We start from the raw sequence: 144,179 nt of genomic DNA on the forward strand, positions 1-144,179 counted from the left end.
TTGAAGAAGAGACTTTATCATATTTTGCGTCATATTTGTGGTATGTTTTATATAGCAAACATGTTCAGGGATTGGCTGGTGCACGGGCTCTAAGATCCGAGCCAGACTCTTGGGTCAGCTCTGGTACGATTCTCCCTATTAATTTATTGGCTCCCCCACCGCTATTACTCAATGATATATATGTTGTATTTATGTTGTTCAAACCTAGCCAAAAGGCCTGAGGAGTGCTGGTTAGGATTTGATAGCGAAGCCCATTCCTGACTCTTCAGTGACACACAGCCTTTAAGGACGTTCCTGGAAATCAATATGATCCCGTGAAACATCATGTTTTAATCAGAAAGTCTGAATATGTCCTACCATAGTGACCTTTCTCCTCGAGCCCAGCTCTCACATGAACATGTTTCTTTTGACGTCAGCTCTACCTCCCTGGAAGACAATAGGCCCCCGTGTTGTGGCGTATCGTCCCCCTGGCTGGAGGCAGCAGATGCTGGGCTGTTAACGAGCGATTGGCCCAGTCTGTTATCTCCTTCCAATAAGCTCATTAATGGCACTCTGCCCCATCATCCGAATCAAACCTCGTTAGTGGGCGCCGATGCAGGTATTATTATCACTTGCGCCATGTCAAGCCCATTCCTCGCAAAGCATGTGTGACCCCCGGCAGTGCCTGGGAGAGTAGACACCTCCGGCCTACACCAAGACCTGCTCATGCAAACTTTGCGCCAGGGCTGGACTGTGAATCAAACGTATCCGAGGCAAACATGTTCTAACCTGCATACCCTCCCATCTATCTAACTCTCTCTCTCCTGTTCATACTCTGGCTCACGCTCCTATCCCTCCCTCACCTTTCTCGCCACAAGCAGCCCCCTCAGTGCCTGCTGTAACTAACGCCGGGGAGCTGGAGAAAAAGACAGAGGCGCGCGCAGCAGCCCACTGCGGCCCGCCTGGCACGTATGTACGTAGCTGCCCCATCCCCCCAACACTCAAACTATTTTCGGTGATGAGCATCTTTCCAGTATTTTAATTCCTCCTGACTGACTGACTCCCACATAATTTTTAGAGGAACGACCCTTATTACCAGTCTTCCCTGCCGTTCACTGTGCTTGAGGGGGCCCTCTGGAGCTTGGGTCCCTCCCGCACCGCGGGGTCTACGGGGGCTATTGTTACGCCCCTGTGTTAGGAATGTAAATGCCCGACTAGCAAGTGATCAAGAAATTAATGAAATGATGTAGATCGACGTTAATTATATTTTTCGTATTCCTTCTAAAGCATAAGAAAATGTCTTCACCATATACTAAAAGGGTCGTCTGTGGAAATCTGAAATAATTTCCGTTAGCATAAGTTGAAGCCATTTTGGTTGTGGCATCCATTTTGTTAGCTATGTAATTCTTCCGTCTTCACTGTTGCTTGCCCTTCTATTCTGCTTGTGTCATCAGCTTTAGTTAACTCCTTCTGTACTGAGCCAAAGCAATGTAAGTGCTGAGAAAAACCTGTAGCTGCTGAAATGCACCTGGTTAAAGATGTAACTGTCAACTGTTTTCTACTGTAGTAAACAGTTCTGTTCCCCCTCCCACTTTGCTGACTAAGTGATTACCCATCTGCCCATGTCTGGCTGTTACTATTTCTGTGTAGGCCTGTACTTTCTATTTGTATCTACATGCTTACTCTGCAAAAATGTATGTATAGAGCACCATGGTCTGTGTATTCAAAGTACTACCTCAGGCAGCACTTGAGAGTGCTGTGTGGACGTGGTCCCACTTATGAGTGATTAATAAACTTGTTATTTGAATTCCAGCTGCATTGCCAATCTCTATTTTGTTAGTCATCGGACCCGTGGACAGGGAAGGGTGACCCCTGCACCGGTGTGCTGATTAAAAAGCACATTTCCACAAGATGACCCCTCAGCCCTGTGATTGCTGCCACCGCACATTATGTTCTTAAGCCTGTTTTAACATCTCGCCCAGGCCCCCCCTCTTCCCCTCTCGCCACTACTTTCCAGCTGAGAAAACAAATGTGAATCGCTGTTTATCTCTTTCAAAAACGCAAGCAGTCCACATGTCTTATGAATGACATGAATTAAAACTCGTGCAATTGGGGATAACTCTGAGCTACATCATAGAGGTTTCTCCTGTCGGCCTGGTGCCACTAGGAATGGGGAATAACACCATAAAGTAGAATCCAGCTCCGGTGATGAAACGGACTTCAGAAAGGATAATTGTTTTAATCCTAATGCGTGGTTCAACATCTTTCAGCGGTTTTACACGGTTTGTTAAGAATAATATAATTCTGTAACAGAATGCTAAATAAATGAATGTGCATCTGAAACAATACCTACATGTTAGTGTGTAATTATCTGCTTTTTAAAACAAATAGCGCAAATCTACATTGTGTAACACATTGCTCTTTAAAGAGTACCAGTTACCTTGTAAGCAACTGGATGCTCTTGCAGTGTTTAATGAAAGATACTTTTTCAAACTGTCTGTTTTATTGACTGTAGTAAATAGCCAATCATAGGAAGGCAGATATTTACCGTCCACAAGACAGGGAAAAACACAGAGCTTTGAAAGACTAAGGAAGAGAAAGATGATTGAGGAAGAGAAAGACAGCAAAGCATTCACAAAGCGAGAAAGCAGGGGCCTTCAAGAATGAGATAAAGGGGCGGGGATTGGCTGATAGTGAATTAAAAAGACATGAGGTGGATTAAAGACCACCAGCCTTGAAATTTGGCACGCCGACATTTAATTGCACTGGCGTAGCAAGGTCAGGTGATACCCGGTGCATTTCTTGTCACCCCCCACCCACATTGAACTTATTAAAAGAAGGAAAAAAATGTTTTTTTTATTTTTGTCATCCCCTCAGTGATGACACATGGGGCGGCCTGCACCCACCGCACCCCCCTTCCTACGCCACTGGTCTCGGGCATCTGAGCTGAGTTTTGAGCACCGGCACCTTTTCTTTTACAAATTAAGCACTGAATCCAGCACAATAAACGGAGCAATGAATCACCAGAAAATACGTACACTCGTAAGTGATAGGAAGTGCTATATAAATGCAGTTCCAATTACACTTTAGAACAAACATTTGCAATGCAATAGGTCTCGCATTGGTATAAGTTTGAGGTTTTGGCTTAGCAAATATTAATGCAACATTACTAGCTCGAATTTTGTTAATGTAGACCTATAGAGTGTAGTGTGGTACAGTGAAGTGGCGTAGTATAGAGTAGAGGAAATTATTATAGAGTGTAGTGGAGTTGAGTAGTTTAGCTTGGAGTGGTATTGAGTAAAGTGGAGGAAAGTTTATAGAGTGGGATTGTGTGTGCTTGTATTATGATAAAATATAGTAATATTATGTAGGAATGAACGTATGAGAAATATAGGTTGGTGGTACTACATTTGCTGTACCAATTTATTTATAGTGTGTTCTGTTGTGCAAGGTAACTTTACTTGTAACTGCTTGTTTAGTTGCCTGTTTAGGCTTTAAGCAGTGCATATAAAAAAATAGTATCATAAGGAATTTTCTGTAAGCAGAAATAAGAGGGAAACATTTTGTACAGCATGCAAAAAGCTGGTAGAAAGATACAGTCACAGTCATTATCATCTTCTGAGCTGCCCTGTCTGCCCTGTTACAGCTGTTAACTGTACATCACACAGCAGTGTGTGTTCTTACTGACAGTAAGCTGTGTTAGTAGTTGCTTGCACTAACTTGTTTTTGGTAAGGTGACTGTGAGAGCCATTGTGGTGCTTGCTAACAAAACTTTTCAGCGCGCCAAGCATCACTGAGTCAGAAGAGCCAGTTGTGTAGCTTTGCGTGACCGGCTGCGAGGTATGTAGGTGGCACTTTGCAGGTAGTGGGCAGCATGCAGGACCGGGGCGCACAACAAAGTAATACAGGTTGTGGGGTGGTGGCACCTTGCAGGTAGTGGGCAGCATGCAGGACCGGGGCGCACAACAAAGTAATACAGGTTGTGGGGTGGTGGCACTTTGCAGATAGTGGGCAGCATGCAGGACCAGGGCGCAGAACAAAGTAATATAGGTTGTGGCTTATGATGTGACTCGTATTAGAGTTCCTTGTTGTTCACATGGGTTTAATTTCTGATATTTATCTTTCCCTAATTTTCACGGCTTGAGTTTGCTTACGAGAAAATGTCACTGATAGTCATTGAAATGTCACCGATAATTACACTGAAATTAAGAAGATGTCACACATAGCAATCCGATACCTTGGTAGCTATGTAGCTGAACCATAACATTTAAATAAGGGATGGCACAGAGCTAGGGAGTGAGCGAGCAGGAAGTGTGATGATGCCGTGCGCAGGACACGTATATATATATATATATCTAAAAGGTATCCCAGGACGGGTGCATATTTTTTCGTGTTTTTAGTGGTTAACGCTGTTGTACGTGTGCGAGGAAGAAGGAGGGGGCGTGTTAATGTGCCGCTTGCCGTACGCGTGCACATGTCCTGTCCTCTAAGTTTTGCTAACGGAGTTATACGCGTGCACAGCTGCTGTTTGTACGTGTGCACATATTTGGGGTGGGTGGCGAGAAGCTGAGCAGCATTGGAGTAGCAGCTTAAACGGTAAGTCCTTGGTAAAGCATTATGAGTACGTTTGTGGCACGTGGCCTGCAGAGGTTTGGGGCTTGCGTTAATGCGCAGTGGAGTTTTTAGTTTTGGCGGTTGGATAAGCGGTGTTGCTGAGTGGTTATAGGGAAGTGGCGTCGGTTAGGGCGGCGGCTTGGAGTGTGCAAGTGAGGTTACAGTTTTTACTTGTGAACGTCGCTACTTTGAACATAGTCGCTAGCTTTGGCAGTAGATTGCAAATGTGAGTTAAAAATGAGAAGGAACAGTGAGTTTGCTTTATTGTTTTAACACTTGCAGCATGAGACAGCTTGATAATGGCTGTGCCAGGGACTGAGAGCAAGGAGAAGGTAGGGATTGAAAGATGAATGGGCTTTAGAGAGAAGGAGGGAGGGAGGAAGAAAGCAGAAGGTGCGTTATGGTAAAGCGGTATTTAGTGGTAATTCCGGTAAAATGATGCGGGCAACAATAAAACAAGTGTAAAAAGGCATGTGTATGGAGATATAAGAATGCAGAAGAGGCGACAATATTATAAAAACAGTAGGCGATGTGCGATTACGGGGTATGAGCAAATAATGATGAAAAAGGCAATATATAATAAAAGAAAACGAGGCCTGATGGGCACAGAAAACATGTATTGCGCAAGACAGAAATTAAATAACAGCGGCATGTGATAAAAGCAAAAGGGAGGTATAGAGACATGGTGGGAGGAAACGAGCAAGTATTAGTTTGGTGATAGTAAGGCGTTATTGTGTAGAAATGGGACGGTGTATAATGAAAAAAAACTACGTAGGGGCCTGATGGTATGAGTAAAGGAAGGAGCGCGCAATGTAGTTAAAGCAGAACCTGCCTTAAAAAGAGGGAGGGAGCGAGTAAAAGGAGCGGCAGGGAGATATCGAGCGAGCATGACGTAGTACAAGACGCGAGCACATCTCCTGTCCACTGACTTATGCTAACGCCGCTGTACGCGTGGGTGCATGTAGCAGTTTAGTAATAGTAGGCATTGTGTGGAAATGGGACGGTGTACAATTTTAAAAAAACTACATAGGGGGCTGATGGTATGAAGAAAGGAAGGAACGCGCAATGTAATTAAAGCAGAACGTGCCTTAAAAAGAGGGAGGGAGGGAGCGAGTAAAAGGAGCGGCACAGAGATAGCGAGCGAGCAGGACGTATTACAACACGTGTGCACTTCTGCTGTCCTGTAAGTTATGCTAACGCCACTGTATGCGTGGAAGCAAGAAAGAAGGAGGCATATTAACGTGCTGCGAGCCGTACGCGTGCACATCTCCTGTCCTCCAAGTTCTGCTGATGGCGCCATACGCATGCACGGCTGCTGTCCTTTCTACGCGTGCACATCTCCTGTCCCCCTTCCAACCCAAGTCGACAACAATAGATCTCGCCAATAGTGAGCAGCGCAAGCGCTGCGTCGCTAGACGAGACCTAAAACAAGCATTGGCATAGCCAATACATCTCGCTTTTGGGACCTTATAAGTGTTTATCTATGCAACGGTTGATGTTGTTGCAGCAAGGATATTGTGCTGCATAACTCAATACTTATAATGTCCCAAATATGAGACCTATGGGCTATGCGAATGGATAGCTAATAGGTCTGGCTTTTTTGACCTTTTAAGTATTTATGAGGGATAGAAATGTTTGGAGTTAATCGTAAACTGAATCGCCTCAGAGGGGAAACATCAATCAAGGTGGATGTCTCTGTGTGGCTTGTGCTCTACTGGCGCCTCTGGTCTGTTTCCTGCTAACACGTGGAAATTCCAAAACATTAATCAAGGAGGATGGCTCTGTCTGGCTTGTGCCCCAGTGGCACCTCTTGTCTGTTTCCTGCAAATACTTGCTAAAGTAGCATTAGTATATAAGTGCTTTTAGCTACGATCTAATGTTTTACATTTCATGTATAACGTTTTTGTTTTTAAAAACTTACTTCCCATGTAAAATAATATGTGTATGTAAGTACAGGTTTCAGATGTTTTAAAAATAATCTCCCTCTCAGAGTGTTTATGCTGTGTTTAATTATTGGTAATTGTTAAAGCGTTGTGTAGTGTATACTTATGTTCTTACAAAAAGGCTTCATAAAGGATGTTTACTGTTTTTTAGTAAGAGTGATTTGGAAGAAAGTGCGTAGTGTGTGGCATTTTTTGGTTTTATGTATTAGCTCCACCTTGCACTTAATTTTAAACTAATATATAAGCCAAATTGTTTTATGCATGTTGGAATTAGCGAAATCTATTGGTAATTAATCTTTTACCAAAATAGAAATGGCAGGATGGTTAGTGTTATTGTCAGGCGCTGAGCCAATGCGCCTACCGAAAGTACAGCCGGACTCCCAGAATACTCGGCTGTAAGAAGGTGTGGCCACAACTGATAAATACGGGCGACGACAACCAATCGGAGCGCGTAATACTGACAACTTGATATTGTTTGGTGGAGACCAAACGAAGGAAGCGAGGAATCGCCGGAGCTCGCATGTGCGAGATTGAAGTACCTGCGTGCCTCGCGGTATTCAGGATCCGTCGTGGAGTACGCGACTAGAGGAAATCTGTTTCCAGCGCCTAGGATCTAGTTCGCGGGACGCTGACGTAAGCGTCACCGCGTTTCATGTGCCCAGGATTATAGGGAGGAAGAAGTGAACTCCTTCCTCGCGGGACGCTGACCAAAGCGTTGCCGCGTTTGCCGAGCCCCGGATTGTCGGGGAATTAGGAGCGGACGCTTCCTAATCAGACCGTGGAGCAGGAACGGTGGGACTCTACACCGGAGCCGCAGCCTGTGCATCTTTCAGGTAGCTTTGTCAGGAAAGGAGGGGCTGCATTGTGCGGGACTATTGATATTGGCAAAACGGGCTGCATTGTGCAGGACTATTGATATTGGCAAAACGATACCACGAGTGTCGGGTGCTGGGGTGTGCGTGACTTTACCTTTACTCCCAGCTCACACTTCGCTAGGGTATCAGTTATAGACTTGCTCTTTAGAGTAGAGGAGGTCCAGGACTCTGAGACAGTGAGAAACGCTCCTCAATACTCCTTTAATTTGGGGGAACAGAAAGGGGACATCATAGTGTACAATATCCTACCCGGATTGTCGTTATTGGAAGGGGGGTGGTCCCTTGATGAAACACGTTGCATATGAATGCACGGTTACTGATGCATGGGTATGTCTGAGGTGACACATTGGTGAGGCATACGTAGTGAGACCTAATGAGAGTAGGTTGCCTTGTGTTCATTGTAATGTGTGTTATGATTTCCTTATGTTACAGGTATCCCAATCCCCGCTGTTCCCATCCTAAATCCCTTTCCCGCGCCTGATTGCCCTGGTACTCTGTGTTCCTATATTCAGAGCCGGGGACGTCGGGAGGTGGAACCCTTGTGCTTCACTCGACTCTACGGAAACCACAGTGGAACATAACAGTTATTCCCTGGAAATGTTTCTTGTTTTTTATTTGGAGAGAGATGTGTGTAGTGAGAGGGCCTGATTTAATGTGTTGTGTGAGAGCTATATGTAACCGTAAAGAGGGACAAATAAATAATTTAGCGTGGTGTAGTGTATACTTACGTTTTTACAATAATGCTTCACAAAGGACGGTTACTGTTGTTAGTAAGAGTGATTTGTAAGTAAGTCAGTGGTGTGTGGCATTTTTTGGTTTTATGTATTAGCGCCACCTTGCACACAATTTTATATTGATAAATAATTTTTTATGCTTGCCGGAATTGCCGTTTTCTTTTAGTAATAATTATTTTCCCAAATCAGAATTGGCAGGATGTTTAGTGTTATTCACTAAATATGTACCATGTGTTTTTTTTGGGTGAGAGATGTGTGTAGTGTGAGTGCCTGAATTAATGTGTTGGGTGAGAGCTGTATGTCACCGTGAGGGACAAATAAATAAATTGTAGAAAAACGGAAGCAAAGTGTTCGGTGCCTTAAGTAAATGCTTAAGCAAATAATAACAGGGACAGAGTAAAATGCAAAAAGAGGCTGCAAAACAATAAATGTTATTCTTTTTGGACAAGGCTGGCTTTAGAGAAATAGCACATGATTTCAAAATTCTAAATGCGCGCACTCCATTTCTTTAATAATAAGAAAACGGAAATGTTTAAGCACAAAAGCATTAATAATTATGAGACGGTCATGGCACTGCAATGATAAAGGTCCCGAAATGTTTGTGGTTTGGTACTCCTAAATATTAGTCCCAGCGATAGAAAAGACAAATGAAGCAGACGAGGAGGGAGGGGGTAGTGAGAGCAGAGAGCAAGGAGGTGGAGGAGAATGATTCATGCCCTGTAAGGCTTAATGAACCATTACAGAAAGCCAGATGGCAGCTGTATAGCCGCACACTTGAGGCCAGCAAAAGCCTTTGGTAGCACTTTGAAAACCAACTTACTAGACATCTCGCAGAGCAGCGCATGAGTTAGCTCAGGCAAGACCTAGAAACCACACATTCAACTAGGCGGCAGAATGACTGCCAGCCATAGAAGATGGAGTCAGCCCTATTTGAAGGGAGCATAGCCTCGTGATTGGTGGAATTGTCATGACTCGTTCTCATGCTTATGGGAAATGTAGTTTTTGTTTTAGTGTTTATTTGGTGGTTGCTCTGGGTTTGCGGTAAAGAAATGAGTAGCATAATCGGAGCCTCCGGTCCTGCCATAGCAATTGAAACGTCTTAAGGGGCTAGCTTGATTTTTTTTGTATTGTCCAAACGGTTATCTTTTTCTTTTAAATTATGTTTTACTTTAAGGGGACAACGCTGCTGTAGTCTTTCTTCGCTGTCAATCGTTTGCGAGCCTAATACGTCCGTTCGTGAACATCTGTACCTCTGGTCCTTCTTCTGTGTTCGGGTAAATTACGCCTCACTCTCCATGCATGAGACTCCGAAGTGTTGCTAAGCTGCGGTGACGCGGCACGCAGGGCCGTGCTCCCTAGCGCGGGGCAGGTCGGGATATTTAAGGTGTCCCGCGCGCGGCCCGTGATGGTTCCTGTAGCCGGGCGCCTGAGCGCGACCTTGGTGCTCGTGCGGCACCGCGCGCGGGGGGCTGTCTGGGCCGCGCTTCTGTTACTCGGGTTTGGCCTACTGCTACCCGCCTGGGCGGTGGTGTCACTTCTGCTGCTTGCGGGCGGCGCTTGGTGCCTGCACACTGGGCCTCCGGGGCTGTGTTTGCTGCCGGAGCCCCCGCCCAAAGCCTGTGCAAACGGCTGCCCTTCTCCCTCTCCTCGCGTCATGCTTATGGGCAGCTATCTCGGCCACCCAGAGGCAGGCGTCGAGGGGGCCCGGGGTCAGCAGCAGCGTTTGCGAGAGGCATTACACAGGCCGAACCCCGCCGTACCAAGCCCGCAGCGGAGGCTTAGTTACGGGTAAGGGCGATGGCACTTGAGAGTGCGGGTCTTTAATTCATAGTGTGTGTTTGTGCCACATGACTCTCTAAAGCCGAGGGCAGTTTGTGCCTTTAGTGTCCATAATAAAATGGGAAGGAATCTGTGTAGCAGTAAACTTTAAAGAGCATCCCTCTTAACCCCAATAGTTTATAATCACGATAGGGGCGAGTGGTTTTGGAGGGTGTTTCCATTTAAGTAAATGATGGTGAACATGGATTACAATCTAGTTGTAATCCAATCCAAAATCTAGTTGTAGCGCACGGGAGGCATTTTGCTTGTCTGAGCGGGTGATGTGCGTTGAAAAACGTTGTAGTGGTTGGTATGCATGGGAGCGCACCTGTAGTTTTGTTGATGTTGAGATCAACGCGAACACAAGCCGTTTGGGAATATCTAGAGGCTTTAAAGGTGTTGGTTGAGTGAGCAGTCGATTCGTAGGCGTTTCTTGGGACACCATTCTAATCGCCAGGTGAGCCCTTATGATACTGTTTTCATATTGAGTAGGTGAGTAATATTTACTGGCAAGTCAGTTGGGTTACAGGCGATGCGTTAAATGGAAATAAAAAGAGAAGGCATTCACTGTTTCAGAGTACCTATTTGCTACTGTAAGGCCTACAGGAGACCTCTGCACTGAGTAGAAAATGTCGCTGTCTGCTGTGGATGTGATTGATCTATGCTTGAATCTTGATAGGTGTCCCCGAATGACTGCTGTCAAAAGCTGTATAAAGTTCACCTGCGGGTAATACGCTTCTTGAGTGGCCCATGTTTTCGATCTTTTGCGCAGTTTTGTGACGTCACAATCCAAGCCCTGCAACACATCCTACTGACCTAGCAATATATTTATTCGCATGAAGAACGCATTTTTGGGGCAGGTGGAGTAGAAAGTGTGCAGATCAGCATGCTGGGGTGAACATGAAGCACTCATTTAATTCAACATCTGCCAGGGTAGAGGCTCCCAGCTAGTTCTTTGGATTAGATATTAAAGTTTGCAAAGTAATTTTCTAATGAAATTGATATATTGCTTCATGTAGCGCAGAGCTGGTGATTGTCACTTGGCCCGTCGCTCTTGCCTGAACTCGTAAAATTGTCACCGGTTATCTTTAACGTCTAAATATATTGCATTTTGTCTGTTCTACAAACGCATGTATTAACTAGAATGCTTGGCGAGTTTGCTGCTGCTTTCGCCGGCATCTGATAATTCATGTGCTTGAATGGCCTTGCTTGGTTGCTCAGTATTTCATTCTTTTCAGAGAGCTCCCAACCATGAACCGCTTTGCTTTGACACCTCGACGGCGGTATCCTATTCAACAGACACAGTATGCTTTGACGGGGGCAATGCCTACGGTGCGCTGGGATGGCTACCAACGCAAGAACGTGTTAACTGCTAAAAACTCCACAGTGATCCACAGTCCAGTTACAGTGAAGATTGCACCACCAGATAGCAAGATTGCTCGCTCTCCCATGTAAGTTTATAGCGTCTAGCTGCTATTTTTGTGCAGTCAACTGGAAATTTTCAATAGGCATTAATATTTTGTAACTGAACTACTGCAGAAATCTTTGCATTGAATGTTAAAGTTTTGCTTAAAGTGACTTATTCAACACTTGTTCAATTGTCTACATATTTGGCTTCCTGTATTGCAATAAGGAGGCATAGTTTTAGCTGTGTTTGCTCCTGATGAGGTCTTGTAGACTTTAACTTTAAATCAAACAGTTGGTGGTACCGATGGTTATCTTTTGTTGGAGCGTTGTGCATTTTGTTAAAAGCTGTTGTACAACTCAAAGCTTGCTTATATTGAGGTAACTTGTATGTTTTTTGCAATTTCTTCTTATAACCTGTTTTCCGTTTGTCGATGGTATAAAAGTAGATTTTGTTAATATAGTTGGGAGCAAGGAATAGCGTCACTGCCAAAAATGTAAAGTTAGTAGTCTCACTGAATTCTTGTCTCCGCAGCTTTGACCAGTTGACGTCTCCAGTATCTAAATCTGCGGCAAACGTCCCACCAGACCCATGTGCGAGAGAAACGGTGCTTAATGCCCTGAAAGCAAGTCGAAAGAGGGTTGTGGAAGAAGACATAACACGTTTAGATGGTCAGGAGAACAAACGGAGGTAAACGGGTGTTACCTTAAGGGCGATAGGGATCCTAGTTGCAATACTCATTTTTTCAGCAGCCTTTCTAACTATTATTCAGTTTTCATTGAGCTGCTATGCAGGGTTCGTCTTGCTGGCATGACACAGTCCTACCTGTCGTGTTATAATTTAATAAAAGCAGAAGTGATCAAAGATGAAGCATGTTGCATTCTGCTCGGCTTTTAATGTGGCTTGCCTTACAGTAGATGGTTACTGGCTTTGCTCTAGGGATCGTGTTCTCCCACGGCCCATATGGAATGTATTATACCATGACCTTGGTACGCTTTAAGTGCTTTTATTTCTATGTGATGAAATGGATAGTGTCTCTTGAATAGTTGTGATTGTTTCTGAAATGGAATCTTGTTCTTCTGTTGTCTCCTACTTTATTTGCTTATTCTCTGTTAATCTTCTACAGGCGACATGACAGCAGTGGCAGTGGACAGTCTGCATTTGAATCCCTAGTGGCAAACGGCTCGCCTGCATCTCTGATACCAAAGTAAGGAAGGATAAGTTACATGGATAAACTGTTTCATATAGGGATGGGGGGGGGGGGCGGGTGCATTTGGAATATTAGTGGATGCTTGTTTGGATTGTTGGTCGTTGCTGATGTTTATAGTTTAAGGCGAGAGCATATCTAGTCTAGAGACCAACTGATTCTTCTGGAGACTTTCCATTTTTTATAGTATTGCAGCAACCTTCTTCTTTAAGCTGACTTGGAAGTATTCCCTTTCCCCTTCTGTTTTTTTGTCGATGGTGGTCTTTGTTCTGAGACATGATATATTCCCTTAATAGACAAGATTGTTTTAAGTGCTTTTTAAATAACTGATGTAGTACGTTACTAGCCAGAGCTTAGTAAAGCAACACAAGTAATACACAAGGTTATCAACCAATTCCCTTAGTTCATAATGTTCAGCACATAGTAGTAAGCTGGGGCTTGCAATTTCTTCAAGAGAAGATAATTTTATAGATGGGTGAGTTATCGGTGGAGTGACATGGCAGGTGGGACTAGGTAGAGCGTTTCAGAACATTCTAGAGTGGGACCGATTCTTGAGGAATCAGTGAGGTATGGGATTTTAAATGATGGGTAGAATCCATACAAGTAGGTACTCTTTCAGACTCCTTTGTGTTAAGAAATATGAGGCATATGTGTCTGTAGGGGTGCTCTTCTAAATCTTCATTGATGAACTTTTAAATCGCGGTGTGCAAGCAGAGTACAATTTTGCTATCCAGCACTCTATCTACCAGAGATGGTTACCACCTTTGCCTTAATTTAGCAATATTGCAGTAGATGGGAAGGCTCCTTGACGAGTAGGAATTGTTGATGAACAGCTCTGGCTTCTTTTGTTAATTTTAAGTTTTCTCAGAGTAATACAGATTTGAATCAGGAAAGCGGCGTTTCGATTGGGGAAGTGGTTATTCATCCAACGTGATCTGGATATTTAGTATCCCATAGTTTAATGGAAAGATTTTTCTGCTTTCCGAATTTCGGGCCTTCCGAGAACCAGTCTTTCTCAAGGTCCAGCCTGGTCAGCGCATGTTCTGCTCTGAGAGGAGTGAAGTTTTCGGGTTGGACTTTAAGCTTCGTCCATATTTTTCATTGGCTTGTCATTGTCCTTTGTAAACTGTGTTGCTTTTCATTGGTCAATGGGCTTAGTTTTCCCTCCATATTTCCACCTTGTCTCATTTTGTAACCTCCCATGATGACACCCCCTGTTATGTGTGTTACTCAGTAGGCTTGAAGTACTTCCGAGCACTATTTACTTAAATGGCTTTCTCCTGCTTGTTCTTGCAGGCTGGACACTCTCCCACAACGCTGTATTTTTTTCACGGCACGCTGATACAGTGGCTGCTGTGCCATTAGATTGTTTGCAGTGCCAAATGCTGCTGCATGTTTACTTTTCTTAGCATTTGTCCAATTTTGAGATCTTGCCTGGCGTTAGCTGCGTGCATGCGCTGCTCTCGCCATGCGAGAGCTTCTTGAAATCAATACGGTTCGAGAAGTTCAGTTTCTGCTCCGTCCCTAAATTTCATTGGGGTCATTAATTATGCCGAACCGAGTGTGCTCATTGTACCGGAGGCTTTTCAGTCCCTCCTAGTTACAGCCTTGTCCTCCTTTGACCACGCCCACCAGGATTGGATCTTTCACTGGCGGCGTGAGACAGTGGGTTTTATGACTGGCCGCACTTTATATATCATTTTTTTTTACTATTGCGTGCGTTTGTACAGCCTCGTGGCGACAGCTGTTTGTGTTCTGGTGACACCACGCTGTTTTTTATAACTTTGAAACTGAGCACTGCGCCCGCTTCAAGGACACCGTGCTCAGTGTTAAAGTTAAGAAATTTGTTGTAATCTTCTCTAAGGTATGTTTGGTCTCTCTCAGCGTGGAGTGTGGAGCGCGGTAAGCTTCGAAGCGGATTGCTGTCCGTAGGAACACAACGCTGTAATTGGAACTTCAATTCCTCCTTCAGGTAGTGGGGCGTGTAAATGGCGAAAATCCCTTGTTTCCAGTGGGATGATTGACGGTTGGTTCTTGGACGTGATGCCGCCGCTAGAGCCATTGCTTACACATGCGCACAACAGCGCGTGAGATTCCGCCCGACGTCAGTCTCCTGCGATCCTGTGCCCAACTGACTTTAAAAAGGAAGTCACGCACGTTGCTCACGTCTTCAAAACAAGCCCCACTCCCTTCAGATAGCACGTCATTACGACGTCGGCGGCCATCTTAACAAAGTACTTTCAGTGCTTCGCTTCAAGTATTGATACTGCATTGTACTTTTGTATCCTACGCAGATTGGTCACTCGTTCTGTCCACGCATATTCTTAGGACTGTTCAGCGATTTAAGGTACACACTGCTTTGGTGAACATTCAAATTGGTAAATTTTAGCGCTTTCCTTATTTTAAGCAGCGAAGTGCGTGTGTGTGCTCAGAGCTCCTCATTCTTTTGCTCATTCATTAATCTCATTGAGTTTCAGTCTCACACAGTCACAGCAGCAATGGAATCACAAAGCTCAATTCTTTCACCTCCCATCATCTTAGCATCTTCAGGACCTCTATCTATTGAATGGGAAGATTGGCTGCCCATGTTTGAAAATTATATTGACGCTCTTGATGGTTCCAAGTTTAGTGCTGCAAGGAAAAAGGCGCTTTTGTTAAACAATTTGGGCAAAGAAGGTCAACAAATTTTTAAATACCTTCCACTTGCTACGTTACCTAATGGGAATGCCATTGAAGATGTGTACTTATAAGCTAAGAAACGTCTCGAAACAAGGTTTGCCAAAGAAATCAATATAGTCATGAATCGGTATCATTTTATACGCATAAACAAGAAGAAAATCAATCAGTTGATGACTTTGTATCCAAACTTCGTGAACTATCCCTAAAGTGCAAATTTGGAGCAATGACAGACGAACTTGTTCGTGACCAGTTAATAGTACAGTGCAAATGCAAGAAAACACAGGAGCGACTTTGGGCTGCAAAGAATCCCTCTTTGAAAGACGCTATAGATATTGCGAAAGTTCTTGAACAGTCTCAATATCGTATGCGTGAGCTGACCAAAAAACAGGAAAATATCTCAGTTTATGTATAGTGTGTCTAGAGATTCAGATGTTGCAGCTGTATTTAGGTCAGGTAAAACTCCACAAAGAGGTAGACAACAATTCAGATCATGTTATAGATGTGGCAGTTCATTTCATAATGCGGAGTACAGTAGATGCCCTGCAATAGGGAAAGGTTGCAAGAAATGTGGACGTAAGGGCCACTTTGCCAATATGTGCAGGCAATCTTTTAAACTGAGAGTGGCCACAATTGAAGGTAACTCTAATACCTTTACTCATGACACGGTTTCTTCTTGTATAATCAATACACCCACTCAGCAGGAGGATACACTTTTAAGTGTAGATGATCCTGCTGATAGCGTGTTAAGCATTGATGACCAAATAGGTAGGAAGAATAGACCTAAGGCAGATTTTTTGATAAATGGGAAACCAGTGCAATTGATGGTGGACTGTGGGTCCATGTACACGCTCATTCCAAAAGACATATATGATATGTCATGGACGGATGTTGTGTTACTACCCAAAGATATGAATCCTGGGGGTTATCAAGGTGAAACAATAAATTTGTTGGGATACATGAATTCCACAATAGAATTTGATGGCAGATCCAAACAAGGAAAGGTATATGTTGCCACTGAGGGACCACCCATCCTGGGGTGGATGCATCAATATGATCTTTCGATCATAGTTAATCCCAGGGCTCCTACTCAGGTGATGGTGATTGAAAATCCATCTTTAGGAAAAAATTTAGAGAAAGTGAAAGATGTATTTAGAGATGAACTAGGCTGTTTTAAAGGATATGTGCATAAAATAATTCTAAAATCCAATGCTATTCCTGTACAACATAAGGTGCGCAGGACACCCTTAGTAGCCAGGGAAGCAGTTAAAGAAATGTTGAAAGATATGGTTACTTCTGGGGTAATAGAACCTGTGGAGAGCTCCATGTGGGTTTCTCCAGTAGTTATCACCGAAAAATCGGATGGGAAATTTAGATTTTGCACGACCTTAGGTCACTTAATCAAAATGTAGTTATAGACCCCTTTCCTCTACCGAATATCAATGAGTTGATTCTGGCTTTGAGTGGTGGTAAGTACTTTTCGAAATTAGATTTAAAAACGCTTATCAGATTAAATTACATAATGAGTCCAAGCCACTCACAGCCTTTATCACCATGGATGGCATTTTTCAGTGTACTAGGATGCCGTTTGGCCTTTGTTCGGCTGCTAGCATTTTTCAGAGGATGATTAATGTACTGTTTAAGGCTGTTAAAAACATTGTTTTTTTTTCAAGACGATATCCTTATTTTTGAGGACACTATTGATCAACATAATTATGCACTTAGAGAAGCTTTACTCAAAATAAGAGACTCTGGTTTAACTCTCAGACGGGAGAAATGCTAAATTTTTGTTGATAAAGTTGACTAGGGTATGAAATTTCTGATCTTGGAGTAAAACCCAAACAAAATCTTTTAGATGCTATTCGCTTGGCCCCCATTCCCTCTGATAAGGACAAACTGAGATCCTTCTTAGGACTTATAGAGTATTACTCAAAGTTTGTTACGGATTTTTCTACCAAAACTGTTGCAATGAGATCTCTCTTAAAGAAAGGTGTCGCCTTTGTCTGGGGCACGTCTCATCAAACATGCTTTGAGGATATTGAGAAAAATATTTGTGAAGCAGGTATCCTCACTCCTTTTAACATTAAACGCCAATCAGTACTCACTGTGGATGCCAGTGCCACTGGTCTTGGAGCGGTTTTGGCTCAGTTGCATAACGGTCATGAAAAAACAGTGGCATTTGCATCTAGAACATTCACCAATTCCGAAAAAAATTATTCGGTGATAGAACGCGGAACATTGGCGGCTGCTTGGGGTTGTGAATACTTTAGAACTTATTTATGGGGTTCCAAATTCACACTGAAGTCAGACCACAAACCCCTTATCAAGGTGTTGTTACCAGGAGGTACAAATAAGTGTTCAGCAAGGTTGGAGTATTGCTATGACATAGTTTACATTCAAGGTTGGAAAAATGTACAAGCCGACTGCTTATCAAGATTGTCTCTTGATTGGGAGACTGTTGATAAAACTGCTGTTTTAAAGAAACAAAGTGAAGGAGCTGTAGCATCAGTACAAGATGCAAGGGTAAGTCGAGCGCTATATAAGAACACACATACATACATACATATTGAGTGTGTGTGAATCTCAAGCCATTACAAAAGCAGATTGGATCAGAGAAATGTCAGACAATTCTATGTTAGAGCTAAAACGTTTAATTCTGTTAGGTAGTAGAAGAGAAAGCTCAGTCTCTCCTTCCACTAGACCGTATGTTAAGATTCTGGACGAACTATCTGTATGTGGAGATGTAGTAATCATGCGAGGGGAATTGTTTATTCCACCTGTGGCATTAAGACACAATCTAATCAGCTTGGCTCATGAAGGGCATTTAGGCCAAACTAGAACAAAAAAAAGGTTGAGGGTGAATTGGTGGTGGCCCGGTATGGACTCTGATGTAGATTCTTGGGTTTCAAGTGTTGTACTTAAAATTTTATGTGTGTGTGTGTATATATATATATATATATATATATATATATATACACACTTTTAATCCAATAGTGAAGCAATTGTAGACGAATAGCTAAGATTTACTTATTCATGCAGTCACTTATATACATGTTAAAAAGATAGAATATCAGTAATATGTACATATGTTTCGCCGAACTAATGAATATATATTTTTTTAAATATAATTGTTCTACACGTTTATACATAGCAATACACATATAGGTAAATACCTATAGTACAAATAAATGCTTGTATACAGACTGACATGCTGTGTGTTTGCGTATGGTGCTTATGTGGGGAATTCTTTAGTGGTAATTTGTGGATCTTGTATGGGGGGGGAGGGGGACAAAGTTCAGTAGTTTGGCTGCTTGAACAGAGAAGGATGTGCCACCCATGGTTTTTTTCCCCTGTATCTTGGGATTTTGGGGCGAGGTGCCACTCTAGAACAGAGGTTCATCTGAATGTTTGGTGATTTCATTCCTGATGAGTGGTCCTGTTCCATGTATCGCTTTGTGGGTGATTCAAAGCAGCTTGAACGTGGATCTTCTGGTACCTGGTAACCAATGCAGGGCTTTCAAGGCAGGGGAGATGTGGTCTTATATGCAAGAGTAGTCTGGCAGCAGAGTTCTGAATCCGTTGTAGCATTTTCATGGTTGTCAAAGGTGATCAGTAGTAGAGGCTATTGGCGTAATCGAGTTTGGACAGAATAAGGCACCTTGGACCTTGTGTGGAAATCCCAAATGCCCGAGTGAGTACAACTGCCCCAGCCCCACCACCAAAACAGAAGGCATTGGTCAAGATTTCGCTGTTGGCCCCAGTCGCGACTGTAAACACACTTCAGGAGCCCCGTCACTGGGCTCGGCTCCGAAGAAAAGACCAGCCTTCCGGTAGCTCGGGACCGAGCAAACCACATGTAATAGTCCCACAGGCGCCTTCGGTACCGAAGCCAAAAGAACACTCTGCTCCAAAATTGGCTCAAAGTTCGACGCCAAAGGACAAACCGGCCCCGAACACCTTGCGGCCGATATACAAACCGGCTCCGGACACTTCCAAGCCTAAAGACCACCCTTCGGCTCCAAGACCTAAACCCTCGGAACTGAAAACTAAGCCAAAGGACTCCTAAGGCCAAGAAGCAGAAACTTCAACCCTGTTCGGAACCGAAAAAAGTAAAGTAACTTTTTCATCTGCATCCTGTCGATCCCAAACAGAAAAAGATTTACATTCATCCCAAAACAGGACATGTCACAACTGTGCCATGCAGGAAGAAGAAGCTAGACACAGCACACACACCGCCAGTGCCTGTGAAGGACTGTGCCACTTCACCCATACCACCTTCTCCTGTCCTTCCTTCTAATCCTGTTCCTCCCCCTAAACCTGTTACACCACCTCTGCATGTAACCTCTCCACCACATACACCACCGCCAATCGATGATGATGACTTGTGGAGGGGGGAGACCCTAATGACCCGTTCACAGATCCACACGGGACACCACAAGACGATTGGGATGATTACAATGACCCAATAGATCCATCAGGTCTCCCAAGCCCCCAACAAATCCATCTCCCCCAGACGACAACATTGGTTGTGGACAACTTATCAATAGGGCTGCTGTTTTTCACGGTGTGCACATGCACTCAGACTCAACAGAGGAGGATTTTCTTCTAGGTGCCTTTGAACAGTCCCAGAAAACTACAAATCTTACCAATGATTAAAGGGGTAATTAAACATGTCCCTGACACATTCAAAGACCCTGTACCAGCCAGGATTTGTATTTGCATGAGTGAGTCATGTGTGAAAGCGCTCAGCATGTAGAACCTAAATGAGTGTGTTGTAGCCCTCAATGGACTCATTAAGAGGAGAAGCATGATGAAGGATTTGAAGCTTATACCCTCACAAGGCGTACAAAGTGCCTAATGGTGAAAGTTAAGGTGAGTGAAAGGAAAATACACTTCTAGCAATTGAATTGGTATCAATGAGTGCAGCAGAAAAGCATCCCCAAGTAAATCTCATTGTGGTGAAGGTACTATGTTTGATAGCGTGGAGTCCTAAGCATATTTTATTGTAAGATTAGCTTTGTTTTCCTAGAATCCATATATCATACAATGGTTTACTAAGAAGACTAACTTAAAGAATATTTTGGGACAATTAAAGCTCATTATTGCGAAGATGTGTACATATATTCAAGCAAGAAGGGAATGTAGGAATATCCAGGTGTACTAATTTCAAAACCACTGTTCATATGAGGTGAACTCCAAGTCCTACTTGGAATAGGTGATGATGCTGTCAATGATGTGACATTAGATAAATGAGACGCTGTCAACAGAACATTTGGTTGAAATATGAAATCTGCGCACGTGGTGTATGGCAAGTTCTGGGGCATTGCTGGCTGCATTGGCAGGGGATCTGAATGAATGGTGGTTGGTTTCCTTTCATCCTCTCCTTTTTATCTTTTAGGCCAGGTATACTGAAAAGGACCTTGAACTCTCAGAGCACTGATGATAACCACAGTAAGAGGTCCCGCACTTCGTCAGTCAGCTCTATGAACAACACTTGCACTGCTGGAATACCCTCATCTGTGCGGAATGCAATCGCCAGCTCTTATAGCTCTACGCGTGGCCTTGTAAAGGTAATGGTTGGCTTAATACTACAGTTTATTCTAGCTTTAACTGCATTTTTACAGAACACTACTACTGACATGGTAAGATCACCATGTGATAGCCAGCCTCTTCACTGGGAAATTGTAGATGGACATTCTACAAAGTATGTGACAACCCTATAGATACCAGCATTTCTGTTGGGAAAATGTTATCTTGGTCTTTGCAATGCAAGACTACTGAAGCATGTTCCATACTTGCTCTGAACATGTACTTTGTTGCATGCAGTGTATGCCGCTTTTTATAATTTTTTACTTTTTTTTTTTTTTTTCTTCTCTGCAGTTACAGGACTTAATTTTAGTAGAAGCTGGGGATTGAGCATGGGGCTACAGATCACAACAGCAATGTTGGAAGGCTTGTCTGACAAGATGTGCCATTGGCACGTGAATGCAGTACTACTGGTGCACTAAAGTGCTATGAGTGAGTTGGGTTTCTTCTGTGAGGCCCAGGTGTGCTTGTTTGAGTGCTAGCTACTTGTTACCCTTCAACAAAGTAATCCGATGAAGTCATTATGGAGGTGACCATGCTTTTTCGTATCACAGGGATGTATGTGGGTATTTTCACATCCGGGTACTGCAAATGAAGTTGCAATGATCCCCTATGTTAATCACAACTGCAGGCATTGATTTAATTTTGTGGTACAGACGGTAATCCATTGAACTAGCAATGGTAAAGGAAAGTGTTCATGCAGTAGCACTGAGTTGCATATTGATGGAGAGGGCTTTCAATTAATGTTGAGTTCCATGCCACCTTGTTATACTTTGGACAAGGTGAATGGATATGGGAAAGTTCCAAAGGGCGCATGGACTTACTTTTCTCATCAAGACTCTGCCAATTGCAATCCTTGCTGAATAGCTTAAGGTTTGTCTCCAAGAGCAAGTATCTGATATGAGGTGGAGCTAGGATTTAATCCATGAATGATATGTAGTCTGGTTTAGGGTCGAAGATAATAGATGAGAATGCTATCCCTTCTCCCCAGGTTAAGAAACTAATTTTGTGTTTTTCAAGGTGATAGTTGCTTGCTTTCCACAGATTCTAAGTGTTTGTAGTGTGAGACCTATGATGGGGCCTGTAGAGGCAAACTTTCACAAGCTTTCCTTTGTTATGTTGATTATGACGATTGTATGTTTGAAGTTATGCAGGTACTGAATCTGTGAATGGGGGTATTGTGCTAATGGAGGACCATGGCCAGTCAAAGATTGACACACAATGAAATCTGACATGTTTTTGTTTTTAAATAAAGGCTTCAAGAAGTGGGCCATCCCCTTTGTCCAGTCCTTCATCATCTCGGTCACAGACACCTGAGAGGCCTGCCAAGAAAACCAGGTGAAGCCTAGTGACCCTCAGCTGTACATCTTTCTATTGGCGCTCTGCATTCACACATACCCTGTTATGTTATTAGGCATTTCAACCAAGGAATGTAACTTGATTTGATCGCTAATAGTGCACTGTGGGCTGTCCTGGTGCCTTACCAACATATCTCTTAAACATAAATTTGTGGGTGTCTCGTGGGTTTAAGGAGATTTAAAATCTTGAGTGGCAGTCACGTAGGCAGAAATTGTAGAAATGTGACTGACTGCATTGTAGGTTTGGATCTGTCAATTTTTCATTGATTATGTTCTCCCACAGGGAAGATGCATTGCAGCAGTCAAATTCTAGTACTCCAAAATCAGATGGCAAGGAACAGCCGACTGGAAAAGGTGAGCCCATCAATGAAGTGCTCTGTGATGGTTGGGGGAATGCAGTGGTCACTGGATGGTTGCCACTTAGTAATCGGTCATCTTTGATTTAAAAATGTACTTGCTTGTAATTGCCAGCTATAAATGATTTTGTGTTTAGTGGGGTTGCACTACCTATGCTTTTGTGTCACCGTGTAAGACTTGCAGTGTGATGAACCATGTTTAGTGATGTGACAAGATGTCACTTTTTACTAGGAAAAATGTATTGGGCATTTGAATTGTAATCCATTTGAAGCTCCGCCTTCTCATTTTATTAACCAGCTTTACTGTATACACGTATAAGATTTTTTTTCTTCTTATTGTTGCAGACATGCCAGTCCTTGTGCAGAAGCCAAATTCTTTGAGTTTATTGACCTCTCCCAGCAGTGATGGGAAACGGAAGCGCAAGATGCAGCTTCTGGCTTTGAGACGCAGGGATCCACTGATCATGGTACGGCCTTTCCACATACTGCATGCTTCTAAAGTGGCAATCAAAGATTACTAAGCTGAAGGTGTTGTGGACCAAGTCTTTGGACTCCATGCATACTTTTCCAGTAGTTGCAATCGCTACTTTCAATACCATAAGTTCAATAAAGTAGTTAATCCGGTGTCATGGGAGGCCCGTCATCCTTTGACTGCTTTTGTCTTTTGCAAAGCAGATGTCTGGGTCAAACGAGACCCACAGGTAACATCCTTTCATTGTTGGGCTCAAAGTTGTGGCTGGGTGCCGATAACATCAGTTTTGGTACAATTTAGTTACAGCAAGTAGTTCCCGTTCTTCCATTAGTAGATGTAACTTGAGGATTTGGCTATTTAAGCCCCCTGGCCAATGGAAGTTGTCCACATTTGTTTGAAATTAGTCATTGTGACTGCTCATCAAGGGCTACATGCACAGTTAAAAGGCTGTCTAGGAACTATGCACTCTCCAAGAGACCTGTTTGACAGTGTTGCATATTTTCCTTTGTTGGTGACCCTGCAGCAGAGCTATGGCTATTTTTGTTAATGTTCATCTCCTACCTTTATATGACCTCCTGCTTCTCCCCTTGTGCTATTCTGCACTAGTAACAAGCCTGTGGACCCAGAAGAGACTTTGTGGGGGGGAGTTCTCCAGGGTGTGAATGTGTATGAGTGGGGCTGGTTAGAGGTCCCTTCTGTTGCCTGTTAAACTTATGGCTCATGAAACTCTTGGTCCTCACTCTCCTTTTGTGGAGATTGCACAACGGGCTAATCTGCTTTGCTGTTAGCAGCCCTGCTACAGCAGTGCACTCCAGCCATGAAACCGGCTTGTATCTCATTCAGCTTTAGACCTCTGTAAAGAGACATGCCTTAAACTTGCGAAAATATTTAGCTGTCTTAAATTAGTTTAAGAACTCCCAAAATTGGAAAGCTGTTAAGGTGGTGTATCTGGTTAATGCAACTATAACATTTATTTTAAATAACCTTTAAAAACCTTAGCTTTTATACTCTAGCAAAACGTTCTTACCTCTTCATTCAGAAATATAACCTGTAGCAGTATTCTGGCTACTGCCTCTCCCCAGTCTCTTCTTCTGTGAAGAAAGAACAGACTAGCCCATGTGTTGCATTATCTCTGAATATTAGAACTGCTTGAGATTGCCTGGTGCAGTTAACAAGCTTATATTTTGGAGGAAAACCTTACTTGATCTCAATTTAAGTATTTTATCTGTAGAGGCCATTAGATCTTGTTTTGGCTTTGTCCTATTTTTTTCTGGGTGGATACATTTGTGGTTAAAGATGCTAACTAAAAACTTTAGAGGTTGGAATTCCGCTATCTTCACTGCCTTTCTGTTCAACATTTGTCTTCATTTAAATGTGTGCTAAAATAATGTATTGTGTGCTAATGTTCTTTAAAACTTAGTTTGTCTCTTATTAAAATTTAACTGAACAAAGGTGGTGTAGTAGCTGTAAAGTTTCTTGTACAATGGCTGACCAATTCGGTGTAAATGTTTGTTTTTTGGCTAGCCACCCCCTCCACAGCTGGGTTACAGCGTGACTGCAGAAGACCTCGATGCTGAGAAAAAAGCAGCACTGCAATACATTAATAAAGCCTTGGAGGACGAACCAAGCGGTAACTGCGTACTAGTTTTGTATTTCTAACTTGTGCCTGTAGACCAGCATGTGGGACTTTCAAGGCTCGGGGTTTAACACAGAATTGTGTTTTCTGCTTCTCCCATCCCACTGCTTGTAGTAGGATTAATGTTCATGTAGAGTGGTACCAACACAATACGTGCTGCCTTTTTAGACTCTAGCGGATCTAAAACTGCACATTCAAATACTTGTTTGCTTGGTTTATGCTTTGAAAAGCTGTAGGTAGCATAGAATTTGAAAAAAATCTGGAGTGATGTACCCTTTCTCTTGCCTGGTAGTCTTCTGTTTTAATTGTATAATCTCAGTTTACTTATTACAGTCTCTTCTGCAGCCCCTTCTTCCAGCACTACCACAGAAACTATGTCAAGCAGGCTATCTCTTGCCTTTACCGTTGAAACTAGTGTGACTTCTGCACCATCAATTGGAATAAATACATCACTGGAGATTCCGAAAGAGATGCAGAAACCATCCACTACTACAGGTGATAAATGGCAGGGGTGAAATGCTCTTTCGTGTAGTGACAATGTTAATGGGAATACAGAGTACTAGATGTCCCAACATCAAACTATACCAATGCACTTGCAATCCTGTATTAAGGTTGGATTTTTATATTTCTGTAGTCTACTGCTGATTAAGAGATTCTCCATCAATACCTTCTGTTGTGATAGTGCCCCACAGGAATTAGGAAAATGAGTACAGTTTAATTTCCTTTTACATAACTGAAAAGGACACCAGCCTTTAGCTCTACTTATTTTGGATCTGTTGTGCCTTAACAGACTACCTGAAAAGCATTTGCAGGATTTAGCATAGGTTGATCTTGCTTAGTAGTGTGATTGCAATGGTCTTGGTATGTAGTTGCACTGCAAATTGCATGTTTTTGATGTTATTAAATGTATTTGACTAAGGAAGTGTATGGCAATTAAGGAAATTGATTGTAAACATGTGTATTGTCCATTTTCTTGAACTTTAAGTTTTGGTCCTTTTATCCAAGCATCTTCACTTTAGAGATGCTTGCGCAGAACTAGGATTGAGGTTTTTGTGATGGCATTGACACATGAAAGGACTAATTTGCTTTTAAGGGGGTTGTATGATCAATGGTGTATTGTAAGAAATGAGGTTTATTCTTTGCCTTGTTACCTTGTCGGACATGAATTGTACAGATAAATTCTAGTCACAAATGCATGTTTCAGAGTACTAGTAAAAAAACCACCCCTGTGGTCAGAGCTGACGAGGGTCCCCTGGGATACCCCTTACTGGAACCATGCCCTTGCAGCTTGCATCCCCATGTGAGGGAGAAAATGACAGTTGACATGGCACACTGCCAAGAGTATATGGGCTGAAAACTCGACCACTCTAGTTCCACAGCACCATGATGACTTACACTGAACACAGGAGTATTTGGTACCAAACTACTCCTTTTAATCCACACTGATGCCAGTGTGGGATTTATTGTACCATGTACCCAGAGGAAACCCTCAGATGCCCCCGGAAACCTTGCCAACCCTGGAGTGGGATCTGACTGCCTGCAGACAGCCACCACCAGACATGTGTCTGGCCCCCCTGGGTAGAGTGCTCCTGCTCTCTGGGACCAGAAACGATGCACATCCTGGGCAGAGGTGTCATCCCTCCTCCCCCTGGATGGGCTAGTGCTCGCAGACTGGATCTTCAACTGTTGCCTTTGTAACGCGCCCCACCACACCCCACCTAGCATCTGTCGCTAGCAGCAGATGGCAGGCCCTGGTTTACACCCCCACTTTTGGCGGTAATAACTGTGAAGAAAAACTAAGAATAGGAGGTGTTCCCACCCCTAAGGTGAGGAATCGAGGTGAAGCACACTTTACAGTCCCCACCATCTTTCAGGGCTAGTTCTATGCCCCTCCCACAGGAGGGTGGCATAATTGATTTAGTCGCCACAGGTAGGTTGCTGTAGGAAGCTGGCTCTGTATATACTATACCAAAATGAGGTATAGTGTGCACAGTCCAGTGGAACTCCAAAGGTAGGCAGCAGTTAAAGTAGATCGCACCTTACACTCTATTTGTGGTAGTGTGGGCTAGCAGTAAGGAAATATCAGAGGATAGTGTTAGGCTTTTGTACACACTCTGGCAAGAAATTATGTCACGCACTCACAGACTGAACTGAGACCAATTTGTTTGTATCAAATATTTAGTTATGTTATTTCTAGACCCAAGCCAATCCTGGTGCAAGTAAGTGAAGTTATACTTTGCAAAATCTTATGCAATGATTTACAGTTGAAAGCAGGTTCAAATGCAGTTGGTTGAATTACAGGTAAGTCAACAGTTCGGAACTACTATTTACTTTACAGATTACTGTGCACATTACTTTTTTAGATTAGCAAAAGTAGCTTTAAAGTAATCAGTGTGATATGCACTGAAACATTTCCTAGCCAAAATGTAAGTAATTCACTTTTAGTACCTTTGCAGTTTTCAATGTTTCATACAAACCAAATCCACTCTTAAAAGCTTTTTCAAGGAAAAGAAGTCTATGCAATCCTATGGAAGGAAATTACGTTAATGGTTTACAGGTAAGTACTCATTTGTGGGAGTTGGTATTCTGGAGTTAAAACCAGGGTTCCCCCCCCCCCCCCCCCCCAGGGTCGAGGATGCAATCCGAGAACACTCTCAGCGGCACTAGGGTGGCCAGGTGCAGAGTGCCGAGGCCCAATGTTATCCAAAGGGTGATAGGGGGCCTCCGGTTGGTTTCTGTTCACGCGCAGGCTCACATGGTTGTGGGAGCAAAGCTCCTGGTGTTGGGCTCAGGGCAAAGGGGATTGGGCCCCTCACGGTTAAGTTCTCCGTGCAGAGCCTGCAGGCAACGTCTGGGAGTTCTGGAGAGGTCAACCCACGGTGGACTCTGACGCGCTGGGGGACCTCGCTGGGACAGGTGGGCCACTCTAACTCAGGCCGTAGGTGATGGGTGTAGTGGTGGTTCCAGGCGTTGTTTCTTTTTCCTCAGCAGGCTTGGAGTCTTTCTGGTTCTTCTGAACAGAGCTGCTGTTCACAGGAGATCCGGTCTTTGTTGAAGGCTGTCAGTCCTCCCAGGGGTTCTGGAGGTCTCTGGCTGTAGGACAAGACGATTTTTGGCGCAGGATCTCTGGAAACTGCAGACGGGTCGGTAGGGTTAGGGCCAAGTCAGTTCTCTGCACTCTCCTCTGCTGGGCGTTGTCTTTCGTCCTTTTTCTTAAGTTGTGGGATTCTGAGTTCTATCATGGCTGCCCCCTAAATACTGTAGGGGGGGTGTTTTAGGGGTCCTGAGGTCAGGAGCCAATGGGCTACTGACCTTGGGGTGACTACACCCTTGGTGTGCTCACCCAACGTGGGGGAGTGAGCACAATCTCTAATCCTGATTTGCGAGTGTCTGCCATCTGTAAGACGGCGGGCACTGAAGAATTGGCTTCGCCTCCCTGAGGGGTGGGGTTGGCTGAGGTGGGCACACCTTCTGGGCTGGCTAACTTTTCCCACCTGTCTTCCTGCCAAAAAGGAGGGGAGACAGGGAAGGGGGCCTGCTCCTGACCTCAGGAGAGGCTGGGGGTCGCATTACAAAGGCTGCGGGTCCTTTGAAGCTCCCCTGCCACAGATGGCTCTTCCTGGCCTTGGGGAGGTGTGAATACCTCCGCCCAGAAAAGGCTTGTTTCTGGCTTGTTTCTGGGCTCAGGGAGCGAAAGCTCCCACCCTGAGGGTCCAGAAACATGTCTCCTGGTGGGAGGTTGGTGTGTGCCAGTCAGGGAACCCACCAGAGGCTGGTCGTTTTTCAGGGGGCATCACTAAAATGACCGGAGTGCATTTTTCATTAAATCCCACACTGGCATCAGCGTGGGTTTAGTGTGCTGAGAAGTTTGATACCAAACTTATCAGTTTTCAGTGTAGCCATTATGGTGCTGTGGTGTTCGTAACAACAAACCCTCAGCACCATATACTCTTGATGTCAGCACTGCACTCACAATGTCTAAGATTGGACTTAGACACTGTAGGGGTACAGGGCTCATGCACCTGTACCCTCACCACTGGTACTGGGCACCCAGCTAGTTGGGTGACTGATCTATGCCAGGGCAGTGGGTTGTAGGCATAGCACACGGGGATGGGTGCCATGTCGACTCTTTACTTTGTTTTGCACCAAAACACGCAGCCTTCAATGGGGGGGGGGGGGGGTGTGAGTGAGTGAAGGTACAGGGCCTCTAAGAGTTGCACAGTAAGTGCTGCAGCCCTGAGCGGTCTTCCTGGTCACAGTGCCCTGGGTACCTGTGGTACCATTTACCAGGGGCTGACCTGTGACCAGAGATGCCAATTTGGTTTGGGTATAGTCTTGTGGGAAAGAACACAGGCCATGGGAACCTGATTAGCAGGGACCCAGGGCACATCCAGTCAAAAGTGCATCAGTAGTCTGGCAAAAAAGTGGGGGGGTTACTGCAACAGAAACCCAGCTTCTCACCTGCACATCTCAAATCTTGCACATTTGTCGGTACCTGGGCTTGGGGCTCTCTGATGCGGAGTGGATAGGTCGGATAGACTGTGCATCCTGTTTCCTTGCGGTGATCGGTCTCGCCAGTTGGTGGTGCAGATGTTAGGACATCTGCGCCACTCTAGAAGTGGGTCTCTGCAGTGCTGACTTTCCTCGACGGCTGCTCGGTCTTTGTGCTGCTTTTCTAGACTTGACTTAAACATGCATTGGCAGATGCAAGGGGTAGGGTACCCCGGGTATTGGTCCTGTGCGGCTCCGGTCGTTCCTGTTGTGTTTTCACTCAGTTGGAGGACCGATCCGACCTTCAGGAGCACAGGTACTTCTTCCTCGGGGGTGAGGGGGACTGCTGTCTGGCTGGGGAGCGGCAGCCTGGTAAACCGCACTCTGCTTTTACAGTGCCTGGGGACTGCAGGGAGTAGCTCCTCTACTCCAAGGGAGATTGCTGGCAATTTGCGAAGGGGTGGCAGTCTATCTTGGTTTTTGGTGGTTGTTCAGCTGCAGGATGAATCGCATAGTCAGTTGTTGCGACTGGTGCAGGCAGGGTTTGGTGGCAAAAGTCCACAGTAGTCTTCAGTTCTTGTTGTCTTGTGGCTCTTCTTTGTCCTCTTCTGGATCTGTGGAATTGAAGTACCTGGCATCAGTGGTGCCTCAAATTCTCCATTTAGGTGCGTCCAGAGAAGTGACGGGCAGTAGCCAATGGGCTACTTTTTAGGGCGACTACATCCTCTATCTGACCACTTCCTGACTCGGGGAGCCCAATTTGACCCAAACCAAGATGGTGGAATTCCAAGTTGTGTTCACATCAGGGTAGCCCACCTTGGGGATGAAACTAACCTGATGGGGAACATGCCTCCTGACTAGCTAATTTTCCTGCCTGTTCTGGTTCCAAATGGCCCAGGGCAGGGGGTAGAATTTCCCCTGTCTGTAGTTGGGTTGTAGATCAAAGGCAGCAGAGACCTATGAAGCTACCCTCCTTCATATGCAGATTACTTGGCCATCCTTCTTGGCGGTCACAACACCAATGGCCAGCGGAGGTCTTGTTTCTGCCCTCAGAGCATGGGCTCTCACCTGTGGTCAGAAGGTGGTCTCTGGTGGCAGGCTAATGTGCACCAGTCAACCAATACACTAGTTAGTCTGCAGGTTTTCAGGGGGAACATCTAAAGTGCCCTCTGGGTGCATATATTCACAAATCCATCACTGGAATCAATATAGGTTTAGTTTGATAACCTGCCTCTCTTTAGTATCAGTGATGCACATGTAGCTGGGGAACTATTAATTACCAATGTCCAGCGCATGTACTTAAAATGGCTTCCCTGTTCACTTGTAATATCTAAGAATAGACTTTGATATCTCGGGGTCATATCTGCTCATACAGGTATGTCCACACATGTAGTATAGTGCACCCTGCCATCTGTCAGGCCTGCTGTAGGTGTGACCTTTCTATACTGCATGCAGTGTCTGCAAGCATGGCACACAGGACCCACTGGCACCCACTTTACAAGATCAAGGACTCTACAACCTTTACATTCTTTCTGGGAGTATTAATGTCTGGAAACTTGGTAAACATTTTCCATGACCGGCTGAATTTTACACAACCTATCATGATCTAGGTGTTCCTGGGGCAGTGCAGCAGAATTTTCATTAAAATGTAGCATACACTTCAAAATTAAAAACCAGACTGCTCATTATTGGTGCAAAGGTATGTATTGCCCAAACCGTATTAGTAGTCCAGTAGAACTGTATGGTTGATTTGTGCAATACTCACATGTTTAGCATTGGGCTCTGTGGCTTTAAAAAAAATATAATAAATCCCCAAATGTAGGTGTGCCCTAGAGAGGCCCTATATTACCTCCATGCTTCCTCAGATTGTTTTGGTGCACAATTTCCTCAAAGAAATTTTAATCCCGAAAAACTCAATATTGAGAAGTTGCAGTATATACCTTGCTTTCAGTATCTGCCTTGCTTTCAGAGTCTGCAGTGAATTGGTATATTTGTGGCCGAATTAAATTGAGGATGCCAAGTAAGCACACTGCCTGAGCTTGGTGAGGTACCTGCCTGCACTCTGGATTGGGCTACCCTGTCATTTGCTCTCAGCTGCACAGATTGTACTTGTGAAGGTACATAACCACTACCATGGACCTGTTTCTTGGATTCACTGGAAGATCAATCATCAACTGAAAACTGTACTGCAAAAATCACGTACAGTCTGCTCTCTACCTCCCCTTCACATGCTGTCTCTGTATTAAATCCCGCCAAGAGCTGTCCACCATTATTTGATTTAGCGACTAGGAAACTAATTTAATGCAGTGTGAACTGAAAGAATGCAAAATTCGCAGTGTAATAGTGTTTCCATGCTGTGATCTGAATAACTTCTCCAAAGAAGCTACAGAAAAGACCAACATTACTTCAAGCTGCGACACAATAAGGCAGTCATTCCTGATGCCAAGAGGAACTTCTTTGTGAAATAACATGCTCCTTGCAAACTAGCAGAATGCAAGAAACTCAATCCAGTTAAAAATGTACACCATATGCCCCTCTGTATCTGCCCACAACATCGTAGAGCGATGTATTGGCCCACTTCAGCCATTGCTTCGTTATTCAGACATTCACAATTTTGCTTCTGCCCAGTTCAGCCATTAATCAGTTATTGTGCCATTCACGTTTTAATTCTCCCACCATCGCATACATCATGGGACAGTGGGTGAGCGAATTTCAGCCACTGATCAGTTTCTGTCATTCACATTTTGCTACCACCCACCACAGCCTCCTAAATGTGGGCATAGCAACATGTGAATGACTAAAAAACTGATCAGTAGGCTGACCTATATTGCTGCCCAGGCAGGGTGTGGCTGAAAAACTCTGGGCACCTGCAAGTTAAAAAAAAAAAAAAAAAAGCTGCCACTTATTCCCTTCCTTTGGGGGCTGATCACACATACCCCCTTCTTTACACTGGGATCTTGACTACTCCACCCCCATGCCTACCCACACTCTGCAGCAATAGTGTAGAGGAAGTGAACTAGTTTTCTTCGCAATAGCGGGGTTATTTAAAGTATTTTTTTTTAATGCAGCAGTTTGTGTGTCCCTTAACTTGTATGTATGTATGTATGTATATATATATATATATATATATATATATATATATATATATATATATACATACACATATATATATATATATATATACATACACACATTTTTATTTTTAACTAGTTTGTGAGGAACCTTTTTGTTCGATTTTCCAAAGATGCAGTGTGATCCTGTGGTGTGAGGGATACGTTTTAAGGGGTGGAAACAAAGTGGTACTCAACTCTGCATCTTAATCATTTAAAGGGAAGTGGAACAAACACAACCAGCAAGTGATATTTGTTTTTTTCCCCTCCCTGTAGTTAATGTTTCTATTTGCCATTTTTATTCCACCCCCACCTTCTAATTTGTTTGGGGTATTTTGGATTGGGTTTTACATTCGGTTGGTAAATTCTTTGGTGGTAATGCTTATGGGTCTAATGTTTGTCTGTTGCTCATTATCCTTTGTTCTTGTTACAGAACCAGCCATTGCTGCAATCCCAGCGCCTTCAAAATCTCCATCTGCGCCCATTATGTCTGTGGTTTCCAGTTCCTTCCCCAAAACTCAGTCTGAATCCAAACCTCTGGCTACTTGGAGCGTTTCTTCTAATTTTGGAGAGTTATCCTCTGGGACACAGTCTACTGCTACCTCTCAAGCTACTGTCTCTATTGGTATCCCAGCTGTCAGCAGTCCCTCTAGGAATACAGAACTACCTAAACCTTCTCCTCTGATGAGCCTCTTGCTGGAGAAGCCAAGTGAAGAGTCTGCAAGTGCTCCACAACCCATTGGCAGCACTAAAACGCACAGTTTCCAACCAGTATTTGGGACACTGCCAAAAGCTGATAACAACGTATCTTCATCTGCATGCACAATGGCTCCAAGTACTGCTACTTTCAAACCAATTTTCGGGAATCTAACAACTCCAGCCCCTGTTTCGGCTAGCTCTGGTGCTCCTTTCTCCTTCGGACAAAATATTGGTACTGCAGCCACTTCAGTTCAGACTGCAATTCCCACAGCTTCCAGCTCCATATTCGCAGAGCTTGCTAAAACTGCCCCTACCGTAACTGCTTCCTCCACAGCTGGTTCATTTGCAGACTCTGCTCCTAAACCATCGTTTGCTTTTGGACTTCCAGCCGCTGCTAATGTGCCCAGCAGCACTATCTCTACCACTGCAGTGCAGCCATTCCAGTTCACTGTTGCAGCTTCAAACACCACCACCACTACCACTGCAACAGGTGCTTTTGGGGCAAACTCCATATTTCAATTCAGCAAGCCAACTTCCTCCACTGTTACAGCCTCTGCAACATCTGCGCAACCAGTGGTGACCACCTTTGGCCAAGCCCCTTCTGTTAGTGCGCCAGTGGCAAGTGGCTTTGCCTTTGGTGGTGGTCCTGCCACTACATCCACCACTACAAACACTAGTCAGCCTGCCATCCCATTTGGTTCATCTGCCTCTTTCTTCAGTAGTGGATCATCTTCCTTCACTATGAACCCAAATCCTCCTTACACCTCTAGCCAAACAGCCCAGCCGTCAACAGCAACAACCAAGCCAGCTAGTATGCCTTTTGGTATTACTCCCACTCCTTTCAATTTTGGGTCATCTGCTCAACAGCCAGCTCAGCCAACATTTGCAGGTACAAATCAACCTGCTTTTGGGGCTAGTTCACAGACCTCCTTTGGTGCAGCCGGAAACACCCAGTTGTCATTTGGTAGTGCTAAGCCCGTTTTATCCTTGGGCCCATCCACCAGCACTCCAGCCGCTGGGTTTGGTTCTGGAATGCCTCAGACCACAAGTGGCTCCGTGTTTGGAAGTGCCACTCAAACTCAGTTTGGATTTACTGCATCGAGTCAGCCATGCAACACGACCTCTGGCTTTGGACTGGGGACACAGAGCACCAGTACAACTCCTGCAATGAGTGGGTTCAACTTTGGATCTGGACAAAGTGCAGCACCGACAAACACTTCTGCTTTTGGATCTTCTCCCATGGCTTCAAATGTGATGAGCACCCCAAACCACAACGCAACATTTGCATTTGGATCTACCAATACCAGTGAAAACAGGCTAACGTTTGGAGGTAAAAATAGGGAGAGCAAATGGGGTGTCTTTGGGCCGTATGCAGTGAATATCAGTAGTTACTTTGCATTTTGGTACATCTGGAGTCATTACATCACTGTAAGTACATCTGAGGTGCCTTTACTTCCAAGTACTAACCCATACATTAGTGTTAGGTTCAAATGTTTTAAAGTCTGCAAATGTAATGCTCCTGCTTGCCTACAGTCCATGGTCGGCAAGATGCAATTTTCTCAGGAACAATTTTAACCCATCCTCACGCCATACCACTTGCAAATCTAGGATCATGCAAACTATTTGATTTCTATGCTTCAGTTTCTATATTAGGTAGTGGTTGTAGAGCCTCTTGTGGTCTTATAGTATTACTTGACCCAATATATACTTTTCAATTCTTGACAAGGCTGCTTCCTGACCAACTCTTTGTCATTGTTCTTGCCCTGGTGCTTTAAACATCTCTGCACCCTGTAAGAACAGTTTGTAAATTTTATATTCAATCTACTTATGATTTTTCCTGCAACACTGATTGTTCTAATTTGGTAAGGGTCTTGCAAGACAGTGGTTATATATTGGGTTTAAGGGCTTAATGTCTGCTTGGAATCTTCACTATTCTAGCAGGTCTTACTGCACATAATGCTTGTAAATCTGTTTTTGAGGGATTCAGACATGTCTCCCAAATGTCTGTAACCTTCTCTTCAGACTTCAAAGCTCCTGCCTTGCTAACCGGATCAACATTTACATTTCATAAGATTGGTGTAGGAAGCTGGCTCTGTATATACTATACCAAATTGAGGTATAGTGTGCACAAACTCCAGTAGCACCCCAAAGGTCGGCAGAGGTAAAAGGCAGATAATACCTTGCTCTCTATTTGTGGTAGTGTGGGCGAGCAGCAAGGCTTTATCAGAGGGTACTGCTAAGCATTTATTGTACACCTTCAGGCAAGAAAAGGTGTCACACACTCAAACTGAACTCCGACCAATTGGTTTGTATAAAAATCTTATTTTATTACTAGAACAAAATTATAGGCAATATTGTACTCTCAAAGGCAAGGTATCACAAATATGCATTTGACATTGAATTGGCTTATGTTACAGCAGTCGAAATGACTTTATAATTACTTTTCTTACTCGGGTATCTCTAGATACCATATTGGTACATTTCCTAAGGGAAGGACGTTAATGCTTTTTATCATAGTGTGCAGTTTTGCAAGGTTACTCACAAGACCCTCTTAGCCGGGAAAGAACAAAAGTGAGTGTACGGTTCGTAAGAAGGATTCGGTTAGATGGGCACCTGGTTCGCACCGCCAGCAGCTCTGGCGAGTGGCTAACCTGTGGCCCCTGCACGCTGCACCCAAAGGGCTAAGCACAGCTGTAGGATTGGGGACTGCCGACTAGCAGGCCATCTGGCTGAAAGAACAAAAATCTCCTTGGGTCGAGGTTATCACTGAAGGGCCCAATGGCCAGCACAGACACTACAGCGGCACCGAGGCGGCCGGATGTTGGTTGCAGTCCAGTAAAAAGGGAATGGGCGGTACGTTTTGTGGGGGAATGGCGCCTCACAGGGGAGTTCACATAATATGTCAAACGTTCAAGTCCAACAGCGGTGCTGCAGAAGTGGAGTAAACCGCCCTTCTCTCAAACAAATTTAGCAAGATCTCCCAGCACACGCAAGTACAATCAATACAAATTATGTAATGTCAATGTAGACAGCCTTTGTGTTCTTATTTTTCTTTTAATTTTTGTCTTTTGTTCAGTTGGGTTCCTTAGCCAACACGTGTTTCGTTGTGATATGGGTACAATAATCCGCGACTTCTTCAGGGCTAAGAATTGTACAAAAAATAAACACTATAGCGAGAGCTTAAAATTCAAATCACCATGAATTGCCTCATAGGGACTTTTGTGATAACTTTTACTGTCTCATATTTAATTATAGTGAAATCATGTAGTGGAAACCCATATAGTCCCAATATTTGTGCAAAGAGTGCAATAAACACTGCCTATGTGATGGGAGCTAGGGCCTCTTAACATGAGAAAGGGGAAAGCAGCGTACCTAGATCTTCTTGGTGTAAAACCTGGTAGTAGAAGGATAATGAGCTAGTTTGGAAAACTCACCTAGGCACAAATTTCTTTTAAGTAGCATGTATTTGTATGTGTTTTTTTATTTAAAGTATATAGCTATGTTCAGCTGGGTTAATCAATGGGAGTGTATCCCTCCTGAGATTTGGTGAGACGTATCAACACCTGTGACACTATAGTGTGTGTATGTAAAGGGGATTTTATATATCTGAGACCACAGCGGTACCGGTTTGGTAGAGGTCTGAAAGAACTGGTGTATACCCATCTATTCCCAATGTCTTACTTGAGTTCAATGTTCTGTATGTTGCCAAATCCTCACTACTGTGGATGGACTCCTCCAGTCAAGCACTGGTCTCCTTCGAAAGCTTGGTGTTCGAAGCCTTTTCAGTGTAGCAGCATGTATCTTTCTGAATTCTCATGCAGTTCATTATTCCACCATCTAGTGGTTGGGTCTGAAATTCCCTCTTTTGAGTGGTCTTTGTTTAACATTTGATATCTACCCCAGAGCTCCCCCCCCCCCCCCCAACCTCCTAATGTCAGGCAAACTCCCCAGTAGCTCCCTCTTGATATTGGCGTAGGAGGATCATAATGCTATCAGCAATCCATCTGCCAGTGGGTGGAGAAAACCGAACAGACCACGCAGACTAAACAGTATGTTCCTCGAGTGAGAGCTAAACCAACAGTTACTACAATGAATCTTTAACAGGTAGGGAACACAACAAGTGGACCTGTTCATGACACAGAAGAATGCAAAATGCCAAGACTTTGCGTCCAGGTACCCAATTGCCTATTACCGCGGAATGCCCCATCAATAAAATAGTCAGGACAATTTGCATACTCTTGCACAGATTTCCCCATAATTCCCCTTGTAATAAAGCGGTTCAAGCGAGCAAACGTGACAGTCGTCCTCAGCACCTCAATGTGTCATACAGTCATGGTTCTCTGCTGTAGTGGAGCTACCACACAGAAATATTATGCTTCTATCAACATGACAGGACATCCTAACCATATGGATGGGCAGGGTCTTCCACCCAGAAATGAGGACGCTCAGCTTGGCATCATGGCTCCTGAGGAAATTGAATTTGGTCTCTTAGAACTGTTCAAAAGAACAGTGGAAGTGCTCAAAAAAAGCTAGAAGACTGACAAAACAATAGTGTTACTCAAGAAATGTATGCGGTTTAGAAGGTGCACCATGATAGAGATGGTGCATACGACACCTCTCTCCTGAGATGTTGCGCTTCTGCTGGACTTGGAACTCCCTCATGCCACACTTAAGGTACACTTAGCAACCATCCTTGCATAACACAAGGGGAGTAGAAGGAAGGAGTTATTTCCAAACACCAGTGGTTAAACGACGCAGAAAGTATAGCGCGGCCGCTCCCACCTCCACATAGAACCTTAATGTAGTACTTGCACACCTGATGAGGCCATCCTTTGATGCACAACTGATTGCATTTCCTAATTTGAAAGGCCGCCTTTCTATCTGCTGTGGGTGAGAATGCGAAAGACACACAAGTGATGGACAGAATGCAGAACAAATCAAAACCTTCAGCCCCAGTCAAGAGATCTGGGTTAAATCCATTGTTTTGTTCACCATGCCACACCAGTTTAAACCCAGCCATATGCAGATTAGTCTTGCCCAAGATCCTGATGGGAATAGTCCAGCCTAAACTGCCAAACTAGGTCCTCCCTGCACCGGAAACAAGCATCATAGGACAGTTTCGGGGTTTCGCCCCTCATCAGCTAGGCTTGCTTTAAGCCAGTGGCACAGTGAGTCTGGGACCAGTGTCTGGGCATACCCGGCACACTTAAAACGAGAAACAATGAGACCCGAGTGATGGACGGAATGCAGAACAAATCAAAACCAACATTCACCCCCAGTCAAAAGATCTGGGCTAAATCAGTCTTGTGTTTTTTTTTTTTGATGAGGGGTGATGCCTCGAAACCCGTTCCTAAGATGCTTGTTTCCGGTCCAGGGAGGACCTAGCTTGGCAGTTCAGCTAGACAGTTCCCATGCGGAACAGGGTCAAGACTCATTTACATATGGCTTGGTCTGAACTGGAAAGGTGTGGGGAGCCAAACTACTAAGGATTTAGGCCCAGATCTCTTCTGGGGTGAATGTTTGACATTGTGCAGCATTCTGTCAATTGTTGTTTTTGCGTTTCCTATCTGCTGTAACATCACTACACAAGGTGAGTATGCCACAGGCACTCACTGTGAAGGAACCATACGTCCAAATTCTCAAGGACAAAATAGTGGTGAACTTACCCGAAATTCCAGCCCAAGATTGTATCACACTTCCATGTTTACCAAACAATACAGCTACTAAATGTCTTCCAACATTTCAAGCAAAATGCACCCTACACATGCTGGATGTCAGAATGAGGATGTATTCATACAGGAAACCAAAACATCTGAAATACCAACCAGTACCTACTTTCACCCCAGCAACCAAGGGGCTACTAGTGAAACAAGTATTTACAATGCAATAGGACTCGCAAAAGGCATTGTCATTTACAATTCCAATAGATTAAACTCGTGAAAATGCGAGACCTGGTGCATTGCAAATGCTTGTTTTTTCCGTAACCCGATCTAAGGTCAACGTGGCCAGTTCGGGCCGAACCCCTTGGGCGCAATCAACATTTTAAATCTCAAATATCTTGCACTTCCCAACAGAGCATTCAGAGTCCCTTCATGCTAGTTGGTGTCCCTCAAGCGGACTTGCCAAAATGGATAGAACTGAAGAGAAAATAACAGCTATGTTGATATATTGAAGTCACATGTAAAGCTGGTGTAACGGGCCGTGCACTTCAATTGTTTGTGGACAGGCGCTTTATGTGATTTAAAAAAAAAAAAAAAAATACGAGACGTGGGTACTTTAGTGCCAGACTACTTTAAAGTCAGTTGCAGTGTAAACAAAGAGGCCAAGGATCGCATGAGCATCGCATTTGAACCATCCTCAGCGCCTGTAATGCCAGTCGTCCAATGTGATCAGGTTTGGACTTGGTTAAAGTAGGGCAATTTGGCAGTGCCAGCCGGGCTGAACAAGCAGATTAGTGTATGATCCGGTTTTATGGTCTAGTCTAGTGGGCCGTTTGTGTCCTTTTTTTATTTGTTTGTTTTCTCCGACAGTGCCACAAAAAACAAGTCATGACATGTCAGACATGCTGTGGCTGTCATCTGCTAAATACCACCTTGTATAGGCTTGGACGAAACAAGTAGGCATCCGTCACGGTCCGAAGGCAGCACAGAGACATGTCCGTGTCCAGATGGTGAAAGGGTCAAGTCATGCTTTTTTATGCACGGTGTCCAGGGTTGACATGACTTGGCATGCTGACAGGGAATTCCTATGTGTTTCTATTCGGAGCCAAGAATTGTTGAATAAAATTAAGAAACCGACCTTGAATCTGCTGCTACCTGGTAGGCCCCACTTTGGGTTTCTGGTTCCAGTTGGGCACCCACCTCACCTCAATGAAGCAGATGTCTCGACCCACCTTTTGTGCACATATATTATGATAATACTAGTGCTATGACCACTTGAACCCTTTCCCACTGATCGGAAAGGCACCCCACTGATCGGAAAGGCACATTCCACCGAGCCCCCAGGTGTGGGGTTTTTTTCTTGAATAGAAACAAACTTGGGTTGCCTCATAGACTAGCAGTCCAAGGGCTATGAAAGCCATTTTACAAGGAGTTGGCTAATCTCTGAAGGTATTTTTCCTGTCCGTTAAGCGGGTCGGCACCTTTGAGGCAGGCGGCAAGTCCCATCCAGCTATGAATGTAAAACCGCCCCTTCACCGTGCGTGGGTGGCTCCCGATAGGAAATCACCTGCGATTGGGCGGGCGCGGCCTTACACACCCGGACCCAGAGAGCGGGCGCCTAAGTCCGCTTGTTTGGAGTTTTGAAAAATCATTAACTTCAGTGAGAACCTTTTGTGCACTTTTAGACACCAAGATTAGCTCAGGCACTGTATCGGAATTTCTGGAGGAGCTGCTGTCCTCCAGGCACCTATACCAGATACGAGCACCTTGACTTGTCTCATATCACCTGGCGTGCCTGAGTCTCTGTAACCCAACAGGCCCTGAGCTGTTGTATGTGAGAGTCATCCTGGGCATGAGCGTGTGTCAGAGTTTCTATCACTGTGCGACCTAATAACCTGATTTGCTAAGGAATATTAAATACATTTACGGCGGGGCCACCCTCATTGAGGGAAGTCATGTGACGGGCCATTCGTTGATCGCGTGGAATCAAGCGGTTGCTTTATTTGAACAAGGCAGACATGATCACGATTCTCATTTATAGAGTCGTCCGGACGCCTCTGGGATTGCAAACATGAACATCAGCTTTGAAAATGACTTCACTGCGAAATAGCTTATCGCTCCATCCGTTCCCAGACAGTTTTTGTGCACACACACGCTGTTAGGGACAGGCCTAGCAATTTCCGCGTTCCTGTTTAAACAAACATCGATCTCTTGTCTTTATGGGGCCATGTGTTTCTAATTAGAAACACATGGCGCCATAAAGTTAAAGTGCTTTGCGACAGCAGCAAAGCAAGCGACCCAGTCCGGATCGGAGGGGAAAGGGTGTCCACCAAAAACCCTAATTTCCAATGGCAGGCCAACGTTTCGCATCAACTATGACGCCAGCCAATGAAAATGAGGGGTGGGGCTTAAATCCCTTTTCCTAAATCTCCTCTCTCAATTTCTCGCAAGCAGCGCATGCGCTGCAACGCAGGCGAGACCTAAAAAGGAACTAGCGAAAGATGGCTAGTCCAGGCAATACAAAGATGCCTCACAACAGCAGGAGTGACAATTGAGTTCAGGCTAAAGGTGTGCTCTACAAGTAAGAATGGCGCCAAGCCCTACTTAGCCAGTCAACTCGATCTACATGGTGACCCATACACACCTTCAGGGAACACTACTGTGTGGATATACAAGGAAGAGCAAGTGTTACAAATTATTTAACCACCTGTTTGCATAGACTTCCTCTTTCTCTACCCATCCTCCTGCAGAGCAAGGCACTACTGCTACATAATAAACGCACGGTGTGTATCCACATAGATTCACGCTGCAAAATTAAATGGTTAGTTACCTGTTGGAGTATTTTTGCAGCTTGAAGACTTTCTGGATTCTCATGCACCTTGAGATCCGCACAGATGAGGAGCTGCCCTCTACGAACCCCTGATTGACATTTGACCCTCCCACCTCTGCCACAAAACAGTTGTGGTCGTTTGCAATTAGGAGGACAGGACACATTTTTTTTTTATTTCTTTTTAAATCAAAGGAAGCTATACACACAAGGATGCCTGAGAAGAGAATCTAAACATGACTATCATGCAAGGGAGCTTCCTGGCTGTACGTCTGACGTCGTAAGACCAATCGCCAAATGGTCAATGCCCAACCCGAAGAGAGAAAAGTGGCCATTCTAGACCGAACCATTCGATGTAAATGGCGGGTAAAACTCGCATCATGAAAGGCTTCAGGTTGCTAACTTACTCCTACTGGTAGGGACATATTTTGTTATCTGTTCAGTAGAGACTTCCTCACTAGCATACAGGGTTTCATAAAACTTGATGGACTATATTGATTTATACCTTGCCCAGCTTTGTTTCAGATGCCTGGGATACTCTCACAAGCTGTTTTGGCTTTAAATTTACAGACTAGTATTTTCCCAGCTCTATTGTTGCTGTCATAAAGATGTTCTTTTGTGTTCAGAACCTGGTGTTCTGCTTTATTAGTATTGAAGGCCTTTGCCAGTGTTGAAGGGATGTTTGTAATGGGAATGGATATGGCTTTGGTGTTGACACTTTTGTCTGAAATTAATAAGTTCCTATCTGGCTCTCCCTTTGTGATCTGTCTTTTATGCTGTCCATCACAATATTTAATAACTGTCTTTAGTGGTGTTTAATTATATCATCTGTAGCTTTACTGAGAAATGTATTTGCTTCTTGAATGTGGACTGCACCTTTCTAATTGCAAAAGCTTGTAGTCTTCCTTCAGCTCTACTGCACTATTTCACCACTTCTCGCTGAACCATCCCCTCCCCACAAAAAAAGTTGGGGCCCGAACAATTTACTGTCTAGGAAACTAATGGGATTTCAGTCTGTGACGATCCTTGATGAAATGTTGCCTGCAGAAGACAACTCTCCCTTTTTAAAAAGTAAATTTGGTTTAAGTTGGCCTGCTGCCTGGTCGCAGAGTATAAACCAGTGACGTTCATGCAAAGCAGTCTGTCTGACCCACCGTCCTGTAAGAATTTTCTGAAACCTCAAACTCTACTCCTACAATTTATGAATTGAACTTTGGGCATTTTGGTGTACCCAGACATTGAATGATCCTTTTAGCATTTTATGGGAGGCCCACATTGTACCTTCCTCTAAGTGTAACAAAACCTCCCTTTCTGCCACCACCGACCTAGCTATATAAATTGCGTTGCCACAGGAACTAGAATCCCAGTATTCTGGGGGCTGTTTGAAGTTACTTAAAGGGCACCCTTTCCCTCCAGGGATTCAAACTGGCCATTGGTCCCACTATATTTACCTTTAGGGGTATGCTTTTTTCTGAAAGTGTCGCTATAGGTGGGGATCTCCATATTACATCTTGCCAAATAGTACGTATAGTTCAAGTGGAGGCATCTTTTGTCTTCCCTTCTGATGTAGTGGTTATATTTGGCAGTGAAGTTGAGGCTTAGTTTATTCAGCAATGTGCTTTTTCTCAATGGTGGCTGATCTGTGTTTTCAGCAGCCTTTCGCTTTTTGTGAAGCTCTTACACCTGCTACATCTATAGTAAGTGATTCTACCATTCAAAGATTAGGTGACATAGATGGCCCCCTCCTGAAGGTGATGTATTTTGCATAAAATCTGAAACTGGGAAAAATTGTCTTTTCTGTTGCCTTAGAGGAGTAATCTTGGATTAGCTTGATGGTGCCCTTCGTATCTAATAGTTCTAGTATGTCTTGCAGATATAATTTCTTATATTTTTGGTGGGGGAAAAGTGCACTTCTCTAAGGGTGTCTGGTGCTCGGGAAGATGTATTCAGGGATCTGCGCACTAACTGCAATAGTCCACTTAGTTCAGAGCAACCTCGAGTAGCCCAGATATCCAGCTTAATCCAGCATTGGTGATAATCAAATGGAAGCCTCCTTGCTCACAAGACCAAGGCTGCAATGCACCATAAGGCACTGACCACCCTTGGTTTGCTTTTGAAGATTCTTCCCAGCGGCACAACACAAGCATCCCAAGAACCAGTAAGGAGTCTAGTGTCTGACATATGTTAAATAATTTAGGGAGTTCTCCATCCTTGATAGGCTCTTCACACTTTGTAGCGCCTATAGCACTGCAGTTTGGGGGTCAGTGTGGTCTTGGGGCCCCTTTTACTGCTGTTTGCTGCTGCTTGCTGACGGGTGCAGACTAAAAGGCTACAGCAGTAATATCGGGACCAATGCAAGCAAGGAGCAGCCCCTGGGGAAATTGGTCCTGTTTATGTAGAACTTTTTTAGCACCACTTCACTGCATGGACAACCAAAAGGGCAGTAACAGCTAGCTCCCTTTGGGCTCACCTTAGTCCGTCACACCACAGCACCTTTATTGGGCTCTGGCATCCCACCAAATCTTTTCAGACCATGCGAGCCTAGTCTTGCTGGTGAGCCCGCTATTTTCTCTGTTTCAAAGTCTTCCCTTGAACGCCTGCACCACAACTCTGTTCATACTCTGGCCCAGTCAAGTTAGTTTCGATATTGATGCCACCTCCTTTGCTGTAGCGTGGGGAGCCACCGCTCCTCCACGTCACATTTATTTTCTGACGTCCAGGTGACATGCAGCTATACCTGGGAAGCTGATGTGACCCAGGACAGCAGTTTGTTAAAGTCAGTGTGAAATGGAGCTTGGTGGATGTGCGTTATCCTATGTGGGTTGGAGGTCAGCGCAGAGCATGGGAAACTCTGCCCTACTCGGCTGCCTTTCGTGTACATGTCCAAAGTGTATTTACATTTTAAAAAGTAATCCTATTTTTCACAATTGAAGTATTACATTTTTATTAAAAAACACTACTTAAAATACATTTTTCTTTTATATAATATGAGCTTACAATCCTGGAGTCCTAAACTCCTTACTACTACAAATGCCCTTAAAAAAAAAACAATTAAGGTTTATGTCCTAGCAAACATGAATATTACAGGAGTAATGTACCAAGTGTGTAGGTCTGTAGCAGTTTTGACTGCTCTTACTGAACTGCCCAGTGCATAACTGTACACAATATGCTTACATTCAGGAGAACAGTCTATTCAAGAATACTGAACTGAAACATAGGCATGCAATAACAAAGCAAGGTAGCACATCATGGGAGATAGCTGAGTATTGTCATGAGGGATATGCCAGCCAACAGGGATGGGGAAACATCTACAAACTGTCACCGAGGTGATGATTCAATTGAGCAGCACATTAAATTGTCCGGTGGAAGTGGTTTGGGGTGCATGGCTTGCTAGTCCGTTTTTAGTGTTGTCCTAGACCTGACCATGTCTAAAAAATATTTTGAGTGTCTGTGACCCAGAGTGTACTGGTAAATTTCCTTAGAAGAGAGCTTGTTTGATAGAGGAAGTAATTGCCCTGCATCATCAGTGGGTAATCTTGCAGGATCAATTCCCATGCCTGTGCATGGTCTGGGCTACATCTACCTTGCTGCATTTCCCATTTCAGTAAAAGTCCTCGCATTCAGCCCATCTAGTACACTCCCCTCTGCACACCTTGAGTTTAGAGAGATTTCCAGATTATTGATATCTGCCGTTGGGCAAGAATAAAGGCCAGATATGTTAATCTAGTAGTTGTTGAGTTGGCTTTAGGTTTAGGCAGCATCCTCAACAGACTACCATGGTCTTACTGATAGTTCGAGGCTTGTCAGTAGATATATTTGCTTTGCCTACTCCTGCGATCGAGTGTTGGATCCGGATGTGTGTCTTTGAAGAAGTCTTTGAAATCATGAGGTACAGTAACTCCTCTTGACGATAATGTGCATGGGCATCAACTCCATTTTTAGATTTTCTTTCCGCCTTCGGATGTTTATGCCTGCACTCTGGTTTGACACCATCACAGTGCTGTCTTCGATTTGCTCGCTACCTTCACTTGATTTGTCTTCGATTGAGTTTCCAATTTCTCTTGTGTATCCTATTTCAGTCTAGCTGAGTTTGTCTCTACTGCAGCCAATTCAAGGCCTCTTTGGGCCTCCTTCAGTCTCCATGACGTCTCTCAAGAATGCCTTGCTGGTGATAGAACGGATGATGTTTCATTATTGTCCTTGCTGCCACGTGAAGTACCCTCGGACCGACTTGCATCAGCACTTCAATCTTTGTCTCTTACTGGAACACAGCAATGCCTGCTGCTCCATGTAAACTCTTTGAGACCGGTGCCCACGTCTGCTCTAGATGTCACGAAGAAGCATAGAACACACTTCGGACCTTTGCGGTCATGGTGATGTTGAGTTAGAAGAACACCCTCAACCATTGACTGCAGAGGAAGAGGCTTTTTCCATCAAGGGCAGCTCCAGATCCGACCTTGAGGTCGACCTGGAAATGGAGAACATAACACCTGTTCAACTGTCCTGTGAGTACAGTATCCCCTCCCCACCTTTACAATCAGCCTATGGCTAAAAGTATTTCGGCCAGTCTCACACTATACAGAGGCTCTCAGTCCAACACTGCCTTCCGGCCATGGTCTGCACCAAGCAACTGCTTCGGACGGCCCACCTTGCGGCTATGCGCCGAAAAAGCAAGCTAAGCCGAACCTTTCGGCATCGACCACATGTGGCTCGGACTGCCTACTCGACCTTCTGTGCTGAACCGAAATCCAGCATCTACTTCCTCTGCTTTGACTAAGAGCAGAGCTTCGATGCCAATCAATTTCAGATTCGAACATTTCGAAACCAGATTCCAGCCAGCCAATTGTCTATCGATTGCAAGGACGACTCCGCTCCAGGCAAAAACAAATGGTTATCCAGCCTCGGTTGTACCGGTCTAATCCTGGCTCACCCTTGGGCAGTGGCTCATCCACCAACCAAAAGCCAGTTTTTTTCAAGAGGCTCTGAACACTCCAGTTCCTGTTAAGATTCGCTAGAAATCCGACAAGACCATCATTCCTTTACCTCTTGCTGCACCACCACCTATGCCAACTTCACCCTCCCCACCTCATTCTACAGGGGAACCACTTGACATTTCACCTAGAGCCTCCAGTTTCTCACAGCAGGACATGGTGGGGGGGGACAGGGCTTTTTGCACTTCTCCACTTAACGGCCCCTGGCATACCTATAATATAGACCTTCCGGGGGACAAAGACCCTGATCTCTATCCTGCTCGATCTTCACCTCCTGGTGACTCCACTTCATACCAGGAGCTTATACAAAGAGTTGCCTCTTTCCATCAAGTTGAGCTTCATAAGGAGCCCTAAGATTCCCTGTTCAAAACCCTCTTCCACTCACAGGCCCACACAATACCACCCAATGCTCAAGGACATGCTTGTGCATACTGAAGACCTTTATGAAGACCCTAATCCGGATAGTCACCACACCCAGGGTGGTCAAATAGTATAAGCCCTCCCCATCTATGGCCGGGGTTAACTTCCACCAGCCTCCTTAATCATAACTACTGCCCCAAAGCGAGCAAACTCCCAGGCCATCAGAGCAGCCCTGCAACCCGATAAAGAAAGTAAAAATTGATGCGGCGGCAAAAAGGGTTGCTGCACAATCGGCCAGCCATCTGCGTATTGCCAGCTGTATAGACCTTCTTGCAGGGTACGATAGTGCCCATTGTGACAGGATGGAGAACCTTCTCTAATACCGCCCATAGGATCACAAAAACATTGGATAAGATATTTTTTCTTTTTAAAAGACACTGACCGCAAAAGCAGTGGTCGGGGGATGCTCCTCTACAAACACCTGCTTCCGGTGGCTCTTTTCACTGCCCCACCTACCAAGGAGGTTCCAAAACAACCTCTTCTGACACCTTCACCTCTTACCAAAGCATCTAGGGACGACTACCTCCCCCATGGGTTACTTCAGCGGATTCTATAGTGGAAAAAATTCAAGAGGTAGAGGCAAGAGTAGTTTTCCACAAAAGGAGCTACACCTACCACCAAACAATGACTTCCCTCTATTACCTGCTGACCATATAACACCAGTCGAAGGACGGTCACACAACTTTCTACCATCATGGCAAACCGTCACATCAGAGCAGTAGGATCTTGGGCATCATCAGATGGCTTTGATCTGGAGCTCATTACTGCACCTCCCCACATTCCACCTTGCAAATACAGGCTATCCCTGGATCATTACACTGCTCAAACAGGAGGTCTAAGCTCTCCTCCTCATAGGAGCGAAGAGTCCATCCCGCTACATCACTGCGGTACAGGAGTGTACTTTCTATACTTCCTAACACCTGTAAAGGACGGCACCTTATGGCCAATTCTAGACCTCAGACCCCTAAATGAATACATCCTGTCATGGCACTTTAACATGGTGACCCTAAAGGTCTCCAGCAGGATGGAAATAGGTGTCCTTTAGCTCTAGTGCAGCCATGAATTCAAATACACTACACCCAGAACATCGCGGATATCTCAAAATTGATAGGGTTTTCCACCCACTACAAAACTAAGTTTTCCCTTTCTGGATGAGTACTGCACCTTGGGTATTCACCATGTGACTTGCAATGATAGCTGCACACGTATGCAGACAGTCAGCATATTCCCATATCTGGACAATTGGCTCACAAAAGCCAGCACTCGACAGTGTCAAATACGGAGTCTGGTCACAATAGATCTGCTCCATCTCTTAGGGTTCACCATCAATTCCACCAAGTCCCACCTTCAACCCCTACAGGTTCAAGCTTACATAGGGGCTTACGTAAACCCTCAAATACGCCTTGCCTATGAGTATCGCAAGAATCCAATATTACCAGGTGTTACTACCCCTGTTTTCACTTAAACATCCACTGGACGCATCACTCACTCGGTGGGGTGCACACTTAAAGAATCTCATTACAGGGCCTGTGGGAAACCAACTCCCTAGAGCTTCTAGCTGTTAACCTAGCACTAAAAGCTTTCCTACCTCACCAGATTGTCTGTTCGGACTAGAACATAGTTGCCAATGACCGCATGTACTACCTATAGAATTATTTTGTGGGGGGAGGAGGTGGAGGACTTGTTCTCCTCAACTGTCTCGCCTATCTCACACCATTTGGCGCTAGGCTCTCTGTCACAGCATCCACCTGTTGGCGGGATACCTTCCAGGAAAAAATAACTACTTTGCTGACCTCTTCAAGATGCAGCAGCAAGTTCACGAGTGGGAGCTCAACCTGCAAGTCCTCCTCTGATACTTCTGCAAATGGAGGTTACCTGAAATAGATTTGTTCGCAACCGGGGACGTCAAATGCCCAGACTCTGCCTCCAGTTTCCCACACCCACAGGCCAACGGCAGGGCACTATGGACGAATTGGTCATGGAAATGTGCCAACTTTTTCCTCCCCTTCCATTTCTGGTTTGGATGCTCTGGCAAACGTCTCTAACATGAATACTAGTACCTCCCAAATGGGTTCGCCAGCCCTGGTTCACAACTTTACTGGACCTCTCCGTAGGCTGAACCTTCTCACTCGGAGCCTCAGAAATCTGGCATCCAAATACCAAATCTCTCAACCTAGAAATCTAGTTACTTAGGTAATGAATTCAGATAGCTCAATCTCCTACCTGAGTGCATGACCATTCTCAAGGAAGCCCGTAGACCTACCATTCAAGCATGTGTGCCATGCCTACAACCCACTGCCCTGTCATAGGTCAGCCCCCCCTCCTAGCCGGGTGCACTATACCAGTTGTGAGGGTACAGGTGCATGAGCCTTGTACCCCTACAGTGTCTAGACCAATTCCTAGACATTGTAAGTGCAGTAATGCCATTAAGAGTTTATGGTGCTGGGAGTTTGTCATTACGAACTCCACAGCGCCATAATGGCTTTGCTGAAAACTGGGAAATTTGGTATCAAACTTCTCAGCACATTGTGGGATTTAATGAAAAAGGCACTCTGAGGGCACCTTCAAGATATGCCCCCTGAAAAACGACCAGCCTCTGGTGGGTTCTCTGCCTGGTACACACCAGTCTGACACCACAAGACATGTTTCTGGATCCCTGGGGTGGGAGCCTTGGCTCCCTGAGCCCGGAAACTAAGCCTTTCCTGGGCGAGGTCACACCTCTCTTAGGCAAGGAAGAGCCATCTGTGGCAGGGGAGCTCATGCATTTACTCTAGTACTTTGAATAGGGATATATTTTTTTCAGTGAATTATGGAACCAAAGATGTGATGTTGTTGGGCATTGGGGACCTGTTGGGTGTACTGGATATAGACAACAGTTAGGGAGTCAATATAGTCTGAAATGTTTGTAATGATTCAGAGTGCATTGAAAGGCATAGGTTTGTGTGTTCCTAACTAAATGACCACATACACCATTAATAAAGACTTCTTCAAAACATGCACCTTCCTTCTCACTCCTGAAGAATGTAATCTTTTACATACCAGTTCCTGAATTAATTATGAATGTATCGCACCCAAATCCGGAAGCTTTATTTTTTATTAATACAATGCCTAAACCTCTTCGCCCTCATTACTCAAGAGGGTTCACCTTTTACTATCTGTTCTTACCAAGCCTAGGAATGTCTTACTCTGTTCCTAAACAAAATCCACCATTGATGAATAGTCTTTCCAAATCGGGGAACCTACCACAAGCTCCACGCTTGATAAATATAACTTTAGGCCTAGGTGTGAAATTCTGGTCAGTTTGAGTTTTCCCCACTGTGTAGCTGTGAAAAGCGGTTTTCCTTGCTTCCAACGTTAAGTAGGCGAGCGAGGAAAATCTGACTCCAGACCACTTCACGGCAAGATTTCTTAACGCGGCTGGTCGCGCATGGCCACGACCGCTCACGTTGAGAAACCTTCCGTTCATGTTGAGGCGGCTGTCAATTGAGTAGAACATTTACTCGAGCGACAGATAGAAGCAGCAACCTCTTGCGCTGCGTGTGGTGGCAAACACGCTGATTTTCCAGCGCGGGTCTAAAACCCAGCACACAAGTCTCAACCTAATGCAATCCGCCGCTTGCGGAACTCCATGTAACATGGTGGAGTTTTTTGTCACTTCGCGGCGTTCTACGTAACAGAACTCGACACAGGCCTATATAATTTCCAAACCTAGGACCCTCCAATACATCTAAATGATTCACAATTGCTAATCATTCCCTCCTTCCCCAAAAAGCTTGAAGTTTCTAACCCCCACCAGAATCCTTAAGGTTAATCTTGGACTATCCATCTCAAAGCAACAAACCTACAACCCCGTTCCTGAAGAGAATTTACTCTGATAAATACCTATACCAACTCTTGAAGAGGATCTACCATTCATTAATACTCACAAACTAGGGGAAATCCCACCCAGTCTCCAAAGAGGAGCCCTCCATTGATGGGTATCATTCCGAGGCCGAACGACCACCTGCCCCAACACAATTCCTGAAGAGGATACACCATTAATGAATATCCCTCCCAATCAAATAGCCCCTCTTCCTGAAGAGCATCCCTTTGGATGTAGACAGGTCCCATCTCACCTAGAGAGACCCATCATTATCAAACATTTCCCAAAGCTGGAACCTCTCATTCTTCTCCTGAACAGAATTAATCATCCAGAGTATGTCCTCAACCAAGAAATCTCCCACCCAAGGTCCAGACAAACCATAAAAATGGGCTGCTTCCAAACAAAAGAACCTCCCAATCGACCACTGGAACAGATTTTCCATTCAAGAAAATTACCATTTTGTACATTCTAAACATTGCACCCAATATCAGGCAGAAGATCTACATTCAATTACGACTGTTTCCAAACTTAGACACCAGTGGATCCACAATTAAGACCTCATTTACAAAACCATCTCGACAAACCCTGAAGTGCATGCAACTTTGGCAGAGACCTTTCACCATCCTTGAAACCTTCCATTTATATGTGCATCTTCTGGTTTTCTGTCTAGTGCTCTATGCTGTCTTTAATGTGCTTCAGAGATCAGTATGTTGCTTTGGAAGCAAATGGGGGCATGGTCGGGGCAGAAGTCTGCCATGCTGGTTAGAAGCTTGACTGGTCTTCACCTTCCTGTTGTGTACAGATGTTAGTGTTGGTTAAGTCTTGTCGAGGAGGTAGAAATGGTCTTCTGCATTCTAAGTACGTGTCTGGTGCAATCCATTGTGAACAAGGGACAGTCTTGTATCTGACAGGCTTTTGGATGTTTATGCAGGCAAGAGCTGTTTGCGCCACAGGCAAGTTGCCTACAGTGAGCAAATGGGTAGTTTGGAAGTAGTGAGTCTTGCTACCTTCGTGGAATCTCAGGATGTCTTCTTTGAGTCAGGCTAATGGTCCAGGTGGTTTGGCATTAGGAATGCATGTATCCCTGATACTCTTCACATACAGGTACTGCATGGACTTCAGTGTTACCCTACTGAATTCAGTACTGCTGTTGCCCGCGTACATCCCGTAACCTGGAGTGCCAGGTCCGTGGGTTCTGCACATGTTACTGTTCAGTTGTGATACACAAGCACTGCAGGCTGTCTAGTTTTCCTTTTTAGCTTATTTAATACTACATTTCCAGTGGTTCTTTAAAGTGTGTGTGTGTGTCTATATGTATATTCACTGAAAAAACCATAGGTTTCACACATGTTATAGTTAGCTGGACATTTTACTGATAAACCAATGAAATTCCCCCGTTATAGTTACTGTAGGCAACTATAACTCACGCGACCGTAATCCTCTGCTGATGCTAATACTGTATTTAGATACTTATTTGCCCATGTCTTCTTCCATTAAATTTTAGCTATACATATATTACAAATATTTTTTTTCCATAAAGACACATATGTCATCAGCAGAGGATTACGGTCGCGTGAGTTATAGTTGCCTACAGTAACTATAACGGGGGAATTTCATTGGTTTTTTATCAGTAAAATGTCCAGCTAACTATAACATGTGTGAAACCTATGGTTTTTTTCAGTGAATTTGTACGTTTTTTTAAATGCTAAGTTACTTTACGCCATTTGTGGCGTGCGCGCCCACTTAACGCAGTTCATTCCGTGCGCGCACGGTGCGCTTCGCGCACCGTGCGCCCACAGTGAGCACGCGGTGCGCTTCGCGCACCGCGTGCCCACGTTACGCTAGATGGGCCATGAACGCACGATGCGCTTCGCGCACCGTGCGCACATGGAGGACATATGATGAGCATCGTTGTGACAGGTAAAATAAGTTTTGTTTAGATCTAATAAGCCATGCACAAAAGGTGACCTTCGGGCACCTTTTGCACACGGGGTGGGGAGAATGTGGATTTTTTTTTTTTTTCTTACCGTACGCGTACGGTAAGCGTAATCGGCGAAATTTTCGAAAATATTAAAATTGCCTTTTTTCACTTGGGGGAATCGTTGGGGACTCCCTCGACATGGCTAGGTGCTTGGGAGCTGTGTAAACAGCCCCTTTACATGTTTTTGCACGTGGTTTTTCAACCCCCTGTCAGAGTGCGAGAGAGAAAATGGCGGCCGCCGCTTCCTGGTTTCAACCGATTCGAATGTTTACTAAGATCTAAGGGCCAATCAGAATTGCGCACGCCACCGTACGCGTACGGTAAGCGCACCGTAAGCGCACCGTACGCTGGCTCAGATATATATTGATTTAAAGGCTATTTTCTCAGAATCTACTGAACAGATTTACACCAAACCTACAAAAGGCACTTCCTTGACCTGAGGACTACCTCTCTGCCAAATTTCAAGTAATTCTGTTCAGCCGTTCAGGCTGTAGCTGTAGCGACCGCCAGTAGGTAATATATATATTCACTGAAAAAACCATAGGTTTCACACGTTATAGTTAGCTGGACATTTCACTCGTAAAAAAACATTGAAATTCCCCCGTTGTAGTTAGTTCAGCTAAATATAACTCGTGCGACCGCAATCCACTGCTGATGACGTCACATATTACATCACTCATGACATGGTCAGTGACATCTCAAATGACATCACTCATGACATCATCCAGTGAAGGCGTCTTTCTGAAAAATAAATATTTTTTATATATGTATATCTAAAGGTTAATGGAAGAATAAATGTGTAAAGTGTCTAAATGGATGTTTTTTTTGTAAAATTAATTGTATAACTGACTTATTAACAGTATCTTAGTGAATACCGTGATGTAATATGTGACATCAGCAGTGGATTGCGGTCGCACGAGTTAGATTTAGCTGAACTAACTATAACGGGGGAATTTCAATGGTTTTTTATGAGTGAAATGTCCAGCTAACTATAACGTGTGAAACCTATTTTTTTTTCTTCAGTGAATTTGCAAGGTTTTTAAAATGCTAATTTATGTATGTATTATATTTTTTATATATTTATTTTACAATAAACTACCTATGTATATAGTTATAGATTGACTGTATCCTGTAATATGGAATGGCTCGTTTAAAATTTTTTTTTTTTTTTTTTAAGCGTTCGCGCACCCCGAGGTTTTTTGAAACAAAAATAAAATGTTTTTTCCACCCTTCGGGGTCCTTCAGGGACCCCCTGACAAAGGCTAGGGGGTCAGGAACTCTCTACCCTGCCCCCTTTTCACGTTCTCTACCTTTTGTTTTTCACTGCCACACACAATGGCGTCCGACACTTCCTGATTTCGACCGATTCGAATGTTGACTGACATCTAACCACCATCTAACCACCAATCGGAATTACACTCGCGCACGGTGCGCGCATATATAGATATGTATGTACTTTTAACTGCAATTTTCTCAGGAACTACTGAACAGATTGACACCATATATGCAAAAGGCACATCCCTGACCTGAGGACTACCTCTTTGCCAAATGTCAAGTAATTCTGTTCAGCAGTTCGGGCTGTACCTTCGACTAAAGGTCCTATGGGAAAATGCATGGGGAAAACGTGTTTTGGGACCCCCATTTTTCTCAGGCCCCGCTTGACGAATCACCCCGAGACTTTCAGGGTAGGAGCTGAGCAGAGCGCCCCATTAGTTTTGAAAATTTCGCGAGGATTCGTTGAAACCGGCGCCAAAGTTACTCAAAATAGAATTTTCAGATTTCCTATGGGAACTCGGTCCTAACTATAACTATCTACTGGCGACCGCCAGTAGATTTTATTTTTATATATATATATATATATATATATATATATATATAATTTCCAAAAGCCGACTTTGCCTTTGAATTTGGCGTTTTAAGGAGCAGATGATGCTGATTTTTGTGGGATTTGGTATCCGCGGACAATGTAGTGTTTCCCTGCCATCCGACCCACTTGGGATTTATTTTATGCACAATTCCAGGTACAGCATCCACTGTGATTTAACATTGAACTACTCACCCCAGAATGCAATTTAGCGAATGAAAGTCCCACATGGGCGGGGTATGAAGTTAAAAGTGCATACAGCTGCTGGGATTTTGTGTATGCAGCCATTGATAAAGGGCAGGAGCCCGACACATGTTTGGCACTTGCTGTTGGGTTTCGAACAAGAAGTGCCTGCTGCTCATTAAAGGAAGGCGATATCATCTGCTGTGTAGGCGTCTCATTGCAAGGCAAACTTGCTGTTTGGAAATATATATCTTTTTATTTTGCCCCAGCACTCCTGTTGGGCTGAGGTTTCTGTTTGCCAAACACTGCCTTATATCTGGGGGACTATTTTGATTATTAGATGAATGAGAGCAGACTGTGGCTCAATAAGAGAAACAGAAAAAGTGTTGAAATAGTCAGCGCACTCAAAATGTTGAACAAAAAGAATCGATAGTTAAAACCAATTATACATACGCTAGCGTGCAGACCAGATAAAGGTAGCCAACCTTGAAACAAGAGAAGAAACAGGTGGACTACCACCCGTATACTGGCTGCACAGCAATCAACAATTTATTTGTGTACACAGGAGAACAAACGCATCAAGAAAAATGCCACAAAAAAAACAATGTTTATATCCCATTGATTGTGAAATAACCAAAGAATGGTGAATTATCTAGAAAAATATTAACACCTGCTAATTGTACATGTATACATCAGAACAAAGACATGACATCAGCAATTTGATAAATTGCAAAGAAACTTTTAGTAATAAATGTGGCTGGAAACAATTGTTAACACTGTTACAATTCATGCCCAATGCATTTCGGGATTGACAAAAATCCCTTCTTCAGGGACCACTGCAGGAAAAATAGAAAAAACACAATTTATGTTGTAAAACTCATGTCAAATAAGCTAAATGTAAGATAGTAGATACAGCATTCATGGCCAAAGTGGTGAAGTGAATTCCTGTACGTATCCTACTTAGAAAAATTATCTGCCAAAAGTAAAGAAAAGAAGCAACTGTGCACAAAGAATTTAAGAGAACTTGTGTTCAGTGGAGTATGAAAAAATTGAATAGACATGCTGTGTATATGAGCACCAAACCCAAATCGTGCCGAAAGAATTATTATACATGCTGTTTTTTCCAGTGCAGTTCCTGGTCAGGAAATGGAAGCTCTTACTCAAGATTAATCACAATCTGAATTGAGCAGATGCCAATCCAAAAGTGTCTTTCTGCCACCAGTGTCACGTAAAACTCTAGACACTTTTGAAACACTTATTCGTCATGACTTGACCAAGTTAAAACTACATTCATCAACTTTTTCCAATTTAAAAAAACACGAAGCAGCCATCAAGAAACTTGCTAGTGATGACAGACTCCCATTCCGATTAGATGACAAGGGCGGTGCTCTTGTCGTCCTGGACAGAACTTTTTATGAATACAAGGTGTCTTCATATTTACAAGACACTACAACGTATATTAAATTAGATCAGGACCCCACTACTATGATTAAAGAAACTCTTCAGCAGATCTTGGAACATGCTGTAGAAATGTCATGGATCACTGCTAAAATTCGTAGTTTCTTGTTGGTGTCTTATCCTAGAAGGCCTACATTATACATGCTGCCTAAAGTCTATAAAACTTACAAGATCCTCCTTTCCGCTCAATAGTGTCAGGCTGTGATTCGATCATTGCGCCATAAGGCCAATTTGTAGATCATTTCCTACAGAAATTCGTTCAAACATGGAGGAGTTATGTTAAGGACACCAATCATTTTCTTAACCTCCTTAACAGCGCTATCGAACAATTCTCTCCCTCATGGGTACTGTGCACCATAGATGTCACATCGCTATATACTTCCATACCGTTAAAAGAAGGCATAGAAGCATGTGAATGGGCCTTGTTGCAACTACCAGAAATTGGTGTTAATAAAGTTTTCATCTTAGAACTACTGACTTTCTGCTTACAACATAGCTACTTTCAGTGGCAAGATGATTTCTATTTATAAATAAGCAGAACTTCCATTGGTTTTTCCGGGGCCCCGGTTTATGCTAATACTTTCATGTCCAAGTTTGAGTATGATTACATCTTTACTGATAACCAGTGGAGCATGAATCTGGCATTTTATGTCCGATACATCGATGATATTTTTCTCATTTGGAAAAGCTCTCGGTCATCACTTGAAACACGAATCAATGATTTAAATACAAAAAATGCTCGGATTCAATTCACACTATCCGTGAAGTGTCTACCGTTTTTGGATGTACTAATATCTAAAAACAACAACTCTCTTGTGACCTCTGTGTACTCTAAACCGACTGACAGGAACAACCTATTGTTGTATTCCAGTTTCCATTCGCCATCATTGCTACGCAACCTGCCTTACTCTGTTACTACGGACTAAAAGAATAGTATCCGATCAATTACAGCTAGATAGAGCTTTGTTTGGGCAGCGTGAAAAATTGAAGGAGCGTGGTTATCCGGATCACGTGTTAGATCTTGCTATTGCAAAAACACGCAAAAAACAACGCACAGTTACTTTCCCCACAATTGAGAACTAGCCAAAATCATCACGTTTTTGTTTTCAAATTTTCAACCAATTCTGTCAACATCAGAAAAATTATTAAATCTAGGTGGGATCTACTCCAACATGAACCTGACTTTAATGGCTTATTTGCCCAGGAACCACTTTTCGCGTATACGCACAGCAAAAACATCAAGGAATTGTTGAAACAAACACGTAAAGTTGATCAAAAACAATATATTGGTATACGCAAATGTTTCAATTGCGTTAATTGCCACAATGTTATGACAGGCAATAAAACCAACCAACCTCATTCAGGGAAAGCTATTTTTCTAAAATATAATGGCGATTGTAATAGCAACAATGTCATTTATGCCATCAAATGTCCATGCGGATTACTGTATGTCGGTAAAACTTCACGCAAACTTAAGATCAGAATTTCTGAACACACAAGTTCTATTCTTGCAAAGAGCTTCAAGTCACACTTGGCGACACATTGGTTACAACACCAACATACTAATGCTCAGCTCAAATTTATGATACTAGAAATAATTACATCACAGCCAGAAATGGATATCACCAAGACACTAGCTCAAAGAGAGGTCTGGTGGACTAAATATCTCCAAACGTTACTGCCCGCAGGGCTCAATGACAAACTTGAAATGCAATGTTTTCTTTAATGTGTCTAGACTGTAAGTACGTTTCTTCCTAGACAATTATCAATCTTGTTCATTTTTATTTCTTTTTCGTTATCACGTATACATTTATTTGTTCACTTATCATGCTTTCTTTCATCTTCTCACATACACTTGGTTCTTTAATTTGTTCAAGTTCATCACATTGTTTTCTTTTCTTAATCACAGTGGCACTTTTACAAATTCTGCACATAGCCAATTGGTATCACACATTTTCTTTCATTACTCCTTGTGTATGGGGTGAGCATTTTTATGTCACATATTACTCGTGTTTAACACTTTGTCTCACCTTGTATATTGCTGTTTGACATATTTGCTTCAGACAGTACAGTATGTTACCCTGTAGTGTCGTCCTCCTGTTAGTGGCCATAACAACATAATTTCATTGCCAAAATGGCATTTTCATAGTGTACGTTTTTTACATTCCAAACTTTGACCTGTCGCGCCGGTGTACATCGGCGAATCACGCGCTTTTCTGTGGTTTTTTTCACTTCCAGCTCACATGTATTTTTCTACAGTTTTCATATATTTGATGATATACATGTCAGTCCACATTTTTCAGAGTGTATTTGATTCGGAGTTTACATCCTGTTAATACTTGCCGCATTATTTCTTTTCCGCACTCAAGATGGCGCTCACACTTTTATTCCGATTCAGTCTCTTTTCTCTGTTCATTGTCTTTTTTTCACGCACCACATGAAGCAGGCATTATTTATAAGGGCTTCGTGTTGCATTCAGCTTTTTCATATGTCCAGCTCTATCGAGACTGTCTTCAGTTGGTAATGATCTCAGCCACTTCCATGGGTCGATTTTGGTAAGCAGGTCGCATTTTTTCTGCACATAACTGACATTCTGCACTTTGCAAACATACGTTTGCATGAACGCGTCACTCACTAGCGTGTTGTGTTTATCGCAGGTCTCCTGTGGTTGCATCTAGCATCGGCGTCCGTGCATCTTCACATCACTGCTCATTAAACACATCAAATTAAGCCTATCTTAATTCGCTGACTATTATTTCCAGGTATTTCTTTTTCATACTGGCTGTTTCTCTTTAGTACACTCATGAATACATCCCGTCTGAAATTCCCCTTTTTTGCATTGACAGTTCGATTAAAATTACCCACATACATCGTATTATCACGGAAGGTCTCGAGGCTGCCATTCACTGAGCAGCGCTGTTTTGCTTAGTCTTTTCTCTCGCAGTAACTACCATATTAATAATTATATTTTTTGCCTGTTCCCAGAGCCACAGTCGGTAGAACAGTTTTTGTTTTTGTTTTTTTTTTATCCTGTTTATCAGCAACATTACTTAAGATCGCTGGTTACAAGTAAGTGCTGTTATATCGGCACTCAGTAGATGTCCACCACTAACGTGTAATTTTTCAGCACGATTTGGGTTTGGTGTTCTCATATACACAGCATGTCTATTCAATTTTTTCATACTCCTCATTTAACACAAGTTTTGTCTTAAGTTCTTTGTGCACAGGTCCTTCTTTTCTTTACTCTTGGCAGATAATTGTTCTAAGTAGGATACGTACAGGAATTCACTTCACCACTTTGGCCATGTATGCTGCATCTACTATGTTACATTTAGCTTATTTGACATGAGTTTTACAACATAAATTGTGGGGGGTTTTTTGGGTTTTTTTTTTTTTCTATTTTTTCCTGCAGTGGCCCCGGAAGAAGGCATTTTTGTCAATCCCGAAATGCATTGGGCTTGAATTGTAACATTGTTCACTATTGTTTCCAGTCACACTTATTACTGAAAGTTTCTTTGCAATTTCTCAAATTGCTGATGTCATGTCTTTGTTCTGATGTATACATGTACAATTGGCATGTGTTAATATTTTTCTAGATAATTCACCATTCTTTGAATATTTCACAATCAATGGAATATAAACATTTTGTGTTTTTTGGGCATTTTTGTTGATGCGTTTGTTCTCCTTTTTACCAATAAGTGTGTACACAAATAACATTGTGGATTGCTGTGCAGCCAGTATACGGGTGGTAGTCCACCGGTTTCTTCTCTCAATAAGAGAAACAGCCACGGTACTCCACTTAGAGTATTTGACGCAAGGTCTTGCACTAGCTGCATTTGAACATCAGACATAAGCAATGCAGCATGGTGTACATATGCATGTTCTGCCGGCTCTTTTAGAGGTGCAAACTAGTACAGTCACTTGGCTCTCTGAATAGGTGGACTGCTAAAACTGTTGCCGGGGTTGTGCAAAATTCACTCCATTTGCTTTTAAGTAATTTTGGGCAAATTATGCAAAATGATGAGTAATTACTTGAAATAGAAATGATATTTGGTGGTATATTTTAGCATAAAATACACTTTTGCATCCATTTTGGATGCCAGGACTCTTATTGTGGAAAAAGCACCCTGAAAAACGAGTGCTGCACACCACAGCCTCATGCGTTCTGGTTATTCTTACTTGTTCATAGTATATCAGGAATGTCATGCAAATAAGGAGATTGGAAGCATAAAAAAATTACGCTAGTGTAATTTATATTTTGCCTGGGCCTAAAAACTACCTACGCACACCGAATACATTCCAAAACTCTGTGTGATGCACTGCATTATCCCTGTGACTGACTGCCTACCTGCTGCAAACTAACCAGAAACCCCAGCAGGCATTCAAATGGGTCAAGCACAGACCAACCTCCTGAGCTGCTGGGTCCAGGCTCTAGGTGAGCTGGGCCAACCCCTTGGAATATAGCGCAGCCAGTTCAGATCACCAAGCTCTTGAAAATGGAGGAAGATGGTGGGAGAGTGAAAGAAAAACGCTGATTAAGGAACAAAACAGTGATGAAAAAGAGCCTGCAGGAGTGAGATAGACAGTAAGTGTATGTGATGGAAATAAAGCATATGGTGATAAAGTAGAATCAAGACTACTTGTAGTCGTGCGCCCCCTACCCCCGTCACAGATCTGGGTTGAATCCGTCATCGTTCTTTAGCTCACTTTGCTACCCTAGTTAACACCTAGCTATATGCAAATCAGTCTTGACCCTGTGCCTCATGGGAAAAGTCCAGCCCGAACTGCCAAGCCAGGTCTTCCTTCGACCAGAAACAAGTATCCTGGGACCGGTTTCAGAGTAACATCCCTCATCAGCCAGGCTAGCTTGAATCCACTGGCAAAGTGAGCAAGAGACCCACGTCTGGGCATACCCTGCCAACTTAGGGCGATCAAAGCAAATACAAGGAGATGATGGACAGAGCGCTGAAACTCTTCAGACACCCACCCCCAGTCACAGATCATATCTGTGATTGAATGACACATCAGTCATTAGGGCCACCACTAGGAGGGGTATCTTGTTCCTTTGTGCCCCACCTGACTTCCTAAAGTGCCTCCAGTGCATGTCCACTCTGTTTCTTACAAGTGTGGGATTCTGGCTGATTTAGTCTCCATGAACTATTTACAATGTATCTGAACTAGAAATAAAGGGGCGCCACAGAGCAGGGATGCAAGATGGTGGTGTTGTAATGAGGCTCTGTCGGGCATAGTAATTATCCAACCGCCACCAGGAGTGCTCACCTGATTACAAAACCTGCACAGGGCATGGGAGGCGCCGGGGAGTCCTTAATCAGGCCACTCTTACTGTTAAGGTTGGGTCACTTAAAACAGGCACTTACCTGTGAAGTAGACAGATAACTTGCCTGTAATGTAAAGACTGATATATTTTCTGTGATGTAATACCGCGTGATGTAGACTCTGCAAAGTGAAGGTAACCTATTGGCAAAAGACAGTAAAGCTTTTATGTTTATAATGGGCATCAAATTAGACCTTTCAAAGGAAAGCACCTCAGCAGTTTTTAGTGTATGTGGTGTTTATTTATTTTTGAGGGTTCGAGGAAGTACTGGGAGATTAAGGGATCTGCCTGTGCTTCTTTACAAATACCGGCACAAGGCTAACTATTGTGGTGAATTTTGATCCTGGATAACTGATTGGTGTGGGTTTTTCTTTTTGCATGGATAGATTGCATCGCTGGTTTAAGTAGTGGCTGTAGGAGGAAATAGTGCAGCTTTTTGTATTGGTTACTCTTTTCTGTTGTCAATGATGTTGGTACCCTTTTTTGTGTTTAAAATGTTTATTAAATATATACACTGAAGAAAACCATAAAATAAACACTACTAATGCAAAAAGGAGAACGTTTTTTGAACATCACCACCACTAGGTAATACAACAATTGAAACACTACACCTGCTATTTTTTTTTATAGTTAGGAGGATGTTTCAATTATTGAAATGGGGGTTTTAAAGGCAGCACCAGGCATATTTAGCCCAGAAAGTCAGCTAAATTAAAAACTGTAGTGCTGAGACTGAGGAAGGGAATACTCTGAGTCTTTACTGTGATTATAGGCTGGGGAAATCACTTGAATCCGTCTGAAGGTGAGTATTAGCTGGTTTATGGAAGTATCCAGTAGTCCATATCATTAAGTAGGACTAGGAAGCAAGCACAAATAATTTATAGTCATTTGGATTTTGTCAAATGGTTCTTTTTAAAACAGATGGTAACCTTGTTTGATTACATTTCATCAAGTGTATATGGGCAGAGATGGTTCAGGCTGTCTAGTGGCGTCCTGTAAAATGAGTAATCAAAGTCTGCTTTTTTGTTTTTCTTTTTTAAGGTTCCTCGACACCAACGTTTGGTCAGAGCTCCACAGCAGCTAGCAGCAATCTGTCTTTTGGAACCCCTGGCACACCTGCCATGGGTTTCTCCACTCCCGGCCCTTCCTTTGGTAAGTCTTGATTGCTATTACAGCTGGTCTAATTACCTGACTGAATGCTGTGCACCTCTGTAATCACATTTTGGTCACCATTGTCCAGTAAAATAGTGTTCAAGGCATGTGTCTGTAGTTCCACATGCTTTGCACACTCCTGCCATCTATTGTTGGGTTCCGGGTGTTTGCAGGCTGTTTTTCTACGAAGAAGTCTTTCCCAATCACGAGGCAAGATGACTCCTCTTTCCGGTGATAAGGCGCATGAGCATTAACTCCATTGATAGATTGTCTTCTTTCACTCTCTGTTTCGTACTTGGTTTGCAACGCTCTGGTTCAAAACTGTTCTTCTGGGTCCCCTCGGTGAGCAATCCTCTGTACCCTCGTCTGTATATTCGTACGCGCTTCATCATTCTCCGCATGTCGTGAAATACAAAAACTGTCTTCAGTAGAGAAGACCTCGGTGGTGTTCTTCGGGCAGCTGCGTCGGTAGCCTTTTCCGTTCTGTATTAGCCAGTCTTTTGCCGATAGTAAATACTCCATTTCAATTCTGGCCTCGGTGCCACTCCAAGTATCCACACATGGACCTGCATAAAGTCTGCAACTTGTGCCTCTCACCAGAGCCCATGGAGGATTGCAACACTTGTCAATATTTCCTATCGAAGAAGACTTTGCAGGATCTTCTAGCTCGACGAAGTAACATTCAGCGGCAGAACATTGAACACCCCTTCCCCCAAGATATCTTTGGATAAAATACTGAGCTCAAAGAAATGGAGGCCCTGGAGTGAGAGGGGGCCTTCTCTATCCAAGAATCTGTTTTGTTACTGGGAATCGAGTTAGAATCCAAAGACGTTCCAACAGGACAGGGTACCATGAGTAACAGAGCCCCTTTGCCCCTCAAACCTTCTTCCACCAGACAAAAGGCCTCTGGGCCACCACTGCCTTCTGGCCATGGTTGGCACCGAGACACTGGTTCTAATGCCCCGCCCTTGGGCGCTGCACCGAAACAGTCGAGCGTTCTGGCTTGAGACAGTGGTGGAAAAACTACCTTCGGCATCGGAACCTTCGGCTCCAAAGGATAAATAGGACCAGAGTAGTTTGGCCTTAAAAATGTAGGTACCACTACATAAGATGGGCAGGGCGCCACACCCCTTCCGCTTGCGAGGTTGTGGGGAGGAAGGAACCTTTTATCACACTATCTGGGAGTGTCCTGTCATCCAAGACTTCTGGAAGCGAGTGCTGCGTACAATGTCGCAGGCATGCGGGGTATCGTTGTTGCCGGAGCCTCGGCGCTGTCTGTTAACTGTGTGGGAACCCAATGATCTCAATCGTCGGGCGCAGAGCTGGGTAACGTTGGGGATAATGACGGCCAAAAGGAACATAGCCCAAAAATGGGGAGCGGTGGAGGTGCTGTTGCTGTCCAAATGGAGGTGAGATATGGATGTAGCCATGTTCGCTGAGCGATCAGTATTTATCAGGCGGGGATATGTGATCCGCCATCACTTTCAGATGAGGACTCCTCTGACTCTGACTGTTGAGATGGCTTATGGGGAGGTGGGGAGCTGCAATCTGTATCAGTACAATAGAACTGCGGTTGATTGAAAAATTATCACCCAAATGCACAATCCCACAGAGGATCTGTTCGCAATGGTCTGAATCGGTGTCTTTTTGTTGTAACTGTTCTGAAAACAATAAAAATATTTTTAAAAAATGTAGGTACCAAAAACAAAGTATGTTCCTCAAAAGCCTAGAGAACCCATGTTGGAGATTATGCCGGAAAAACTGGATCCTAAGCAGAAGAAAATCTACATTAATCCAGACACTTGACACATAGCTAAACATGTCCCACCTAAAAGGAGCATTCCTTCAGAGGATTTAAGTTACAAAATTCCTCTAAAGAAGGAAAAGGACATGGATACAAGCCCTGTACACCCTGTTCCTCAAATCCCTCCACCATCGTTAACACCACCAGGCCCAAACTCTTTAAACATTACACCACCGGGTACTCCACACACCCAGCCGTATATTGATTATATGTGTGATGATAGTCCACCACCAATGGTTCCATGAAATGATTACAACCTTGATCCTCCAATAGATAATTATCCTGATCTTTACCATACAAAGCCATCTCCTCTTGATGACAACACAGCATACCAGTAGTTAATTTCCTGAGCAGTATCATACCATGGGGTCACACTACATAAGGAATACTTGGGAGTATATTCTATTTGAAACTTTGGGAACATCTCGTAGGACGGAACAATCTTACCTATGTTAAAATGCATGATTCAACAGGCTGATAATATTTTTAAAGACCCTGTACGGGCTCGTATTTCAACATCCAGGGTTGACCAGAAATAACCAACTGAATTTTTATTGGAGGACATTTGCCTTTAAATTCCTTAGTTGTCTCCAATGCAGGGAAATGGCAAATTCCCAAACGTCAGCAGATGCACTGCCTCCATCTTTAGTCTAAATTGAATGATGCATCAGGGAAATGGGTGGCTTCACAATCCGCCAACCACTGGCATATCGCCAACACACAAGGCCTGTTCAGAAGATATGACTGGGCCCACTGGGATGAAATGGAGCAGTTACTCCAAATCTCCTAGAAGAACACACGATAAAAGGACAAGAATTGGTACAGGAGGGGAAATCCATCGTTCGTGCACTAGATGCTGCTCATATTCCAGCAACTGTTATTAACACCAGCCACCTTCTTAGAAGGCATGCATGGCTGAGAATCTCTGGGTTTAAACTGAAGGTTAAGCAAACTATACTTAATGCTCCCTTTGACAAACCAGAGTCTTTTTGGACCTTAAGTAGATGAGTCACTTGAGAAAGGACACAGAAGTGGTGAAATGAATGGGAGCCCTTCAGTCACCATCCAATACAGGCTCCTTTTGCCGATCATTTTATAGAGGAGGATCCAAAGGTAATTCCTCTGATCTCAATGTATCCCCATACAGGTCAAACACGCAACCCTCACCATCAAGAGGTTTTTATTAAGGTAGGTACAGAGGAAACCATTTCAAAGGCAGAGGTAAAGTTACACCTACCTCTCCATCTCCCAACAAAGTGAATTGCCTACAATTCTCCCTCCCTGCCCCCCCCCGACCATTTAACACCTGTCGAGGGAAAGACTACAACCGTTCTTTCCCATTTGGCAATCCGGAACATCAGACAAATGGGTATTAGACACTATCCAACATAGTTCATGCCTCGAACTTACCAGCAATCCTCCCAATATTCCACCTCACAATCACACTCGCTACAACACCAATAGCTGCTCAAACAAGAAGTACAAGCTCTTAAAGCGCTATAGAACCAATTCCATTACAACACCAAGGATCAGGCGTTTACACACTTTACTTCCTAATCCCCAAACAGGACGGGTCTCTATGACCAATCTTGTATCTCAGACCGTTAAACCTATACATACTTTCATTGGTTACCCTTGAAGTGCTTCCACTTCTACAACAAGGCGTCTATGTCCACACTAGACTTGAAAGACGCATACTTCCATATTCCTGTCCACCCAGCATATCACAAATATCTCATATTCGTGATAGCAGGAAATCACTATAAATTAAGTACTCCCATTCGGAGTGACTACTACACCTAGAGTATTCACAATATGTCTAGCAGTAGTAGTAGCAGCTCATCTAAGAAAACAGCAAATTCATGTCTTCCCATATCACGATGATTGGCTCTTCAAAGCCAACACGCAGCAAAAGTGTTTACAACACACTCAGGCTACCATAAACCATCTCTATCAATTGGGATTTACAGTCCATGCACAAAAGTCCCATCTTCAACCCTCACAACTGCAACCATATCTGGGAGCAACGCTAAACACTCGCAAAGCTCTAGCCTCTCCCAATGCAGTCAGAATTCAATACTTTCAAACTTTTATTACTACAGTTTCAAATCCACCAATACCTAACAGTCAAAACTTTCATGCAATTATTAGGAATGATGGCATCATGCATTGCAATAGTGCCTCACGCAATATTACACGTGCCCTCTACCAGAATGCTTAGCACAACAGTGTATTCACTAATAATTCAATGTTTATGGGACACCAAACACTAGTCTCCACATCTATTACAAGGAGTTTCTAGCTGTTTATCTACCACTAAAAGCTTTTCAGCCTCACCGCATAGGGAAAGTTGTCCTAATCTGGACCGACAATATGACCGCTATATACAGTGTACAAAAAAAGGGGGAGGGGACTCTCTACAGTTCACACCTTTCAGACCATTTGGCGTTGGGCAATACATCACAAAATTAATCTTCTAGCAGAACACCTTCCAGGCATGCACAACCAATTTGCCGACCTCCTTAGCAGGAAGTGGCAACAAGAACACAAATGGGAATTTCATCCCCAGGTTCTCCTTCCATACTTCCAAAAATGGGGAATTCCACATGTAGACCTCTTTGCCACAGTAGAGAACTGAAAATGCTCCACCCTCGCCTCCAGATTCCCACACTATCTGTCCAAAGGCAATGCCCTATGAATGAACTGGTCAGGGATGTTTGCTTCTGCTTTTCTTCCTCTCCTCTTTCTGGTTCAGAAACTCGGACAGACATCACTCCCACTGATTTCTATTCGCTCCCCCCATTAACCCAGCCACCATGGTTGACCATACTTCTAGAACTGTCAGTAGTTCGACACCAAAAGCTGCACTGCACTTCCGCCCTTCTCACACACCACCATGGCGAAATCATATATCCAAACCCCAAGGAGCTCAACCTAGCAATCTGGCCCCTGAAGTCCTAGAATTTGGATACCTAAATTTATCTCCAGATTGTATGACAATTCTTAAAGAAGCAAGAATACCTACTACTAGAGCATGTTATGCAGCTAAGTGGAAAAGGTTTGTTATATATTGTAATAACACAATTGATCCACTAGATGCATCTATACAAAATGTTATCTTTTGCATCTACAGCGAGTTGGCTTAGCCTACACATCTATTCCACTACCCCTTGTGGCAGTAGCTGCATATCTGCAAAAACAACATTTATCCTTATTCAAAGTTCCAGTAATTAAAGCTCTTATGGAAGGTTTTAAAAGAATGCCACCCAAGGTACCACCTGCACCCGTTTGGAATCTTAACATTGTTCTCACAAGACTTGAGTCCATGTTTTGAGCCGTTACACAATTTTTAATTAAAATTTCTTTCATGGATGGTTGCATTTTTAATTGCTATATTACTTCATTAAAAAGTGTTGGTGAGCTCCAGGCATTGACCTCAGAAGAACCTTTCTTTCAACTTCATAAAGATAGTGGTACTTCGTACAAACCCAAAGTTCCTTCCAAAAGTAGTTTCTGCTTTTCATATTAACCAACCAATTGAGTTAATTGTATTCTTCCCTCAACCTGATTCAGTAACAGGGTTCCACTATTCTACTATATTGATAAAAGCAAGGATTTTCGCCAAACTTTTTGTTGCGTTTGCTCCACCTCATAAAGGAAATCCTATCTCTAAATCTGATATTTCTAGATGAATTGTTAAATGCATTCAAACTTGCTATGTTAAAGCTAAAAGAATGTAACTATATCTCCTAGAGCGCATTCTACTTGTAAAATAGGAGCATCTATAGCTTTTTTAGGTAACATTCCCTTAGCTGACATATTTACGGCAGCTACATGGTCTACACCACACACATATACTAAATATTGTCTAGATGCATTTGCACGTCGTCAAGCTAATGTAGGACAAGCAGTGCTAAAAACACGTTTTCAAACCACTGCAACACCCACTGGTTAGCCACTGCTATAGTCTATGCAAAGCATGTGTATCTACAGCACACATGCCTCGAGCCGATTGTTTCTAACCCTGTAAACCTAATTTCTTGGACTGTAGATTCACATGCACGCTCCCTCATCCCCGGACACCTGTGGTTGTTGCAGATCGTATTATTCACTTTATATATGCATGGACATCTCTGTACTAGACTTACTTACTCCATTCTCACCCTCTTGTGGGAAAACAATCTAACAATGGATTCTATTTCCATGCACATTATCACCGTAAGGAGGAGTTGCCTTGTGACTGGGAAAGACTTCTTCAAAGAAAAACAACTTGCAAACATCCGCAGGAGTTTGCAAAACATGTGAATCTACAGCTCTACATGCCAAGAACAGATGCTTGCAGGGTAAGTAACATAATCCTTTTTCTGTTAGAACAGTTGGGCAATTTTGTGTTCAGGTTTTTGTTTACATTGAGAACGGGTATTAACTCCTTCCGTGCTCATGGCGGAACCATGCCGCCATGAGCCACGGTTGCCGTGTGCTCATGACGGAGTGGTTCCGTCATGCTGCGGCCGTTGGCGGCCGCGCCGCCCACGCGGCGCTAATTCCCTGCCTGTGCGGGCGATTAGCGCTGTGGGCGGAGTCATGACGGAACCACTCCGTCATGAGCACAGCCCAACCGTGGCTCATGACGGCGTGGCTCCGTCATGAGCACCGGGCCACCGCGCTGCCCGCACCCCCCCCCCCCCCGCACCCCCCAGCGAAGGGGTTAATATACAACTGCAGTGTTAAACGTCACTGTTAACCTGTCCATTTGAATTTACTTTATGCTGTTTCAGTAGAACATTGTCTGCTCCCATCTCCCTCTTAAAAATAATAATTTTATACTTTTGCAGTGACCTTCCATTTTAATTGTACGCACCTGAGAACTTGCTGCAGGTGAAAAGGGAACTCTGAAAGAACCCATGAACTTTTAGGCTTCCTTCTTGAGTAATCTCTTACAAACTTCATTACGCCAGTGACAAACCATTTTTTGAGGTTCTAGGAGGATATCTGGTTGTTGGTCTTGTTTGACAGTGCTATAGAGTGGATTGACAGCTGCTGCAGAAATGATAACCTTACGTAGGACTATTAAGCTCTGCCACCGTGGCCATCTACACTTTCTGGCAACTTTGGGTTTTCTCCTCCTTTTCCTCTACAGTCATGCCAGCCCGCTGGAAGGAATCCCTGTAATATTTTTGGGGGGGCAACAGAGCTGTACTGAGGTCTGTGAAACCACCAAAGTGCACCTCGATTCTGACCGTGTATCACAATCTTAGCGCAGGTAGTGTATGGACTGGACTACCTGTGCTAGGAATTTTTTTTTTGTTCAGATTTTTCTGTGGGAAGACTGACTATACCTTTACAAGGTATGGCCAGTAGGCAGTCACTATAAATCAATTACTTTAATTTCACAACTGGGTCATGTTGGGAGGATGTAGTTTACAAATTGTCTTTTGAGTGCGATGGTCCATTGTCGTGTGTTTGTGTTTAAAAAGATTATCCTCTTTGGGCAGCTTTATGTCCACCACAGACACCCCAGATATATGTATATCCGTTGTCCATGCTGTTTAGCCTGTTAACCTGATGGGTGGAGGAGGTATCAAGTCCATTTCTTGTCTGAAGTGAAGGTTGCCTCTGCCTAGATGAACTTCAAACACCCCTTCACCTTTCCTGTGTTGTAGCAGCATTGCTCTGCAAACTGGAGATGAGCAAGCCTCCATATGGAAGATAATGTACTTCATACCTGACCTAATCAAAACTGGTTGTTCTTCGTTTGGGAAGGAAGTGAGCAAAATCTGTTATTCAACACCACTTGGCTGTTTAACTTTGCATGCATCTTCAAAACTGGTTGAGTCTGGCAGCCCCAATAAACCGCCAGACGCTTAGAAGTAACATACCAGCCAATACTTAGTTCACTGCAGTTAGCTCAAAACAGAATAGACCTTTACACTAGTGCAGGGGAAAACCCTTTATGCTAGCAAAGAATCTCTGCTGGATTACTCATTGCAGGTCTGAATGCTTGGTACTCTGACCTGGGAAGTGAAAGCTCACTGGCTTGTTGGTGTTTGGGAAGATGTACAAAAGACCCAGGTGACTGAAATGACGTAAGGTCAGTCTAATGGATTGAGGCAAGTCAGGAGCCATAAGGTCACCCCAGATCAGATACCCTGGAGAGAAACTAGGATATCTAGGCCTAAGAAGCGCCATCATCTTCAAGGATTGAGGAGAGTGAGCCTTCATACCCGAATCAGTCTATGTATTTAAAGTGCCACTGCCTAGCACAGAGAGCTATGAGACTGTTGTCCCACCCCTAGGGTTGGGGTTCTGTTGGGTTGATGGATGAAGTTCTAATTCTAGAACAGTTAAAATTATTGTTCTACTCCTCATGGTTCTTAAGAGGTCACTGGCTGACTCCACTAACCAGTGGCTATTGTCTTCCTTACGTGCAAAGAATGGCGTCCTCCTAACTGATTCTTGGCCAGTAGAAAATCTTGACTGGTGTAGGGAAGAGGTGTGGTGCCGCGGCCAGGGCAATTGACACTGGATTCTGGGGCTCACGGTTCTATCCCCGGCACTAGCGGCAGGTCAGCCCAGCACCATGTGACTCTGGGCAATAGCTTGCTTAATCTTCCCGACTGCCCCCAGAGCCGGGATAACTGTTCGCGCTTTACAAATACTGGATTTACCCTTTTTTTTTTTTTTGCTAATGTTTTCTTTGTGGGTATAGAATAGGAGGTGGACCACTTTATCCAGTGTCCCGAAATTAAGATAAAACGGACCAGTGGGAACCATAGCTGGTCACTGGACACGACCAGACATGAAGTCACCTGGACCTGAGGCACTTTACCTTTGTAAGGTCATTTAACCTATTGGATTGTGGGATTTTTGGGGGAAGTTGTTTTAAGGCTTCAATTTAATATGGTTCCTTTTTAGATACCTGTTGAAACATCAAAGTACTGCATTCTTTATAGTATGCAGTCAATCATTACTTCTGAACTACAGAAACCAAAACTCCTGCGAAAATCCTGTTTATCAGAAGAACTCGCATGTTAAATTTGGTCCAAATGGCTATGTCCTAGGAAAGATGGTGCTATGGAACTGTAAAGGCGCTTGGAGCCTTACCTAGACCCTTGGAGGGTATGTGATTAGCTTCTAGATTGTGTGCATCATAACTGTAACTTCCTATTACATACATGTTAAAGTACTCTTATGTTCAAAGTAAAACACTGACTGGTAATCTGATCTTTGCCCCTTTAATCCATGATCAATCCGGAGGTTCCAAAGCAAAATTCCTTTCAGTTGCACCAAAGTTATGGTACTTGATTGCTGCTATGGTCGTACAGCCTACCAGTAATGTTTAAACTCCATTTTGAGCATGCCTTTACATAGGCTGGTATTGAGTTGGGAAAAACAAGCATGGGGAGTGCTTGCTGGCTGCAGTACGACATTCTTTTTCTACTATTTGAGTTGATAAAACCTCTCTTCCTAGTGCAACTCCTTCTGTAAACAATAGCTTTGCTATTCCTTGTGATGGGGTTGTTCCTTTTGCAATGTGAATCTTTTCTGTATTCACATGGTGTGCATTATTCTTCCATCTAGTGGTTGGGTCTGGAAGTTTCCAACTTTCCTTATTTTTTTTTTATTTTTTTTGTTTTGTTTTTTAGTCCTGTCTGTTTTGTTCGTTGCCGACGGATCTGCCCGTTTGGTGGTTCTTGTGACATTGTGCCTCCTCCAGAAGCTCCCGCCTTTGTTGCAATCTTTATATTTTTTTTTTATGCCATTGGGTCTGAAAGCCTGCTGAAGAAGCTCCAGTGTCAAAGTTTGAAGAAGAAACTGCAAAGTTTCATAAAAAAAATCATTGGCTCAAGACCAGCAAAGCGTATCGATTGACCTTAAAGAATGCCCATTCGGGGGAACTACCTGGAGGACCTAGATGGAGAAGGTGCCTGTCCAACTGCCACCTCAAGTTCTCTCAAAAGGACAAGCATCCGGTCTACAGTCTTTGTTTACCAGTCGACCACAAGAGTGAGGATTGCACACTTGTTTGGCACTCACACCAAACACCATAGGAGAGAGCGAGAGACCAAGACAGGCTCATCACAGCATGCAGGGCCGGCAGACCACTCCGTCCCTTAGAGACTTGGGTCTCTCCAGTAAAAAAGCTGAAGGAAAGGTGTCTGACCTCAAATAGAAAATCATGGTGGTGTGAAGGGGCCAAAAACTCTTGAAAGTCAGACTCAAGACTGTTGCAGGGAACCGCAGCTTCGAAAAATACAAAGGCTGCTGTGAAACCCCAATAAAGACTTTGAATCCGCAGGAGGATCTGTAGAGCTAAAGAAGTCTAAAGACTAACAGCAAGGACGCTTCGTCAAAACAAGACAGGCCGCCAGCAGAAAAACAAAGCTAATTATTGGAGACATCCTCGCAAGGCTCTTCGAAGGACTCGTCGCAGAAAAAAACTGCTGAATTTTGACCACAAAGCAGCAGAGGTAGAACTGAAGCAAAAATGCCTCTGGGCTGAAATGGCTGCGTTAATTCAAAAGAAGCGACTTCGATAAAAGTCTGAAAGGGTTCCGCAGCTCTCGAAAATGGTAGATGTTGAAAGAGCAGGAAGACCTTAAAGAGAAGGAGATAGAGTAACGTGAAACTCCTTTCACTACAGAACCCCAGGAAGAGTTTTATTTTGAGGAAGAATAGGAACATTTGGGAGAGGTATATCGAGGTTTATAGACTCTCCAGATCCTGATACTGGTCTGCATACTCTGACTCCCCAGAAGAAGGGGTAGACCGTTACCCTTCGAGGACTTCACCTCCAGATGATGTAGACCTGTACAATTGGGTAATAAAACATGCTGCAAATAAATCTGGGCCTCAATTGGAAGAAGAAAAACCACAGTTGTGTTTATTTTTTTATTTTATTGAAAACTCTCAAATACTGATACAAACTAGAAATCAGTTCCTTCCCATGCTTCCTAGTGTTTTAGGTCGGGGAAGAGCGGCATTCAAAGTGCCTGCTTCTTGTCAAGCTGAGATGATTCTTGAAAGGATCCAGCCCATATACAGGGAACAGTACCAGCAGAATCAATTATTGTATCTACTGCTAGGAAAAGAGCAAATGTACCCGCATTAGTGGGACGAACCCATACAAACAAAAGCAAGACAATAGCTGTTAGGGAGGAAATGTGAATGTAATGCTGCCAGCCAGTGGCTCATTGCAAATTCAAATGCACTACCTGGAGGACTTGGATGAGAAGGCACCTGTCCAGTTTTGTTCCAACTGCCACCACAAGCTCATCAGAATTGGGAATGCTGCACCTGCCTGAACAATCTAAAAAAAAAAGAGGGCCGCACATTTAGTGGCTAGTGGCAAGTCTGCTGTGGATGGGGCTGAAACATCTAGCCAGGGAAATGATAATTGGTGTCAAGCTAAAAAGACACTCATGGCTAAGAATCTTAGTATTCAAACTGGAAGGGCAGACCAGTGGCTTCAACATGCCATTCAATAGGGAACAGCTGTTTGGCAGTATGGTTGATGACCATGAAACACCCAAGTCAGTGGGTGCCTTACAGCACAGAGGATCACACAGAGGAACAGGGGCTTTTCAGAGACCCCATAGGAAGAGTAGGTTTCCAATCTGGAACCTCCCATCAAGGCAACCAGTACTCAGCAAACATGGCAATACCAACTACAGGTCAGACTACCTTTTCTGGGAAGGGGCAGAGGAAAAGGAGAAGGTCACAGATGGGGTTCAACTCTCACACACAAGTGACTCAACAATGCAAACCTGCCTCTCAAAAACCATTTTGGAGAGGTACTCCAAAAAGAAAAGGATTACCTACATAACACCTGTAGGGGAAAGAATAAAACATTTCCTTTAGGAGTGGAGAAAAATAACTTCAGACAAATGTGTCTTCAACCTAATATAATTCAGATATTGCACAGAATTTCCCAAATTTCCTCCTTCAAGAGGATCAAAGAGGAAATTCACAAGTAGGAAATAGCACGACTCCTCAAGTAGGTGGAAGAATTGTTGTACAAAAATGCAATAGAAAAGGTTTTAAAGAAAGAAATAAGGGTAACTACTCAACAAATTTCCTCATTCGAAATGTAGATGGTTCTTTAAGACCTATCTTGGATCTCAGATTCATAAACAAGTTCATAAAGACTCAAGTTCAAAATGACATCCTTACAAGAAGTAATACCTCAACTACAAGTAGATTTCATGGCTATAATAGACTTGAAAGAGGCTTATTTACACATCCCAATGAATCCTCAACTGAAGATTCCTTCAGTTTGTGGTAAACAAGACTATCAGTTTACAGTACTGGCTTTCGAAATCAAATCTACTCCAAGGGTTATCACCAAATGTCTAGCGGCAGCAGCAGCACATCTAAGGAGACTGGGCATACACGTTTACCCTTACCATAAACAACTGGCTGGTGAGAGTAAACTCCTCCTGGAAATGCAAGGAACACATGTAACAAGTAATCCACTTTATTCTCACTAGGTTTCTCCTCCTGCATAGAGAAATTGCCCCCAGAACCACTACAGCAAAAGATTCTTGGGAGCAAGGCTGGGGCAGACTCCATTAGGGCTCTGGGACTGTGTCCCCACATTTGAATTCCTTCACGTTCCTGTACAAATATTAAATGGATCGATTTATTTAGAGAGACAATCTTATCTATAAACCAATCTATGTATTGAAGTCTGGGCTGCCTGCCTAGCCTCACTCGAAAGCAGGAGATTGAAGCTAGGCAGTAAATCAACTTTCTGAACTGCGACGCACTTTGCAGAGCTTACTGTCCTGAAGCCCTTCATTGCCATTGTAGTATCCCATTGACTTTCAGCATCATGGTTTCAGGCGCTAGAGTCTTCATCCCTACAGAGAGCAGCCGTCTGTCATTCACAGGCATAGATCCCACCCTTTCCCATTCGTCACACGTAGAAGTGGATGCAAGCACGTGTTTTGGTGCCTTGTTCTCGGTAATGGTAACTGTTAGAATGCTAATCTTCTTTTATGTATATTGTGCTGAGACCCTCGCCACGATAACCTCCTCTACTGTGACACCCTAGGCCCTGGCTACGCATCACTGGCCCCGTTAAAAGTAGAGCTGCCTCATTTGTTCACCTTGGAAATTGATATAAATGACGAGACTTGCCTTGTGAAGTTAAATCCAATATCAGCCAAGCGCAAGGCGAGACATATGTGCTTACAGTAGACAGTTATCTGATGTATGACATTAAAACTGGCCCAGTCTTCATGCCCTTAACATTAATGCAAACACATTGATTTACGAACAAGGAGTGTTAAAACGAAATCAGTGTAGGAAGCTGGCTCTGTATATACTATACCAAAGTAAGGTATAGTGTGCACAGAGTCCAGTGGAACACCAAAGGTAGGCAGAGGTAAAAGTAGTTACTACCTTACTCTTTGTGGTAGTGTGGGCGAGCAGTAAGCCTTTATCGGAGGGTAGTTTGAAGCATTTATTGTACACACTCGGGCAAGAAATGTCACAAACTCAGACTGAACTCTGACCCATTTTGTTTGTATATAAATATTTAGTTTTATTTCTAGAACCAAGCCAGGACTGGTGCAGGTAAGTGAAATAATTAACATTTATGCAGTGAATTACAGTTGAATGCAGGTTCAAATGCAGTTGGTTGATTTTAAGTCCATCAAAATTACTTTTCAATTACTTTGTAGATTAGAGTCAGTTCCACAGACCATTACTGCGTATGACACCCTTACAGGATGGGATGTGCGTTTATAGAATCTGACTGTACAAGACCAGTGGGAAACCAGAATCTCCCATCAGTTACCTGGAACTACTAGATGTTCACCTTGCACTGAAAGCTTTACTTTCTCACTTGATTGCCAAAGTAGTCTTCATCAAGACTGACAACATGACAGTCCTGTATTATCTTCAAAAGGAAGGGATATCTGATCACCCCAGCTTTCTGCCATCCCAGTGCATTTGGTGGTGAGTTCTCAGACACAAGATCCATCTGCTAGTGGAGTACCTTCTTTTGTGTGGACAATGACTTTGCCGACCTCCTCCGCAGGATGCGGCAATAAGTCCATGAGTGAGGATCTCAAACTGCAAGTCCTTCTCTAGTACTTCCAGGGTTGACCTCTATGCCACAACAGAAAACTGCAAATGCCCAAGTTTCACCTCCAGGTTCCCACACCCCAGGGGCAATGCACTATGGATGAGTTGTTCAAGCATATTTGCCTACGCTTTTCCTCTTCTCCCACTACTTCTGTTTGTGGTCCCGAGGCTTCTGCAGATGTCTCATCCTGGTGGCTCCCACCTGGGCATGCCAACCATTGATCACCACCCTTCTTGAACTTAGTGGTTCCCCACGAGAAGCTCGCTAACCGGCCCTACCTTTTCACGCAGAACCATGGAGCAATTAGGCAGCCAGACCCCAGGTCTCTCAATCTTGCGCTCTGGCTCCTGAAGTCCTAGAATTTGGGTACCTCAATCTTCCACTTCAATGCATGAGCATTCTGAAAGAAGCGTCCAGACCTACTACTCATGTCTGTTATGCTGCCAAATGGAAATGTTTCATCTCCTATTGTCATTCAAAGCACATTGGCCTTTTAGCGAAGTGCAGGATATTGTCTTTTACTTATTTCACTTGCAAAGTTGTGATTTAGCTTTCACATCCATATGACTACACCTAGCTGCTCTAGCTGCCTACCTTCAGAACAGGCAACATATTCCCTCTTCACATTTTCGGTTATTAAATCCTTTATGGAGGGTCTCACTAGAGTCATTCCTCCTCGGTTCCCACCAGCCCGACATGGGTCCCCATCATGGTATTGACAAGACTCGTGGGCCCTCTGTTTAAACCACTCCACTCCAGCACCCCCCACCCCCCTTCCAGTTTCTCTCTTGAAAGATAGCATTTCTGGTCACAATCACTTCACTCCAGGGTGTCAGTGAGCTTCAGGCACTAACCTTAAAAGAACCTTTTTTCTAGATGTACAGGGATACAGTTGTCTTTCGCACCAACCCCAGATTTCTCCCTGGGGTGGTCTTCCAATTACACTACAGTCCATTGAACTTCTGATCTCAGACTTCTAGCTGCCTCTTCCTTACCTTTGACTTCCACATGCATAAGACTGGACCTGGATACTTTTGCTTGAGCAGTACCGCTGCATGTCGTTGGGTGGCTCATTTCAGCGCTCTGCAGCGTTGTCCGCTTTGTTAGCGCAGGATGTGACGTCGCGGTCACCTACATAGGCCCCACACAGGCACGCAGACCTCAGTTCTTTTCTTTACTTGCAAGTTAGCGCTGATCCGGAAAAGAGGTACCCCTGTTTTTTTTGTTTTTTTATACAATTTTTTCATTGTTTTGTTGAGTAATTTTTCTTTTGTCAAGGGATGACCTGTAGATGGGTATGTTATAAACTGTGCGGTGCCTGTCACCGTGCCATGTCGGCCATTAACCTCTACCTTGTTTGCTTATGATGCCTCAAGCGTGACCATGATTTGTAGTGTTGCTCGGACTACCTTGCCATGATGCCGAAGGCTCCTGGAGCCCCAAGTCCTCTTCGTTGCGCTCGAGGTCCTTGAGGTGGGTAGGATTCGGAGTGGCTCCCGCTAAATAATTTTTCGAGACCATGCAACGTGTATTTGAGCGGGCCAACCCCTCTGGTGTGCCTTCGGGGTCTGAGGTGGCCCCCACAGGTTCCTCTCTGATGCCTCTGGCCTCGGTGGGGTCTCATTGATCTGAGTTTGGATCTGGGTCGGTCATGCCAACGTGACCTTCCCCAGTGCTGGTCCTGAAGTCTATGCTTCCACTGGCTGCACCTCCCCATTCTGATATCCGAGGACTCTGTGTTGGATCGATGTCTGTCGCTGTCAACTCTGGCGCCGACAGAGCCCAGAGGGTTTGCATCGTTGCCTGTTCATTTTGAAGAAGTTTCAGGCATGGGAGTACCATTTAGAAAACCAGTTGAACGCTCATAGTGAGGATTTGGATTAGTATGAGAAGCTGGCAGAGACCAATATACTGGACACCTCTCCAGATTCTGGTATTCTCTATCTGCCTACTGTGGCTACCGAGGAGGGGGTATCTTATCCTAAGGTGGTGTAGTGTAGCAGAGGTCCTTGACCTGGAGCTACCCTCCATGCCAGTCAAGACTAACATTACCGAAGTGCTTCAACTTAGGGCTTCTTCATTGGAACCCCTTTTGCCCTTCAATGATCCACTTATGGATGCCCTTCTAGGCAGTTGGTCCAAGCCTAGCACAGGGGCTCCTGTGAACAGTACAATAGCACGCCGCCATTGCCCTGATACAGGTGATCCAAGTTTCATCCGCTAACACCGCACCCCTGAGAGCTTGGTAGTTCAAGCCCCGATTTTCCCTGGCGTTTTCCCTGCCACTTCCCCAAATAGGGAATCCATGAGACTGGACACATTTGGGGTGAGTGCAGTACGCTTGCTTCAAAGTTGCTGTAGTTTTTCACCAAAGTTGGTGCAGGTAGTACTGTTATCTCTAGACACGTGTTTCTGGGTTTGGCCTTCATCAGAGAGCAGAGAAAAGTCATCTTGAAATGCTGCCTAAGTCTTCAGTGAGTCACAGTACCAGTTTACAGGTGCACAGGTGTATCCCACGTGAGCTCGTTGGCTTGAAGGAGCCTTTTAAACACAAGAGGGAATGGAGCACACTGCCCCTCATCCCAGCACAGTTCACCTCATTGCAGTCTAGTAAATTCTGTACTCTTACTTCAAACCTACTGTAGTTTTTCATCAAAGTTGGTGCAGGTAGTGCTATTGTCTCTAGACATGTTTCTTTTAGTCCTTCATCAGCAGTAGTAGAGATGCAGAATAGTCATCTGGGGTTGCTGAAATGCTGCCCCAGTCTGCACAGGTCACAGTACCACTCCACAAGCATGTGGGTGCATCCCAGGTGAGCTTGTTGGCTCAGGGGTCCAAGGCCCTGTCTTTATTCAGTTTACCATGGTGTCTATTGCCTCTTCTCCTGTAGATCTACCGTGACATTCTCTACACAAGTGTTTTCCGGTTGCTTAACTGGGCTGCCTCAACATTCCCCATCCTGTAACTGAGGTGCAAATGAGGATGTTTTTCAAAAAACTGTAATTTGGCTCTGCTCTTGGCCTTGTGCTTTCCAAAGCGCAGCGCCCTGGACTCCCAGCAATCTTAACTCCATGTTCTTTGAGACACAGTTAAGGGCATGGTTATCTCTGACTTCAAATGACACCCAAGCACACAACTTTTCCTCTAATAACATGGTGGTGCACCAAACTGAAGGGCCAAGCTGAAGAAATTTAGCTGAATTCTGTTCTGCATGAAGACCTCTGGTTGTGCCACTCAGATACAGAAAGATCTTGCGAGTGGAAAACGTGATTCTAACAGGTTATGTTGGTCCATTGACTTTGATGCCTGTTTTGTTTATTTTCAACAGGAAAAAGTGTTTGTTGGTTCACCAGTTGCTTTTCAAGGTTCTGTGTTAATTTTCAATTGCATATTAATTAGCAAGCATTATAAAGGGGGCCACTGATGCCCTACTCCGCATGTCAATTATTTGATGAGAATGACATAGACCCCATATGAACCAGTTCTCTGCTATTTGAAAAAGGATGCATTTTAGAACAGCCCCTTCAAATGCTGCTGGTCATTTTGCCCACTTGTGTGTAGTATCATTAACTGCATAAAGGTCAGAATATGAGCGCAGAGTTTTATCTAAAGACCTCAGTCACATGACTTCTTTACCTAAATGCTTTTTGGTTTCCTAAAAAACAAAGCCAACCAATGTGATCATTACATTTCCAGCTCTTGTCTGATCCATTTGAGTCCACCCGTCTCCCTCAAATTCCCTTGATTGCTATCCCAGGTACCAGGGATATTAAAACCACATGAAACTATACGGCCATTTCATTCTTGTTATCTAATTAAGATTAAATCACAGATGCAGTAATTTAAACCTAGCACTCATAAACAAAGTTCTTGGCATATGAGCTGCAGATTACACACTATGCATAAATCACCATCTGGTTTTGGGCCCGGATGTTTGCACTTGTTTTTGTCCTGGAAAGTCTTTGGAAGTCACTTGGTAGGTGACTCCTCCTTAGGATCATAGTGCGCATTGGCATCGGCTCCATCCTCAGATTTTTTTCTGCCATCGGGCTCGGATGTGTTTCTCGTGCTCCAGTTCGGAACCGTTAACGATTCTTGTTTCGACACGCAATCCTTCACCCTTTCGACTGTATTGTCTCGATCGCCAACCCTAATCTGCGCGCATCTCTAAATGTCTTCGATTCCGGTCGTCGAATAAGGCCTTCGGGCCGACCTGAGCCTTTGCATCTGGCTCATGGAGACGCCTTTCAAAAAGTGTCCTCGATGTGGGTCGAAGTTTCCCCACACCGATCTGCATGAGGTGTAACCTCTGCCTCTCTCTGGAGCACGAGGCCAGAGACTGCCTAGCTTGTGCCTCTTTCCGCTCGAAGACCATCTGGGATCGACAAGCGAGCCATGGTCCTTCGAGCTTGTCTATCCCGGATGGTCTTCGAGCGGAAAGAGGCACAAGCTAGGCAGTCTCCGGCCTTGTGCTCGGGAGAGAGGCAGAGGTTCCCTATGACATCTTGCAAGAGGGCGTCGATGTACCAGAGGAGCAGGTCGAAGAAGGCCTCATCAGCGCCTCCGAAGACTAGCACTCCGACGTCGAAGAAGTGACTCCGGCTCAACTGGTCTTAAGTAGACGTCGACCCCCCCCCCCCCCCCCCCCCCTACCCACTCCCTACAACAACAGGCTTCGGTCACACCTTCACCTTCAGGCTCAGGTGCACACAGACACACTGCTTCCCATGCCCCGCCCTCGGGCCTGGCAAAGAAGCTTACCGAGCCTTCCAGCAACTCTGACTAGTCTGCCTGCCACCAGCAATCATCGGCACCGAAAAAGAGGTCTCACCCATCCTCCGTGCCGTCCGCTAGTTCCACCCCAAAGCCTTCAGCACTGAAAACACCAAGCACTTACTACCTGACACCGAAAAAACACTGAGCCGACAAAGCAGCCACTCCCCAAAAGGTACGACTCACACTCTTCGGGGACGAAACCACCGACACCGAAGAAGCACACAGACTGGTAAACCACACGGCTCCAAGCCCAAAACCACTCTGGAGCCGACGCTGAAAAAGCCCTCAATACCGACAGTCGACACCGAACACCCAACCTTCTTCAGAAGAGCTTTTTCGACCAGACACTCATCAAAAAACTCGAACTAAAGACCCTAAAACTGGTAAATTGACTCGGAGTTCCAGGAAAAGACCACTGGACATGCCTGCACCAGCTCCACCACCTAAAAAGCGGGACATAGCCACATCACCTCTTGGAGTCCCTTCTCCACCTCCTCTACCGCCTCCACATCCCCCACCACCTCATTCTCCTACGCCATCCCCTACACCAGTAGACGATGACAACACATATGATGACACAGGGGACGGTGCGGACGACCTGCCACTAGGGGACCCCAGTCCACCAGCTTCCCCTGACCCCTGGGATGACTATAATACGCCTGATGTCCCTAATGTCCCGCAAGATGACAGCTACCCCTCTAGGCCTTCCTCTCCAGAAGACACCATGGGTTTTAATCAGCTGGTACACCGAGCTGCCCAGTACCATGGGGTCGACCTACATACAGAACCGGTCGAAGAGGATTTTTTAATGGACACTTTTGACACCACCCAAAGGTCCACATCCACTTTACCCATGCTCAAAGGGGTTATTAAACACGCTACAGGGGTATTTAAGGACCCTGTTAGGGCTAGAGTCATCAATCCTAGAATTGAGAAAAAATACAAAGCTGCCCCTACAGACCCAGCTTACGTTAAGGGCCCTGTTCCATTAGACTCCATGGTGGTCTCAAATGCTAGAAAGAGGACTGACTCGCAAACATCAGGTGATGCAGCTGTGCCCGACAGAGTCTAAACTCCTGGACGCCTCTGGCAAAAGAACAGCGTCACAGGCAGCTAACATTTGGCGCATCGCAAACACTCAGGCCCTGTTAGCCAGATGCAATAGGGCTCACTATGATGAGTTGGAGTCCCTACTACAACACCTCCCGGACACATACAAAAATAAGGCCAACAACCTCCTACAAGAGGGTACAATTATCACCCACACCCGGTGTGCTCTCTGGCAGATACAGCATCCAGAGCAGTAAACACAAGTGTCCTTCTCCGCAAGCACGCATGGCTACGCATTTCCAGTTTTAAACCTGAGGTGCAAAGCTCTAGCCTCAACCAACCATTCGACCAACAACACCTTTTTGGCCCTAATGTTGATGCATCCCTTGAAAAGATGAAAGGACACAGACACAGCCAAATCAATGGGAGGCTTGCAATTACAAGCTCCCAGACGTTCTTTTTGTCGCTCATCCTACAAGGGCAACTCCAGGGGGTACTCTTCTGATAACCAATCCACCTCTTACAAGGCTCCCAACCAATCCACCTTCACCAGAGGTTATCAGAGGAGGATACAGAGACAACAACGTAAACAGAACATTTGTCACTCATGAAACAAGAGGTAATTTCCTAACTAAAAAAAAGTGCAATAGAGCTAGTTCCCCTGCATCAACAAAACACAGGAGTGTACTCCCTGTATTTTCTCAAACCAATGAAATATGGGGCTGAGACCTATTCTAGACCTCAGGCCACTAAACCTATACATACAATCAGACCATTTCCACATGGTCACACTTCAGCAGGTCCTCCCTCTGCTTTCACAGGGCGACTTCCTGGCTACCTTAGATCTCAAGTATGCCTATTTCCATATTCCCATTCACACAGCTCACAGAAAATATCTCAGGTTTGTAGTGGACGGGCAGCACTATCAATTCAAAGTACTCCCTTTTGGAGTCACATCACCACAGGTATTCACAAAGTGCCTAGCGGTAGTCGCAGCCCATCTAAGAAGACAGCACATTCACGTCTTCCCATAACTCGACGACTGGCTCATAAAAGCCACCTCGTACAGACAGTGTGTTCATCACACTCACGCGACTATCCAATTACTCCACGACATAGGGTTCACAATAAACCGCACCAAGTCTCATCTGCAACCCTCTCACACGCAACAGTACCTCGGCGCCACAATAGATGCCTCAAAAGCGCTAGCCTGTCCCAGTCCTGCCAGGATAGCAAACATTCTCGCTCTCCTCACCAAATTTCAGCCGCATCACTCTCTTCCAGCTCGAGTGTTCATGCAGCTCATAGGGATGATGGCCTCTTGCATATTCATAGTGCCTCACTCAAGACTCCAGATGTGTCCCATAAAAGAGTGCTTAGCACGCCAATGGAACCAGGCTCCAGGTCAGCTAACAGATCTGGTGTTGGTGGACGGTCGCGCTCATCGCTCTCTGCAGTGGTGGAACACCAAAAACCTTTCCAACGGGCGACCGTTCCTAGAGCCAGTTCCTCAAATTGTCATGATAGCGGACGCGTCTCTCTCCGGCTGGGGAGCTCATCTATTACATCACACCATGCAGGGCAGGTGGACACCAACAAGTTTTTCCACATCAATAACCTGGAATTACTGGCCATATTCCTAGCCTTAAGCATTCCATAAACCGATATCAGGCAAGACTGTCCTAGTCCGCACGGACAGGACAGCCATGTACAACATACAGAAACAAGGCAGGACACTCTGCAGCTCTCTCAGCTAGCACAGAACATCTGGAGATGGGCTATACCTCAGAACATTTTTCTCCTAGCCCAACATGTCCCAGGAGTCCAAAACACCATAGCCTATCTGTTAAGTCGTCAAACGCAACAAATCCACGAGTGGGAACTTCATCCACAAGTTCTTCAACCATTCTTTCAAATGTGGGGGCAACCACAGATAGACCTCTTCACCACCCACAAATGCCCAAGCTTCACCGCCAGATACCCACACCCATTGGCCAAAGGCAATGCGATATGGATGAACTGATCAAGCAGATTTGCGTACGCCTTTCTGCTTCTCCCACTCATACCACTGGTGGTGCGCAAACTATGGCAACACTCACTGACTCTCATTCTAGTTGCTCCAACTTGGGCCCGACAACTGTGGTACACCACATTGCTGGAACTATCTAGTTCCGCACCAAAGATTACACCTCTCACCACGCCTCTTAACCCAGAACCGTGGAGAGATCAGACACCCGGACCCAGCTCAGCTCAACCTTGCGATCTGGCTCCTGAAATCTTAGAATTCGGTTTCTTTAACCTTCCTCCTGACTGTATGAATGTCATTAAGGAAGCTAGACGCCCTTCCACTAGAGCCTGCTATGCAGCCAAGTGGAAACGATTTGTGATGTATTGTCATAACAATAACATCAATCCCTAGATGTGTCTATCCAACACATCATAAGCTACCTACTACACCTACAAAGGTGCAACTTAGCCTATACGTCTATTAGGCTACACCTTGCTGCCATAGCAGCATATCTACAAAATAGACAATATTTCACTATTCAGGGTACCTGCCATAAAGTCCTTTAAGGAAGGACTCAAAAGGATAATTCCTCCCAGAGTTCCACCCTCACCTGTGTGGAATTTAAACATCGTTCTCACAAGTATAATGGGACCTCCCTTTGAACCTCTACATAAATGTGAGCTACAATTCTTAACATGGAAGGTTGCTTTCCTAGTGGCCATAACTTCTCTAAGAAGTTAGTGAGCTTCAGGAACCTTTCTTACAAATCCATCACAATAAGGTTGTTCTCCGAACTAATCCTAAATTCCTCCCTAAAGTCATTTTTCCCTTCCACCTCAATCTGTGGAGTTGCCCGTATTATTCTCGCAACCACACAGTCTCAGAAAGAGTTCTACATACTTTAGATGTTAAAAGAACATTGCTCTATTACATTGAGAGAACTCAACCTTTTCGAAAGACTAAACCACTTTTCATTTCTTTTTCACCACCACACAAAGGCAATCCCATATCAAAGTCCAGGATAGCCAGATGGATTGTTAAATGCATACAAATTTTCTACCACAAAGCAAAATGTATAATAACTGTTCCTCCTAGAGCCCCCTTTACAAGAAAAATAGGGGTTCTAAGGCATTTTTAGGGAACATTCCATTAGATGACATCTGCAGGGCACACGTTCACAAAACACTATTGTGTAGATGTGCAATGAAAACAAGCTAGTGTGGGCCAAGCTGTACTCCAAACCCTTTTTCAGACTACTGCAACAGATACTGGTGGCCGCCACTAAGGAGGGGGACTGCTATACAATCTATGCATAGTGTGTAATCTGCAGATCATATGCCTCGAACGGGGAATGCTACTTACCAGTATGCATCTGTTCTTGGCATGTAGAGCTGCAGATCTACACACGCCCACCCGGCTTCCTTTATCTGTTCCAGTATTATCTTATTTAGATACAGCATACAAGGGAATCTTCCTGTTTCTTACAAAGCTCCATCATTTCCCTGCTGGCGAAAAACAATCGAAGGATGGAGCAGATGCCCATACGCACTATGATCCTGAGGATGGAGCAGATGCCCATGCGCACTATGATCCTAAGGAGGAATCACCTACCTCGTGACTGCCAAATACTTTTCAGGACAAAAACAAGTGCAAACATCCGGGCCCAACACCAGATGGCGATCTATGCATAGTGTGTAGATCTGCAGCTCTACATGCCAAGAACAGATGCATACTGGTAAGTAGCATTTCCCTTACCTTATTTCTGTGTTTACAGAATTTTCACTAAGCTCTAAAGTAGAGTTCGATAAGGTTGTGCACTTTATAAGATTGCCAACATAACAAAACATCTGCTACTTGGAAATGCATAGAGATGGGTAAACATGTGCTTCATGTCTGTCAGTTTTGCAAATGTGTATGTATTTGTCCCAATGCAGTATACCCCATCCTTGACACGCATATACTTTTCTGAATGATTATTTTTTTCCCTCCATAGGATCCCCTGCTCCTGCCTTCTCTATCGGAGCTGGTAGTAAGCCCTCTGGGGCACGGCAGCGGTTGCAGGCACGGAGGCAACACACACGAAAGAAATAGATGCACGTTTGAAGTGTGCTTACAAGTGGTGTCTGAGATGGCGTACTCTTTGGCCTAGTGCCCATTTGAAACCGAGATGGTGCAGTAGTATTTGTCCAATAGTGAAACCCCGTTTTGATTTCTAGCAGATCGGTGGAGAAAACCTCTAATTTAGACATTTGCTATTTAACACCAGCACTAGGTCTTGGATAATACCATCAAACTGGTGAACTGCCTCTCAAATGTCCCAAACATGCCTGTTTACTTGAACTGTTCTGTTGATGAGACTGTAATCTACTGTTCTTGCCCCCAGTGACTAATTCCAATTCCACTATCAAATATACTTCCGCTCCTGGCACTACCCATGGCAGGGTTGTGTATTTGCTTTCCTCCTTGGTCTGTGTTTTTAGCTCTTTGCTGGTCCGCTACCATAACTGTTTGGATGCAACCTACCGTAGTCCCCATCAAGGTGGTTTTCAGCGCTCTGCTTCAAGGTGGAGCCTTTAAAATGAATGTTTCCTAATAATTTTCTGGATAGCTATCCCACATATCTGTTCTATATGTGGCTATTCAGTTTTTGCATACAGTGAGCTTCGTATAACTCCCTTAACACTCACTTTTTCTTCAGCCCATGAGTTACTGAGTTAAACTATAGAAGTCTTATTGGTTTCAGTTATCACCGTGTTCCACCTCATTGATACCCCAATGAAGATGTTTGGCAGGGGGTGGAGCAGAATTTCCAGCAACTGAGAATGTATATGGTGTACACTTTGCAAATCCCCTCTGCCAAACTATTTGTGGGATGATGCATACCTGGGCCTGCATGAGTCTGGATCATGTTGGCTGATTTTGACACAGAGAAAAGAATCCTACGTGTGGATGCCGAACAGAATCATATGATATGGAAGAAAATGTCACAGGTCTGCCCTGATGTACTGGAGGTTGGTCTGAGAAAGTCCTATTGGATGGGAATGTTGTAGAGCTTCTGGGCCAGATATCCCAAATGTATGTTCTTACAAAAAGCTGATTTCTCTTTTATAGTTCTGTGCAGTATTTAGCAGTTATGCACTAGCCAACAAAACGAAATAGATGCACTAATTCGGTCTAATTGAATCATTGTAGCTTACTGTATCTGTCTCTTCAAAATTCTATTTTGTGAGGGTTAGCAGAATTGCCTAGTTGTCCTGCATTCTCCATTATGCTGTATTCGCTTACACTAATGAGCTAGTGTGTGAGATTCTGGATTACCTTTACAAAAATTGTAGTGTGCAGAAAACGAAAGCGAACTGCTATATAGTAAGCAAAAATGAGTCCTTGAAGCCAATTAATATATATTGCATGTAAACACCATTTTGTGACGGCCACCCACTTTTTCACTACTACAAGCACTAGGAGTCTACAAGAAAAACATTTTGTAGATCACAGTTGAAAAATCCTAAAAGGCTACACATAGAACATGCAAGTGTAAGAAGTGCCAAAGCAAACCTTTAACTCTAATCTGGAGAAAATAACCACCACAATTCTTATTTATTTTCCTTGATCAACATTATTTTATCCCACCATGTCCTAACGGTGAACCACACTTTCTACACACAGATGAATGTGAATTCTGAACACACCCCTTCCGAACACAAATTCCTATAAGGTGGGAAGGGATTGCTATTTTCTCCACTTAATTCCCTATACACTACTGTCCTTGCCCATATCACCGCCAATAAAGTACTGCTCCCTTATCTTATTCACTGTTAGTTTGTCTACAGTCTTAAACCAGACTGACTCAATGCTGAGTATTTGTTCTTTCAGATTTTTTTTTATAATAATGTATATAAATAAGGACCCGCTCTCTGAATCAAGTTTGGAGGAATATATAAAGTATGTTTGGCGGCATATTGGTAGTGCCGGATTTATGCCTCTCTGTGGCTATGCTGCTGGGGGATGAATAGCGCCTCAAGTTTAGGTCCTGCGTGAAGTCTGTATTTCTAAGTTTTGATTGAGAAAGATGGCTGTGGTGTGAGGAGAGAGAGCTTAAATGAAGATTTGAATTTGTAAGCCTTTGCCAGTAAATGGTAGTGTGATGTAGTAATTTGGGTACCTTGCTGCCTGCCCAAATTGCCATGTGCAGTGCAATCTCAAGTGTGAATGAGGCTGTGTGTTTGGCTAAATCTAAATTTTAAAACCAATGAAAAAAAATATTTAAGCATTTTTCTAAAAAGAAAATTTATTTTTATATTTAAATTCCTTCAAGCTTGGTCCAGGGAGGTTCAGGGATTATAATGATAGGATGTCTTATGAGTTTGCTTTCTGTGAGGAGAAAACCTGCAACTAGACTGCGTGAAAGCATTGTGTTCTAATTGGCTATTAGTTTTAGCAGCGGTCTGCAAAAATGTAGGTTAGAGTGGCCAGAGACACAGGCTGCAGAATGTTTCATGGGATGGGCGCAAAACTGCCTGCATTTGACCGTGAATTACCCGACGTAGTTTCAGGGTTTTCTCCCCAGAGTGGAGCGTCTTAATCAGAATGTTGTGTATATAATGTGTTTTTTAACAGTCTGCTACCTCTTGAGGATGCTCTGCCTGTTGGTCTGAATGAGCGACATGATGTGGTTGAATTTGAGGCACAGGAAGTAGGGGGCTGAGTGTGATGCATTTGGATTTTAGGAATGTAGGAGAGACAACCAACTTTTTTTTTTTTTTTTGTTTTTTTTAAAGCAGGTTTATCAGAGGTGGTTAATTGGAATGAGGAATTGGTCATGTAGGGACTACTTGGGTACAATACATCCCTAATGGATGGCCATTCACAAGAGGCAACGGGAGGTCTGTTCGGATGTTGTGGGAGATAGACATCTCTTGGTGCTTTGAGAGCATTATTTAGGGATACCATGACACTTGCATTTGGTATGAATGGCCTTAAATTGTAGGCCAGAGTTTTCCAAATTCTGTCCTGAAGGGCTAGATCCATGCCAGATTTTTAGCATATCCCCATTTAGATAAATGTAATTATCTTAATCTGGCATTGTCAAGCCCTCCAAGACTGACTTTAGTGAACCCCTGTTGTAGGCCAAAGATTCAATGCGATTGTTAAAGTGCATGGTTAATTGGTTGTACCCAGTAAGAAGGATAGCATTGTTGCAGATGTATGCCTTGTTGATTTTATAAGGAGTCGTTTATAGTATAGGAGGTGGATTGAGCTCAAGGGTGAAGGGGCCCCTTTATTGGAATCCAGTGAAAGTTCCATTAGTATATTTGGGGGGATTCAAGGTAATTACTTGCTCTGTGCACAAACTGGTGGTTAGTGTTGCTTAGTCTTTCCCCTAACTGTTCCCTGCAGAGAAAGTAGCCTATGGGGGATCAAGAAGGCCTCCTTAGACGAAATATCTGCTGCCAATATAGAATGCCTTCTTAGCAGCTTCCGATATTGATCACCAATTGCTTACTTTGCATTCAGACCCTGAAAACTGTAGACTCTTCTGTTGCCCTTGAGCTAAGTGGGTGAGGAGTGGCTGACTGCATCCACTCCTGGTTTTAGAATCCTCTGTATTGTGGTTACTGTAGTCTGTCAAGGCACTTAATTCTGGCTTGGGAATGTAGTCCCCTGTACAGGTTTTCTTTTAGATGGTGGGATAGTCTGTCTAAGAATCCCATATTCTCAGCCTCCTTTGGCCTTTTTTTTGGGTACCCGTATATATGTGCATGTATGAACTGCTGAATGGAGTGGCCCCATATCTCTGAGGTTTGTTGTTTTGTTATTGATTAAATGAAGCTTTTTCATTCCTGTTGAGTCTCAAAACCTTTAGTGTGAATGAAACTTATTTTGGTCTTGCTTTTAATGTCTTTAAACTGATTTTAAATAAAAACAAATAATCTGAATGTCTTTCCTGGTCTTATTTATACGTATTACTATCTTTTTCTGTTTCCTGTTAGCCTCCTCTGGGTGGGATTGAGAACTTCTGCACAACATATGGAGACAAATGTTTGAAGGCATGTGTAACTGTAGATACACATGCTTAGCATAAGTCTGCCATCTAGTGTTGGGCTCAGAAGTGTACCAGTTCTTCGAAGAAATCTATCGAGTAACATGGTGTAGTAACTCCTATTGCTTGCAATGCGCATGATCCTAGACTCCATTGTTGGATTGTACACCCCCCTCCATCTGCTTAGGATGTGTGCTTCTGCTCAGTGTGGTCATTGCCGTGGGGCTACTAGCGGAATCCTGTCGGTATTGTTTTCGAACACTGTTATAAATCTACTTCCCTCTATTTATCAACATCAAATTTGTCCCGGGAAATTTGATTTGACGCATCAATTCTCATCTACATTCTTTCCAACGGACGTCCAATTGGTGATGAAACAAACTCCCTTCCGTTTCTACCCATCTTGTCATGCGAAGTTCTGAGGCAGAGGTATAGGAGGTTTTACCAAACCTACCACCTTTAATATCAAACCTTGACTTTCCCACCGTTTCCCCACGCCCCCCCTTCCGTAATACCCCTCCCCCCGTCCTTAATCACACTATACCTGTTGGGGAAAGACTACAACAGTTCTTTACAGAATCGCAAAATATCACATCCAACCAGTGGTTCTTGGATATTAGCCAACATAATTGCCTGGAGCTCTCATCAGCTCTTCCAAACATTCCACCTCACACCTACAGACTGTCAACAAGCCAACAGCTGCTCAATGAGGAGGTTGAAGCTCTGTTACAAAAAGGAGCAATAGAACTTGTTCTGCCTCAGCAATGAGGTACAGGAGTCGATTCTCTTTACTTCTTTATACCCAAGAAGGATGGGTCTCCAAGATCAATCTTTGACATTCGATCATTAAACAGATGCATTCTAAGTGAACGCTTCCACGTGGTCTCATTTTAAGATGTCATTCCGCTACTACTGCAACAAGGCCAATTCATGGCTACACTCTACCTAAAGGATGCCTACTTCCACATCCCAGTTCATCCAGCACATCATCAATTTCTCCGATTTGTGCTAAATGGACCTTTTCAACTAAAAGTGCTTTTCTTCAGGGTCACTACAAACCCAAGCGTGTTTACCAAAAGCTTAGTTGCAGCTCACTTTCGCAGACAAAACATTAATGTTTTCCTGTACTTAGACGATTGGCTCATCAAGTGCACTACTTGACAGAAGTGTCGTCAACACCCTTAAACACCTACTTCACCAACTAGGTTTCCCAGGCATTGCAGTCAAATCTCACCTGCAGCCACTTTAGATACAACCGTATCTAGGAGCCATCCTCAACTCTTATAGAGCGATAGCTCAACACTAATTCCACAGTTTCGCCCTCAAATGCAAATAACTGAGTACAGTCATGTGACTTCGAGGCACCATGCATAACCATAATACCTCATGCCAAACTCAAGGTGCCCGTCACAGGAATGCTTAGCGAATCAATGGACTCAAGCGCAGGGTCGGCTATAGGATCTACTGTTGATCAGCTGTCGAGCGTTCCACTATCAAATGGTGCAATTCAAAAAAACTGCTAAATGGACAGCTTTTTCTGGACTTAGTTCTGCAGAGAACCAGAACAGGTGCATCACTCACAGGGTGGGGAGTGCACGCAAAGACTTAACTTTGCAGGTTCAATGGACATCCAACCAAACACTTCTCCATATCAATCACCTAGTGCTAAAAGCATTCCTTCCCCACCAAACTGCCAAAGTGATTGTCATAAAAACAGACATGACTACCATGTATTATCTACAAAAACGTGGGACCAGGTCACCTCAACTATCTCCTATAGCACACACTATCTGGAGGTATGTTTCCCTGAAACAAGCTTCTCCTGTTAGGATATCTACCAAGAGTGTAAAACAACTTTGCAGCTCTCCTCAGCAGGAGACAGCAATTAGTACATGAGTGAGAACTCAACCCACAAGTCCTCTACCTATTCTTCCAACAATGGTGTCACCCAGACATAGACCTGTTCGCCACCGTAGAACACTCAAAATGCCCAAACTTCTCCAGGTTCCCACAGTCCAAGGGCAACCCAATGTGGATGAGTTGGTCAGGGATATTTGCTCATGCTTTTCCAACTGTCCTAATGCTCATCCTAGTAGCTCCTATGCGGGCCAGACAGCTGTGGTTCATCACACTACTAAAACTGTCGGTAGTCCCAAACCAAGTACTTCCCAACTGGCAAGAACTCAAAACAAGGGAGTAGTTGGGCATCCAAACACCAGATCTCTCCATCTTGCAATATTGTTCCTGAGGTGTTAGAATTCGGGTTCTTTAATCTACCTCCAATATGCATGGATAGTCTTAGAGGGAAGAAGACCCACTCCTGGAGCCGGCTATGTGTCAAAGTGAAAACGCTTTAACTATTGCCATTCTAAAAATATTAGCCTAACAGCAAGATATTGTTTGTTTTACATTTACGAAGATCAGAGTTAGCCTTCACTTCCATTAAATTGCACCTCACAGCATTAGCAGCAGATCTCCAACACAGAACATATTTCTATATTCAGAGTTCCTGTTATCAAAGCTTTTCTGGAGGGACTCTAGAGCTATCCCACCTAGAGCGCCACCAACACCCAATTTGAACCTCTATGTGATGTTAAAAAAACTAATGGGTCCCCCATTCGAGCCTCTGTACTCCTGCCCACTCCAGTTTCTATCCTGGAAAGTAACATTTTTTCATTGCAGTCACTTCACTCCGATGTGCTACAAGCATTGACTTTGGAAGAACCATTCTTCCAGCTCCATAGAGACAGTCGTACTACCTACCAACCGTAAATCCAATCCAAAAGTGATCTCATAGTTTCACATAAACCAATCCATTGAGTTGCCAGTATTCTTTCTACATCCAGATTCTGTTGCGGAAAGAGCTCTACACACACTAGATGTTAAGAGCACTAAATGTACTATATTGATGGGACTCGATCATTCAGAAAACTGCATCAACTGTTTATTGCGTTTTTAAAGCCACATAAAGTAAGGGCAATTTCTAAAGCAAGCATTTTACGTTGGATTGTAAAATGTATACAAACTTGCGAACTCTAAACAAGCCCTACCCATCCCTCCAAGAGCACATTCAACTCGTAAAAAGGGAGCTTCTATGGACTATAAAGGCAACATTCACATAGCTGATATGTGTAAGTTGGCTACATGGAATACACTGCATACATTTACGAAACATCTTGGAGATGATGTGGCCCGTTAACAAGCTAATATGGGCCAAACGGTTCTTAACACATTATTTCAAACCAATGCAACCCGCACAGATTACCCACTGCTTTTGGGAGGAAAACGGCTTTACAGTCTATGCTAAGCATGTGTATCTACAGCCAAACATGCCATGAAACAAAGTGTTACTTACCCAGTAAGCATCTGTTGTGGCATGTAGTGGTCATCTCACTGGGATACATCATCCTACACACGCCATCCTCTCCTGCCAAGCGGAAAACAGTCTAACGATGGAGTTGAGGGTCAGGCGTGTTGCAAGCAGGAGAAGTCACAACACCTTGTGACTCTAAATACTTTAACGAAGATAACTTGCACACTTCTGAGCCCAACACTAAATGGCTGACTTATGGTAAGCATGTGAAGCTACAGCACTAAACGCACAAAAGGATGCTTACTAAGTAATTTTTTCCTTATTGGAAGATAGTGGTTCTGATGCAAAAGCCCTTGGAATACAAACACAAGTTCACAATTCAAGGAGAAAGTATTTCTCGCTAACCTGGTAACCTCTAGAGGCTGCAGTCAGAAACCAGAACAAACCAATCCATTTTTGTATTGATATATTATGGTAGGTACACTGCAGCCCACATGCAAAGAACGGGGGTCAGATAGAGCTGCAAAGTTGCATTCCTACTCGCACACATGCCTTGTATACAGAAAACTATATCCAGCAGTTGAGCCTTTTTCTACATCACTCCTAATGCTTGGAAAGACCTGCTCCAATATATAAGAGCCTCATTTGAATTCTACAAGAAGCTTCAGAACTGGCTTTTCCAAGTAGTCCATTGGGCCTTGGTTTTTGGCTAGGCTCACACCTGCTCACTGCCAGGATACCCCCCTGGGTGATGGTACACTTTACGATTCTGATTAATATTATACATACAGGATCTTTAAATTTGGGAAAGTTTCAAGGCAGGTAGTGCATCGAGGTGATCACAAAGAGCAACTGCACACGCACACCTTTTGTATAAATGACTTGTTTAAGGCAGACGTTAGTCTTTAACTGACTCTAGCAGAACCGTGCCTGCCTAAAACATCGGGCCACTTTTAGCATGTGTCCCATTCATTGTGCTTCTAGAACGGTGGTCACAAAAATAAAATATAGAAATGTGAGTGGGAATAAAGTATACCCGACTGGTAGAGTGTAAAGGTGAGATAGTTGGGGGTGGATGGGGCAAGAAGAGATTGGAAGAATCCAGTTCCACTATGCATGTTTCTTCTATTACCCTATGAACCTTTTTCCAGGCTACCAACAGGATCTGGAAACTTGTTTTGGCTATAATCTGTCAGCGCAGGAGGTGCTGTTTGCTGTTGTCTGGGAACTTGTGACTTTATTACACGTGATCTTAGGGAAACCTATACAGCGACGATGGCACCTGATATGATTTTTGTTCTTATTCAAACACAGCCTCCTACAAGCGCATGATCTGGAGCTCTGAGTTTACAGTTCCTTTACCACCCCCATCTGTTTTGAGAGCTTTTCAGTATTGAGTCCCATCTGGAGGCCGCATCATGCCACAAGGCTTCTGAATTGAAAGTGTGTGAAGAATGCAGAACGTCCGGTATGGCCTGCACAAAATCTGCTTTTTCTGCAACAGTTCTCGTGACTTTTCTCACAGTTGCATTCTGAATCCTTTGGGGATAGTGGGATGCCCTAAAGTGATCACAGTGCACTTGGAGCCATTCAAACGAGGCACTTGAATCCCCAAGTCGGGTAGCCTCATTGGAGTCCTAGAAGACCAATTTAGCCCATTTGAATGACCAAACTTGGCTGCAACCCCTGCCTAGAGCCCCGAGATTGGCCAATATGACGAACTTGTGGGGTCCTACTGATCTGGTCATAACTTAAACGTTATTGCTATACAGAGGAAGATTTAGATGCAGACTACCTCTTCATTTCTTACATTGATGCAGGCCATTACTTGAACTTACACAATGCAAGTGTCTTTGATACTTCAACAGAAGGTAATATGCCTTCGCTGCTGGCCATGCTTCAAAGGAAGTCCTTTTGTCCACTTTGGTGATGCAAAAAACAGCAAAAGTGTTGGAGCTAGCATTAGCCTTCACTCATTTTAACTCCTTTTCCTCTGCTGTTTCAAAGCCTCTGCAGTCCTTTAAAAGGGCACTTTTGTAACCCACACTGGCTGCCTTATTAAAACCTTTCTTGGGTCGTAGTCAACAAACATACGTCTTGACATTCCAGGCCTGCCCTGGATGTAAATGTCACACCCCTTGCCAGAGTGTCTAGGGATCTAATCCTTCTCTGCTAAGTAAGAACCCAAATTAATTCGTTACAACACTTCCGGTCCAAGAATCTGGGGGCTAAAAGTCTTTGCCTTTGGTAGTCTTGTCCTTCGGATGCCTACATGCTTACTGGCCGCTATGTAATTTCCCTGTGGGAATGGGCAAAACTGGCTGGCTGCAGCCTCCTTGGTCCCAAGAAGAAACCGTTCTCTTATCTGGTCCAGGATGGTTTTGATACTTTCAACCAAACCTTTAAATGTGGCTTAGACTTTGAAGATACTGAGGCTCACTCTGAGCACAGCAGTCACATTGCATCTCCATGATTGTATGGGATCTACTGGCTTTTAAGATCTCCTTGCAACACTCGAGACGCCAGTCAATGGTGAGTAGCTATTTTGCAAGAAGGCACACTGTCCTGGAGCTTTGCAAAAACAGCACAGCCATGGCAGGCTTGGTGGGTGTCCTTCCTAGAAAAACAAGTTCACCAATAGGACAGGAAACTGAGGCTTCTTTGGAGCATAACAGTCCAACTTTTCTACCTAATCTAAATGACTCGACATGTGTACAGCCCCGTTTCGGTGCAGGGGTGGGCCTAAAGGATGGCCCTACCAAGAGTCAACACAAGTTCAGTCTGTTATCGTCCACTGGTACTGCTGGTTCAAAACCTCTGTCCCCACTCCCCCTGTTAATTTCGCCCCTCTCCACAAATGGAAGACTATTACTAAAGATAGCTGGATCTTAGTTAATCCACAAGAATTACACCCCTTTCTGTATTTTTTGAAACGGCCCTTCCAACATACTGTGCTCTTCAGCGCACTTTTTAGCTTTGTCGGCAGAGAATCACACAAGGAATTGTCTTGCAGGTTCATTCACAATATCCTTCGGGAAAGGCACACCTGCAGCTATTGCAATTAGCAGAACCTTTTTTTGGTGTGGTTACCTGCTGTTTTCCAGAATGTCTACAGTCTGAGCCCCATAACATTACACATTCTCACCCATTAGAACACCAAAAAATATATAATATACGTAGCATGCTTAGAATACTCCTGCCTATAATGTTGGGCTCAGATGTTTTCAATTTTTTCTTCGATGAAGTTTCCAGACCCACAGGATGTAGTGTGTCTCATACTTTTGGTGTAGATTTAAAATGCATAATGAAAATCTGATAGCGTTTTTTTCGTCATCCTGATCAAGCATATACAGAGTGGGCTCAGAGTTTGTGTTCTTAACATGTTATGTTGACATTGTGTGGTTCCTAACCGATTCAATCGGATTTTTATTGCTTCCATTAGCCTCTGAAAAGTGAAACCACAAAAACAGATGACGACCTGGACTTCAAGGAGCCCAGCAACCATCGGTGGAGTGCTGCCTACAGTCACCTCAGGATGCCAGTGGAGTGGATGATGAAAAGAAACCTGTTCAAAATTGCTTGTGCAGTAATTCAAAATACCAGTGTGCAGTCCACTACAAAGTGTGTAATTTGGCTGCACCACGGTGACTACTCCTGTTTTTTGTGCCTCGCTTTCAGATCGATGAGGGTGCTTTGATACCAAAGGGAGCAGTGAGGGGTGGGATGTACCAGGAGAGCTCCGTTGAGACCCTGGACATCTTTTGAGTAGATCTTCCTCGGTGCCGAAGAACATGAGGTCAGTCCCTCTGGTCTACAGCCATTCAACTGGTGCCCAGTCCAGAGGCTGTCTTATAGCGAGCCTATCAATAAGAAAATTGAGCTGGCCCGCACACCAAGACCATGCCTACAGTCTTAGAGTATGGTCCCAGCCCCTTAGGCCCACTCCACCAAGCCAGGGCCCCCAAAGAAGTCCCATGCTGAGGCAGAGCACCGCTCCTGCAGGAGTCTGCCATTATGCGCCAACCACAGTTGCAAGGAAACGGCAAGCCAAGGACCATCTCCGTCTTCGGACTTCAGTCCAAACCCGAGCAGCTTTGCAAAAACTGACCATGCAATTGCCTGGGCTGCATCCACCTTTGCGCACTAGAGACTCCAGCAGCAGCTGGGCACGAGATCACATTGGCACACAAAGCAAAGCAGAATTCAAGGCCTATGTCTACAAACACAGCTGAGCATGTCAAGGCTATGTTCCTCGACTCTTCAACTGGGCCAGGCAGAAGCCCACTGCCAATTCACCCTGTAATGGACAAAATCTCAGTGTGGACTTCCCCACCACTAGAGGCCCTTTCTCAAAAGAGGAGGGTTGCCTTCAAGGGCGAACCTTACCCCAAGCCTCTAAGTCAGCATCAAAAAAGGAGATAAACCGAGCCACCATTTCCCCTACCTCTACCAGAAAGTCCACCTCTTCCACAAACTTAATTTCCCCTTCCATTTCCAGATGACTGCAATGTTTCACAAAGTGCCGGTGCACGTCGCCCAAGAGGACGACGAGATCCTATGGAGACGCTCTCAAAGACCGAGTGCACAGGACAATTTTTACTCATGTTGGAGGGTATGTTAAATTCTGCTCCGGATTTCTTTAGGAAGCCGTTCAAGGCCAAGGTAGTGACCCCAAGTGTTGAAAAGAAATTCAAACACTCCAATTGTGACCAAGTATAATGAAGGGCCAGGTTCCTCTTGACTCTATGGTCCACAACGCCCACAATGGCACTTTTGCCCAAGCCACTGCCAACTTTGTATGCCACTCCTTTCGCGGAACGATAGGACCCAGAGAAGGAGTTTTATCTCCCAGAGGAGTACACTATACAAGGTGAGATGTCTGAGGACAAAGTCCTCTCTAAAGCCAACAATTGCTTTGATTTATATTCCGGAGAGGCAGCCTCTAGGAGCATCAATACTAGCTTAATCCTGAGGCACTCCTCCTCCACCATATCTACAGGTTTATGCCCAAAGTTTAACAACCTCACAACTTCCTGTTTCACAGTGAGTACCTTTTCGTTTCGATGAGATGATGGGGGGGGAAAAAATTTTATGGAGACAGCAAATTCCACGGGGGTGGTCCAAATCACTCCCAAAGGGACTTCTTTCGTAAACAGCAGCCCAGGGCTGTCTGACAGTCAGTTGCCTTGCTTCAAACAATGTCCGGTCTTGGCCTGTCTCAACAGGTAGTAGGTCCCACACATCAGGCGTGCCACACCTTGGATTATTTGTGAAAATACCATCTATCTTTAATGAATATTACCACGCTGCCTTCACTGTGGTCAGTCAGACCTGGGGCAATTTTCTTTGATATAAAATGCAGCCAAATTGGCCAAGTATTGGCAGCCCATCCAACTTGGACTTCCTCTCGTGCTTTCCACAAAATTCAAGCACATGTGTTTGCCCAAGTGCTACAGAATTTGTTTTCTCGGACAGTCAGACGATGTTTATTTAGCGGTCTCGCAGTGCACGCATTGTGTTGGACACTGCTGCCCACTCGTTAGCACCTGTGAAAATGACCAAAAAAGAGACATAAGACACCTATTCCCTGTTTCTCTGACAAACTGAGGGGCATATTATCAAGAAACTGGGTTAAAATTATCGCCGCTAAAGCGGCAGAAAACTGCCGCTAAAGCTGCGATAATGGGCTTGATAATATGCCGTAGAGAATTCCCATAGAAGCCCATGTTCTGGTGTCAACATGGGCTTCTATTGGAATTCTCTACGGCAGTTTTCTGCTGCTAAAGCGGCGATAATTTTAACGCCTTGCTTGATAATATGCCCCTGAGAGCTTTCAAGCAGTGCTGTCGAAGACAAAAGAAAAGATGGAGAGCTGATTACTCTGAATCAGAGAAAGCAGAGTACAAAATGTGTCTAGCTGATAAAATCTTGATCATTCACGAAAAAAAACTGCTTAATTTACAAGTAAGATCGAAGGAGCTATTAGTTTCTCAAAATAACTTTTTTCCCACGATTCGTGAGCTGACCACTGATGCCGCTAACTTACGTACCGACGTCTGTTCGTCTTTCTGTGATACTGTGCTGATGCTTTTCGTTGTAAAGTTAAGGGTGTTCATAATACATTCTCTACCTTGGCGCTTGTCACTTCTTTGAACCTACAAGCCCCTGTATGTTTGGCTGTGAACAGCACTCTCAGCTGGCTCATTCTACCTTCTAGAGAAGAGGTCACTGAATTGCTTAAGTCCTCGAAATCCAGCTCTCCATGTGACCCTTGTCCACCAAAGATTGCTGCCTTAGTAGCAGAGAGTATGTAATGTAATGTAAAAAGTTCTTATAGAGCGCAACTTACACCGGACGGTTTCTTGGCGCTAATCATTAACTTGAGAAGAGGCGCAGAAGGAAAAAAGAGTGCTCATGTATAAATGCTGAGGAAGAGGTGGGTTTTGAGAAGGGACCTAAAGTGAGGGTAAGAGGGAGAAAGTCTGAGTTTCAACGGAAGTGAATTCCAAAAGGAAGGAGCTAGAAAAGAAAATCTGAGGCCTCCATGTTTTTTGCGCCTAAACCTGGGCGTCTGGAGGAGCGCATGATAAGAGGATCGAAGGTGCCTAGAAGGAACATAGGGGTGCAAGAGAGAAGAAATAAAGGAAGGACCGATGCCGGCCAGAGATTTATGGGTCAAACAACCAAGTTTAAACTTGCAACGCTCCGATACAGGAAGCCAGTGAAGGGCTTTGAGCAGAGGGCGGACGTGAAGATGTTTAGGTTGATGATAGATCAGGCGGGCAGCCTGATTCTGTATCAGCTGTAATCTTTTAATTTGATATTGTGGGGTGCCTACATACAGAACATTGGCATAGTCAATCTGGGAAATGACTAATGCCAATAGTGCCAGAGTAAGGGCCTCGGTGGTCAAGAAATGAGCTATTTTCCGGATCTTCCTAAGCTGGAAAAAGCAAGAGGACACAGTGGCACTGACCTGGTGTTTCATTGAAAGATCATGGGAGATGTAGACTCCCAGGCTTTTCACCTTGTCAGCCGGACAAGGAGAGGGACCAAGAGAAGGGGGCCAAAAAGTCGAATTCCAAGGGTTGGATGGGCCTCCGACAAGAACAAGCTCAGTCTTGTCGGGGTTAAGCTTAAGATGGTGAGCACCCATCCAATTACTGATATAACAGAGGGTGAGTTGAAAATCTTGAATCGCTTCGTCCGATGAGTCAAGGTTGAAGACAAGCTGAATGTCATCTGCATAATTAAATGCAGTGACATTCCTTCCCCCGGAGGGAGCGAATAAGGGGAGTGAGATACAAATTGAATAGGAGTGGTGACGGAGACGAACCCTGCGGAACGCCGCAAGTGAGCTTCATTTTATCAGCCGAGAACTGGGAGAGTCGGACAGATTGGTGGCGGTTCGTCAGAAAGGAACGGACCCAACTAAGGGCCGTCCCACTGATGCCCGCCTCTTTGACACGGTCGACCAAGATGGTGTGGTCGACCGTGTCAAAGGCCGCTGATAGATCTAGGAGAATCAGGGCTTGACTGGTATTAAAGTCGGCGTCTCTACGGAGTTCCTCCATGACAGAGAGGATAACCGCCTCCGTCGAATGAGCAGGTCTAAACCCGGCTTGCTGGGAGTCTAAGAAGTTAGACTCTTCAATGAAAGAGCTGAGGACTCCGGTCACATGTGTCTCGAGTACCTTACTCAAGTAAGGGAGAAGGGAGATAGGGCGAAAATTACCCATGACTGCCGGGTCGGCATTAGGTTTTTTTAATGTAGGAACCACCTCAGTGTTCTTAAACTGGCTAGGAACCTCACCGAACAGAAGAGAGTTGTTCAGGAGGGCTAGTGGAGGGGTGGGACAGGCCGAAAAGGCAGCACGGAGAATCGCGGGAGGGCAGCAATCCGTGGGAGAACCAGATGAAACTTTATTAAGCAGAGAGAGAAAGTCTCCTTCTAGTATGGGGGGGAAACTGAGTTAAGGAGTGGGGATTAGAAAAGGGAATGGTATCTGTAAGGGGCATCACCGGAGATCCAGAGAGGATGCTATGTTTAATTTTGCAGATTTTATCTATGAAGAATTGATTGAGGGAATCACAAAGAGCCTGGGATGGAAGGGGTTTGAGAGTCACCTTATCGGGATGTGAGAGCTCCTCCACAATGGCAAAAATTTCTTTCGATTTTTGTGCAGAATTAAGAATTTTTGTGGAGAAGTAGGCAGTTTTAGCGACTGAGATGGCCTGTTTGTATTCACCGGAAAGTTTTAAAAATTGTAGCTTTTCTGAGTGGTCGTAGTTTCTGCGCCAGCGGCGCTCGGCTTGGCGGAGTCCCAGTTTTAAAGATTTGAGGCTGTCCGAGAACCATCGATGTGCGTCATGAGGACGCTTAGTTCTGATTAGCTTGAGGGGGGCAACCTTATCACTGGCAGACTCTAGCCATTTGATAAGTGCGGCTTCTTGGGAGTCTATGGAGCAGAGACTGGGCAGAGCCGAGGATGTTAAGGAGGTAAAAAATAAGTCCAGGTCTGCTTTATTCCAGTTGCTGGCTAAGAGGCTAGGGCCTCGACTGCGGGGAGGCGGTGGAGGGACCACAAGAGCGAAAGAAATTAGGGAGTGATCCGACCAATGACAAGGTGCAATCGTGACCGACTTAATTCCTAGATTGTAAGTCCATACTTGAATAGAATATGGCCCTTAGAATGAGTGGCCGAGTGGACATGTTGGAGGCCGTTAAGCCCACTTAAAAGGTCGGTAAAAGCCGAGGAGAAAGAGCTTTCATAGGCGTCTGATGGCCAGTAGTTGAAGTCTCCCAGAACCAACAGTTTGGAATAATTGATTGTAAGCTGGGAGAGTAGGTCGCCAAAGAGCGAGGGAAAATTTGGCATAGGTTGGGGGGGACGATATACCAAAACGCAGGTAAGAGGAGACACCGAGGATTCAAAGCGGATGGCTAGGTAATCAACCTGAGGGATAATGGATAGGGAAAGGGAGGTAAACCTAAGGGAAAGTTTGATAATGGCGGCTACGCCGCCACCTGGTTTCCCAGCTGGACGGTTGGCTTGAAGGATATAGTACCCAGGTGGAATGGCTGCCAAAATGTCGGGGGAGGAGTCCTCATACAGCCAAGTCTCCGTTATGAATAGGATATCCGGTCGGTCTGCGTCCAGGAGGTGGCATATGTCAAGTTGATGACGGACTAACGACTGAGTGTTGAGATATATAATTGCTAATTCCATATTAGCAGATGCCTGAACGGGCAAAGACTTGGAGGGAGGAGAGGTAACTGTATGTCCAGGAGTAAGGGAAGATGGGAGAATTTGGAACTCGGGGAAAGTCCTGCAGGCTTGGAGAATGCCTAGTTGTTTTAGTTTTAGATAACTGGTAGCAGCCAACGGCCAGGAAGTTGTATTGCCTTGCCCACTTGCGTAATCTAAACCCACGCACACCACTTACTTACACAGAAACTCCAACACTCCTCTGGAGGTAAAATGAGCTTTATTAGTATCGTAGACAAGGGCAATAAGTCACTGAAGCTAGTAAGTTCTTAGGCACCAAGTGAAATAATGAATACTCCACACCATATATATACACGAATATGATATCTGGAATATAGATATATAAACAGTTAATGTACAAAACACCTCACCAGATGCATCTGCACCGGAGTCTTCAACATCCCTGGCCAAGCACCGAAAACACCAAGTCGGGAACCCTGTAGAGACTGGGGCACAGGAAGTAATCTCTCCGGGCACCAAAGTCGTCCCGCGAGTGCGTCCACTCCAAGACTGAGTTCCTGAGCTCCACCTCACGGACACCGCTTTTTATAGTTAAATCAACACGTTCGAGAACCCTCTAGCAGGCGTTCTCGCCCATCCATCCATCATAGGTGCTGGCCGCATCTCTGCGTCAGACCCACCCATACAGACCTGGCCAGATTCTGCTTGGGTGTGCCGAGGCAAAAGACATTCCTTTCCCTATCTCCGACCTTGGAGAGCCTTGCACAGCGCATCCTCCCTATGTCCTAGAGATAAGCATAGAATGCACAAAAACAGGCTCAAGGCACAAAATAACCTCACGAGGTATGTCTTGCACCAGCTCGTACTGGTTTACGTGAAAAACATGTTTGTTACTGCTGAAGTGTAACTACAGGTCAGAGCAGCACAAAATGGAAATGCAGTACAACAAAATGGAAGACCAGAGCATCACATGGAATCGAGGTCAATATGCAGTTTAGCACGTGTAACGTGTAAAATGGCAAATGCAATACATTCCACCCCTTAACCCTCGATTCACCCATCATATCCCATTGGTCTAAATACTATGGATCTGGGACGAAGAAGGGAGAGAAGATTAGGAATACATTGAATACAACAGCATAATGAAATAGAAACACCAATAATCACTACGATAACACCCAGGATATAACGAAGCTGTCCAAAATTAGGTAGCCACCCAAACAACCAATCCCACCATCCTTGATCAACATTTTGGGTAACCCCTTTCACTAAATCTTTTAAAGCATTAATATGTGCATGGATAGATGTAGAATGATCAGATAAATTAAAACAACAGAGCCCATCAAAGTCCTCGCAACCGTGGTTGTGTTTCAACAACAAATAATCCACAGCTGCCCTATTCTGCAAAACAGCTTTCCTCGTTCCTTGAACATCTAATAGCAAATCAGCTAAAGCGGCAGAGGTATGATTGAGATTCTTCGCAATTAAACAGGCAAGTTTAGCAATAGTTCTTGCATTATAAACGGACAGTCCTGGCACTCCTACAATGGAAATAGCCAAACTAGTATACTCTGCCCTGGAAAGCAAGTCAATGTTAGAATCACAATCCTCAGGTAATTGAACAGCAGCTCTCGGGGAGCGAATATGTGTGATAGACTGCATAGGAAAAAGCATAAGACTTAATCGTGATAAGGCACAAGGTCCTCCAGTTATATTAGCTGGTATGTAAGTGTATGAAATATTGCCACACGAAAAAAGCCATCCCTTAGATAATTTCACATGGTTAACATGGCTAGCGGCTAATACTGTATGATTACAGACCATATGATTGGTAACATTACTGCAAAAGCTATCATGTCGTGACTGACATAATGTTTGTTGATCAGTGGTCAATTGTGTGCTTTTCTCTAGTTTCAATTGGGCACACTTGCCAATTTTGGCAGGGTCACAAGTTAGTTGATAGCAAACGTCTCCAGTAGTGATGTTGTAGGTAACAATACTGGTCATGTTCCTCCAGAGATTATCTGTAACCTCCGGGCAAAAACGACAGTACTCATAAAGACTCAGATGTGTTTGAACATCCGTTTCCTCTACTACCCCATCAAAGTTAGTTTGGTTGAAGATGTGCAGAAGCACACGTGCAGGGGTAGGTACGGCAACGAGACACGTGGATATCATATCAGCTGTACTCTGAAGATTTCTCATACAGAAGTGGGAAGTGTTCAGCACATTTTCGGCCAAGTAGGTCCAGATATTATCTGGTTGCTGCAACAATGCTGTCATCCGACTCGGGCGGTTGATCGCCTTCGGCATCCCCGGGCCCTCCCGGACCCCTCCGGACACGCCCAAACACAGACCACACAGCGCAAGCATTGCAGCGGCAAGCCATACTGTGATCTAGAAACAGAAAACAAACTGGTATAATCACTCTCGTAAATAACATTTTTCAGCAGGTACATTTTCCCATTTTTCCTGTCCGGGTCTCATGATGACAAGGATATTATCCTTTCCTTTAGCGATTAATTCTGCAGGTTCAGGAGGTTTGTTTGGGGACTCAACCCATACTTTCGCCCCTGGGTTCTTATCAGTAGATCCGAACCCGCCCTTTCCTCGCACAGTTAGAAGGGCTGGGGCCGTCCCCTTCATGACATTTCCTCCATAAACCGGCATGATGACCATTTGGGCAACTCGGTCACCGGGTTGCACAATCAGATCATTGTCTCCACTGTTCAGCAGAATAACTTTGATCTCCCCCTGGTAATCGGCATCGACCACCCCTCCCAAAACCTGGATGCCTTTAAGGGCAAGCCCAGATCGAGGAGCTATCAGTCCGAAATGCTCTGGGGGAATTTGAACTCCAATTCCTGTCTCAATCAAGGTAATGTCTCGTGGTTGCAGTCGATAGAATTTCAGGGCATGTAAATCAAGACCAGCAGCTTCTGGTGTGGCACGATATGGAGCTAGGGCCCCGGGAGCTGTCTCCCAGTACAGAATCGTATTTGTGGCCACATGGGGCTTGATTTGCAAAGCTGGGGTCAACATGCGCATCAAAGGAGTTTCTGCATTAGCAAGGGGTCGGTTGTTCAAAATTTGCAATGCATCAGACAAGTGATCCCTCCACCCCTTCAATGACCCATCAGACAACTTTTTCAACTGGTCTTTCAACAAACCATTCATTCTCTCAATCAAACCCGCTGCCTGTGGGTAGTAGGGTATGTGATAGATCCACTCAATGTTATGCTGCACACAAATCTTGCACCATCTTTCCTTTAAAGTGTGACCCATTGTCACTCTGGACCTGCAAAGGAATTCCGTAATACAAAATCAACAAATTCAAAGTTTTCAGAGTGTTAGACTGGGTTGCTCTCTTGCATGGAAAGGCGATGAGATAGCCAGAATAGGTATCCACCACCGTGCAGGCATACTGACATCCTCGACTCATTGGCATTGGCCCGATGAAATCAATTTGCCATATTTGCCCTGGCAACTTCCCTCTGCCTAGCTGGCCTCTCACTACCTGTGGAACCGGTCTGTGTTGGGTATGCTGACAAACGGGACAGTGAATGATCGCAGTTTTAATCAAATCTAGGGGAATATGCATCCCTCTACTTTCTGCCCACCTGCTAGTGGCTCGCTCGCCCAAATGTCCGCTTTTCTGATGCGCCCATTTAGCCATTCCCACCAAGTCAGAATCCTGCGTCGCCACCTCAGCTTCACGAATCTTCGCTTCTTGGTCTGCAAAGGAATTGCACCAACGCTCTAGTGAGTCAGTCGGGCAATGAGCATCAACATGATAAACTGTGACTGTACTCTGGGACAACAATTCCCAAATCTCCTGCCACAACTCTTTTCCCCAAACCTCCCTATTGTGAATCATCCAATTATGAGCATGCCATGTGGGAAGCCAAGTGGCTAACCCATTGGCCGTGGACCATGAATCAGTATAAATATGACATGTACCAGGGAGCTCTTGCTTTAAAGCCTGGTAAACCGCGTACAATTCTGCAAACTGACTACTTCTTCCCTCTCCAGTAGTCGACAGCAACTTTTTGGTCACAGGATTGTATGACACCGCCTTCCAATGTCTCTTGGTCCCCACATATCTGGCTGAGCCATCTGTAAACCACACATGCTTTTTGTCCTCCGCGGACAACTCTGAGAATGGCCCGCCCCATTTCACTGGGGACTCTCGCACTTTGGGTACATCTTGCAACAGTTCTGCATCTACTACTGGAGTTTGCGCCACTTGCTCATGCAGCACTGCGGTCCCCTTAGGACCCACTCGTGCCCTGTCTTGTATGTACCATTTCCACTTTATGACACTAGCCTCCTGTGCATGCCCAATCCTGTGTGTCTTGGGTGAGCTCATCACCCATTGCATGATAGGAATTTCAGGTCTCAAAAACACATTGTGTCCCAAGGTCAATTGCTCGGTATCCACCAGAGCCCAATAACATGCCAACAACTGCTTTTCGAAAGGAGTGTACCGCTCTCCAGCATCAGGTAGTTTCTTTGTCCAAAACCCTAGGGGCACCTTCTGTCTCCCCTGTTTTTGCCACAGGCTCCAGGTCGCATACTGATCCTGGACTGTTACATTCAAATCAATGCTTCCCTCTCGTATGGGCCATAGATCCAGGGCACGCTGTATAGCCTCCTTCGCTGACTCAAATGCCTGTTGCTGGGCCTCCCCCCACTCAAACTCATGCTTCTTCCGTGTAACCTTGTACAGAGGGGCCAAGATCTGACTCAAATGGGGAATATGCTGTCTCCAAAAACCAAACAATCCAATGAAGCGCTGCGCCTCCTTCCTGTTTCGCGGCACTGCAAACTCCTTAATCTTTTGCCTTACTTGTGGCAGCACCTCTCTATGCCCCTGATGCCACTGAATACCCAAAAACTTCACACTTCGGGTTACTCGGTTGTTATCAGTGCGGGACTCTGAGCGCGAAGCCCTGTCTGGCTTGTTCCATTCCCCAAGCTCTCCCAGCTCACGAACTGCCTCGACTACTTCTCCTACGGAATTACCAGTTTCATTGATTAACAGAGTCATTATCACCGCTTTGTATGCAGGGGGTGCCAAACGAATGATTTTGTTCCGCACGGACACAGTCATTCTCTGACCCATCAAATCATACGCCTCACCTATAAGGATTGCCAGCTTCATTCCCTCCTCCTTAATTCTCTGCGAGGCATCTCGTAGGGTAAACCATGGTTTTTCATTCCCAGGCCAATCTGAATCTGTGGGGTACTTATGACTACATCCCTGTGCGGCTAGCTGCAACAGGGTAATTTGGTCATCACTATTGTAATTCCGAAAATGTCCCTGCACAGTGGGATCAGTACTGAGAGTGCAAAATTTGGCAGCATCTCCACTGTCTAACATTACTCCAGAAGCGCCTTGATCATAAAGGCGCACCATCCAAGTTAACAGTGCCTCGCCAGGCTTCTGTCTAAATCTCTCTAAAACATCACTAATCTCCTGTTGGGTAAAATCCTCCAGACTATTTAACATAATTCCCTGCGGGTTATGTGGACCGGACTGAAGTTTCCGTCTTAGGATGGGCTGCACTTCCACTCTCTTACTATTATTTACCTTCTCCTCCCTTTCTCTCTGTAAAGGCTGCTCTCCTTCCGAGGAGAACTCTGATGATTCCCAGATGTTAGAATCCCAGGTGGATGGATCAAAATCTAAGCCTGCTTTGGCAATCGCTAAATGGACTTTTCGCTTACTCACTCTACCCCTCCTTTTCTTGTATCTGTATTCAGCAACACGGACTGCAGCCCGTTCTGCTATAGTCTGATATGTTTCTAATTTGTCTTGTAATAGCTTATTCTGACAGGAAAGCATTGTAGACATATTCTTAGCTTCAACGAGTTGTTTTTCTAAGCTTAACTGTTCTTGCTGCAGAGATAAGCATTAGTCAAAAACTTGACGGTAGGCATGCAACAGAGCCCAACCTCGGCGGCTCACTGTATATAATTCTTTTCCTTTTTCTATAGGAACTTTCCGTAGACAATTTAAAACATCTTCTGGCGTTGCTTCGCCCAGACAGTCAAACCAGCTCTCACTTAATCCTGTGCTTTTAGCATACTCACGCGCCAGCGCGGAGTATGGCGTCGCCTCCCAGCCAGGAATCTGCATGGGGGCAAAAGGAATTTCACTTGGTGCCAACGAACCAAAACCACCTTTTGTCTTTTTAAACATGTTCCTCCCCGCGTAATTTTCGAATCCTGCCACCGACTACGCCAAAATGTATTGCCTTGCCCACTTGCGTAATCTAAACCCACGCACACCACTTACTTACACAGAAACTCCAACACTCCTCTGGAGGTAAAATGAGCTTTATTAGTATCGTAGACAAGGGCAATAAGTCACTGAAGCTAGTAAGTTCTTAGGCACCAAGTGAAATAATGAATACTCCACACCATATATATACACGAATATGATATCTGGAATATAGATATATAAACAGTTAATGTACAAAACACCTCACCAGATGCATCTGCACCGGAGTCTTCAACATCCCTGGCCAAGCACCGAAAACACCAAGTCGGGAACCCTGTAGAGACTGGGGCACAGGAAGTAATCTCTCCGGGCACCAAAGTCGTCCCGCGAGTGCGTCCACTCCAAGACTGAGTTCCTGAGCTCCACCTCACGGACACCGCTTTTTATAGTTAAATCAACACGTTCGAGAACCCTCTAGCAGGCGTTCTCGCCCATCCATCCATCATAGGTGCTGGCCGCATCTCTGCGTCAGACCCACCCATACAGACCTGGCCAGATTCTGCTTGGGTGCGCCGAGGCAAAAGACATTCCTTTCCCTATCTCCGACCTTGGAGAGCCTTGCACAGCGCATCCTCCCTATGTCCTAGAGATAAGCATAGAATGCACAAAAACAGGCTCAAGGCACAAAATAACCTCACGAGGTATGTCTTGCACCAGCTCGTACTGGTTTACGTGAAAAACATGTTTGTTACTGCTGAAGTGTAACTACAGGTCAGAGCAGCACAAAATGGAAATGCAGTACAACAAAATGGAAGACCAGAGCATCACATGGAATCGAGGTCAATATGCAGTTTAGCACGTGTAACGTGTAAAATGGCAAATGCAATACAGAAGTGTGTAAAGAGATTAGGTCCCTGGGGGAGTAAGATATAAATTGAGCAGAGTGACAGGCCCCAGGCCCCGACCGGCCGCGGACGGGCGCAGACGGGCTTGCCTTAGGCGCGCCAGCGGCGCGCCCGCGACATCGTTCTTAAAATAGCGGAAGTGCGTGGCGCGTGCGCAGGCAGCAACAACAACTATAACGCTACCCTTCCAATTGGGAGCGTGAAGGTGGCGAGTGCAAGTACAAATAGTAAGTAAACATGTAATTGACTCGACTGAAAATGTTTAAAATGCTAAAATACCCCCCAGGAGCATTGAACACAGCTCCTATGCCCCACAGATCAAATTTAAAACAAGTTTTAAGCAGTACAAAGTAATTGTGGCAGATATCAAACGCCTGGTCTCAAGAATGATGCTGCGCGGCCGCGACCTCGCTCCTAAAATAGCGGAAGTGCGTGGCGCGTGCGCAGGCAGCAACAACAACTATACCGCTACCCTTCCTATTGGGAGCGTGAAGGTGGCGAGTGCAAGTACAAATAGTAAGTAAACATGTAATTGACGCGACTAAAAATGTTTAAAATGCTAAAATACCCCCCAGGAGCATTGAACACAGCTCCTATGCCCCACAGATCAAATTTAAAACAAGTTTTAAGCAGTACAAAGTAATTGTGGCAGATATCAAACGCCTGGTCTCAAGAATGATGCTCCGCGGCCGCGACCTTGCTCCTAAAATAGCGGAAGTGCGTGGCGCGTGCGCAGGCAGCAACAACAACTATAACGCTACCCTTCCTATTGGGAGCGTGAAGGTGGCGAGTGCAAGTACAAATAGTAAGTAAACATGTAATTGACGCGACTAAAAATGTTTAAAATGCTAAAATACCCCCCAGGAGCCTTGAACACAGCTCCTATGCCCCACAGATCAAATTTAAAACTAGTTTTAAGCAGTACAAAGTAATTGTGGCAGATATCAAACGCCTGGTCTCAAGTATTGCCTTTAAACTGACTGATCTTTTTCATCTAGTGCTGCTCTGGCTCATTTTCTTCACCCTTGCCTTGAATTAAAAAACCTTCGCTGCACCCATTAGACCCAAATAGTTATTGTCCGATTTCATGTCTACCTTTATGGCAAAGCTGATGGAAAAAATCATGAATAATCAACTTGTCAGCCATGTTCAGGCTAAAAAAATCCCGGATGCCATTCAGTTTGGATTCCGTGCTGGTCACAGCACTGAGACTGCATTCATTAAGGCAACAGAGGAGATTAGGTTATCTCTGGATGGAGGCAGTAGGGCTGCCCTTTTCTTGCTTAACCTATTTGTAGGAAAAGTAGGTTTCTGTTGCTGTAACCCCTTTCCCCCCCCCCCCTCCACACACACGTTTTGCCAGATTCTTGATGCAATTTGTCTTGATGTTCTCTGGGTCTCTGCAAATCAGGTTCCCAGGGCCTGCGTTTTTTCCCAAAACGGTACCTTTGTACCACCAGTTGGCACCTCTCTGACCACATGCAAGTCCCTTGTAAAAGATACCATGGGTACCAAGGGCACTCTGACCAGGGAAAGCTTCTAAGGGCTACAGCACATATTGGCCCACCCTTAGAGGTCCTATACCTTAACAGACACACTGCACCAAAACATTCAGCCTGCAATGGTAGAGAAAAGTGAAGAGTAGACGCCTGCAACCCACTGCCTATGGTATAGGTAAGACACTCCTCTAGCTGGGTGCACTATACCACTCGTGAGGGTGCAGTTGCATGAGCACTGTACCCCTACAGTATCTAAGTCCATTCTTAGACATTGTAAGTGCAGTAAAGCCATAAAGAGTATATAGTCTGGGAGTTTGTCATTACGAACTCCACAGCACCATAATGGCTTTACTAAATTCTGGGAAGTTTGGTAGCAAATCTTTCAGCATAATAAACCCATACTGATGTCAGTGTGGGATTTATTATACCATGCACTCACATGGCATCTTAGAGATGCCCCCTGAGGAACAACCAGCCTCTGGTGGGTTCCCTGACTGGTAAACACTAGCCTGCCACCACGAGACAGGTTTCTGGACCCCTGGGGTGGGAGCATAAGCTCCCTGGGCCCAGAAGCAAACCCTCTCCTGGGCGGAGGAGGTCACCCTTCCCCGGGTCAGGAAAAGCCATCTGTGGCAGAGGAGCTTCAAAGACCTTGCTGCCTGTGTAACGAGACCTCCAGCCTCTCCTGCTATCAGGAGCAGGCCCCCTTCCTGTCTCCCCTCCTTTTCGGCTGGAAGACGGGCGGTAAAAATTACAACAGCTCAGAAGGTGTGCCCACCTCTCCCAACCCCACCCGTCAGGTGGGGGAGGAGAGGTGAAGCCCACTCTTCAGTGCCCGCCTTCTTGCAGATAGCAGGCACTCTCCTATCAGGGATGGGGATTGTGCCAACTCCCCCACGTGGGGTGAGCACACTAAGGGTGTAGTCACCCTAAGGTCAGGAGCCCATTGGCTACTAACCTCGAGACCCATAAAATGCACCCTAAATACAGTATTTTGGGGGAAACCTGAATCAAGAAGACAGATTCCCGCAACTACAAAGAAGGACGAAAGAAGACACCCAGCATAGGAGACTGCAGAGAAGAACTGACTTGGCCCCAGCCCTACCGGCCCTTTTGCAGTATCCAGAGATCCTGCACCAAAAATCGCCTTGTCCAGCAGCCAGCGACCTCCAGAACCTCTGGGAGAACTGACTGTCTTCAACAAAGACCAGATCTCCTGTGAACAGCATCTCTGTTCAAAAGAATCACAAAAGAAAGACTCCAAGCCTGCTGAAGACAATGAAACCAGACGCCTGGAACCACCACTTCCCCCGATGCCTACAACACGAGTCCAAGTGGCTCACCAGTCACAGTGAGGTCCCCCAGCACGCCAGAGTCTGAGTCCACCGTGGGTTGACTCCTCCAGGACTCTCTGACATTGCCTGAAGCCTCTGCATGGAGAAAGACCTCACCGCTTACCTCAATTTAGAATTTAGGGAGTTAAGTTCTCTATGCAAACCCAAAAACATTGCTATGGGGTTCCATCCCTCCAAACAAAAGCTCCGGGAGCTGTTGGCATGGTATGCTAAGGACCACCCCTCTGAGAAAAGTGAGGACCTCTCAGATGGGGAAGAAGGAGGAGGGGATGAGGATAACCTCCAACCCCCCCCTCACATCCGGGGGGGGGGGGGCAGCTCCCTGTGCCCCTGACTCCAAAAATACGTCTCACAGCACCTAATTTCCTACACAAGTGGGTCAGGTAATTCTGAGACCATTGAGGACAGCCTTAATGAAGAGACCAACCTCTTAGTGAGATTGGCCAAAAGATGAGACCTCGAGGCCAGACTCCTAGCTCTAGAAAAATAAAGAGCATAGGTGGCTTAGCTCCTATCAATGGGACAGAGAGCAATCTTATGATCCCAAAATTCCGAAAGGGATTATCCCCAAATCTGAGGGTGGTGATATCACCAAGTGGTTCACAGCCTTTGAAAGAGCTTGTGAAGCCAGAAAGGTGAGGAGGTCTCACTGGGAAGGACTCCTTTGGAAATTGTTCTCTGGTAAGTGCAGAGACAGACTTCTGACCCTTAGTGGGTCAGAAGCAGAGTTCTAGGAACTCATGAAGGGCACCCTGATTGAGGGATTTGGACTCACTACTGAGAAGTATAGAATTAGATTCAGGCGGGCTCAGAAAACCCAGTCAGCCCTGGGTGGATTTTGTAGACTACTCAATGAAAACACTAGGTGGCTGGTTGACTGGAAAGTAAAGTGCAAGATTATGATGGTCTTTATAATTTGTTTATGAAAGAACACAAAATAAGTAATTGCAGTGATAAAGTTTCATCAGTATCTGGTAGACCTAGGTCCAATTTCTCCCCAAGAATTGGGAAAGAACCAGTGGACCACTGGGTCAAGACGAGGGTGACCAGAACGTCCTCTGGGGGTATCCAAAAGAAAGGGATTACAAAACCTCCCAAGAGGAAAGACAGTGAGCATCTAGAAGATGAAAGTAAGGAGTCCCAGGTAGCCCCCCCCCCAAACTTGTCCATGAGGGTGAGCACAAAGACATCTCTCAACCTAAAACTGGGTACCAAGGTAAGAGTTGGGATCCCAACAAGGTATGGTGTCACAACTATCGAAAGACAGGACACTACCCCAAGGACGCTAGCTGTCCTAAAAACAGAGCCCCTAGTGTAGCTCCAGGGGTGCCAGTGTAGCTTTGGAGGGTGGTTCCTCTGATAAGCAAGTCCTTCTAACCTTTAACTGGAATATGGGCCCAAAAGGTGAGTTGGAGATTCCAGAGGGGAGTAGACACTTCCACCATCTACTGGTGATGGCATCCCAGCAACTAACCTGAGAAATACCTGTGCCAGCCACACTGTGGTGCATGACAGGTTGGTACTCTCAAATCAGTAGGTTTCATAAGAAACAAAAAGAATAAGGGCTATCCCAGGGGAGGTCACTGTTAGGCCTGTGGCTGTAGTGCCTCTAGAAATAGCTGGGCCCCTTAGTTGGAGAAAGGTGGTAGTCAATAAAGGCTTCCCCCTTGATTGTCTCCTTGGGAATGACCACCCAGAGGGTGGTCTGAGCCAAAGTGAGGTACTGGTGCAGTGCCAGACCTCATCCAAGGAACCTAGGGGTGACTGAACCTGCAGTTAATGCAGATAAGCCCCAAGGAAAAAGAATTGAAGGTGGACAACTGTTAGCCACAGTTCCAGTGGGCCAGGGAGATTCTATTCCAATAGTCCTCCCTAGCCCACAAAAAGACCTGACTCATCAGGCAACTGTCCAGCCTGAGTTGGTGACTCCTCGGCTGACAGAACAGAGGGTGTTCAGTACACCGTATAATGGCCCCCTTACCCTAAAACATCAGACATGCCACCAGAACCCAGAGAAGCCTGTAAGTTAGCCACTTCACCTACCAGTGAAAAGCTAAAGGTGTGGTTCTGGGCATTCACAGCTGTCAGTGGCCGCTGCTGGGTGGTAGCCTTCATGGCAGAACCTGTCCTTGGCATGGTAGTCTAGCTGCCTGCCAAATAGCAAGTTAGGCCCCCTGACCCTGTTGGTCATGGTGGGGTTACACAAACTGGGGGTAACTTCTGTGAGTAAGCTGGTACTTGCCCCTGCTAAGTTTGGATTCAGAGAGGTGCCTATCTCTGCAAATTCTACCTAAATATATGGGGTATAGACACTAAAGAGCTAGGAAAGGAGCATTGGGAATTAGGTCCTGAAACTGCTGAGGGAGGCCAGCTCCCCAAAGGGACTGACCTGGACAGAAGGCTGAAGGCAGAGTAGGCCTTGCAACTTTTAAACCACTTCCTCTACTCTTCCTCGCCTGAAAGACTAGGAAGACTCTCCTAGGTTTGGCTGAGTCTCCTGGCCTTTGGGCTGGAGGGAGGTGGGGGGCTTGTGTAGGAAAGTGGGTTTCTATTGCAGTACCCTCCCCCCCCCCCCCCCCACCCCCCCACGTTTTTGCCGGATTTCTGATTCATTTTGGCTAGATGTGCCCTGGGTCCCTCCCAATCAGTTTCCCAGGGCCTGCGTTATTTCCCAAAACTGTACCTTTGTAACCCCATTTAGCACCTCTATGGCCTCATGTAAGTCCCTTGTAAAAGGTACCATGGGAACCAAGGGCACTGTGACCAGGTAAGCCCTCTAAGGGCTGCAATACACATTGTGCCACCCTTAGAGGTACTGTACACTGCCATTGCAGACTGCGTGTTTTGGTGAAGAGAAAAGTGAAGAGTCGACATGGCACACATACCATAAGACATACATAACATCATTTCAAATATAAAATGAGTGCGGAAAGGAAAATGTACAATTCGTATTGGCCGGAAGACTTGTTGCATAATGAACAGAAAAAGGGAGGCATTATGAACAGACTGTCAAACAATATATATATGATTAAAAAACAAACGCAATAAAGTCATATGGCATCTTCCCGATTCTCCTCCCGTACAGTATCCGAACCCACACTAAGCAAATATGTCTGAAACGGGCCCATAGATCTCTTGGACGATTACGAGGCAGCATAAGGGCAGGATAATCATCAAAGAGTGTGTTGCAGTATACCACATCGGCGAGCCACTCGGTTGCTTTTGGTAAAGGCCCCTTCATTAAGAGCATTGCAATTCTGTGCCACGCTAACAATAGACAAAGTTACACTAATTTTCGATGGGACTTCAAAACATCAGTCATAGCCTAGCAGCGCCAGCAAAGTAAAATAAGCCAGTACCTCACCTGTGATCTCTCCCAGAACTTTAAATTTTGCATCCCAAAAGTGGTGCACACCCACACAATTCCATGCCATTTGAGCAAATCCGCATTTTCCCAAGCCACAATGAAGACACATAGAATCCTCTCTCACGCGATATTGGTACAGTTGAATCGGAGTATAATATACATACCATTCAGGGAAACAGTATGGATCACCGAGCAGTAATATTCCCACTGCCTCTCAGTAATTTCCATAGCCAGGTCGGCCTGTCATTCAGTACAAGCCTTAGAGGTCCTGGGACTGTTAACCTCCTGCGCAAGCACATACAGCACATTTGTGTCTGTTTTCAACAAATAAGTAAGAGTAGAACTTTCCGGGGGTTCAGACAGTTCGCTATCCAATAATGGTCCCCATGCATGGCGGGTTCGATAATAATGAAATTGCATTAACAAGGTTGGCGTTTCAGCCTGTGTTGTGACCTGTTCCCAGCTGCGAAGCACCTTTCCATTAAGGAAATCACCCTAACACTGTATTCCCAAGGCACGCAGGGTGTCTACTACGGCACACTCCTTACCCAATGGAAACCACTCTCACCATTCCAACAGCAATTTTGGAGAATACAGCAAAGTCACTGGTAACCAGGGAGATACTCCATCGCTTTCTAGACACGTGTTGTAACTCAGCCTGTGCATGTAACCAAAAATACGAAAACATTGTCTGTGCTGTTCTGTAGTATGCTTCAAAATCGGGAGCATTAAGGTCCCCTGCCGAATAAGGGAGAGTAAGTGTAGTTCACTGCCCTTGAGGCCGCTTGACAGCCCACTCCAAACGTAACATCAAGGGGTTCAAGATCCTGAACAGTGCACCGTTATTAAAATTGGGATATTATCAAATAAGAACAGATATCGTGGAAGTTCAACCATTTGCATGATAGCTATACGTCCAATAAGTGAAATGGAAGGTGTATCCAACGGTCTACCACCTCGGTTAGTTGCTGAATTGCTTTTCCATAATTGTCTCTTGATACCACTTCTATATCAGTGTGGCTCATTATACCCAGGTAACGTATCGGGACAGTGGTCTATTTAAGAACTGTCATAGGTTTCGTACTATCAGTAATAGGAAACATAAGAGATTTATCCTAATTTATACGTAGTCCTGAATGACCACCAAAGTGTACTATCTCCCCAAGAACTGGAGCAAGATTCTTGTCAGGGTCGTGAACATACAATAGCATGTCATCAGCATTCGCAGAAGTTATTAAATTGTATTAAAAAAAAAATGGGATGCCTCTGTGGGAATGATATTCCTGCAATGCACAAGCTAGGGGTTCTGCCACCAAACCATACAGTAATGGTGACAGTGGAAAACCCTGTTGCGTGCTTCTAGTAATAGTTATTGGGGTAGATACCAAGCCATTAACCTTCACACGGGCTGTTGGGTCTTTAGGAAGACTCGGATCAATTTCTAAATAATGTTACCAACTCCCGCACAACATAAATTCCCACTCGACAGAATAAAATGCTTTTTCAGCATCTAAAAAAAAAAGCTAAAGCATGTACACCAGGATCAATTGAGAAATAGTACCAAAGAGGGTGCGAAGATTGAACTTAACAGAGCACCCAGATATAAAGCCTGGTTGTTCAGGACTCACAATACCAGGGAAAAGAGGCACCAGCTGATTGGCTTGAACCGTTGCAAACAATTGTAGCACTTCGTTGGGAGACATTGAAAAGAAACTACGTATCAGCGCTCATCAAGGTGCCGTATTGATGAACCGCCCCGCCCTGACTTTACTCTATTGTTTATTGACCCCACATATTATTTTAACTCATTGGATTGGATCTTATCTACATTTGCATATTAGAATAAAGAATTTGCTACTAGCATAGTGTCTCTAATCAACAGGACTTATCTGTCCTTTTCAAAACCGGTTGAGGATTTCTAATCACCTGTATAATCAGTTAATGAATATGCCGCTCATGCCCTGAAGAAGTCCATTACACTGGACGAAACACGTTGGCTGTTTCCTTACTACATAACGTTTGTCACGGCTGAATCACTTATGAATATATTTTAAAAAAAGATTTGAAGAATATACTCTATTGGACATGGATTCTGTTCTTGTCAGAGCCCACGAAGGGGCTACCAGGAAGAACACTGCATCATAGCGTCTCGAGCCGTACACCTGAACTACAAGTCCCATGAGGCTCGGGGACGCGACGCTGGTGACGTCAGAACGCCGTCGCGTCCGAGCGTATGAAGCAGAGCAATAGCTCGTCCGGAGAGAGGTGCAGTTACTTCAAGGCGGGTAAGGGTGCTTGGCACCGACTCAGTTTCCCCGTATTGTTTGGGCAGTAACAGCGCGGATCTCTCCGCTCCTTGTGGTGGCGTTGTGGGTGTCTTGCTTTGCGTTTTCAAGACCCCGTCTATGATTGAAAAGCATATTCTAGTAAAGCGCTTTCAGAACCCGGGAACATTTCTCTGGATAGGTTCTTCCCCCCCTCCTAGGAATACGAGGAGGACGTAGCCTTCGTAGAAAGCTCTGAGGTAGAGCTCAAGTCGTGACAGTTGCCTGGAATAGATAACTCGAGGTCATCTCCTGTTGGCGAGCGCTCGGCTGCTCATGCAGGGAAGACGGCAGTGACTTTGTCCAAGTTATAATACTGTTTCTTTCCCTGTTGGCGAGCTTTCCATATAGCTCTTGCGGGGAAAGAATTTTGTCCTGGCCCTTATACAAGGCCGGCTGGCCTTTTCTTCTTAGGGTTGATGCAAGCTAAGGAAAGGGTCGCACTTAGCTGGAGATACAGACAAACTTGAAAATGAAACCGATGCGATAATACCGGAACTTCTGACGCATTTCCCTGGTATAAAGTCTGCTAAAACACTGTGGTATTGAGTTATTGATTATATTTTGCACAAGACTTGTATCTGTTATGCTCATTGTGGCTCCTGATGATAAGGAGAAGTTCACTCCATCATGAACAGTTATTGCTGATGAAAAGTGAACCATTTGGATTATTGCTGCTTGTTTACTTTTGTTGCATGCCTATTTTCAGACAGAGGGACTGCGAGTGAGAAGGACTGTGGCTCTTCCTTCCCCTGTTTCAGTTTACCGTAAAGTAGCTTGAGGTGGGTAGTCCAGATATAAATGCTTCACAGTTTAATGGAGATAACTGTTACACCAATAATTGCTTTGCTCTTTGCTTTCCAGAACCACAACACATAAGCCAGGGTGTGTCCCTATCTGACGTATCAGCAGAGTGTTATTTTTCTTTTACAGGTATGAGACAGGAGGAGTGAGGCTTTAGCTACACAAAAGGCAGAGGGAGAAGTGAATGCTCACATTAGTCATCGGTGTTGTTATTCTTTGTCTCGTTGTCGTTTCAGATCTCCCTCCCCGCTGTCCCCTTCCTACCCTTCCCTCGCTTGACCACTCCATGGAGTCTGTGTAAATCTTATCAGACCGTGGTGGTGTCGAGAGGTGGACATTATATACGACGTGCGATCCTGAGGATTCCTGGCCGCAACAGTTCTCTATTGTTTAATATGCAAACTCTGTGGTGCACCTTTTGTTTTGTATTGTAAACTTTTTTAGTCCGGTGGACGACCGCTCCTTGACAGTGGTTGCTTGAACTGTGTGCACACACTTTGGGATATTCCCCTTACCATTATATACTTGGGAATAGTGGGCTAGGTGCGAGTTGCGATTGAGGTTCCACTGTCATTGCTGGTAATTTAATTTTGTATCTGTATTTAAGAGCGACAACGGACGGTAAGAACAACAATGTTCAGTTGACTTGCCAGGTTTTAGCAGCATAATCAATAACGCCTCACACATAGTCTGGGCATAATGCAATGGCCACCATCTCCTCAAGGCGATTAACCAGGTGAGGAATACGTTTTCCTGATGTGCCTTATAAAACACAACTGTAAGGCAGTCGGAGTCCTGCACCTTGCCACTGGGCATATCCTTCAAAGCAGCCACTATTTTGGTAGGAGGGAGCGGTGCCATTAGCCACTCCCTATGAGCATCTGTAAGCCACTTCATAGAAATATGTGACCGGTAGTCAGCAGTGCCTTGCTCGTCGAAATTAATGCGCAATGTTTAAAAATCAGTGTAAGAGTTTTGAAATCTCTCTACTACCTTTACTACATCACGCACAGAGTCCCCCCCTCTCATCCTACATTGTTAGCACTTCAGAGTCTTCATGGTTAGGCTGAACAAGTGCTACCAGAGTAGCACTTGGTCGCTCACCCTCTCCGTAAACTCTAGCAGTAGCATATTTTCCTAAGTGGGTTATCTCGCTTTGTGCCAGTTTATTATATTCATCCAATTTAGTTCTGATTTGTGCCAAGAAATCCTGTGCCATCCTCTCCTTATGAGAACATTCTAGGTCTGCCAAGTTATTTTACAGCCTGTGCAGACGATCTTGAATAGAACAGGGCACCCTATATGTTTCGATATAGTAACACCACGAATATAAACTTTAAAGGCCTCCCAGATAGTGGCAAATTCTGCAACAGACCCTGAATTAGTCTGAAAAAATTAATCTATCTCTTGTGCCAATTTCTTAGGAAACACTGCATTGAGCAAAGAATATTGTGGAAAGCGACAAGAAAAAGCACGCTAGCGTGATCCTTTCAGGGCTATAACCAATCGCACTGTGGTGCGATACCAGTATGTATGAGGTAAATGATCACATTGTTGTATCTCAGACAAAAGACTGCGAGAAACCGGCCAATAATCAATGAGTGTATGTATATCATGGACAGTGGAATGAGTATAGTCCCTGCCCCGTGGGGAACGATAGCACCATACGTCCTTTAGGCTGCACTCCTCGGCTATCGCAGCTATAGCACGAGCTGCCGCTGAGGGCTTTCGTTGAGGGCCTCGGAAACGGTCCAGATCAGGGTTCTAGACACAATTAAACTGTTCAGATCAGGGTTCTGGACGCAATTAAAGTCACCACCTCATATCTGTGGCATAGAGCTGTATGCAGTGAGTTTAGCATATAATGAGTAATAGAATTGGGGATTGCCATAATTATATTCGTATAGACCCACCAGAAGTATGTCCGAATGTTCTTTGACATCGTACTACCACATAGCACCATCTGGTGTCCGTAAGCACTTCTTGTAACTTAATCCCTGCACCCCTTCGCTCCCATATTAAAATCCCATGCACATGATTGGAAACCCTGCAGCCCAACTTTCACCACGCATACGTGGTAGTGTGAGGAGTCTGGTGCTAGGGGCCAAATGTGTCTCCTGAAATATGGCTTCATCAATCTGATGACGCTGCAAGTACGATACCACCTTATGAATTTTTCGACCGCAGGGCTGGAGTGGGAACCTGAAGCGGCCCTGGCAAACTGCTCGGTCGTCCCCCCTTGGGGGGAAAGGAGGGTCCGACTGAGCTGTTTGCGAGGGACGGTTTCGGTCGATTTTGTTACAGGGGGCCAATGTTGCCAGCCCCCGGTAACAAAACCGGCCCCCCATGGGCCTAAAACCGGCCCCCACCCTGGCGGCCCACCGGGGAAATGCCCGGTGCGCGCTACGCCCAGTCCGGCCCTGTTCGACAGTCATTCAAACCTCTAACATTCCAATTTAGGAAATTTAACTTCATCATCTATCTCATTGGTACGAACAAACATTTCCCTGGAGGCTACTAAGTACTGTCTTTGGTTTCCCGAGGGCCACACCATTACAGCAGGGCGAGGGTCGGGGTGTTGAAAGGTTGGCTAGGGGGATGCAAAGCAGATGCATGCTAAAGATAAGTTGCCTAGGAAACATATTTGCTTCTTTACCTTTTAGTTTAGTTAACAAGCAAATAAAGTATGCCCGTTTCATAGCTTTCCGAAATGTTTCTGCTCTGTCAAGTGAACAACAGCCCAGTGCTGCTGTTCACCAGAGGGCCAAGATCCGGAGGGCCGCACTTTGAGTGTCCGTGATCCATCTGAACAGGGTAACCTTGTATACCATATAACCCGACACCATCCGGCCGGCCTACAAGCAACCAAAACAGATAACTCTCTGCAAAATATTGTCCACTTTCGCCTGTGTAAAACAAATATTTGAGTGCTGCGAACCCCATCCCCCACCCACGCCATGTCCCCCAACTTTCAACAGGGCAATACAGTTCCCACCCCTAACTCCCCCAGAACCCACTATACCCCGAAGAGAGTGAGGTGGCGCACACATGGAGGCAGACGGCGCCTGCCGCACTCTCCTGTAACACTGCGTCACAGGAGGGCTGCTACCGTTTCTGCTCTCACTCAGAAGGAATAAAAAATAAACACAATAATGAGGTGAGCTGAATAGCAGGGCATCGCAGCAATCTTCGAGCAGCACAGCAGATGCTACAGACAAACATGACGCACAGTCTCTGGAAGTTCGAATAAGATCCTTCGGGACTCCCAGAGCCCCCATCTAACAAATGGACACAGCGACATATCACGATGGTACCGCAGTTGATACAGACGAGCGTTAGCTAGGAAGAGCAATTCTACAAAATGTCACAACAAATTCAGACAGAGCAAAATAATGGTAGTTCAAGTCAAAAAGCAATATAAACCACTCTCAATCCTGTTCATCAAGTATCCGCAGAGGCCTGATCGCCATCTGCATGCCCCGACTTCTCAGCACCCAGTGTAGAGGATTCATGTCACTCGAAGAAGCGCTGTAGTTCCTTGGGATCATTGAAACCTTAGTCTTACTGTTGGAAAATACTCCACTCCCACACCGGAAAGGGTGGTGGTAACGGGGTCTCTCCAGACATACACAGTGGTAGCTTGGCTCGAGTGGTCAGGAATCAGGCACCGTGCTAAGCATACGTCATACCCATACAATAACCATGCGTGCATCCGTTCCAAAAACAACTCTACACCGTAAAAATTATGAAAATATCTCTGTTTATCTTCTTTTTCTCTTAGTTGCTGATTAAATAAATAATAACACAATCACCATATACAAGGCTTTTTCTGTGGAAGGGTACGTCAAATAGATACAGTCTTAATGATTCAATAAATAGGGGAGATCATAAATAATTAAGGCATAAATATAAGTGCATTACATACAGGCAATTAAATATTATGAGGCAATAAATACTGCAAGCCAATAAATATTGTGCGACAATAAATACTGTGGAACAATAAATACAGTGAGGCAATAAATAGGTTAAATACAATAAATACAGTGCTCTCAATAAATAATTAAAAGCTGACAGTGACACTCATAGAATCAGATCACATTTAGATTTCTATGGGCTGATTTGGCCCAGTCACAGCTTGTGGTTAGATGGATGGCTTGAGGGTGTCTACTCCCTGGCTTGGACAAGGCTGAGGCCTAAACTGAGGTAGATCAAGGGGGGGAATTCTAGAGACCTGGCTCCCTCACTCTACACAACCCCTCTGAATTAGTCTCAGCTCACCCCTGGCACAATCAAGCTGGTTCCAGCACCTCTCTAGCCCCTAGGGTAGTCTCTCAGGATTCCACAGGGCCTTAGGCGCCCTCTATTCCACTTACTGCCCTTTTTCTGAAGCTCCGACGCCGCTGGAGTCGTGTCGACGCCGTGAGGCGGTTCCGGTTCGATGTCGGCGGCCTCGGCGCAATGTCAGTTCTTGACGACGCCGGTAGGCGGTTCCGGTTCGATGTCGGCGGCCTCGGCTCGTTCTCGACCTCCGGTTCGATGACGTCGGGCAGTCTTGGCTCGATGTCGACTTCCGGCGGCTCCGGAGTGCGATCCCCACTCCCGACCTCCGGTGCTCCTCTCCTCAGGTTCCGGCGACTCCGGAGTGCGACCTCCACTCCCGACCTCCGGCACGATTCTCCTCGGTCTCCGGCGACTCCGGAGGGCGGACTTCACTCCCCCGTCGACGCCGCTCACTCGACCTCGGGTGACTTCCTCCTCGACCTCTGGTACTCTCTACGACCTCCGTCGGCGCCCTCTCTCGACCTCTGGCGGCTCCGGGTACGACGTCTGCTTTTCCAGTCAGCGCCGCTTCTCCACCTCGGGCTCCGGGTCTCTAGGCTTCTCGACGTCGGACTGCAGGAAAACCAATAATCCGGTCAGGACTTTGCTGTTCTTTGTTTCTAAGGCCTGTTCCTGCTGTCCAGGTCCTTAAGATGGTTTTTCTTGCTTCTTCCCACACAGGGCTCCAGGCTGGGCTCAGTCAGTAGGGACTAGTATCAAGGGTGGGTTTATGGACCCCACTCCAGGCACAAGTTTCCACCCCTGCTGCCTCACTCCTTCCTCCTTCAGGTTTCTGCTGCTCTCCCTTCACCAGTCAGGTGCCAACTGCCAGCTCCAACTGCCAACTCTCTGTCTTAGCTTCCAAACATTCTAAACCGCCTCCAACTGTCACAGGGCTCCAGAATGTTGCAGAAGGTTCTAGTAGGTTCCAGTGGGTTCTGATGATGTCACAGGTGGCCACCATTTTGTGCTCCAGGCCCTCAGACAGAAGTTCCAGGGGTAGATAAAATGGCTCCCTGAATCTGCATCAATACTAAAAAGTCTGGTGGTTCCCAAAAAGGAGAAAAATACTAACAGGGCTTGAGGCAAAAGTGGGACAAAATAAATAATGGAGAGGAGGGACCACCCAAAGGGCTGACAGGTCTAACACTTACCATTCCCAGTCACCCTTAAACGCGCAAGATACAACATCGTATAGTCAAGTTTGAGTTCCTGCAGTTTGCGCTTAACGGGGAGGAATCTTCTTCATGCCTCCTGCACGTGTAGTGATGTCCGGATATATGGAGAGTTCAGTACCTACATAGCGGAGGGTCCATAACTCTCTAGTGCGGCGCAATGCCTCATCCCGTTCTCTATAGTTTAATAGTTGTGCTATAACGGGCGGGCTCCAGATAGGGGATGCTGCGCTAGAGATAGGTGCACTACAAACATATCTCAGAAGGTCTCACGGCCCATCAGCTCAACTAGCAGACGTTCTAAAAAGAACTCCATATTACCAACATTAGTGAATTTCGCCAATTCCACAATGTGCAAATTCTTCCTCCCGGAGCGGGCCTCCAAGTATTCGGCCCTGGCCTGCAGCACCGTTAGCGTCTTCTCCATCTGTTTTTGGGTAGCAGTAGTAGTCTGCTAATCTTCAGCCTCCGACACTCGTCTCTCCACCATATCTAGGCGCTCTGCGTGTTTATCTATAAGTTCAGACAGCCTGTTCATTCTATAGGAGAGAGTGTCTGTTTTCCTGCAAATTTTATTGCGCCTGAGCTGCATTGTTGCCATAATTTGACATAAATTGCTATCCAGTTCAAGACAAGTAGCCTCAGGGACTGTCTCGGACGCCATTGAGCTGTCGTCACACAACCTGGAAAAAATGCTGAATCGGCCCACAGTTGTAAAGGTGCAATGGCGTTTATCACCTCCTACTCATAGGATGAACCAGGCCGGAATTTCAGCATGGCCATTGCAGCACACTCGAGGCAAGATTACGGGGGTAGTCATGGCCATCCCGCCACAAATCTGATAAATTCACAGGAGGCCCAGCAGTGTCCACAGACCAGAATAACAGTCCTGCCACTGCCCCCAGCTGTCCAGGGGGGCACATGTGCCATCAGCCCACAAAAAGTCTCGCCACAGGTTACCGGCTCAGGCAGAGGGCCGCAAACAGGTCCGAAGATGCAACAGGCCACACTAACATTCGATGTAGGCCCAGCAATACCACCTCAATCTGCAATGGCCTCCAGAACACTGTTTAGTATCGGGAATCACCTGCTCCGCCGACACACCATCACTCACTAAGTGAAGTGCGATTCCCCGCAGTGCTCCAAATATTACAATGAGAATGGATTATGGAGGATTACTGAAACAGCCGAGGGAGCTCGCCGACTAGGTGGTCATCTTGAGGCCAGGCAGACTCTGCCCCCCACCATTACTGCAATTTATTGAAGCCCTTACTGACGTCCTACTCGAGGCTTAGTCCAAGCCCTGCACAGGGGCTCCTGTGCCTTGGACACTTGCCCACCGCCATCACCCCTGCACCAGGGGACCTACGTTTCCTCCCAAACACCCCATCTCGAAGAACTTGGTGGTCCAGGCCTCTGCAGGAAGCTGGCTCTTTATATACCAAAAAGAGGTATACTGTGCAAAGAGTCCAGGTATCCCTTATAAGTGATATTGCTCTAGCAATCCAAGGTGCGCTCTTGGGGGTGGGGTGGTTGCGCATTCTTAGGCTTATCAGAGAGGAGTTGTCAATAAATTAAACACACAACTCAATAAGGAGATCCACATCAATTTATAAAAATAACGCTTGTCATTATATAAATTTAGGTACCAAGATCATCAAAATCACGTAAGTACGTTTCGAGTTATAAATAGTTACAGGTTTTAAAAGTCGACAGTACTATTGACAGGAATGTACAGTAAAGAAAATACATACACTGCATACACGTACTTTACAGCGACATACAGGACCAATCTTCTGGACATTAGGGGAGTATGGGCAGGGTCCAAGGCATCACCAACAGGTTACCTTGGCGACTGGGTGCAGAGGTGCTTTACAGCGTCAGGTGGCCTGTGTAAGTCTATGGGGATCGGTCCAGTCACAAAGAGGCTGCAAGCTGGGACTGGGGGACCAGTCCAGCGGAACCAACAAGGCGGCTCAGCTCTCACAATGCTAAGGGAAGTAGGGACGCCTTTGGTCCTCGGGTCAGGTGCAGAGGTAGTCTCAGGTGTCAGATTTTCAAGACTGGAGACGCTCACAGGAGAGAAAGCCTGCACAAAGAGGCTGCAGGCTGTGCCAGGAAGTCCACTGCTGGCAAACCCAAGGTGGGCTTCATCTCTGGGGACCACACTGGCACAATTGTCCCACTTCGACTCAGGCTAGGAGACCTGGTTGCAGTAGTGCTTTACAGTGTCTGGTAAAGCAGACTGGCAGTAATTGAACTGGCCAGCACAGGGGCATATCTGCTCATGCATATATGTCCACACATGTAGTATAGTGCACCCTGCTTAAGGGCTGTAAGGCCTGCTTGAGGTGGGAGGGGGGGGAGGGGTGAGTTACCTATACTGTCTGCAGGCATGGCACACAGAGACGAGTGCCATGTCATGTTTTCACTGTTGCCTGCACAAAGACACTCAGCCTCCAATGGTAGGCTGCATGGGTTAGGTAAGGGGTCCCTTAGGATGGCACAATATATGCTGCAGCCCTTATGGACCCTATTTAGTACCATGCCCTGGGGTACCATTAACTAGGGACTTACAGGGTGCCAAAAGTATTGCCAATTGGGGGAACAATTGTACAGTTTTAGGGTAAGAGATCTGGCACTGGGGATGTGGCTAGCAGGAACCCAGTGGAATGTCTGTCAAAATTGCATTGAATACCACGCAAAAAGTGGGGGGTGACCATGTCAAAAAAGGGGGACTTTCTACAGCCTCTAGCTTCAAAATTAAACCCAGCATTCCCTACCACTCCACCGGATATGGAAAAAGATTGAATCCTTTAGAGAAGAGGACTCTCTTCTGCCAGCCTGGCACTCTGGTTGAGAACACCGCATACCTCTTGGGGCAATAACCTCATATGATCTGGGAGTCGGTTGCACAGGTGCTGCTCATGGTCTCGGAGGAGACTTGAGCCATACTCTCCCAGGCAATTGCCGGTTGGAGAGATGCAGCCAAGTTCACCATAAACTGTGGGCTGGACACGACAGTCTCGTTGGACAGAGTGATTTCATTATCAGTGGCCCTTAGTCGCAATGCCTGGGTGAGAACCACTGGCTTTTCGGGGGATGTCAAGGCTTTGCTCATGAACATGCCTTTTTGAGGGCTAGCGTCTGTTCAGTGAGAAGGCAGACACGGCACTTTAGCACTTTAAGGACAGTAGGACTATGGCCAGGTCCTTGGGCTTTTCTGTGGCCCCTCGTCAACCACAGTCTCTACACTCCCAGCCACCATAGACAGCAAGCTTTGGAATCTTTCTGTGGTCGAGGATGCGGTTCCCGCAGACCACGTGGGACAGCCACCCGGAAGTCAGGCCTGTCCACCATCCTTCTGGCAGCCGCAGCCTCCAAACCCCTTTAGTTTGCCCTCCGACCATCACGGGCATCCAGTGGGAGGAGGGGAGGTTTGCCATCACTCATGCCACCAACGTACGACAAGCTGACCGAGGACCACTTTTCCTTGCTCCATTAGGAAGTGTTAGCTCTCTTGGCAAAGGGAGCTATTGAAAGTGAGACTGCATTAGAAGTAGGTTGTGGTTGCTATTCCCATTTTGTATGGTAGAGTGGGACTTGCAGGACACCTATTATAACATCCCCATCTTCCCTGCACACAGACGTTATCTGCTGTTCACGGTAAGCCAAGAGTACTTTCAGTTTGCCATGCTCCCCTTCAGTCTTACCAGCACGCCTCAGGTGTTCACTAAGGTGATGGCGTTGGTTTCAGCTCACCTCCAGAGATCAGGGGTTGCGGTCTTCCCCCTATCTTGAAGATTGGTTGTTGAAGACGGGCTTGCCACAGGCAGTCGTCTCCCATCTCCAGACTACGGCGAACCTTCTGCACTCACTTGGGTTGACTATCAACATGCCAAAGTCACATCTAACTCTCTCAGACACTCCCTTTCATCGGAGCTGTTGTGCACACAATGCAGTATCGGGCCTATCTTCCAGAGTGGCAAGTTCAGGATATTCAGGCTAAGATACGATGTTCCAGCCTCTATCCTGGGGCCCGATTCACAGAACTAACTTAAGACAAAATCCTAAACTTACTACCATTTTGGTATTCATAGAAGGCACTTACTCATTTTGGTATTCACAGAAGGCACTTACTCATCAATGAGTAAGTGCCTTCTGTGAATACCAAAATGAGTAAGTGCACTTACTCATTTTGGTATTCACTGAAGGCACATACTCATTTTGGTATTCACAGAAGGTTCTTACTCATTGATGAGTAAGTGCCTTCTGTGAATACCAACATGGTAGTAAGTTTAGGATTTTATATTAAATTAGTTCTGTGAATCGGGCCCCTGGATTACAATGAGAATTACCCTGAGGTTGTTGGGACTCATGGCCTTGTGCATCCTGCTTGAAACACATGCCCGTTAGCATATGTGGGCTCTGCTGTGGGACCTGAAGTCCCAGTGGGTTCAGCATCAATGGAATCCTTCCAACATGGTCCAGATCTAGGAGGGAAATTGAAAAAGATCTGCAGTGGTGGCTAACTAATTGCAATTGGGTCAGTGGCGAACCTCTCTCCTTTCCCACACCAAAGCTGACTGTAGTGACAGATGCATCACTCTTGGGCTGGGGCGGCTATCTGGGAGAGATGGCCATCAGAGGATTCTGGTCTCCGGTGGAGTCAAGGCTCCACATTAACCTGTGCTTCGGGCAGTCCAGTTGCCATTAAAAACCTTTCTTCATTCGTCAGGGAAAGGGTAGTACAGATGTTAAGGGACAACACCTCCACCACGTGGTATTGCAACAAACAGCGCGGGGTGGGGTCATTGACCCTTACTTGCACCTCTGGACATGGATGTAACACCAGGGCATATCCCTGGTGGTTCAACATCTGGTGGGTTCTCTCTACGCCAGGGCAGGCTAACTCAGTCATCTGCCTAGCGGATCACTAATGGTGTCTCTATCCTTAGGTGATGCGAGATATCGCTTGGGGAGAACCTTGGTTAGGTCTGCTCACATCCACCAAGAACACCTAATGTCAGCCGTTTTGTGCGCTGGAGTTTAAAAGGTGGCTTTCGCTCAGAGGCGCCTTTCTTCTTGATTGGAGCTCTGGCCTCCTGTATGCCTCTCCGATACCACTCATTCCTAGAGTACTCCAGAAGATCAAAAACAACCAGGCCCAAATCATTCTTGTGGCTCCGGATTTGGCATGCGGAGTCTGGCATCGCGAGCTGATGAGCTTGAGCATTGGTCCTCCGAGCAGCCTGCCTCTTCAGGAGGATCTTCTGTCGCAGCAGCAGGGCAGGGTTTGGCACCCGAACCTGAGAACACTTCGCCTTCATGCGTGGAGATTAAGCGCAAACAGTTGACCACTTTCGACCTTCCACCCAAAGTCTGCAATGTTATCTTGCAGCCAAGCATCCCTCCACCAAGAAGGAATAAGCCTGCCATTGGAGCAAGTTTGTGGCATGGTGTGCAGATAAGCATGTTGACCCCCTCTCTCCACCCCCCTTTTTCCAGGTCCTCTTGTTTTTTTCTTTCCTTAGACCAGCTGGGCTCTCCTTTAGGATCTTTAAAAGGTTAACTTTATGCCATTTCTGTGGTTGCAAGGTCAGCCATCCTTTTTCAAATTTGCTATTGTACATAGGTTCCTCAAAGGTCTCCCAACACGTTTTCACCAGCACCTTTTTTATGCCTCAGTGGGACCTCTGTGATCCTCACATTCCTGATATGCGCTCCCTTTAAGCTGCTCCATAACTGTCCACTCAGGCTTCTGACCATCAAAACAGCCTTCCTAGTGGCGATAAACTCTGCCCATAGAGTCCACACACCATCCAAATCTTATCCTGACAAACTGGTTCTTTGAACTAGGGCATTTTTCTTGTTGACAATGGTTACTCTTTTCCATGTAGGCCAGTCCATCACTTCGTGGGGTACGTTGGAGCCAAGAAAGGGAAGGCAGTGCAGAAGCCAACCATCTTGCAACTGATAGTTCTCTGCATCAAAATCTGCTAAGTATTGGCCAAAAAGCAACCCCCTGTGGGTTTGAATGCTCATTCTACCAGGGCCAAAGCTGCGTCCACTGCATTAACTTGTGGAGTTTCAGTTCTGAATATCTGTCAGGCAGCAACGTGGGCTTTCCTACACATGTTTATGAAGCACTACTGCCTAGACAGTTAGGTACAGCTTGATGGTCCTTTTGCCCATGTGGTTCTACAGAACTTCTTAATTTAATCTGTATCGCAGCCTTACATCCAGGGAAGTAATGCTTGGGTATCTATTCTGAGGTGTGGAATTTGTGGCTAGAAGTCTCTATCAGATGAACAAGTTACTTACCTTCAGTAACATTTTATCTGAGAGAGACTCTATCTAGCTGCAGATTCCTTAACAACCCACCCATTCTCCCTGCTCTGCGACCAGATTGTAGAGTTAAGGTTTAATGCCTGTAAGGGCCATAGATTTGTACACCAGTTGTCTGTGTTCCTTATGGCTCTGCGCTTCTGGCGTGAAAAATCACAAAAGAAACTGACAGAGTGCTAGGGTGGTGCCTATTTAGGCACAGCACATGTCACTTCCAGCACGGAAAACACCACGCTGAGCCGAATGACGCGTGCAGGGGTACAGCTCACCAAAAGTTTCCGAATCCAGTCTGACTCCTGGCGAATATTCTAAGGTAAGGAATCCGAGACTAGATGGTAGATAATGCATTATTGAAGGTAAGTAACTTGTTTATTAAGGCAAATGCCCTCAAATCTCCAAGATAATTGCACTGTTTTTACAGAAAGTTGTGCTCTCTAAAAATGTGTACCTAGCCACCACTTATATCTTTTTACCTTAATCATAGTTTAACATATTCATTCTGACAAGTCCTCATCCAATTTTCATCCAGCAAAATAGGTAAAGGTTTTCAAACATCCACCCTCTAGACCTAGGCAGTGTTTCATCATGCCAATTTTGTGTCTTCCTTTGAATATGTCACCATTAACGCGCGTATGCCTCAACCATCTTTCTACTCACATTCTTCAAGGGTTTTCCGAAGACTGCAAATAATTACAAGGTAGTGTCTACACAAACTGTACAGGGCTGGAGGTGCATGTAACCACAAATGCTGTTTAAGTATGTCCCTTGCTATACTTAACCACCTTGTGTCACTCTAAAACAAAACAAAAAAAGATTGCGATATTCTGAGTTACTCAAAATATTCTTTTTTTTTTTAATGCTGTGTGTATGCAACCCACGGTGATGGACACTTTTTAGCGGTGTGTTGGTAGAGTTGTGGTGAATATAAAAGCCAGCTTTTCATAGTAGTTGTTTGATGCTCATCCACAAGGTGGTACCACGGCTTCACACATGCATGCATATGGTGCGCCATGTTCCTGAGTGTGACAACATGCAGAGTAACAAAATTTGCTAGAATTCGCACCAAGAATTTTCAGTTCTATTAAGGACACGGAGGCAAGGATTATTGCATCTGAAAGAGACACGTTAGTGATAGATTCTTTACCTTAGAATATCCCCAGGCGTCAGACTGGATCCGGAAAGCTTTCATCAGCAGTACCCATGCGCGTTGGTAGGCGTCGTCGTACGGCTCCGCGTACGTCGTTGGAGGCGTAGTCACCGAGATGATGTCGCTGGAGCTACTTAGATGCGTGCTGACATCAGTTCTTTCTTTTTCCGCGCCAGCAAACGCAGATCCGGAGAGAGCGGTACCCCCAGTCAATTTTTGACTGAGTTTTTGGGGACTTTTGTCTCTGTTTTTTTGACTACTTACACTCCAGGTGCATAGGGATGCCCGGTTTCAAGTCTTGCCCGACCTGTTCCCGCACGATGTCGGTGAGGGACCCGCACCATGTGTCTCTACTACCTGGGGCGCGACCACGACTCCGAGTCGTGCTCCCACTGCCGGGCCATGGCTTCGAAAACTTTGCGGGAGCGGTCCCGAAAGTGGCTAGAGGCCCGGGAGTCGGCTCCGCGCCGTTCTAGGTCCCGGTCCCGTGGGATGTCGGGGGAGCCATCACCACCATTCGAAGTCTTCACACTCTGAGTCAGGTAAGGCGAAGCACAAGAAGTCAAAGAAGCGCTGTCGCTCTTCGCCTTCCCCCTAGCCGGTTGCGTGACACGGCTGAGGGTGCAGGTGGCACCACCCCTGCAGCTCCGGCAGTTGCCGATGGCCTACCCACCCTTTCCGGGTCCATCAGCGACTCCGACCCAGCTGCAGGAGTTCCTGTCAGCCATGGCACGTGTCTTCGGACCGTCTGGCCCTGCTGGTGCGCCTTCGGGCCCCATGGACCTGACTGAGGGTCCTCTTTCTTCGACGTCGCCGGCCCCAACGTCATCGACGACTTCGGTCTCGACGCCGAGAGACCCCCATGGATCCAACCATGGATCCCCGTCCATGTTGGTTGGCCCAGTGCGACTTCCACCAATGCTACCGGTGTCGGCCGACTCCGTCCCTGGCCTCCTCCCCGACGTGGAGACGGCGCCGGAGGGGTGTCGACCGGTGCCATTCCGATGCCGTTTGGGAATTTCTTTCCCTTTCTTCACCCACCTCCTTCTGTCCCACTTGTTCAGCAGGCTGTGGAGGACTGGGAGGGGTCTGAGAACCCTCTCGCTGCACAATGCGAGTTAGACCTGGACTGGGATGAGGATCTGGGGGATGCAGGTGACCAGGTTATGATCCTGAACCTGGCACACTATCTCCTTCTGTGGTGGCTACGGAGCAGGGTGGTTCCTACTCTATGGTGTTGCATAGGGCGGCCGAGGCTTTCCACCTCGAACTTCCTACCGTGGCCGTCAGGACTAACCACCTGACAGAGGTGCTTCGACAGGCGTCTTCTTCTACGGAGCCGCTGCTGCCCTTTAATGATGCACTCTCGGACATTCTTTTGGGCACCTGGTCCAGGCCCAACACAGGGGCTCAAGTGGATAAGAACGTGGCCTGACCCCATCATCCGGCCCCGGGCGACCCCGTTTTCCTCTCCCAACACCCTACCCCTGAGAACTTGGTTGTCCAAGCCTCTGCGTCCCCAAGTGCGTTCCCTTCCGCTCCACTGGACAGGAAATCCAAGAAACTGGGGTAGATTGGGAAGAATATTTTTTCTTCCGCCAGTTCAGGGCTGCGGTCTGTGAACACCGCATGTCTCTTGGGCTGTTATTTCTATTCTGTGTGGGATATGGTTGCGCAAGAGCTGCCTCAGTGTCCGGTGGAGGCTCGGACAGTACTCTCCCAAGCTATTGCTGAGGGGAGAGACGCAGCCAAGTTCACGATCCGTTGTGGTCTTGACACTGCTGACTCGCTGGGCAGGGCGATTTCCATGACAGTGGCGCTACGCCGCCACGCCTGGCTGAGAACGACAGGCTTTTCTGGGGATGTTCAGAACACATTGATGGACATGCCCTTTTATGGCACTCGCCTGTTTGCCGATAAGGCGGATTGCGAGTTGGAGCGTTTTAGGGACTCGCGGGCTACGGCCAAGTCCTTAGGCCTTTCAGCTACACGCACTGCTTCCGCTTCCACCTTTCGCTCCTTTCGTGGTCAAGGAAGTGGCGCCCAAGCACGTTCGTTTCAGAGCCACAGGCCTGCGCAGCAACAGTCTCAGCGCAGCCACGAACGTGGGACCCGCAGAGGCGGGTCGCAGGGACAGCATGTGGATCAGTCCACCACCCCTCCTGCTGCCACTGCCTCAAAACCTTCCTAGTCCGGTGTTTCAGGCCCACCAGATGCCAGTGGGTGGCAGGATTCGCCATCACCTCCACCACTGGCGCACCATCACATTGGACAGGTGGGTTCTGCAAATTGTCCGAAGGGGTTACTCCCTCCTCTTCGAGACAGCCCCCCCTGCCATGCCACCACAGTATCCCCGCATGTCGGGGATCACTTGGCGCTTCTCCAGCAGGAAGTTACAGCCCTCTTGGCCAAGGGGGCCATCAAGCACGTTCCGATGCCAGAAGTAGGTCGTGGTTGTTACTCCCACTACTTCTTGGTTCCAAAGAAGGACAAAGGCCTGCGTTCCATCTTGGACCTTCGGAACGTTAATCACTTCCTCCGGAAGGAGAAGTTCAAGATGCTCACACTTGCTCAGGTCTTGTCTGCCCTCGACCCGCAAGACTGGATGGTAGCGTTGGACCTGCAGGAAGCGTATTTTCATATCCTCGTTCTGCCGGCCCACCGGCGTTATCTGCGATTCACGGCAGGGCAGGAACATTTTCAGTTCACCGTGCTCCCCTATGGCATTACCAGCGTCCCTCGGGTGTTCACCAAGGTGATGGCGGTGGTCGCAGCTCATCTGCGCAGATCAGGGGTTTCTGTCTTCCCCTATCTCGACGACTGGTTGTTGAAGGCGGGTTCGCCCCATACAGTCGTTTCCCACCTCCAGACTACGGCCGACCTACTGCAAATGCTGGAGTTCTCCATCAACATGCCGAAGTCGCACATGATTCCCTCTCAGAAGCTCCTCTTCATCGGAGTGGTTCTGCACACGGTGCAGTTTCAGGGTTATCCTCCCAAACAGCGGGCTATGATTTCGATATTTCAGCCCTTCTCCTGGGTTTCAGTCAGGACGACCTTGAGGCTGCTGGGCCTCATTGCCTCCTGCATCCTGCTAACCAACCATGCCAGATGGCATATGCGGGCTCTGCAGTGGGACCTGAAGTTCCAGTGGGCGCAACATCAGGGGAACCTGTCCGACTACGTCCAGATCTCGGAGGCCACTGCACAACAATTGCAGTGGTGGCTCACGAATCAGCATTGGGTAAGCGGCAGATCCCTCTCCCTTCCCCAACCGGAGCACACAGTGGTGACAGATGCGTCCCTCCTAGGATGGGGTGGCCACATGAGAGAGGCGGAGTCCCGGCGCCATATCAATCTTCTGGAGCTTCGGGCAATCCTTCTTGCACTAAAAACCATTCCTTCCCTCTGTCAAGGGGAGGGTGGTGCAAGTGTTCACATACAACACCACCGCCATGTGGTATTGAAACAAACAAGGCGGGTTGGGGTTGTGGACCCTATGTCAGGAGGCTCTGCGCCTCTGGTCATGGCTGGAACGTCAAGGCATTTCCTTGATGGTTCAACACCTGGCAGGTTCTTTGAACGCCAGGGTGGACGAACTCAGCCGCCGGTGCCTGATGGATCACGAATGGCGTCTTCACTCGGAGGTGGCACATGGTCTCTTTCAACAGTGAGGAGAGCCTTGGTTAGATCTATTCGTCACTGAAAAGAACTGCAATGTCATCACTTCTGCACGTTGGAGTTTCCAAGGCGGCACTCGCTCGGCAATGCTTTTCGTCACGAGTGGAGCTGCGGTCTATTGTACGCCTTTCCGCCTATAACACTTCTACCCAGAGTGCTGAAGAAGATCAGGTGCAAAAGGGCACAAGTCATTCTTGTGTCCCCGGACTGGGCTAGAAGAGTTTGGTATCCCGAGCTACTCAGTATGAGCATAGATTCCCCGATCCGTCTGCCTCTTCGGGAGGATCTTCTGTCGCAACAACAGGGGACGGTCCTCCACCCGAACCTGTGAAGCCTCCACCTACATGCGTGGAGATTGAGCTGCGACAGTTGATTCCGTTTGACTTTTCATTCTGTCAGCCAGGCGTCCCTCCACTAAATCGGTATTTGTGGCATGGTGCACGGCAAAGGCTGTGGATCCCCTGTCTGTCCCTCTTTCAGAGGTCCTTTTGTTCCTTCTTTCTCTGGCCCGGCAGGGCTCTGCTCTGGGCACTATTAAGGGCTACCTTTCTGCAATCTCGGCCTTTCTCAGGCTCCCTGATCAGCCCTCTCTTTTCAAGTCCCCTGTTGGAAACAGATTTCTCAAAGGCATTACTCACCTTTTCCCTCCTATTCCTTTTGTAATGCCGCAGTAGGACTTGAATCTGGTTCTTACCTATTTGATGTGAGCTCGGTTTGAGCCGCTGCACAATTGTCCTCTTCGTTTATTGACTTTGAAGACAGCTTTCCTGGTTGCCATCACCTCCACTAGGCGTATGAGTGAGCTCCAGGCACTTTCCTGTAAACCTCCTTTTCTATCGGTTCATCCGGACAAGGTTGTGCTTCGCACTGGTCCTTCCTTCTTGCCAAAGGTTGTTACTGCCTTCCACATTGGGCAAACTATCACCTTGCCCACTTTCTTTCCGCCTCCGCACCCTTCCAGAGAGGAAGAGAGGCTCCACCGTCTGGACCCAAAACATGCGCTTTCATTTTATTTGAATCGCACACAACAATTCCGGGTGGATGACCAGCTCTTTGTTGGCTACGTGGGCGCCAAGAAAGGCCTGGCTGTACACAAGAGGACTATCTCCCGCTGGTTCATCTTGTGTATCAAAGCCTGTTGTTCTCTGGCTAAAAAGGAACCCCCAGTGGGGTAGCATGCCCATTCTACCAGGGCGACAGCAGCTACTTCTGCATTGGAACGTGGTGTCCCCCTGCAAGACATCTGTCAGGCAGCCACATGGGCCTCGCTGCTCACTTTTACTAAGCATTATTGCCTTGACAGTCAAGTCCGGAGAGACGGCTTCTTTGACCGTTCTGTTCTCTGTGACTTTCTGGTGTGATCTTGTTTCGCAGACCCACCACCGGGGTTGGTATTGCTGGGGTATCTATTCTAAGGTAAGGAATCTATCACTAACGTGTCTCTTTCAGATGCACAAGTTACTTACTTGTGTAACGATATATCTGTAAGAGACATTAGTTAGTGATAGATTCCTTACCGCCCCACCCATCCTCCCCGTTCTGCGAACTGATTTCTAGGGTTAAGGTAATCCCTTTCAGGGCCTTAGTTTCAATGCACCAGTGGTCCACTTTCTTGCGTGGCTCTGCGTTCCTGGCGTGGAAAGTCGTGTACAGAACTGATGTCAGCGTGCGTGGGCGCGTCTAAGTAGCTCCCGCGACGTCATCTCGGCAACTGCGACGCCAACGACGTACGTGGAGCCGTACGACAACACCTACCGACACGCAGGGGTACTGCTGACGAAAACTTTCCAGGTCCAGTCTGATGTCTGGGGATATTCTAGGGTAAGGAATCTATCCCTAACTAATGTCTCTTACAGATATATCGTTACACAAGTAAGTAACTTGTGCTTCCCTTCCTTTTACTGCAAATTTTCAGCAGCCGATAAAAATAAAAAACTAGTCCACTCAGGGTTCACTTCCAGATCCAGAGGGGTAGGAATAGTGCTGTGATCCACCCTCCCCCTGATTGTGTCCCGCACTTGAACTGATATAAAGGGAAGGTATGCGGCAGTCAGGGGGCATTGGGGTGGTCGCCCAAATACCATAGTGACAAAATATGTCCCTCCATCCCTACACAAGGTAGCCTTCCAAGACTTGGGCAAATTATTGAATTTCCCGGTGGAGGAACTACTGATGTGGTGGTGGGGGGGAGGGGGGTGGGGGGGGGGTAGGGATTTCAATGCAATTATCTCTGGAGGGCTGGATCGGCACCCACCCCGGGACGTACAAAACCCCCAGACACGCTTCTCAGAATTTTTTGCAGCAATAGGACTGGTGGACATATGGCGAGTCCACAACCCAGAGGAGCGAATCTACACGTTCCACTCGGGCGCCCATGACAGCCTCTCTAGGATAGACTATATTCTCGCCTCTGCAGACCAGGCAGTTCGATTTAAAGAGGCTCGCCACTTGGCAAGAGGCATATCGGACCACTCTTCGGTGTGGACCTTTTACATAAAGGGGAGAATGCAAGCTGGGAGAATACCACCCGTTACACACTGGTGCTTTAAAAACCCACATATACGGAAGGGAGTTAAAGAAGCCATATTTCTTTATTTTCAGGAAAACCAAAACTCAGTGGGATCAGCCCTGACTCTGTGGGAGGCATTCAAGACGGTGGTTAGGGGACAGGCCCTTTCCCTGACTGCCAGAGTTCGGAAAGACAAATAGGCAGCATTGGACAGACTATAGGGTGAATTAACACAGCTAGAGGGGGAATTAAATGGGACTGAGTCAAAAAGTGTCAAACACATGCTGAGTGTAAAAAATAAAGAATATAAAGACCTAGTGACGTAGACCGAAAAGACAACACACAGAGATGCACAGAATAGAATCTATGAAGCGGGGGACAAGGCACGAAAACGTCTAGCCTGGCTTGACAGGCGAGAGCAGGCAAGTAGGCTGGTGATGGAATTGGTAACAGAGAGAGGTGAAATAATATGAGATCCACAACGAATCTTGGTAGAGTTTGCTGCATAATATGAGCAAATCTACACAGCTACGAGTACCTTAACGGAAACATGATAAAACAAATTGTTACAAGAAGTGTCTCTCCCATTCCCTATCCACATAAGACTTGGAGTCATTAGAGGGAGACATAACACAGGAAGAAGTAGCACAGGCAATTAGAAGACTTAGGCCCGGTAAGGCAACGGGACCCAACGGTCTTTCCTTAGAACTCTATAAATTGGCAACTAATATGATAGCCCCATACCTAAGAGACATGTTTGTGGAGAGTCGGGACTGTGGTAAATTTCCTATTGACCAGCGACTGGCCACGATTGTGGTCATCCGTAAAGAGGGCAAACCACAAAGCAGTTGTTCCTCATATCACCCCATCTCCTTATTAAATGCTGAAGCTAAAATCCTTGCCAAAGTACTTGTCACGCGTCTATTACAGGTTGTTACGAGGTTGGTGCATCCCGACCAATCCGGCTTTATGCCAGGGAGGAGCACTTCATTTAATTTGCATAGGTTGCATGCAGTTCTGGGGCCAATAAGGACGCTAAGGCAGGACGCAGTAGTAATGTCCCTGGATGCGAATATGGCATTCAACACCATTGAATGGCCTTATTTATTTGCAGTTCTGAAGAGGTTGCGTTTTGGTCCCAACTTTATTGCTTGGCTTAAACTCCTCGATAGTGAACCCCTAGCACAGGTGTTGGTCAGTGGGACATAGTCCTTGTCCTTTCACCTTCGAAGGGGAACGCTACAGGGTTGCCTCCTGTCGTCCTTGCTTTTCGCCTTAGGGTTAGAACCCCTTGCCAGGTGGATATGCAGGGATCCCCTGATAGCGAGGCTTCGGTGGACGGAAGATTGGGAAGACCAAATATCTCGTAATGTAATGTAAAAAGAATTTATAGAGCGCACTGCAACCCATCGGGCATCCTGGCGCTAAAGAGGGAAAGCCTGTAACAAACGACTATGACATGAGCAGGAAGATGTTAAATTCTGGGAAAGGGCCAGGTTTTAATTTGTTTACGAAAAGATAGAAGATCTTTTATATGCAGATGATATACTCCTATATCTCGCCTCACCAAAATTCTTGATACACTGAGTAACCAATATATTCACCATCTTTGGGAAGTACTCTGGATATACAATTTATTGAACCAAGCCAATAGTCTTTATACTCAGAGGTGAAACAGCCCCTCTTCCTAGAGATAGTGAGGCGAAAATTGTCACAGACAGATTCTGCTACTTGAGGATCTATATCACCACCGACTCAGCACAATTTTACGCCCAGAATCTACTACCCTCACTTCAGCGCCTGAGAAGCGATGTACGACACTGGAAAACCATCCCACTATCTTTACTGGGGAGCACCGCCTTATTTTATTGCGCTCCCAGGTTTCCTTTACGTGTTGCATAACACTCCATTTCTGGTACCAACCTCCTATTTTAAATCTATTGAAAGCCAACACAGGGAGTTTCTATGGGTAGGGAAACTACCCCGCATTGCTTTGCAAAAATTGGTAAGGGGATGGTATGATGGGGGGGATTGGACTTCCTGACATACGCAGATACTATTCCGCAGCACAGTTGATGGCTATCAATCATTGTATGTACCGTCCATTTGATGAGCCAGGATACAGAATGGACACAATGGTCTTGCCTGGGGGGAGATACGAACAGGTGCTTTATAATATATCAGTACGAAGCTTGGACTGGACATCGAAGATTACGCAGATCACCCCACTATGGGACTCGGATCAACTAGGGATATTGAGAAATTATTTATTTATTTGAGGTTTTATATAGCACGAACATGACCTGTTAAGGTATCAGAGCGCTTTACAGGGATAAACACGATACGTACGGGATGGCCAGGGCAAAATACAAGGATGGGGGTTAGAACTGACAACGGAAGGACAAGAGCCAGAGATAAATACAATAATCAATACAGTTCCAAAATCAGCGAGGAACATGACTACAGTAGGACAAAGTCCAGCAATACATACAATAATTTGTGGGGAGAGGAGCTGGCCTAACGGCTAGGGCGCTCGACCTCGGACCTGGGGAACTGGGTTCGAGTCTCGGTAATGATGCTGAACATCCTGTGATTCTGGGCTAATCACTTAATCTCCCCGTGCCTAACAAAAAATGAATGTGTGTCCTCATGTAACGTAACTGGTGCTATGTAAAGCGCTCTGATACCTGATTGGATTAGGGGTCAAGTTCACGCTATATAAAACTCTGCAAAAAAAAAATAAAAAAACAGTACAGGTCCAAAATCTGCGAGGGGCATGACTACAGTAGGACAAAGGTCAGCGATATATTCAATAAACAGTACAATTCCAAACTCAGCAAGCGACATGTCAGCGATAGGAAGATAAAACCAGCGATTGTATACGAGGGGACAATGATATTAAAAGTCTGAGAGAGCTGGCAGAACAATGGTAGGGGTGAGAGTTGGTACACGGAGATGGCCAGGCAATACAGGAGATTATATACAGAAACAAGCCAAGAAAAAGGTGGTATTCGCAACAAAGGAGAGTTTTTGGAGGAATTTGCTCATTAGGAAGGTTTTCCAAGGGATTTGATAAATGGGACTTAATAAGAATATCTAAGGTGGGAGACTTATGTCTCGAGGGAGGAGTTATCCCTTTTGTGCAGTTACAAGAGTATCCCTTGTGTGCAGTTACAACAAGAGTATGAACTAGCCACTACAAAAATGTTTAGATATATGCAGATTAAGCATGCCCTCCAAGCGGTAATTCCCAGAGGTGAAGTACTCCCTGAATCCTCTCCATTGGAGGACAGAATCTTGATAGATTATATGAGCCAAAGGGCTATCTCCCTAACTTACCAAAAATTGCTTAATAATGCCTCAGATCCCCTCCTCTCGCTTGGAGATTGCTGGACTCAAGATGTGGGAGAGTTGGATGAAGAGGACTGGCGGGAAGCGCTGGCCTCCCCCACGGGAGGTGGCAATCTCTCCCAAGTTTAGACTAGTACAGCAAAAACATTTACATAGAATATATTATTTATGTCAGATGCTGGCCAAAATGAACTTTAGGGAAAATCAAGTTTTTCCACACAATATGGGAATGTGTCTACATTAAAAAATACTTGGTGGGGGTTGTGGATTGCTTGGAGAAGGTACTGGGGAAAAAGTTTGAACCGGACGTAAAGTGGTGCCTCTTGACTATATGGGGGAAACAGACTTAAAGAGTAAAGAAAAAACATGAGTAACACTTGGAATGTCAAGAGCCAAGCGTATTATAGCCCGGGCATGGGGGATCCCAGAGGCGCCTCTGATGCAGGCTTGGCAAAACGATATGGATTGGTGTATGTTGGCTGAAAAAACGATATACGAAAGCCGGGATTGCCCTAGGAAGTTGGAGCAGTTGTGGGGCAGGTGGAATTCGTATAGAGGGCACATACGTACTCCACCGCTAATTTCTACACGTCATCTGAACGGGGAACAACTAGTCAATGCAATGGAATAGTTATACATGTACGTGTTGTCTAAAGGGTAACAAGTGAGATGTGGACCTAATTTTCTCATTGGTTTATATGCTTAAACACGATGTAGAGATATATGACTGTTTTCTTTGGTCATCAATTAAAAAACAAAATAAAATAAACTACAATTCCCATGATGCTTATGCACTTGCTTAACCACCAATCACAGAATGTCCTTTGGTATAAGAGCACTCCTTAACATATCACGAGCCTCTATCTTTGCCTTGAGACGATCATCAACACCTATAACGATAACTCCTCAGCGTCTATAGCCCTTCAGTGGTCCTCCTTGACACCAGTAATAGCTGAAACTTGAACCAAAACTGAAATTGACAAACTAGATCAACAACCTGGAACAGGATCACTCTCCCTTTTGTTCCGAACCTGAAAAGAAAAGGAACCGGTAATATCTGTGGAAACACACCCAATATATATGGGCGGGTAACACATAACAGTCATAATAATGACAGATTTGGGCGGGATAATCCTCGCCTTGTGTCCTTAATAGAATTGAAAATTACTGGTGCGAACGCTAGCAACTTTTTTATTCTATTACATGACCGGAGGCTTGGATTTATTTATTTGAGTTTTATATAGCGCTGGCTAGACCCGGAGGTATTAGAGCGCTTTACATAAGGAAACAGCATGTGACAAGTTACGAAAATATTCACAATTAAATTACAGAATGATTACATATTCAATACAAGAGTTATTAGCGAACACAAGAATCAAGATGCAAAAAGGCCAGGGAGAGCAGGGAGTCCACATGAAGGAGACAGCAGTAGAAAAGGAGACGAGACCTTTGTCCGAAGTCCGGCTGGGTAGATGACGGCCATAGCGGTGTGCCAGAACCAGTCTTATTGTTAGTTTAACGCTTTTCAAAAACCACAAAAGTTATATCGCATACGGGTTTATAATTAAACTGGTTAAAAGTAGAATAAGCCGATTTCATGATATCCTGAATATTGGAACTCAACATATATGACTTAGACGCCATTGTGCCTCTAACAAAATGAGCACCTAACACTTGCTTATCAATACCAGATTCTGCCATGACATATCTCGGCCATCTGGCAATTGTGGCTGATGTGACAGGTATAAAAGGCTTTTTGCAAAGCAATCAATACTCTTGAACAACCCTCCGGTCTTACGGAACGGGTACATTTTTCATACTCCTTTAGACATTGAAAAACATATAATTTCTCATTAGAAGAAAATGCATTATATTCAATACAACATGAAAAAGTCTTGGTTCTTGCAGCAATAGTAAACAAAACGTCTTCCGTAGTAAATACTCTAACTGTCAAGTCGAGACATTCAACAACAGAGGTGCGATGACAGGCAGATAAACACAAAAGCATAGCCAATTTGGCTGATAACTGTTTCCTAGACAACTGGAAATTATTTGGCTAATGATCGAACACGGTTAGTCCCTTAGTTATGTCCCACAAAAAGGAATACTTAGCCTTAGGAGGGTCCACCACTCGAATCCCCTATAGCAGTTTACAAACCAATTG

At 45.3% G+C, this 144,179-nt stretch overlaps 2 protein-coding genes across 3 annotated transcripts; one reads left to right on the top strand and one right to left on the bottom strand.

Moving 5' to 3' along the window:
- The first annotated feature begins 9,456 nt into the window (after positions 1–9,456).
- LOC146859022 (nuclear envelope pore membrane protein POM 121-like) lies at positions 9,457–90,357 on the top strand. 2 transcript variants are annotated; one of them, XM_085649658.1, is made up of 13 exons: positions 9,457–9,933; positions 11,202–11,414; positions 11,903–12,058; positions 12,495–12,575; positions 20,650–20,821; positions 22,093–22,175; positions 22,479–22,549; positions 22,897–23,018; positions 24,548–24,653; positions 25,005–25,154; positions 32,694–34,289; positions 62,579–62,689; positions 86,415–90,357. In XM_085649658.1, the coding sequence occupies exons 1-13, from the start codon at positions 9,551–9,553 to the stop codon at positions 86,510–86,512; spliced, it is 3,342 nt and encodes a 1,113-aa protein (XP_085505784.1). In that variant the 5' UTR covers positions 9,457–9,550; the 3' UTR covers positions 86,513–90,357. The 2 variants fall into 2 exon arrangements, with proteins under 2 accessions (XP_085505784.1, XP_085505785.1); XM_085649659.1 differs by lacking the exon at positions 9,457–9,933 and adding an exon at positions 10,325–10,420.
- Positions 90,358–103,441: 13,084 nt separating this feature from the next.
- LOC146859023 (uncharacterized) lies at positions 103,442–105,317 on the bottom strand. Its single transcript, XM_085647139.1, has one exon. The coding sequence runs from the start codon at positions 105,315–105,317 to the stop codon at positions 104,058–104,060; it is 1,260 nt and encodes a 419-aa protein (XP_085503265.1). The 3' UTR covers positions 103,442–104,057.
- Between the last annotated feature and the right edge of the window lie 38,862 nt (positions 105,318–144,179).

This window comes from Triturus cristatus, chromosome 3_2 (assembly GCF_964204655.1).
Source record: "Triturus cristatus chromosome 3_2, aTriCri1.1, whole genome shotgun sequence".
In the NCBI taxonomy this organism is placed as follows: domain Eukaryota; kingdom Metazoa; phylum Chordata; class Amphibia; order Caudata; family Salamandridae; genus Triturus; species Triturus cristatus.

Bases quoted from the DNA above. Each gene is read 5' to 3' on its own strand.
- LOC146859022 (XM_085649658.1), top strand. From the start codon at position 9,551: ATGGTTCCTGTAGCCGGGCGCCTGAGCGCGACCTTGGTGCTCGTGCGG. The intron at 24,654-25,004 runs GTAACTGCGTAC...TCTCTTCTGCAG, and splicing joins CTTGGAGGACGAACCAAGCG to CCCCTTCTTCCAGCACTACC. The intron at 34,290-62,578 runs GTAAAAATAGGG...TTCTTTTTTAAG, and splicing joins AAACAGGCTAACGTTTGGAG to GTTCCTCGACACCAACGTTT.
- LOC146859023 (XM_085647139.1), bottom strand. From the start codon at position 105,317: ATGCCGAAGGCGATCAACCGCCCGAGTCGGATGACAGCATTGTTGCAG.